This window comes from Leucopleurus acutus (assembly GCF_964270905.1).
Source record: "Leucopleurus acutus genome assembly, chromosome: 13".
Lineage (NCBI taxonomy): Eukaryota > Metazoa > Chordata > Mammalia > Artiodactyla > Delphinidae > Leucopleurus > Leucopleurus acutus.
In genome coordinates, this window is record NC_139155.1 from 60773497 (window position 1) to 60898534 (window position 125038).

A 125038-nucleotide genomic window follows, 5' to 3' on the forward strand; every position below is an offset into this window, starting at 1 on the left:
GCTACAACATGGACAGACCTTGAAAACATTATGCTCAGTGAAAGAAACCAGTCACCAAAGACCACATATCCTATGATTCCATTTATGTGAAATACCCAGGTCAGCAAATCCATGGAGACAGAAAGCAGATTAGTGGGTACTAGGGTCTGGGGAGATGAGGGGGTGGGGGATGACTGCTTAATGGGATCGAGGTTTCCTTTTTTAAAAAATTTTTAATTTTAATTAATTAATTTATTTTTGGCTGCGTTGGGTCTTCATTGCTGCACGAGGGCTTTTCTCTAGTTGCGGCGAGCAGAGGCCACTCCTCGCTGCGGTGCGCTGGCCTCTCACTACGGCGGCCTCTCCCGTTGCAGAGCACAGACTCCAGGAGTGTGAGCTTCAGTAGTTGTGGCACGTAGGCTCAGTAGTTGTGGCTCATGGGCTCTAGAACACAGGCTCAGTAGTTGTGGCACACAGGCTTAGCTGCTCCGCGGCATGTGGGATCTTCCCGGACCAGGGCTCGATCCCGTGTCCCCTGCACTGGCAGGAGGATTCTTAACCACTGTGCCACCAGAGAAGCCCTCCTTTTTTTAAAAAAAATTTATATTTTATGCTTTTAAACATCTTTATTGGAGTATATGAGGTTTCCTTTTGAAGTGATGAAATTGTCCTGGAACTAGATCCTGGTGAGAGTCACAACATAGTGAATGCATTAAATGTCACCAATGGTAAATTTTCTTTCTTTCTTTTTTTTTTTTTTTTTTTTATGGTACGCGGGCCTCTCACTGTTGTGGCCTCTTCCGTTGCGGAGCACAGGCTCCGGACGCACAGGCTCAGCAGCCATGGCTCACGGGCCCAGCCACTCCACGGCATGTGGGATCCTCCCGGACCGGGGCACGAACACGTGTCCCCTGCACCAGCAGGCGGACTCTCAACCACTGCGCCACCAGGGAAGCTCAACAATGGTAAATTTTACGTTATGTGCATTTTTACCATGATAAAAAAAAAAAAAACCCAGCATCATATTTCTTACAAAATTAGGTTATATCACAATAAAATATTGATAATTCCAACAGATAAAAGATGCAAATTTGTATATTTAGAGTGGTTATAACCGTTTCAGGATACAACTTTATACAGAGAAAAAAAGATCAGAAATAACTGACTATGTGAGTATGTGTGTGTGTTTTGGATGATGAAAATAATATGATTTCCCTCTTGTTAGAGTTTCTAGAAATTTTCAATAAATATCCAGATATTACTTATATAATTAAAACATATTTTAAAGGAGGAGAAAAAGGAGAGTACCAGCTCTAGTATAATTTCACCAGGAATAACTGAGAGGGGTTGGTTTGAGCCTGAGCTTTGGGACAGATCTGGGTCTCAGACATGAGAGACTCGAGAGGGCAAGGGCGTGAGGAAATGAGGTGTCCCGAGCGGAAGTGGTGACTGTCCACCTCCCACCCAAGAGAACCACTCCACGGTTTCCTCCAGAGACCTCCTCCACAGTATCCAGCCTTCCCTCTTGTACTTCTCTTTGGGTTTTTCCTTCATTGAGCTGTCAGCATGTCTCAGGATTTCATTCGTTCATCCATTCATTTTCTCAGCCAGCATTTATTGAGCATCTACTGTGTGCCGCTGTACTTCATCCATGGCGCCAAGGTGCAAGCACACAGCCGTGTTATTCTGGCCTTATATTGTTTCTCTCATTTTTTAAACACAACTGTTTTCTATTCCTGGTCTGGGCTGCAGCCCTCTCTCTCAATTCCCTTGGATGGTGAGGAAGTAATGCCTTTTTTGTTTCACTTCTCTGGATGGTGCGCTTGAGTCAGGCTGCACACTGCGGTTGAACAGGTTCTGGCCAGCCTGGTGGTGCTGTCTGTGGAGTCTACCCAAGCGGTGCCTTCTCCTCCTGGGGTCCACACCCCATACGAAGCCTGGCTGTTTTACTCTGAATGACTCATCTCTGCTTCTGCGCCAGCCCTTTCTCTCCAGTTCTGACACTTCCTGGTCACTGGCTTCAACCTCACAGGCCACGTCTTTTCTGCTTTGGACCTGGATCTTTTATCTCCAATTTTTATTTTTCAATCATTATTGCCCTCTCCTCACAACACTGATGTGGCCCAAACCGACATGTATATTCATGAATTCTCACACTCTGGCCACAGCCTTGGAGGTTGGGGAAACAGTGGATTTCTTCAAAGGGTCAAGGCCAGAGGTGAGTTCAGACTGTGGCCTCCTGATGCCAGGGCCTCCTTGCCGACCTTCTGCATCTCTAGCTCCTGGCCTCGTGTCAGGTGCACAGTGGGTGCCTGGTTAATATCTGGGGAAACAGAGTCAGGACCAGTATGTATGCCACTGGGTGGCAGATTCAGGGCAAAGAAAAAATCAGTTTTGTATTAGTTAGGATTCTTTAAAGAAATCGAATCAATAGGATGTATAGATAGAGCGAGATGTACTGTAAGGAATCTGTAGGGTCAGCCAGCAGGCTGGAGACTGGGAGTGGAGTAACAGTTCAAGTCTGAAGGCTGGCTGCGGCAGAATTCCTTCTTCCTCCAGGTGATCAGTCTTTCTCTATTAAGTTCTTCAACTGACTGGATGAGTTCTACCCACACTATGGAGGGTTATCTGCCTTACTCAAAGCCTACTAACTTAAATGTTCATCTTATCTAAAAATACCTTCACAGAAACATCAAGAATAATTTTTTAAAATTTATTTTTTATTAAGGTAACATTGGTTTATAACATTATATGTTTCATGTGTACAACATTATATTTCCCCTTCTGTATACAACTACAGCACGCCCATCACTAGAATAATGTTTGACCAAACATCTGGGTACCATGGCCTCACCAAGTTGAGACACAAAATTAACCATCCCGAATATCACTGCTGAGTTTATTGTCTGCTCTTTAGGTAAGAGCTCCATGGCAGTGAGAATAATCTGGTGAGTGGAAAATGTTGTGTTTCATAGACATGATATCATTTTTACTCTTTGGGAGTGACTCGCCAGCCCTGCAGAGAATTCCAAGATGTTCCAGGTGCTGACCTGGTCCCCTCTGAGCTTCTAGTCAACAGGTGGAAGTGGGACCTGTACCAATGGCAGTGAGCGTGTGAACACGCCAGCTGGCACTGACTCTCTCTCTCGTCTTTGCAGTTAACTCTTGATTCTCTAAGTTCAGCCCTGATATTTTACTTCCCGCTCTGCTCATCATTCTTACCCACATATCCCTGCCAACGCCTCAAACTAAAACCAAGTACAGTTCAATGCATGGTGTGGTAGTAAAAGGGCTCACTGAATAACCCGTCTGGGCTGGAATCCCGGCCATGGCCACGCGGGCAGACCCTCAGAGAGACCATTTGTCTCGATCACAAGGACAATAGCACCTTTTTCTAGGCAGGAGGAAGTGACACAATTGTTATGAGATGCTAGGCACGGTGGTACCCAGCTGGCAGTCGACACTCAGTAAGTGTTTTCTCTCATGGTTAAGAGTCATTCTCCCATCCAGACTTTCAGGTTCAAAAGGGGAGAATGTCACCAGTGACCCTGACTTAACCTTCCAGGTCCTTTTCCTCCCCTCCTTATCCTCTGTATGTAAATGTTGTATTTTTAGCAAAGAGCAGAGAGCTTTCAGACTCTTTATCCTTCTCCCCCACCAGAACCTAAAAATACGCTTGATGAGTATAAATTTGCTCATGGAAAGTAAAAGAGAAATATTGCACCAGAGAAAAGACGTATGAAGGCACCCATGTGACAGAATGGCTGTGAAGATATATAAAGATATATAAACATATGTAAAGACACACACACACACATAAAGAAAGAATGTGTGACTCAAAAGGTCAAACCAGTGCAGCCCAGCAGCTTGAATGGGCACTGCTCTTTCTGTCCCACTCACAGAAGCATGGGGGTCTAGGTTTTACGACTTTGCTAGATAAGTGGAAAATTGTTTCTTAATGCTTTAATCTGTATTTTTACTCACTTGTGAAATTCAATATTTTCTTCATATATTCATTTCCAACTTGTGGATTGCCTGATTGGGCCTCCTTATTTTTTTTTAAAGACTTTTATTTTAATTTTAAAAAATTTATTTAATATTTTTTATTCACTTATTTTTGGCTGCGTTGGGTCTTTGTTGCTGCGCGTGGGCTCTCTCTAGTTGCGGCGAGCAGGGGCTACTCTTTGCTAAGGTGCGCGTGTTGCTCCGTGGCATGTGGGATCCTCCCAGGCCAGGGCTCGAACCCGTGTCCCCTGCGTTGGCGGGCAGGTTCCTAACCACTGCACCACCAGGGAAGTCCCTAAAGACTTTTTTTTAAGAGCAGTTTTTGGTTCATAGCAAAGTTGAGAGGAAGGTACAGAGATTTCCCATATACCCCCTACACTGACACATGCATAATTTCTCCCATTATAGAAACCCCTCACCAGAGTGTACAACTGTTACAATTGATAACCTACACTGACACATGATAAGCATTCAAAATCCATAGTTTCCATTAGGGTTTACTCTTTGTGTTGTACATTCTTCAGGTTTGGACAAATGTGTGACATGTATCCATCATTATAGTTTCATAGACTATTTTCACTGCCCTAAAAATCCTCTGTGCTCTGCCAGTTCATCCCTTCCCCCTGACTCCCAGTGATCCTTTTACTGTCTCCATAGCTTTGCTTTTCCCAGAATGTCATAATCATACAGCATGTAGCCTTTTCAGATTGGCTTCTTTCACGTAGTATATGCACTGACGTTTCATCCATGTCTTTCATGGTTTAATTGCTCATTTCTGTTTAGTATTGAATAATAGTCCATTGTCTGGATGGACCACAGCTTATCCATTTGCCTACTGAAGGACATCTTGTTTGCTTCCACATTTTGGCAATTATGAATAAAGTTGCTATAAACAGCTGTGTACAGATTTTTGGTGTGGATATAAGTTTTCAACTCCTTTGGGTAAACACCAAGGAGCGTGATTTTGGATTGGAGGCTAAGAGTATGCTTAGCTTTATAAGAAACTGTCAAACCGTCTTCCAAAGTGGCTGCACCATTTTGCATTCAGCAATGCAATGAGCGTTTTTGTTGTTCCACGTCCTTGTCAGCATTTGGTGTTGTCACTGTCCCAGATTTTGCTATTCTAATAGGTAGGTAGTAGTGGTACCATATAATCGAGCAATCACACTCCTTAGTACGGGTTACAACAAACTGGTGTGGCTTTACTGTTTAACATGCAGACCCAATTTTGGGGTCACGTTATACTCACAGGAACTTATTTACTACAAACGTCTCTCTAAATCTACATCATACACACGTCATGTAATACCTAAGTGACATATACCACTGCACACCATTAAACATATCCGAGTAAAGACACCAGTCTGCTGAATCATTCCCAAATGTTAAGAGATTTCAGTTGTTTTGCCCCTTTAATGCCACAATTAATGCAGCTGTACTCCTCCATCTCAGCAGAGACGACTTTTGATTTCTCAAATGTATCTCTTCGTGTGCATGTTTATGTGTGCACACACAGGCAGGCTTTCTATTTGCTCACTTTTCTGTGTGTGTTTCCATGTTATTGTCCAAAAGAAGATTTGCTGGATCAAAACACATGATCAGTTTTATGGCTGTCATTGGTTAGATTTTAAAGAAAGAATGGGGTGGTTTTCCCAGTCCCGTGGTGGACTTTCACTAAACACTTGCTGGTGAATTACTTGTTTCTTTTAGAAGAAATCCCCACACAGAACCTTCTGAGATGAGGTCCAGGGTGAGTATTCCAGGTCAACCATCCCGTTATGTGGATGCCCCAGTCCTGGGGTCCCGTCATGAAGACGACTGTGGTCTCCCAGACCCATCAAACAGGAGTCTCGTTTGAATCGCATGAGAGGACAAAGACCCCGCTGGGACAAGTCCTAGGTAAAAAGATCCATTTCTAATCACCTTTTTTGTTTTTTTTTGCGGTACGCGGGCCTCTCACTGCTGTGGCCTCTCCCGCCGCGGAGCACAGGCTCCGGACGCGCAGGCTCAGCGGCCACGGCTCACGGGCCCAGCCGCTCCGCGGCATGTGGGATCTTCCCGGACTGGGGCACGAACCCGTGTGCCCTGTATCGGCAGGCGGACTCTCAACCACTGCGCCACCAGGGAAGCCCTCTTCTTCTTTTTTAAAAGAAAATTCTAGTCATTTTCACACCCTGGTGATACAGAGACGATCCTTGCTTCATCTATGGGCACCTCTCATACAGACAGATAATTCCATTTGGGTAACAGTTTAGACCCTGACCTGCTGTAAAAGGGGTTTACTGGCTAATTATGTTTGTCAGCAGTAAAGTCCATTAACAATTCCTGGGAAATAAAAATAGAACGTGGGTGATAAAGTCTAACCTTGTTTCCTCTGCGCTCAGTCTAGTCGGCTGGCTCCCAGGGTACCGCGCGCAGGGGCCTTGTGCCCAGCCCTTCAGACCAGGGTTCCTGGTGCAAAACGGCAGCGCCGGCGCCTCAGCTCAGGGCGCTACACAGAAGGTCCGTTCCCGCGCACTCAGTTCAAGATGGCGGGCGGTCGCCTGCAGAGACGCAGCACCTGGCACTGCGATGGGGGTGGGGGGCGTGAGCAGCAGCTGCGCCTGCGCTGCTGGCGAGAACCCCGCCCCCTCCCCGCTAAAGCAGCTCCAATCGGGCCTGTTGGGAGAGCGCGTGCTCTGGAGCACGAGCTCCCACCTCCCCATTCTTTGATCAAAGAATAAAGCTTTCCTTTGCTTCTGAACTGAACTCGGCCTCATTCTATTGGAACGACGCTGGGCAGGACGCTTGTTGGGGACGGGAGGGCAGGTGAGTTGCTGAGTCAGTGCTAGGAGAGGTGTGAGCGGAGCATGGGCAAGCTCAGGAGGAGACCTCACGGATGAGTGGAACCTGAGCAGGTTTCTGGAGGCTGATGGATTCCACCAGAGGGGCAGAGAAGAGGCTGGTTTGGGCCACATTTTTGCAAGATGTGCTGAACACTTCGATTGCATCTTGTAGGTGCCGTTGAGGACTTCAAGGCAGCAGAAAAGCAGAAATCCAGGTTAGTACAATGACCTTTTGCTTTACAAAAGTCACATAAGAAAACCTTGCATGTTCCATTTTTTAAAAATTGGATAAATCCTCAGTTATGTACCATTGGATTTTTATCCCTGCTTAAGTTGTATCAGAACCTCTTCATATTTGCAGAGAATTCCAGAGGAGTCAGGCCAGGCCCGTCATACAGTAATCCTAGAGTATAATGACAGCATTCCTAGGGAACATTATACCTCTAGGAAGCTGAGACCCACCCAGGACCTGACACTCCCCAAACACATCTTGGATCAGCCACCGTCCCTCCTTCCCGGGAGAGCATGGTGCACAACCTTGGGGTGATCATGGGGACCAGGGTTTTCACGAGGCCAGTTTTTAAGTCCCCAGGGGTGACCTGGCTGATGAGGGGGGTGGTGCGGTTGACAGACCAGGGTTGGCACTTTGTGAAGCGCTCGGCCTGGTCAGAATGAGACACAAGTGAGGAGATTTTAAGGGGGTAGGTGTGGGCAAAATAAACAGAGGGGTGATTCTCAGGGGAGAAGGCCTGGATCAGCGACTGTCTGGGGAGAACCCAGAAACCACACAAGCCTGGCAGACACCTAGGCTAGTGGAGAAGCGAGAAGAATGGGAAGAGTCGTGAGAAGAGCAGGGGAACCAACGAGAAATTCTGCCAGCCCACTTGCATGGGGATGGTTCTGCCTCCGTGACCTATTGCAGTTTTAATGGAAAAGCCTCCCACCCTGGTTTGGCCAACTTTGGGGAAGTGAGAACTGGTTTGGCGACTTTGGGGAAGTGAGAAGAAAGGCCAAAGGGAAGAAGCACTTTGACGTGGCCTTACCAGAGCTGCTTCACCACAACAGCTCTGCAGCTGTGTGGCAGCTGTTCTCTGCTCAGCGAATCTGAGGACAGTGAGGCCCTGTGACCAGGGCTGGGTGACTCTGGGCAGGCCTCTTTTCATTCTGTCCTTGCTTTAGATACTAAACCAAGGACAGGTACCGATACAATAATCTTCACGCTGAACAGGACCTGTGTTTCATCCATGGCTACTTTTTGAACAGTTTAGTCCAGGTTTGTGTGAGTGAATAATCCTCCACAGCCTGCCCAAGCCAGTGGAAGCCTCCACTGCCCTGGGGACTTCGTGGCCAACTGTCAGGGTTTTTTTCTGGGGTGGGGGGAGGGCTATTTTGACTCCAGACTCTCTCTCTCTCTCTGGAGGTCTTGATTCAGAAGTCCCTAGTGTATGCACTACATGGGTGCTGGCCTCAGTAGGAACAAAGCCAGATAGTCAAGGTGGGTGGTCCATTGGAGGCCACAAATGTCATCGATCAAAATTGGCAACTCAGGACAGAGGCCTGAGAGTTTGGGTTAGGGGATGAAGTTTAAAGAAAAAAGTTCTTTCTGATCTGAAATGACATGAATAACTGAGGTACCTATGTCGGAAAGGCGGACATTTCTATGGCAGCAACACAGGTGGCCTGAGTGGGTGAGGTACGTGAGCCACGGTGGAGAGGGGACGGCAGTTCCTCAAGCCCGCCTCCACTGTCTCAAGCCAGAGCTTCTTGGTTTCCCGGTCACGGAAGGATGCAGAAGGTCCCTGTTTGTAGCGTCGTTCTGAGGGCTGGGTGTCTGCCCCAGCAAGTGGCAGCGTTTCTGTGCTGAGCATGGCAGCTTCCTCTCTAGAAAGCGCTTCCCTTTTCGGACACGGACACCCTTGTTTTGGAGGGAGGAATAGACCGTAGCTTCTAGAACCAATTTCGATTACATACAGAAAAATGAGCTAGGGCTGAGAGTGACAAACTACGTGGGGTAAACTGAAGCCCCCTCCCCATGATATTAGGAACTGCGGGAGAGGGTGGGCTGCACCCTCAGACCCTCCTGCCCGTCCGCCCAGCCTCTGTCAAGTGCCATTTATGACATGGAAATGCTACCCGCAGATGGCCTGGGCTAGCATCACCCACTTTCCGGAGGGGGATGCAGTCTCCAGCCGTGGGCCCGGTTCCCCCCCCACCCCAGGCGGGACGGGTCCTCTCTCCACCCCGGGCGCCTTGCAGCCGGCAGCCCGTGGGTCGGGTGCGGGCGAGGGGGAGGGGGGCTCTGCAGAGACGAGTCCGAGGCCGCCGGCCGGCGGGTGGGAAGAGGCCCTGTGCCAGGACGCCGCAGGCCCGGGGGCTGGGGGCCGGGTGGCTGACGCCGTCAGGGGCGTTCCCAGAAGCCGGGCCGCCGAGGTTTCCCCGCAGCCCCGGGAGGAGCCGGCGGCGGCCACGTGACCCTCCGCGGCGCGGCCGGCGGCCCAGAAATAGCAGCGGCTGCGGATCCGCCCGCGGGCTGAGCGAGGGGAAGGCGGGGACCGGAGGACGCCAGCTGGCGGGGCGCGGCGCGGCGCGGCTCCGGAGGATGCTGAGCTCCTGTCCGGCCCGGCCCCGAGCTCATGATGGCCATCCGGGAGCTCAAAGTCTGTCTCCTCGGGGTAAGTCCTGCGCCGCCATTCGCCGGGGACCCCGGTCCGCGCGCCCCTGGTCGGCGCGCCTCCCTCGTCCCCAACTTCCCCTGCCCACCCCCCGTCCGTGCTCCCCCCGTGTCCCCTGCACCCCCTCTCCCGCTCCCCCGGGCCCTCTCCCCGTCAGGCCCTGCTGGTTCCGGGCCCGAACCTGAACGGGAGCTTTCTCGACTCGTCGTCCCTCCGCCGCCGGCCCGCGTCCCCGGAGTTGCTCGGGCCGGGCCGGGCGCCCGGGACCCCTCCGCGGGGACAGGAGCCGCGGCCCTCACCTCTGAGGGCTTTCTCCTTCGCCTTTAATAATTTCCTTCCGGCGGAAACTTTAAGTTCCTCAGCCAAGGCGCCGACTCTTTTTGCCTCCCTGGGCCAACTGGTTTATTTACTTGTTTAAAAAGAAAGCCCAGCTCAGGGTGAGAAAATGCGCGAGGGGATGACCGGCGGGAAGGTGAAGAGAGAACAACGGATGGTAGAAAACCGCGCCTGGGAAACTTTTAGTGCCGCGGATAAAGGCAAGATGAGAGAGTCCTCCCCTGTCCCCACTTCCCCTCCCGAAGTGGGTCCTTCTGAGCCTGAAGAAACTTGGAAGAAGCCAGAAACAAAGACAGACACAAACACCCAAGTGGTGCGGACCTGTCAGATGGCACTGGACAGGCCCCTGGGGACCGCCCAGGGGATTCAGATGGTGTTAAGGGTCTCCTCCTCTTGGGTGCGCATATCAAATTCCAGAATTACTTCTTTGGGAAGAGCTGGTTTGAAGCCCTGTTTTCAGCAGCTTTTGGTAGGAATGCCTAGTGTTCTGCCGATCTGGTCGCCCAAGAAAACCACTTCTGAAAAAAGCAGCAAAGGTTGGACTAACTGGTCTGTCAAGACGGATGTGCAGAAGTAGATAAAGAAGAAATGGTTCTAGGTTAGGACTGGGTTGTCGCAGACCAAGGGGCTGCCTGGGCTCCCTCTAGGCTCTTCTGGAACCTGGGGCAGAGCGATGCTCTTGGCTGTCTCCCCTCACTGTCCTTTGCTGGAATCCCCATTTACACTAGGTCTTCGGTTGGCCTCGAATTCCAGGGAATCAGGCAAAGGCCCCCTCCTTCCCTGTGACCCTCCCTCTTCCTGCTCTGCCATGGCCTGGATTTGGATGGGATGCTGTTCTGGCCTTCCTCTGTTGACCTTTATCGGTGTTGCAGGGGTAGGTTGCACCGTCTGCCAGGCTCTCTAACATAAGCCAGACATAAATTCCAGGAATCGCATGCTTTCCTTGTGAGGAATCATTTCAGCCTCAAGGAGGCCCTTCAAAGACTCAGAAGGAACGTCGGACCCCAAGGAATCAAAGGCAGCTTTGACGTGTGTTGTGTGAGTCAGGATTGGCTTTGGGAATAAGTGACGTCGGAAGTGACTTGCCTGTCCCACCGCATGAATTATTTGCAATTTTGCTACTTAGGGGTGAGTCTGTTTCCTTCTATAAGGAACTGATCAGGTAGAAAGAGCCCAGTACCCGGAGGCAGCAAGCCTGGGTTCTCATTCTCTCCCATTCATTGGCTGTGGTGTTTTGGACGAGTACCTTAGTTGCATCGTCTGTGAAATGGACGTAATAGCATCTTCCCTTTTAAGGCAGAGGACTATAGCAGATGATCGCCTAAGATACATGGTACTATTTCCTGCTACCCTGTGATTCCAAGCCTGGGAGATGATAAAGCTGGAGGAACTCCCTATACTTCTTTTTGTCTCATCTCTAAGAATGGAATGCACTCATTCAGTGATTTCCTGGAGACAGTGCCTCTCCTTGTTTGCTGGTCCTTTGCAGTGGCTCAGTTGGTAGGAGGTTGGGCTTGGAAGGGAAGAACGGTCCCAAAGCAGAGCAAGAAGATGTTTCTGAGCAGATGGAGACCTTGAAGCTCCAATCCCATCACACCATATCCATGGCCTTCTTTTTTTGAGAGTGGCTCTAGGTTTTAGTCTTGCTTAGGTCGGAAGACATCTTATTTGAAATCTTTGAAAGGGCCAGTGATCTTTTTATCACACTGATTAATGTGTCTTAAGTTCCCCCCGTTTGGCTGGTCCTGTTTTGGGCAAGGTGTGTGTGACAGGGTATGTTCTCAGCGGCTCCTCCAAACAGGGCGATGCTCTGGGTGAGACAGCACTTGGGTGAGGCTACAGCCATTCTAACTGCTGGGTCTGCGCTCTTGATTTGGGAGAGAAGCCTGTGGATCCGCGGCTGGAAAAGGGAATCAGTGCCAAACCCAGCGTCCTCTCAAAATTTTAAGAGGCGTCCCGGCTCCTTTGTTCTTTGTGTGGGAGGCCTGTCTTTTCTGGATGAAGTCTTGCATGCAGCCAGCCCTCAGCTTCCTGTTTTTAGCCATCGCCCCACCTCCCTGAAATCTCAGTCTGACCCAGGCCCTAGCAGCCATGCCCACTGTAGGCGTCACTGTCTGTTGGGCCCTGCTGAAAAGGTGATGGGAATGAGGACCACTTAGCTGCAGCCCTGCTCTCTCACTGGAGAGGCTGAGGGCTGGTCCTTTTGTGCCTGGTGATGGTCCCTGTTCCTCAGTGATTACTTGGGGACGTGCTTCCCATTTAAGGCACGTGGTTGTGTTTGGCACGGGCGGTGCAGGCTTTCCTCCCTCTCAGCTGAAGCCTCCTGCTCCTCGAGGGGCGGGAGGTTCCCCACCGGAGGGTCATATGCAGAAGGTGGCAGTGGAGTGGGCCAGGTGGCACGTACCTGTGCCTTTCAGAGCCCTGATGTTAGACGTGTCTGATCTTACTTCTTTTGGTGAGTGCTCTCGGATGGAACCACAGCCATCTGTGGAACATTCCCTGTATGCTTTGTGCTAGCGCAGGGTTTATTTAGCCTACCTGTTAGAGATTTTTGACCCTTGCTGCTTTCATGGGTAGACTTCGTCGTGTTTCTCCCAAGCCTTCGTGAGTGCCCTTTCCTGGGATAAGCCGGGCTGTCGTGGAAGTGAGCCGGGCAGGAGGGTGTTGACGGGGGTCTGCGTTGGACTCGTCGGACACATGAGTCTCATTCTTGCCAGTAAAGTGCCAATCATCCTGCTTTGTGAATCTCAGCTAGTATTATGAAACATGTAGCTTAAAAACAACTCCATTAAAAACAGCAAAGTATGTTAAAAAAAAAAACAAAAACTAACAAAACCAATATTGAGGCAGCAGCTGTTCCAACCCCAAAGGTGGAAAGCTTCCCAGTATGCATTTTTAAAACACATCACCACGTGGCAGAAAGTGAGAGGAGGGAGAGGAGGGGAAGGAGGTGGGGGGGGGGCGGGGAGAGGAGGGGGAGAGGGGGAGGGAGAGAAGGAGGAAAGGATATTTCTTGTCTTTTATTATTTCCTCTGGGTGTGTACACTTAAAAACTGCTTCCGAATGGAATCCCTGAGAGATTTATATTTGGACTTCGGTTGTCTTGACGACAGTTTAGAGATCTCTGCCACTTCCTCCACAGCTGAGTGGCATGGTTAAGAGGCCACCGTCAGGGCCTTGGTGAGGCCTCTCCTCTGGCCTCTGTTAGAATCTGCTTAGTGCTTCATCACAGAGCAGTCCAGTCCCTGGGATGTGCTGTGACATGTGGGCAGTGGGGACTTCTAGCCTGTCCGGACCTTCACGAGAAAGGGCTGTGGGACCCCCGAACACCCATGAGGCTGCTCACAGCCAGCAGATTGGCCCGAGCTGTGGACGCCGGCACAGCCGGCTGAATGAGGGTGAGCGCTCCTTACCGGAAGTGTTCCATAAGGTTATGTGAATCGTGGGGTCCTTGTGGAAGGAACAATGCATAGGATGGGGAAGCGCAGCCCAGGCAGCCATCAGCATTGCTGTCCAAGCCTGAGATTCTGTTAACATACTCATTTTTGAGGGGCTTCCCTGGTGGCGCAGTGGTTAAGAATCCGCCTGCCAATGCAGGGGACGCAGGTTCAAGCCGTGGTCTGGGAAGATCCCACATGCCGCGGAACAACTAAGCCCGTGCGCCACAACTGTTGAGCCTGCGCTCTAGAGCCCGCGAGCCACAACTACTGAGCCCGCGAGCCTAGAGCCCGTGCCCTGCAACAAGAGAAGCCACCACAATGAGAAGCCCACGCACCGCAATGAAGAGTAGCCCCTGCTCGCTGCAACTAGAGAAAGCACGTGGGCAGCAACGAAGACCCAACACAGCCAAAAATAAATAAATAAAATTAAAAAAAACCACACATACCCTTTTTTTTTTCCTTTCCCAGAAACTAGCATTTCTTTTTGCGGGGGAAGTGGGGAGGGGAGTGGGGGGATGCAGAGAGGCTAGGAACTTACAGTAATTCGTTTCTTACCTGATTCCTCTATTAAACTGAACCCCTGTGGAAAGTGTGGTTTAGCGTTGGTGACTCACGATAGAGTGGGACGTCTCCCAGCAGGGCCCGGTGCGTAGTGACACGGAGCCCCCGAGCCGGGCTGCTGGGCTCCACCAGGCCCTCGTTCCTCTTCTGCTCAGGGTCAGTATGGCCGCATCTCACCCTGAGCCCAGCGTGTGCATCCGTCATCTGCGGAGCATTTTCAAACGTCTCTGGTCCCTCCCCAGCCCTTGTCTGTAGCTCTCAGGCGTGCTGCCCCACCTCTACCGCCGCCCAGTGTCCCTGTTTCAGCGAGTGTGTTGTATCCCCGAGATCTGCTCCAAGGCTCTCTGGCTGTTGGAAAACAGAAAACTTTACATTTTAAGGTGCCAGGACATGAAAAGATTTTGAGGTCACGCATTAGAACAGGTCTTCAAATTCAGTTTTGTCCAACAGGTTAGACTAATTTTGGTGCTTCCGTGTCTGTACATATTACACTTTCATTTGTCTTAGTTTCTATAATTTGTCATATGTGTTGGAAATTGGAATAGACTTTCCTTCACTCAGTCGTTCACTGATTATCGAGCACTTCTTTCATGCTGGGAGCTTGGGCGGCTGCAGGTAGACAGGACAGCCACGATCCCTGTCTTCAAGGCGCTCTGCCTTTCCCACGACATGGACACAATGACACGTGAACTAAATGACATCACCAGTATACCTGCGACAGCACTCACCACGGAGCCACGCCCAATAGAATGAACAGAGTAGGATGACAATAAATATTGACCGTCGTCCATCTTATCAGGTGTGAGGACAGGTGAGGGACAAAAAGGTTTTGCTCAAGATCTGTCTTGAGTACCTGCGGTGGATAAGGTGCTGTGTCAGCTCTACTGGAGGTGGAAAGTCGGGAGGCTGGGTTCTAGTCCCGCTTGTGGTGGAGAGGCTCCTGGTTGGGCAGATAAGACAGGAGCTAGCATCCGTGGCCGTGGTGACAAGAAGGATGCTGGAGGTGTCACGTGGTGCCACGGGAGACATGCAGGTTATGTTAAGTGCAGTGGGGGGCTGGGAACTGAGCCATCTGGAAGGTCTCCTGGCGTGGGAAGGATTTGCACAGGGCTTCAAAGGACACGTAGGGCTTGGACAGGGAAGGAAAGGTGGGCATGGACCCCAGGACTGGGAGAGCAGGCTCTGGATCTCACTCTATTTTCTGGAAGGCTGAGGTGGTGGGAGGGTGTGGGGAGGTGATGAGCACCGCCTCCCACTCCCAGGCTGACGGCTCTCCTGCTGACCCCACAGCCTCTAGCAGGGGGTCGTTTATTTTAACTCCCCTTTCCTGTTTTATTTTGAAAAACATCAAACTTACAAAGCAGTTGAAAGAGCAGTAGAACGAATGTCTATAGCCTTCTCACCTGGAGTCAGAAGGGATGACTTTTTGTCACTCTTGCTTTCCTCTCTCCAGTACACAAAAAATATTGGCTTTTCCCCCTGAACCATCTGAAAGTGAGTTGCAGACATTATGACACATCACCCCTACAGTCTTCAGTGTGTATCTTTTAGGGACAAGGAGATTCTCCTCCCACACAACTGTAACGTCATCATCTCACCTCTGACGTTGAACACAGCAATAGTGTCAGTCGTGTAGTTCACATCCAGGATGCAGTCAGGGATCACGTGTTACATTTGCTTCTCACAGCTGCTTCTTAACATCTCTCATCTAAAACCGTTCCTCTCTTTTTTTTTTCCCACCACGACATTTGTGTTTTTGAAGAATCCGGACAGCTGTCTTGTAGAAAGTTCTAGCATCTCGATTTGTCTGTTTGCTTCTTCGTTGCTTCTTCTGGGTTAAGTGGTGGGAAGACAACCTAGGTGATGCTGAATGGTTGTGTCTTTTTCTGTGCTCATATGGAAGTAGCTCTTTCTCATTTACCTCTATGGCGCTCCTTCAAAAGATACTCCTGGCTTTTATGAGCAACAGGCAGTGGTGTGTCTGAACAAAACCAAGGGCCTTGATCATGTGGGTCAGACGCTTTAGCGGGCACTGAAGGTGCACAACCGAAATCAACTCGGGGTGAGTGAGATGCTGAGCTCACCCACCTACCCATCTGCTCGTCCACCTCCCACCCCCGGGGCTCCCGTGACCCTTCCTGGGCTCTGGGTCCTGACTTTCCACAGAGCACTGATCACTTCCTGACAGGCCACATGATTTATTTTCCCCACCTAATTGCTAAAGCTGCTGAGAGTTGCAGGTGTCCTAAGGCGTTTGTCAGCAGAAATAAAGAAAAGAAAAGTGGGATTTAACATTGGGGTCCCGGAGTGAGCTTCTCCTTGTGGAACCTTCTGTCTCGAGTCTTTTTCTGATTATTTCCTTGCTCCTGATGCCCCAGCCCTGCTCTGAATTCTCTGGAGGTGAGGACTGTGCTTCTGTTCACTCAGTATTTAGCCTGGGCTACTCTCAGTTTCCCTAGAGGTGCCCAGATGACCCGGGTTATCAGAAAACTAGGCCCTGGAGAGAAGCGGAACCTAGGGGAGGTCACTTCCCTCCTATTTTCTCGTCTTTGAGCAAGACGCTGGGAAGCTGGATGCCTTTGTATCAACAGTATGCGTTTTTCTGGAAGAAACAGATACCTGAATTCTTCAGAATTACTTCCTTTCTGCCCTCGTGGAATCACTGTTCTAACTAGGACCTGCAGATAAAATGCATCTTCCTAAAAAGTGCCTCTACCCCAGCCTGCCCTGGAAGGGGAGGAGAGAAAAGGGATGGAGGGAAGGAGAGGTTATGCGGGGGTGGGTGGGTTGGAGAAGACAAGGGAAGGGGAAAGAAGTCTGTGTGAGAGAGAGAGAGGGAGAATGCCAAGCACACACACACACACGCACACGCACACACACACACACACGCACACACACACGCACAGACACACACACGGGGTATCACATAAAGGAGAATGACAAGCACACACACACAGACACACACACACAGACACAGACACACACGCACAGATACACACACGCACAGACACACAGACACACACACAGACACACACGCACAGACACACAGAGACACACACGGGGTATCACATAAAGGAGAATGACAAGCACACACACACACACAGACACACACACAGACACGCACACACACACATGCACACATACACACAGACACACACACAGACACAGATACACAGACACACACACACACACAGACATACACAGAGAATGACAAACACACAAGACACACACAGAGAATGACAAGCACACACAGGTACAGACACACACACACAGAGAATCACACACACACACACACACACACACACACACACACACACACACACACACACACACACACACACGGTATCACATAAAGCTTGCCCTCTGCTGGCAGGGGAAAAGAGCAAAGCCTCCCTCCCTCCCTCCCTCCCTTTATCAAACGATTGGCCAGGGCATTTACATTTGTAGCAAGCTTAATTAAGAAAGTCTTTTTTAAAAAAAAAAAAATCTCATAGCATCAATACTTCAAAGACATCTTTCATTTGGGGAGGTAAGATATTTTCTAAACTTTTCATAACAAACTTTTGAAAAGCTATTTTTTTTCATTATCCATGCCCATCTTAATTAGATTTTGAACCTAATGATGAGGCGGGGGAAAGGATTAAGGAGTAAAATGATGGACGTCGATTGGGTTTGAGATGGCAAAGGCTAGGGATACAGGATGGCGCCTTTAACCTTGTTTCTTTATAATGACACGTAACTGTGCCAACTTGCTGATGTCCTGTTTCCTCGGGTGAGTTGGAAATCCTGCAGCTGTGAAGACAGCATCCTGCCTGCCCTCCTGCACCTCGCAGCTCACCTCCTCATGGTTTTTCTTCCTCTGTCTTTTGTTTTATGTTCAGCCGGCTCCTTTATTTTATGGTCAACATCCAGCCCACCGTCCTGCTCCAGAGTTTTCCTGCTGTCTCCGTTCTTTCAGCTCCACATTCTTCCATTGTTTTGTTTCCTTTTTCTCTCCCCTTCTAGTCAGTGAATCATCAGCCTGTCCTTTAAAGAGACACCCAGGGCTTGGCTGTTAGAGGAAAATGTTTCTGACTCTGCTTTCCATCCCTCCCTTCCCCACTGAGTGGGGAGTGTGCTGAGCCCCAGTGCTTGACCTTTCCTCCTGCTGCCAGTGTAGACCAGAAACCCGGCCAGACTTACCCTGTGGGGAGTAACGAAGGCATTTCATGAATCTTCTTGTTTTAGTGTAAAATAAAACAACAAAAAGGCGTCTGTGTAAAGTAAATTAGGATTTCACTAATGGATCGTGTGCTGTGGGGATGAAGAGAGACCCTTACCAGGTGTGTGCATGACTGCCATGTGGGCAGGTGTAATGACTTCCCGCGGGGGTGTGGGGTCTGTCCTTGGGTTTCCAGCCCAGCAGGGCCCTTGGGCTGATAGGGTGGGAAGCGGGAGGTGAAGTAACAGCACCAGGAGACCCCTGGGATGTCACATGATGCTCAATGGCCAGGTAAGGGGGTAGAGTTTGGGCATGGCTGGTGGAGGGGAGGCTGTAGGTGTCTGAGGATGAGGCTGGGTGCAGAGGAGGGACCGAGAGTGGCCCTGTTTGCACCGAGCAGAGACAGGAAAAGGTTCCGAAAGGGCTCGAATGCACATCCAAGTGCACCTGGGCCTGATTCGTGCTCACAGATAACTTATTCTTTCTCGTTTGGTTCTGTGCGTTGGTTTATTTAGTGAGCCTGCATTACTAGTGTAATTAACTTAAAACCTGTAAAAATTTACTGCAGGACCCGGGGAGATGTTCGCTGGGTAGAGATCGTTTGGTTGTTGCTGGAAATAACGGGTACACCGATATAAAATTGGAAGGTAATTTGGACGCAACATTGTAAAATCAACCATACTTCAGTTAAAAAAAAGGAAAAAGAAAGTAAATTTGGGTTGTTATTCAGGCTCCTGTTCCATCGCCATGGCAGGGGCGGTGGGGTGGGCAGGGGCATTCCAGGCGTGGTCAGTGGCCCCCCGTTTGGCTTCCCCACCTGTCCCTGATCTAGGGTTTCTCCAAATGGGTCTGGGAGAGGCGTGGGCCTGCCGATCTGTCCTGTGGGATCTGCAGGTTGTCTGTGCTTGTTCATTTCTATGCTGCTCTTTGAAAGGTAAATAAAATTACATCTGGATCTTCCAGGTGATCCTCCTGTAACAAAACTATAGCAACTTTAATGTCCGTTAAAACTGGCCAAGAAGAGGAGAACCCAGGCAGTCAGCACAGATATCGCGTTGGGGCCACGTGATGACCGAGCGGTTCCGGAGCAGGTGCCTCAGGTATTGATGGACCTGCTCCGGGGTTGGGCACAGCAGGCAGCGGAGTGGACCCACTGTCCCTGACCTCACGGAGCCTACATCCTAGGAGTGACTGTGATAGAGAGCTCTGGGCCCCTGATGTGACAGATGGTGACAGGCGCCCTGCAGAGAAAGCCAGGATGGGCCAGGTGGGCCCATCCCCTACCTGGAGCTGCACCCTCCCCTGCACTTGGAGGGTGCAGCTCCAAGTAGGGGCTTGAGAAAGTCCTCGCCAGGACAGCCTTTAAGTAAACACAGAGACCATATTCTTGAGCCGGCTGGGCCCTCCTGGCAGAGGGAACCCCATGCTGGGGTGGGAGCAGCAGGCTGGCCAGTGTGGCTGGAACAGTGACCAGTGGGAAGAGGGCAGAAGTGGCGTTGGGGGCCTGTTAATTGGGGTCTCGCGGGCCGGTGTGGGAACTGTGGTGTCTCCTGGGAATCCAGCGGGGGCCATGGAAGGTTTTTGTGCAGGGACAGTGATCTGGCTCATTTAATTAATGCATTTATCTTTATTTTATAGCTCTAGAATAACAAAAACAGTTTGTGGGTACTTTTACTATTTGTATACAGTATATTTACACAACAAGTAATATCTGTGTTGGGTCCCTGTGGTTGCTTTTCTCTTTAAAAGAGCTTATAGAACCTTAACAGGGCCTGAGAGGCATGGCCCTGAGAATATTTTGTAAAGAAAGACGTCTGTGTAAAAAGATGAGTTGTAAAATTTAAAAAAAATAAAGTAAAAAGATGAATTGTATTCTTTCTAGACCTCCACCTCAGGTTAGGCTAATCTTAGTAAGACAACTAGTAGAATATTTTTTTTCAATAAGAATAGAAATATTTTTGAAGTTTTTGCTAAAGTTATAATTGATGTAATTTACTGATTTGAATGTGTTGCAGCAACATACTGACTTGAACATGTTGGTGTGAATTGCATTATTGCACATTTCACTCCCAGCAGCCCTGTGCTTCCGTTTTGGTAATCATAGTTATTGTGTCACAGCTAACCATGTACACACCCTTACTCTTGCTTGTGAGCCATGTAGTTACAGATGCTCTGCTGGGGTCTTCTCCTTATGTCCTTGACTTCTTTCTTATTAAAAATTTCCATGGGTAAAAGAAAAACAGTAACTATAAACTCACCAGCACTGTAATAATTTGTAGTTGCCTCCAGCCCTAATCACAGCAACAGTGACAGCAGTAACCGTTGAGAAGGAATTGAAGCAAAACCTTATTCTGTTCTTTCTCAATCAGGAAAGTGCTTCAGAATGCCTTTTATGAAGAGGGAGGTCTTGAAATCACTCTAGTTTATGAGTATCCGTGTAATCAAGACAGCTGACACCTACTGAGTGTAACTCATATACTGGACACCATGCTGTTTCAGTTTTCCACTGCCTTGTGACAAGCCACCCCAAACTTAGTGCTTAAAGTAACAGCTTATTTTTCCTTCTCACTATTTAAAAAATAGTTCAGCAATTTGAACCAGGTTTGAAGTACTTCCCTGGAAGAAAAAGGCAGGGTCCTGGCCAGGCTTGGGGAGGTGTGATGGAGGGGCCTGTATTAGCTGTGAAGAGGCAAAGTGCTGTATCAGCTGGGAGGCTGGGACGCATCCAGGACACCACCATGCACGGTGACAGTGACACAGACGTCCCCTCTGTTTGCTTAGCACCTTGCAGGGGCAGCGTGGGGTCCGTAAGTTGTCGCGTTGAGTCCTCAGACCGCCCTGTGGGGGGGCCCCTGTCTCTGGTTTGTGGTGTGAGAGGAGCCTTGGCGGGTCCCAGGGCTGTGTGTGCGGAGTGGCCTTGAGCTTGGCTTTATCTGTTGCCCATTTTCCAGCTCATGTGCAGGAAGCCCTGATTTCCAGGCCTTTTATCCTTCGCTCCCTCAGGGGATCCGTGTTAAGCGCTGTAACTGGGTTCAGGAAATGTCAGGTTGCAAACTGTGGTCCATCATGACGGCCCACCTGCTGGATGGCGGGCCTGCAGGTGTTAGGAGTTTCTAAGGCTGCAGTTGAACTGTCAGCGCGGCTGGACGGGCCTCTTGCCAGCGGAGCACAGTGCGTGGTGGGTCACCCTTGGGCCGGCAGACGTGGGTGCTTACTCTGGCTTTGGCACTTCCTAGCTCGATTCCCCTGGCAAATCACATAACTGCCTGGGTCCAGCTCTCTCCTTTGTAAGATGCTGGCGGTTTGCACAGACATCCCCTCTAACCCTGCCTGGCGTGTCATATGGGAATATGCTCTTACCTCTTCTTCCCCAAACCAGTTTACACCCTGAGAATCTCAAGGCTTAAGACAGTTTAAGTAGGTTCTTTCCACAAGAGAATCTCCAGTTGAGAAGTTTTCTTTACTCTGCTTAGCTAAGGGATCTGGCCAAGCATAGGTGGTAAGTAATAGCTTTTGACTTACTGTGTTACACTTCAGAATTTCATTCCTTTCATGAATTTGAACAAATTTCTAACCTACTCTTTAAATTTTTTTTTTTATAAATTTGATGGTATAAGGTGTAGGCATGTCATTTTGATACACTTATGTGTTGTAACACGATTGCCAGTGTAGTCGTATAAATATTTGTCACATTGCATAATTCTAGTACAATTTTTGTATTCATTATACCATGCCTTAGATCTCTATGGCTTATGTACTCCTTGTTACGAGTTTGTGCCCTGAACAATAGCAATCTTATCCCCCCGACCCCCAATCCCCTGGTCGCCACCATTTTACTGTCTGTTTTTTACAGGTTTAACTTTTTTAGATTTGACATATAAGTGGTATCACCCAGTACTTGTCTTTCTCTGTCTGACTTACCTCATGTAGCATCATGGGCTCAAGGTCCATCCATGTTGTCACAGATGGGAGGATGTCTTCCTTTCTCATGGCTGAATAATACTCTGTTGTGTGGATGTACCACATCTTTTTTATCCAGTCATTCGCTGATGAGCATTTGGCTTGTTTCCATATCTGGGCTATTGTGAATAATATTGTGGTTAACAAGGGAATGCAGATATCTCGTTGAAATCCTGTTTTCATTTCCTTTGGGTATAAACCCAGAAATGGAATTGGTAGATCATATGGTAGCTCTATTTTTAATGTTTTGAGGAACCTCAATATTACTTTCCATAGCGTTGGACCAATTTACATTCCTGCCACAGTGCACAAGCGTTCCCTTTGCACTGCATTCTCACCAGAACCTGTTGTCTTCTTGGTGATGGCCGTTCTAACAGGTATAAGTTGATATCTCATGGTGATGTAACATATTCTTTACATTAAAAAAAATTTTTTAACGTTTAAAAAAATTTTTTTTTAAATTTTGGCTGCACCGGTCTTAGTTGTGGCATTCAGTATCTTTAATTGTGGCATGTGGTATCTTTTCAGTTGCAGCATGCATGTGGGATCTAGTTCCCAGACCAGGGATCAAACCTGGGCCCCCTGCATAGGGAGTGTGGAGTCTTACCCACTGGACCACTAGGGAAGTCCCTCTTTACATTTTTTTTTTTTTTTTTGGCGGTACGCGGGCCTCTCACTGTTGTGGCCTCTCCCATTGTGGAGCACAGGCTCCGGACGCGCAGGCTAAGCAGCCATGGCTCACGGGCCCAGCCGCTCTGCGGCATGTGGGATCTTCCCGGACCGGGGCACGAACCCATGTCCTCTGCATCGGCAGGCGGACTCTCAACCGCTGCGCCACCAGGGAAGCACTTTCTTTACATTTTTATACTGAAGTATAATATTAGTGCAAAAAAGTGCACAAATCTTAATATAGTGCATACTGGATTTTTACAAATTGAACAAACCTATGTAAATGCCCAGATCAAAAACCAGAATATTCCTATTAAGTGTTTAGGATATGATTTTCTGCCACTTTACCAACACTGAATATCACCAGAACTTTTTATCTTCGCTAATATTATAGATTAAAAATGATAATCTGTTCTAATTTGATTTCATTAATTATGAATGACAGTGATCATCTTTTCATATGTTTATTGACTTACTGTATTTTTTGTTACCTACACATTCACATCATTTACCTAATTTTTATTGGGTTGTTTTTCTTATTGATTTGTGAGAACTCTTTGTATATTAAGAAACCAAATCCTGGCCTCTCTCACATTCTGAGATGGCCCACACTCTGTCTGTGGAGTGTGTTTCTCTCTAAAGAAATCCACTTCTTACCTATCAAAAAAAAAAAAAAAAGGAAACCAAATCCTTTGTCATTTGTATTGTACAAACTTTTCTTCAGTTTGTTACTTTCTAGTTTACTTTTTTACTGAATTAAAAAAATCATATCAATATTTTAAAATCTTTATTTAGTCAAATATATCAGTCTTTTCCTTTATGGTTTTGTTGTCTATGTCTTGCTTAGAAAGTCGTTCCACATTCTAGTATTATAAAATTTTTTACCTATATTTTAATTTTGCTCTTGTACTTTCATAGTGTCTTAAAATTTTTTTTAATTAAAAAAATTTTTTTTTGGTCATGTGGCATTTATTTTGCTACAAAGAGCCAGGCTGGGATTCAAGTTTTTTGTTTTTTTCTTCACTCCAAATGTCTAGGTAGTTGTTTTAATACTGTTTATTGATTAAGTCTTTATTATTTACTGATCTGTTAGGTTATTTTTATCATAAGTGAAATCTCATTTTCAGTTATGAAATGAAAATGTGGATTTTCATTTCATGAAAATGTGTATGTGGATCTGTTTCTGGACTCTATATTGTTCTATAAAAAATACACTGATTTCTGAATCCATCAGATTCAGGAAAGTTTAGAAATAGCATGAAGGAGTCACTTTTGGGGACTGAATGGTTCAGGGGGCCTTGGACACTCAGGGCTGCAATTTGGATCTAGTTCATTGGTTGGCTCATGGAACCACTATTAACGTGTACGAACTTTGTAGGTACCAGTGTATTGAGAGTTTCGTTCGTCTGTGACAATGTCCTCCTTAGCGAGAATGATAATCTGGAACACTGCATATATTGAATTCATTCAGTGGTTACTGGAAGGTGCTTTAATGAATGAAAAATTTGAGGGTGGCTAAAGGGAAAGAGGGATGCTGTGAGCTGAGCTTAGCTGGGTGGTACCTGGCTCTGAAGTGCAATGGCTTCTGTGTTTGGACCAGTTGTAGAAAAATAAGCAGGTGGAGTGGTGAGTTACAGCTTCCACCATCTACAGCACTTGGGTGTTTTCCGTGCTGTGAATCTTTATACTTTTCCCCTTCAGTGTGAGTGGGATTACTTCCATTGGAGTTAGTCCAGAAAGTGCTATGTCAGTGGGAAGTGTGAGTCTAAAAGTTAGGGATACATCGAGCTTAACATATAACACAGTCCATTTAAAATGATCCTAGGGCTTCCCTGGTGGCGCAGTGGTTGAGGGTCCGCCTGCCGATGCAGGGGTCGTGGGTTCGTGTCCCGGTCCGGGAGGATCCCACATGCCGCGGAGCGGCTGGGCCCGTGAGCCATGGCCGCTGAGCCTGCGCGTCTGGAGCCTATGCTCTGCAACGGGAGAGGCCACAGCAGTGAGAGGCCCGCGTACCGGAAAAAAAAAAAAAAAAGATCCTAGATCCTAGGTTCTTCATCTCCCCCAAATAGTGAGCAGGGTTGGAGTCCTTCTTCGTGACAAATTAATGCTTTCTGATGCCTGTAGCGCTGGACTGTAGGGCATATGCTCCGGTCAGGGAAGCGCTGACCCCACATCACGGCGGGTCCAGCACTGCTTGTTGCCAGTCAGGTGGGGCAGAGGCTGCTTCCAGGAGGATGCACTTCAGTATTGAGGGCGAATCCAGAGGCACAGGTTCGCCTTCTTTCTAGGAGAATTCTGATTCTTCCTTTCCTCATGGAGTCCCAACCCGAACCCCAGCCTCCCATTTTCCTGGGCCGTCATCACTTCCAGGAGGGGTGTGGACAGGCTGCTGCCTGCCTCCCAGTTCACGGCCTCTGCTCCTGCCCTGGGGAGCCAATCCGCGTTCCGTCAGGCGCTGTGTCCCAGCCCCTCTGCCGCCAGCCTCTCAGCTGTCTTCAGGCTCACCTTCCCTTCCGTGAACCCTCACACGTGAATCCACGCACGTGACTGGTGAAATTTCATGCGTGTGAAACAGGCTCATAGCTCTGTGACGGAACTCACTTTAGCTGGAATGTTAATTGCCCATCATTCTCAAATATCACAGGATGGAAGACTTGCTTGGCTTAGTTTCAGATCAAACGTAGGGAGAGAACGATTCTCAGAGCACCTGAAAAGTGCCTGAGGACAGAGCTGCTTCTCCTCTTGAACTAAACTGAATTTTGTCTGGAGTTGGGTGCAGTGTCCAGTCTGAGTTGTATAAGCCATGGAATTAGATGCAGGGAATGTGGTCGATGCTTGTCTTTTATTTTAGGAAATTCCTTGTAGCATTACTTTCAGAGGGAAGCAGATCCTGCCTTCTGAATAGAGGCGAAAAAGGCCAAGAACCTCTTTGGCAGCTTGGTCACGGGCAGGTGACCTAGTTCGACCAGCCTGGGGCCTGCGCCCTGGCCCTTGCCCAGGAGCCGCGATGGCAGTGACCTTGCAGGCGGCTGTGGGGAGCCGTGCCTGGCAGACTTCCCTGGCCCGCCTGATGTCCTGGTGTGATTTCGGCGGCGACCTCAGCTCTCCAGCTTCCTGAAAATCCTCGGTTAATTGGTACGACTCACCCCACCCCCCAGTTGTGCTCTTAGGTGCTGAGGGTTCAATGGACACACCCCTCACCTAATGCCTCGTCAGCCCAGGCCCGCCTACATCCTCTCTCTCATTTTTTAGCTCCAATTAATTCATTCTCCTCCGGCCCTCAACCCAGCTCCGACCATTCTGCTGTGTTTATTGTGCCTTTTTGTTTCCAGGCCGACATCTTTTCAGGAAATCTCTTTTAGCTTGAATGCCCTGCGTGGAGCCCCGGCCGGAGCCGCAGGTGTGGTGAGGTTGTCGGCATCAGAGCCGGGTCGGCAGACTGCAGGTGTGGACGACTAGGTCCTATGGAGCGAAGGTCAGGAGCACACGACACCTCCCTGGCCTTGACTCCCAGCGGCTCTGTGGGCCTGTGCAGGCTGCGTAAGGATGAGGGGTGAGGGGTCAGCCAGCTGACGATGTGCAGGTCTCAGGGCCTGAAGGCCACACAGCAGACCTGGCCTCAGTGACTAATGCAGGGGAGATGGAAGACACAGCTATGGGTGACAGAAGGGGCACCGGGAGGCGGTCCTCGGCTCTGGCCCCTGGAAGCTCCCTGGGGTGGGGACTGCTCTGTGTTCTTGGGCTCTGGGACCGAGTCACCGTGCAGGGACGGACTCCCCAGGTGATGCCAAGGCTGTCTCATCTGTGTGCCAGGTGTGTTGTGTGTGATTTTATTCTAGCAAAATCTATTTCTTCTTTTGAAAAGGAGCCCTTTTTCCCATTCTTTACCGTCTTGATGTAGAGAGTAAATAGCATCTTCTCTGTCATTATTGAAACTTTTAATTTTGATTCTGGACTCTAGATCCTAAACCTAGAACTGAAGCTCTAGAAGCTTGCTGCCCACCGTTGTCACTACTCTGTCCCCCTGTCGGGACTGCAGAGGACCGGAGCTGGCCCGGGGCCTCCAAGCAGGTGACGCTCAGTGATGCTGGAGGTGAGGGAGCCTTCTCTGTGACTGAGGGGGGGTCCCTCTTGTTCATTTATTGATTGTTAGAGCTGAAATTTCCCGATGTGTGTGGATTTGTATTTGTTCATTTGTAAATTCCTTGACAACTCAGAACATCAAAATGGTGGCATTCATCCTGGGAATTTTTGGCAAATATTTGCTGATGGTGTTAACATGATATCAGGTGTCTAAAGCCAATTCAGCAAATGTTAATAATTAGATTTGCCAAAGGCAACAGAAGTCTTAAGTGGGTTATGCTTTCAGCTTCTAAAAAGCCTTCAGACTATTACAGTGGTGATAAATTTGCTTGAAAATGGTGTATAATTTGTTTTAGAATACACAAATGTATATTAAAAGCACAGTACTGTTTTATGTGAACTTCCAAGTTTTCCCCTAAGACTAAAAAGTAGTGCTTTGAGATGTTGGATAAGAGGGACAAGGGCTCATTATTTTTGTTTTAAAATCTGTGTTGTCTCTAGTTTACTCTTTCAAATGTCTATTAAAATGTATTACCTGTCTGCACTTATGCATGTTTTATATGCCAATTGTAAGGATGGATCAATGGATTTATGTGTCTAGCAGGAGGTCGGTTAATTGGTTTTGAATGGTTTGCCAAGGTGACACTGTCAGTTTTATGACTTTTCATAGATGATGGATTCCGCTCCTGTGACAAGGTCGCGCACGTAAAAATTCCAAACGCCATAAAAAGCGCGGTTCCATATGCCAGTTTAATTCCGTCACAGAGCTGGCAATGCCATCTGTTTCAATCTAAGGTTAGCCCCAGTCCTGCCTTTGTAGCAGGTGATCACACAAACACCTAGTTTCCTAATACATGTAATATAATGAAAATATATAGCATAGAAGATAATGGATGTATAGCATAGGTCATTTCAATCTGAAAGTGTATTTATTTTGGTTGTAGTTGAGGCTGAGTGGGAGGTAGAGTGTAGCGTCCGTAATTCAGGATGGCGAGGGTCATGCTGGTCTCCCGTGCTGACAGTCTGTTGCCCCTCTACTGCTCGGTGTCGGGTGGGTAAACACTGCTGTTAATTACGTGCTGCTCCTAATGGGCAGATGTCTGTCGTTCTCGACTGCAGCTCTTCACCCAAAATGGAGTGCCCAAAGTGAATTGGTTGTGTTTATTATTCTGGTCACGGGACACAGCAGGTGTCACAGCAAATCAATCTCAGCTTGGTAATAGGTCATTGAGAAGGCAGAAAACCGCAGGCTAGAACAAATTGACCCATACCTGTCATAAAATCTCAGGTAATGACGGTTGGGTGGTTATGTGTGGTGCAGCTGAAATATATAGCATAAGGCATCCAAGCTGGGGGTCTCTAAATAGGTCAGAGGGTTCCAGCAGATACCCCACCCCCTTCTACTGCTTTTAAGGGCTGTTGTTGCTGAATGGTCATAAAAAGAGTTTTGTCTGCTCTAACGCTAACCAACAAGACAGGACTATCAACGACTTGGTCCTGGCATCCGGCCTGCCAGCCAGCATTTAAAGGATGCTCGCTGCCGTGGCAACCCCGCTGGGCCTTATGTGTGTGAAAGTAGATGCAGCTGCTGGAGAAGGACCAGAGTCACCCAGCAGGGCAGAGAGTACCGCCTGGTTCAAATGATGCCCTGCCAGCCCGGGCCACTGGGAAACTGGGTGGTGGACAGACCACCTGCAATAGCTAAATATGGGTGAGTGGCATTTTCCAAAGAAGGACATATTCTGGGAAGAATATGGGTTTAAAGAAATGGTATATTGTCATACTTTACAGGTAAATCTCATAAATTGGGATTCGGAAATTGTGAGAATTCAGACACAGGGCCAGGATGAATTTACCTTATAAATGAATGAGGAATAAACAGGTGATGAGGTTCAAGAAGCTCTAAGGATAATTCTTAGCCAGTTTAGAGGGATATGCAGGTTTTTAAGTTTCTTCGATGTGCTGTATTGAGGATACAGGCTGAGCTGCTGAAATAAGAGATCCGAAAGTCTGGTGACTTAAGCAGGAGAGAAATCGTCTCTTTCTTCTTGATCAGTCCTGGTGGCTGGTTCAGGATGCTCTGATGGTTTACGGGGTCAACACATTGCCTCTGCTTCCACCCCGTTGGCCAGAACCAAGACCCCTGACCACCTCGACCAGCAGGGTGGCGGGGCTCTTTTTCTGATGGTGAAGGGGAGCGTGGGTATCGTGGAGCGATGCTAGTTTCTCCCATAAGCACCTTTTGTGTTCCAACAAGGTCACTGCCGGACTATGAATTTGAAGACTGTGAGTTTATGGCTTGATTGGAGCTTTGACTTGATTTGTCCTTTCAGACTCTGGACTCGAAGGAGAGAGAAGCGAGCTTTAAGCTGGCTTGTGGAACCTCTTCAACTCAGATCCCTCACTTGTCAAACGTTGATAACACTGTCTGTCTCAGTGAGTTGTAACGGTTACACAGCACAAGTAACCTGAGAACACTGGGGTTCCTGCCTGTCATATGATAACTTCTGGGTAGGACTAAGTTTGTTCTTCCTCTCTAGGAGGACCGGTAAAGGTCATCTACTTCCCTGATGCTTCTGGAAAAACAAGTTGACTTGCTCAGCAGTTACTTTAACTTGCCTCATTGCACCAGGATTACACCACTTTACAGTCAAAGTATTTTTAGTTCTCCAAATGCAAATTTTAAAATTCTGTGATGAACTAATGTTCACCCAGAGGCAACTCACACCATCATGACACATCTTCTGGCCCCATTGCACCCGTGCTAGAAAGAAGGGATAACAAAAAAGCAAGTTTCTTTGGGAAATGAGGTATGCACGCTGCCTTGTGGGAATCTGCAGTGGCAGCCGTGGCCTCGAAGCAGGCTTTGGGGGTCGTGAGCTGTAGTCTCCAGGCAGTGCAGACGTGCTTCTCCTGGCCGGTACCCTGGGGTCCCTGGGTCTTGAGCCCAGACCCTGTCGGGGAAGCTGCTGGTCCTGGGCAAGACCCCAGCACGTGTTGCTTTGAGGCAGGTGGGACTCCTGCTGGGGCATCGCATGCTGTGAAGTGTGAGGTGGCCAGTGGCACCCTGGGATGTGGCAGACAGGGTCCTGGGATAGGCAACTCCAGAACTGGGTGGCATCGCTAAGTGACAAAGACACATCACAAGAACTGATGTCGTGGGGTCGGAATCGATGAGCCTTCTCTGGGAGGACCTGCCCTTTGGGAAGCCACCTTCTTTCCCATCTCTGCCTCCCCGGCCGGGGTCACACATGTGGGCTACCGGGTGGCTCCCCTGGTGCTTTGCTGGCTTCGCAGGACTGTCGGGGGTGGGGGGTGGGGCCATGCATCCTGGCCTGGGCTTCCTGTAGCTTCCATGTGTGTTTCAGTTAAGGCACCGTCTGCCTCCCAGCACTTCGGCAGCAGTGCTGCCACCCCGGCTTTGGGAACCCCTCCCCCGGGTGTGGTTACTTTTCACTGGCGCCCTGATTGCCGTCTGGGGGGACGGCATCTGGAAATGCTCCCCTGCCTTCCACGTGGTACCCGTGTCTTTGCTGAGCTGATGCAGTGACCACAGGTCCTACTGCTGCGGGGGCCCTGGTGTCAGGCAGGGGGAGTCGGTGGCCTCTTGACGGGAGGCCTGTGGCGTCATGGGGGCTCCAGCTGGTCACCCTCTCTCCTGTCCAGAGCTGTCCTCACCAACAGCCTGTCTGGGAGATACTGAAGTTCCCTGGCAGAGCCAGTGTTGGCAGCACCAGTGGAGGGAGGCAAGGTCCGACGCTGAGAATCAAGTTTGATTTAAGGAGGTCTTTCCGAGCAGGAGGGAGTTGTCATTGGGTAAGAATCACTGTCACGATGCAGGATGGGTGCAAACAGCAAGGCAAGGTTTTTGAGGGTTTCCTAGAATCCTAGGGTGCAAACTGCCTGTGGGTGCTTCCCGTTGAAGAGCTGGTGGGCCTTCTGGGAAGTTCCTGTCACAGACAATCGCCCCGTTTGTCCCAACAGGAAGAGTAAAGAAATGCTAATGCCACAGGGAACAGCCAAGTCCTGATGAACTGGCCGGGAGGGGGTTGGGCCTTCGCTCCGCCAGCTGCGTGCTAAGGCTATTCTCAGTTCTCGTCATAGCTCTTTGTCTTCTGATAAGTGATAGGTTTTTATTCATAAACGTAAATGGGAAGATGCCCATTTAAAAAGCAGTGTAGGGACTTCCCTGGTGGCGCAGTGGTTAAGAATCCACCTGCCAAAGCAGGGGACTTGGGTTCAAGCCCTGGTCCGGGAAGATCCCACATGCCGTGGAGCAACTAAGCCTGTGCGCCGCAACTCCTGAGCCCTCGTGCCACAACTACTGAGCTTGCGCTCCTAGAGCCCGTGCTCCGCAACAATAGAAGCCACCGCAATGAGAAGCCCGCGCACTGGGACGAAGAGTAGCCCCCGCTCGCCGCAACTAGAGAAAGCCCACACGTAGCAGCAGAGACCCAACACAGCCAAAAAAAAAAGCAATGTAAACAGGCTCTGAAGCCCAGTGACAATGCTTTAGTAAGTCAGCCCCTAGACCTGCTTCGGATGGAAACAGTTTGGCTTAAAATGATTTATTTTCCTTGAATATTGTGATTTTCTTTTTCAGTTGTGTGTGATAACTTTCCCTGTACAGGCATTACCAGCATATGAGGAGAAATGATTAACAAATGGACACATAATTTTCATATGCTTGAAAGCTACAAAACAATGCATTTGTTGCAGGAAATAAAGAGGACAGATGTAATAACTGAAATATTTATATATATATCTCAATCACTTAAAGAAGAAGTATTGCATTAAGTCAAATAATAATACCCGAGTGTTTATATGAAGCCAACCTGTGACTGCCTAGGTTTCTACAAGGGCTGGTTCACACGAGGGCCGACTCCCCATCTGGGCTCCCAGGTGCATGCCAGGCTGGACCGTGGGTGGGTTTGGGAAAACTCCTGGGTCTCCACTACCCACACGTGCTCCAGGGAACCTCCCTTCCCAGCCCAAACCCGGTCTTTTAGTCTTTCCTGATGCTTCTGGGCCCTCACACCCCCCGGCAGCGGTGACAGACCTCTGCACTGTCCGACTCAGTGCCAGGGTTTGCCGTCTTGCAGCCCCAGTTAGTTCTATGTCCCGTGTCCGCTGCCTTTGGTGCCCTCCCTTTTAGACCAGGGTCTTGTTTGCAAGAGAGATCTCCTCGTTAGCCCCCAGATTTCGCCATGTGGACTCCCGTGGCACGCGTGGCCTGTGTCCTCCCCAACTGTACAGTGGTTGTGGGACCCCATGGTGCACGTTGGCCCATTTATCTTTTCCCATTTTAGTTCTCATTTTTATTTAGTGTGGAGTTGCCTCTCCTAGTTCCTTTTCTCATCCACACCTTTAGTTTTTTCTCTTTTTACTTCCTGTGTCATATTGTGAGGAAATTTGGAATAAGCAGAAAAGATTTCCAGGTGTCCCCAGTGGAAAACTATACATCATGTAAAGAACAGCCTTCCAGGGTGTCTGATTCTAGGCCTTTCTTGTCCTTGGTCTGCTTTTTGCCTCTGTAAGTTATAGGTAACTGATAGCAATGCAAAATAATTACAGTCTACAGACATGGAAAAAACATCTATTTGTGTGGTTAAAATGACCTCCCCCAGCATCAGGAAAAAAAGTCAGTTTCTTGTCCATTTGTAAATTCATTTCAACATTTAATTGGATCATTCCTTTAATCCATATAAATTTGTGCTTCTCTGACTTCTGTGAATTGGTTGTAACACCTCACTAATACTCTCATTAGTAATGAGGTTAATAAAGACTTTAACACACGTTCATTCTATATCCACAAGTCAGGATTCTGCCTATGGTAATTCTTCTTTAACATAACAAATATGTTAAAGAATCAAAAAATAACAAAGGTGCGCTGTGCCTCCTGGTTAACTAGTGACAAGAAAGGACCCTAGTAAGAGGAAGTTGGATGCGGAAGAACTAATTAATCCTAAAGGGTTCAAGACGTGGGAAGTTTTTCTCTTAATATCGGAGGCCTCATATATGGATAGCGGAAACGTAAGATGTGCAACTGCTGTGGAAAATGGAAATTTGGCTGTTCCTTAAAAAGTTATAGACAGAATTACCCTGTGACCCAGCGATTTCACTCCTAGGTATATACTGCAAACAGTGGAAAACAGGACCTCAAACAAATACTTGTAACGTGAATGTTCACAGCAGTACTATTTACAACAACCAAAAATGGTGGAAACAACCCAAGTGTCCATCAGTGGAGGCTGGCTAAACAAATTGTGGTTTAGACACAATGAAATATTATTCAGCCTTAAAAAGGAATGAAGTACTGATACACAGGACGATGTGACTGAACCTTGAAAACATGACGCTAAGGGAAAGAAGCCACTCACGAAAGATCACGTACTGTATGATTCCATTTGTATGAAATGTCCAGAATAGGTAAATCAATAGGGACAAGGTAAATGTATGATTCAGAGGCTGTGGGGCGGAGAGAATGGTGAGTAATTGCTTAATGAGTATGGAGTTACTGGGGATGAAGAAAATGTTTTGGAACTAGATGGAGGTGGTGGTTACACAACACTGTGAATGGACTGAGTGCCACTGAATTGTTCACTTTAAAATGATTAATTTTGGGTTATGCGAATTGCACCTCAACAGCAACAAAAATGAGCGTAGGCAACTTCCACATCTGAAAGAGTTTACATTTGAGTAATTAGGAGGGGGAGGGCTTAGCTCAGCAGTTTTAATGTTTTCGCACCAGGAACACATGACACATAGGACACCGACGGTGGAGTTGACCCAGGAAGCACACTCCCACGAGTTCCCAGGTTCATGCAGTTTCCAGCAAGTTTCCTATAATTCCACCTCATCAGCTTTGGTAACGCTGATTCATACAGATTACACGAGCCATACCCCACAGAGGCAAGAATCTATGATTTGGGTGATGGCCATTTAAAATTTAGATGATATGAAGGGGTCTGGGGAGAAAATGTTAGTGTAAAAAGTTACGTTTATATAGAGAAGCTTAAAGAAGAATACAGAATTTGTACCCTGATCCCTGTACCTGGATCACATCTGTTCATACTTAAAAATAGATACAAGGAACGCTTTGTATAGGATTACAAAGTTCAAATGCGTCAGAAAGATACAGAATAAAAAGTGCCGCCTTCCTAACCTTCGATCATCACTGTTAATGTGTCCTTGTGATTTTTTTTTTTTTTTTGCGGTACGCGGGCCTCTCACTGTTGCAGCCTCTCCCATTGTGGAGCACAGGCTCCGGACGCGCAGGCTCAGCGGCCATGGCTCACGGGTCCAGCCGCTCCACAGCATGTGGGATCTTCCCGGACCGGGGCACGAACCCGTGTCCCCCGCATCGGCAGGCGGACTCTCAACCACTGCGCCACCAGGGAGGCCCCTTGTGATTTTTTTTTAAAGGAAATGTTTCAGGCTTGTGTGCTTGTGCTCACACACCCAGATTTTTTTTTTTTTTTTTTAATAAAGGTGTCATTACAAATTTGTAAATGGATTTTTTCAATCAGTATATCTTGGAACGCTTTCCATTCGTATCGGCTCCTACAGATGGACTTTATTCTTTTGAATGGCTGTGTAATCGTCATGATGGTAATCAGCATTTATGAACATTTGCGGGATGCCGGCGCTGTTCTAAGTGCTGTGGACGTGTTATCTCATTTAATCTTCACGACAGTCCTATGAGGCAGGCCCTCCTATTGCTCCTCTTTTACAGAGGAGGGAACAGAAGCACAGAGAGAACTAGGAAGAAACTTAAATTTCATGCGTCTGACCCCAGCCCCACGCTCTGACCACCCCCAGATTCTGCTCCCCTGTGCAGGTGGTTTGTGGGAAGGTGGGGGTTATCACTGCTTCTGGTTTACCCCTGACGGTTATTTTCTCTTCCTCCTTTGTTACAGCATCCCCTCGGATGTGTGTGCCCTGTGTGTCTCACGCTCCAGGCTATGACCTCTTGGGGTCTCTGTTTTATTGGAGTTCTCTTCATGTTGTCCTGCAGTTAAAAGAGATAGGGAATAACTCAGAAGAGCAAAACAATTATGATTAAGGTTTGCAAAATTATTCCTAAGAGTGGCTATCAGATTTTGATCTTTTAGCCCAGAAAAGAGAGTGTGCATAATTTCTATAGCTTCGCGTGCATACAGAAAGAAATCTCGGAGACTCTTCTGTCCTGTAGGAGAGGCAGGTCCTGGTTGTCCCCCTGGGATGCCACATGGCTGAGAACCACACTGAGACTTTCTGGGTGTCCCCTGCCTGCCCTGCTACGTGGTGAGTGGGTCCCCAGGATAAAAGGCGGGGCCGAGGAAGCCCCTAATCCCTGGGCGCCTCGGCCCTTGCTGTTTATTTCTTCCTTTTCTTTGCTCTGGGTCATCGTGTCTCCCCAGCTGATGAGCTCCAGATTGAATTGTTGCTGGTAAGACAGCCCACGGATCAGAGGGTGGGGCGCCGGGGTACTCTGTGAGTTCGTGGCCTTATCAGATGCGGGGATATTGCGTAGAACAGTTGTGCACTGGGGATGCACATTTTGGCTTTTTCGGAGAAGGAGCAAACGGATACTGCAGTGTTGCCAGCCAGCCTGTTGCTACTGTCTTGAGCAAGCCTAACAGCGAGCCGGTTTGGATCTAGAGTTAAGATTAAACGTCATAGAAAACTCAAGCTCCAACATGTTTTCCTTCGGTCAGCAGAACAGCAGGATGCTGCCGCTGGCTGTGTGTCCTGGCTGACCCTGTGTTTCTGGCCGCCAGCTACAGTTTGCCATTTAGATCCATTTAGCAGAAAAGGATCCCGTCTCATAAAAATGCAGGCTGGGCGTGTGCTGGGAGCTCATTCTTAAATATCCTAATCCTTTTCTGGGAGAGAGGCAGGCACACAAAATAGGAGACTGTGTAGGCGGATTTACCAGCATGTTTTCATATGCGTCAGACGCTTGGGAAAGTCTCTTTTCTGCCAGGTTGGGTAAGACACAGATTCGTGGGTAGGAAACCAGAGTTTGAAATTAGCTGTTCAGGTCACGTGGTCAGATTGCAATAGAGCAGACGTTTGTGCTCTGAGGGCAGAGAAGGTCTGCAATCCCTTTCCTCACCCCTGAAGGTGTCCAAACCACCAAGTGAAGAAACACACTTCCTTTGGTTCATCTGACCAAATTCTTCTGTCAACTTTTGGCCTGGTTGCCTCAATCTAGCTTCAGTCTTCCTGCCTGCTTGAGAGAGAATTTGGTGGGGGAGGCAGGGCAGTGTGTGATGGGTCCCCAGAGTCAGAACATGAACAGACAACAGGGTCCAAATTGAAACCAGAAAGATGATTTCACTCCTGGAACAAGTCATTGTCTTTCCTAGACTTTCCTAGACAATGATTTTTCTTCCTTGTTTTGTTTTCTAATAAAGTCAATTGGTTGTCTTTTTGTGAAGCAAGAAGATAGAAGTGGACATCTCTGAACAAATTAGAGGCTGCACATGGCTTTCTGTCACTTAGATTCTGAGTGCATGTGTAGCAATGCCTTTAGACCATGATGCAGATGAAGTCCACCCAGGGTTAGCGAGTGGCCGAGGGATTGCTCCTGATGCTTTGGATGGAGGCAGCCAGACGTTGCTGTTGGCCAGGCCCAGACATCAGGTGGCCTTTTCCAGGCTCTCTTTTGATGGGAGAGCAGCACGTTATGAAGTTGTGGTTTGGCCGTAACTTCCTGCAAAAAAATAGCATGTGTGATGACGTGATGACAGAGTCAGGGGCGGAAGGAAAGGGGCATGGAGATGGTGTGATATGACCAGGGGTCAGCTGTAAAATCCTTACAGATGTTTCCTCCTGGGGGTCAAGCTTCGGATGGGCAGCCTCCTACCGTGCTGCTGGTGGCCATTGGGAGGTTCCAACGTGCACTTGAGACCCGGTTAAAAAAGTAAGAAAGATACATGGTGTCCCACGGAACCCAAAGCAGGAATGCAGCTGGGCCTCGGGAAGGTAGGGGAGGTACCAGAGTCCCGTCTTTGGGCTGCTTGCCTTAACGTCCCTCTGCACAGCTGCTTCCCTTTTCCGATGCAGGGAGTTGAAAGGTGGCCACCTCCAGCCTCCACTTCGCACGGTGTGGCTCTAGCCTGAGAGGGCTTCATCCCTGTGTTTCCCAGCCTCTGTGTGTGTGTGTGTGTGTGTGTGTGTGTGTGTGTGTGTGTGTGTGTGTGTGTGTGTGTGTGTGTAGCGGGGCACACTGAAAGTCCTTTCCCCCAGCGCTGGCTTGTGTCGATTGTAAGTCTGTCTGTGACACCAGCGATGCTGGTTGGTTGAGCAGAAATGTGAAATCAGGGGCTTGGGGGCAGTTGCAGCTTACGCCAGCCTCAGCATCCAGGGATTTTCTGTATTTGGTGGTACAGTATCGAGAAGATCCTAATAGATCATTCTCTTGAAATTTCTATTTCTGATTCTATCTTATACATTGTATAGTATCTTAGTACATACAGTATTGCATGTGTGCCACTTGTAAATAGATATACACCTATCAGAGGATACACAGCTCATTTTATGCAATGTGGGACTTGTCCTTTGTTCACATTACATGTAGGATGTTTACCCACAGTGTCTCTGGGAATATTCAGTGATTCATACAAGGGAACAGCTCCTATCGTAAGAAGCATAAACTGCATATTTTCTTTCCTGACCCTAAAATAAACTTCTTAAAGAGATTTATATCCACAGATCTAGAAGTATCCACAAGCAGAATTTCACAGTGTTGGGGCATGAAGTTCAAACACGTACTGATACCCTCCCATCAGCGTGAAGAGGAAGGTGGCCCGCGCTGTGGGTTGTTGTCAACGTATCTATACCTATTTACATAAAATAATGTTTTAATATAAAAATTAACCAAAGTTGTTCACTTATAGGAAACAAACCGCCTGTTGTTTCACTTTGACATTTCTTAGCTCTGGACTTTTTCCTCCCTAACTTTTTTTTTGGAAAGAATTCTGTTTTTACTTTGCCCATATTTCTAGTTAAGATAAGTTATCTGTACCAACATGAAATAACTCTAACATTTTGTTCAATCTTTTTTAAAATTGCAAATTATTTTATTAGGTTCATGCAGCATATATTTGCATGATAAAAGCATTTTTATTTCTATGAAAACCTGACCAAGTTCTTTGGTAGCTTGCATCTTTTTTCTTCTTTGAGATGTAATTCACATATAACATTACATTAGTTTCAGGTGTACAATGTAATGATTTGACGTTTGTGTATCTTGTGAAATGATCACCACAATAAGTCTATCACCTCACGTAGTTACGACCTTTTTTTCTTGTGATGGGAACTTTTAAGGCCCACTCTCTTAGAACTTTTAAGTATACAACACAGTATTGTTAACTCTGGTCCCCAAGCCATCTGCTGCATCCCCAGGACTTGTTTATCTCATAACCGGAAGTTTGTGCCTTTTGACTCCCTTTATGCGTTTTGCTTTTGAAAGCCCTCCTGGCCCCGCACGCTGAGCTTCTCTAAGGATTTGTTGACCTGGGACTGGAGATGGTTTCGTGTTGGGGAAAGAACGTACGGGGAGGCCGAGGCCTGGCATTGGCTGGACCTCCTTTCTGCCAGCAGTGTGCTATGATGGGTACCGGGCCTCAAGCTCTCCATCTGCGAAATGGGAATGATGATCTCACAGGGTCACCACGAAGGCCGAATGCAGTAATGAATGCGAGTGCTCGGCCAGCTGGAAAGCCTTCAGAATGCAGGTTGAGGTCAAGAAAGGCCATGGCTTCAGTTTCTCCTGAACTTCTGAGCAAGGGCATGTGCCAGAACATCATGGAAAGGGCATCGTGAGGGGCCAAGGAAACCCCATGGGCCTGAGCAGCCTTCTCCCGGCATGGGGGCATGTTGTCCTGGGCGTGATGCTCCTTCTGTGTCACGAAGAGGAAACTCCAGACCTTGAGGTCTGGCTCTGGGTCACGTTCCTGGGTGTGTCTCTCCTGCGCTTGCAGGAGAGGATACATCCCACTGACTCGCCAGTGCCCGACACGGGGCCTGCTGTGTCTCAGACGCGGGATGGGTTAGCGAGCGGGAGAGAAATGCATCATCACACCTGTCGCAGGGTGGGGACGCCGGTGGTGTTTGTCAGGAGGCACTAGGGTAAAGAATGGAGGTCGAGAGCTCGGGCTTGGAAGCACAGACTGGGTTCAATTGCTGACCCTTCCTGGGCCTGTTTTCCCAACCGTGATGGGCCATAGTAGTACATCTCTCAGAGATTTGGGCTGAAAATGAACAAGGTGATGCAGGTTAACATGGAGTCTAGCTGAACAAAACATCAACCGTCACCATCACCATCATCACGTGACTAACGTGGTCGGTGTTATTAACAGCTCATCGATCATCGTGATCCGGAACTTGGAAGCCCAGAAGCTGCATTTGTCCTGGAGCTTTGCCTTCTCTTCCCTTTTCCCTGAGTCATCACTTTCGTTGTAATTTTGGCTCAGCTGGGCCCGTGCACTTACTCTTTAGCTCAGGTTCACTGCAGCACCCTTGATCTTCACCTCCGTCGGCGGGAACATCCTCCTGTCTGACAAGGTTTCCGATTAGTTTTCCATTCTGGCGGTGGGGGGTGGCACGGCTGGTATTTTTCAGACCAGAGCTGTGCCTCAGCATTAATGACATGGCGTTGGCTCCGCAGTTTAGCATCCAGCCAGCAGTGGAGGGCGGATCTGCAGTCATGTGCTTTTCTCTTTGACCTTCAGCTGGTCTTTGGCTGGGGAGCAGCGGGGGACACCGTGCAGGAATCAGAGGGCACGTATCCATGGCTTTACTGCTTATTGTCAGCAGCGTACCCACTCAGGCTGTTCCTGGGGAATTCATCCATGTGGTCCATCTTCATCTCCTGCCCCAGAAGCCACACCCGTCTTCTCTCCTTCGGACAATGAAAGTAAGAGGGTGGGGGCTTCCCTGGTGGCGCAGTGGTTGAGAGTCCGCTTGCCGATGCAGAGGACACGGGTTCGTGCCCCGGTCCGGGAAGATCCCACATGCCGCGGAGCGGCTGGGCCCGTGAGCCATGGCCGCTGAGCCTGCGCGTCTGGAGCCTGTGCTTCGCAGCGGGAGAGGCCACAACAGTGAGAGGCCCGTGTACAGCAAAAAAAAAAAAAAAAAAAGTAAGAGGGTGCCCCATCTTTGACCCTGGAACCTCACCCTGGAGGCTGAGCCCTGCTCAGAGGCTGCCAGGCAGGGGTTCTTCTGGCAGGGGCAGCTGTGATGCAGGCATCCTTGCGTTTCCTGGACGAATGTCTTAAACTAAGTGTGATAGTTTAGCATTTATTCCCAAAGAGCATAGATTGAAAATGTGGGGGGTAGTAATTTCCCTCGAGCTGGAAATTCCCACTGCTGCCTTCTACGTGTGTTTTGTAAAGTCTCTGAAATGCTTGTAAAAGCGCCAGCTGACCGAAGGAACTTAAGCCATGAGAAAGTCATGCCAGCGTGATAGTTACGGGGATGGCTTTTCTCACACTCTGTAGGCCCAGCCCTGCCTCGGACACACTTCCTCCCTTTCATGCAAGTCCCTTTTCTGACACTAGTGTGGGAATCAAGCCTGGGGCTTGATAGAGTTGACTGTCATACGTATAGGACGATTCCTCACATGTCATGGGTCAAAAACTATGGTTATTTAATGGGGACAGTGATAGAGTCAGGAAGGTAGGTTAGTTGTGAGCAGAAGCTAGTATCCCCAGCTTGTCAGTACCATGCAGGTGCGTTGACTGTTTGCTCTTGTTTGCAGCCGACAAGGGTGCATGTGCATCCTCTATGATCTAGTGTCGTGATTAAGGATCACAGCAGTTAACTGTCTACATCACACAGGATCTCGGCTTGGGGGTCAGCGAAGCACCGAGCATTAATTCAGATGAGCAAGTGGTCTGAGGATGCCAGCTGTCAGGCTTGTCAGAGTCGGGATGTAAGAACGGTTCCTTCCTAAAAAGGGGGTGGCACCCTACTCCCTTGAAAAAGCCCTGCCCCTTCCCCTGTAAACTAAAGCATCTGCCTCCCCATCTTTAGCCTCCCTCCTCCTCCCTTCATCTTTACCCTTTAAAATTAAATCCCTCTTGCCAGGTGGGCGAGAAGTCGATCTGTGAATTTAGTTCTCACTCTTTTATTCTTTGGACACTGAATAAAGCTTGTGCTGTGTCAAAAACAAAAACAACAAAAACGGTTCCTTCTGTCCTCCCTGCACAACCCAACGTGAGCACCAGGCGGGCTCTTGATGTGGAGTCTTAGCTCTGACACGATAGACTGGCCACTGTTATCTGTGAAGATGCCCGACATATAGTAGGTGCTCAATAAAAATGCAGCAGGTGAGCGCAGCCTCCTAAATGCCTCTGTTTCCTGTTTTGGTTTCCCTCCAGTCCTCTTAAAGTTCCACCCCTGGTGGGTATCGTTGGTTCCACTGCCCTTAGGACAAGTCCAGGCTCCAAAGGCTGGTGGAGAAGAGGGGAGGGGAGGAGGGCGAAGCCTCCTCATCCGAGTTCTGGCGCCCTTGGGGTTCATGGCAGCCCCTCCCACCTGAAGGGTGAGTTCATGGTGTGGCCGTACCAGCCGATCCTAAGAATGGGCAGAGCACCCTGGATGGTCATTGGGTGCCAGGGCTCTGAAGTGTCCGTTTCCAGGACCGTGTCTGCTTCAGGAGCCCATTGGCTGGGGGCAGGGAGCCTAGTGAGAAAGAGGAGGCCACGTCTCAATGTTTTATCACCTAGCCTGGGGACTGACGTCCATCACTTTCGCCATTTTTCTACTTTTTAGGAGCAAGTCGTTAGGTCCAGGTCACGCACAGGAGACCAAACACCAGGAGTCGGGGATCACTGGGAACCACTTTAGAAGCTGCAATTATGATCATTCTTTATCCTTACTTGCTAGATCTGCAGCTCGGAAACAGTGAATATTGAGTGTTTTGTAAGAACACGACAGAATATAACAATAAAATCCCACATTGGTGCCGGGAGCCTATGCAGGCCAGGTGTCCCGTGGAGCCAGTGGGTTCCCCGCCAGGAACAGGGCAGCTCGTGTCTCTGCCGTTTGTCTGGTGACCTGTCTTGCCCAGTCACCAGCCCACATGTGCGTTGCTTGAGAGGAAACAAAGGTGGTGAAAGAACAGTTGGTTCCTTGGGCAGGAAGTGCGATTTAAGTAAAACACTGGGTTAAAAATTTTTTAAAACAGTTAAGGTCACACCTTCTAAGACTCAGATACTCTGAAATTTCTGCTTAGCTGCACAGAGTCTGTACATCGGGACAGAGTGCTCTCTGGAAACGCTGAGAAGCAGTGGGAGCTATTATAAGAAGAACGGAAGTGAAGGGGTGATGGAACTTGCCCTTCTTCCCCATTTCAGAAGTGTCTTCCTTCTTCTTTCCCTTCTTTAACTTGTCTGAGGAGTCAGGCAGGAGGAGGACTTCTTTCCGAACCGGGGCCGGGAGAGGGATGGGGCCTCTGCTGCTCACCTTTTCTCATGCCCAATACATGACCTTGGCTTCCCTAGAACTTCTAGGACGTTCCTTTGCCACCGGCAGGATGGAGAAGCCACCCCCTCTCTGGGGCCAGAGCACTTGATGACTGAAAGATTGCTAGACTTTGGAATCCTCCAGACCTGTCAACTCTGTAATAGCAAGAGGCAAATAAATTTAACAATAGTAGAAAGGGACGGCGTTTATTTTTGGCTGCATTGGGTCCTCGTTGCTGCGTGCGGGCTTTCTCTAGTTGCGGCGAGCGGGGGCTACTCTTTGTTGCGGTGCACCGGCTTCTCATTTTGGTGGCTTCTCTTGTTGCAGAGCACAGGCTCTCGGCGCACTAGCTCAATAGTTGTGGCTCACGGGCTTAGTTGCTCCGCGGCATGTGGGATCTTCTTGGATCAGGGATCGAACCCATGTCCCCTGCATTGGCAGGTGGATTCTTAACCACTGCGCTACCAGGGAAGTCCAGGACAGCATTTTAAAACAGTATAAATATTTTCTTACTAGGAACAGCTTTTTGGGGGTGGATGACATCCCAGAAGTGAGATCACTGTGCTTTTTAAACACCCATCCAAGAGTCAGAGAAGATCAGGGGTCATCACCAGACAGGGTGCTCTAATTCCCTTCTCTGGAGGGATGCTTCCAAGATTTAAACTTGACCAGTGATAGGAGGAGACAAGGCGATTTGACTGAAGATCTTTCCACAGGCAATAGAAACAGAACCTGCAGAGAATCTAGATAATGGACTTATCAGACATCTTTAAAACACGTATGTTCATTACGTTCAAGGAAATAAAAGTCATGATTTCAAGCTTTGGCATGCAATCGAAAACTGCACAATAGAAATTTTATGGTGAAAAAATACAATAATTGATATCAGGAAATCAGTAAATGGGTTCATCATCACATTAGGTATATCTGTAGAAAGAACTGGAAGATAGGTTAGAATAATTCCAAATTGAAACTTGGACAAAAAGATGGAAAATAAAGAAAAGAATATAAAAGACATATATGGTAAGGGAAGAAAGTTTAATACAGGCACAGTTGGAGTCCCAGAAGGCGAGAAGAGGTATGATAGACCAGAGACGATGCTCGAAGAAGTGACAGTAGACATTTCTCCATAGAAAATGCCTGGCTGGGTGGCCGGAGCTTTAGTCACTGTCCTTATGACTGGCCCACTCCTGCTCCTATGAAAGGCTGGGATTATTGGCAATATTACTGGAGTCCAAATGCAGGAGACCGTGTTCCCCAAAGATCTCTTTACTCCTGGGGCGTTCTGCTTGGACTGCAGGCCTGGTTCACACTGGCTGGAACCCCCAGGTTGAAAGTAGAATAAATTTTCCTATGGAAACAATAGTACAAATGGATGTCGGGGTCTTCTGTTGTAGAGTGCTATAGTGCAGGGGCAAGCTTGGGAAAGAATCATTTATTTACAGCATTATGTCAACAGAAGAATACACACCTGAGTTTCAAATGATGGGCCAACAAATGCAGTTTGGAACACAGCTGTCAGCCGTCCCGTTGACATCTTGGGGTGGCCTGTGTGATCTCAGTCACTACGGCTCTGTCTTTGATTCCTCTGAAAGTTTAGGTCTGATGTGTAAGTGATCTGACTTGCAGGAATCAGGACTTAATCTTGCCTCCTGTCCTTGTATCTTGCGGACTGCACAGGCACCAGTAAGTCAATGAGGGCATGGACGCATGCCTTCCGGAGAGAGGTGGTTTGGCCAGTGGGTATGGGGGAGGGGAAGTCTGAAGGTCGATGAAGCCTTTGCTGATTATAGGACTGCAGGCAAGTCACGTAAACGTTTAGACCACAGCTTCCTAACGTGGGAAATGTGGACAGTACACCTGTCCTCTGAAGGGTTGTCGTGAGCACCCAGTGAGATAAAGGAAGTAGACGTGTGCCTATGTTCCCTGTTGAACCATCTAATCATCTCTCTTGGGGCTTTCAGCCTCCTCATTTTTGCTTATTTCTTCATATTCTCTAGCGGGATTTTTTTACATTTCTCCTGGGCATTTTTTGCACCTCAGACATGGCACCTTATTCCCTCTGTGTGGACTTGAGATTGTGTTCGTATACATCTAGAGGATTGTGGACATTTCCAAGCTCTGTTCACTATTGTCCTTGGGACCTCAGTCTAGGTGCTTTAATTCATTTATGCTATCTGTATGCTTAAAATTCGGTCTGTAAGCAGTTTTTCCCATGAGAGTAAACAAAGTCTAGTGCCTCCCCACATGGCCGTCGCGTGCAGGGGTGTGTCCAGTGTCCTGGACAAGGCCTTCACTCCCCTGGGTCAGACTCCACCCTGCTCTCAGCTTCCCTCACTTTTGGGCTCAGAGGATCAAACTGTCAGCCACCCCGTGGTTCTGCCTGTTTCTCTCCACCCACAAGACCTGGCTGGCCTCTCTCATCCTCCTAAATTCCTAACTTAACTCCTTCTCGACACGTCAGACACTTGAGGCTTTTTAGAAGTAATGTTAACGCTTAAAGTCTAAACACTTAAATAAATGGGTGACTGAGTGAAACAAATCAACAAATAAATGTAAAAATCCTTGCCGGTTGGGTTCTGATTGCCAGACCAGAGACAGATGCTGGAGTTAGCACTTCCATAGTTCACATTATGCGCAAATATTATTCTACCTCTTTGATGTTTGATAGGTCTGAGATGAAAGCTTCACGAGTACCATCTATTTATTTAAAGTTATGTTTTAGGTGATTTCTAATTTTTATAAATAATACCTCAGTGAACTTTTTTTTTTTTTTGCTGTACGTGGGCCTCTCACTGTTGTGGCCTCTCCCGTTGCGGAGCACAGGCTCCGGACGCACAGGCTCAGCGGCCATGGCTCACGGGCCCAGCCGCTCCGCGGCATGTGGGATCTTCCCGGACCGGGGCACGAACCCGTGTCCCCTGCATCGGCAGGCGGACTCTCAACCACTGTGCCACCAGGGAAGCCCCTCCCTTCTTTTAACTGCATTCTTAGGAATGGAATTCCTGAGTCTGTAGGTCTTGTTATCGCTTGCAGTTTCCTATCCATAAGAGGCATGTGGATTTATAATGTTATCAACAGTATACATTCCTTATTAGTTTCTCAACCTTACCGCCTGGAAAGATGTCTAGAGCGTCTGTAGAGCAGTGCTTCGTGAGTTTGGAGTGGAGTGGCTGGGAGGAGTGGGTGGAAGGTCGGGAGAAGGCAGCTGTCTGTCCTGGGAACCCACCTTGATCGGGCCTTAGTGATTCTCTGCGGAGCTGGGTTGAAAAGGTTCCTGAAATAATGTGTCCTGAGTTGATTTGTGACGTCTTCCGTTAGAGCAGGATCACGTAGCTGGGATATAACTAGCTGCCTAGGATTTCCCGTTCTCTATTCTGAGAGGTGGGAACCCTACCTGCAGCCTGTTGCCCTAGTCCAGGAGTGAATTAAGTGACACCTAGAGATTTATGTGGCAGCAGCTGAAAGTTTGTGGTTCGTGATTCCAGATTTACACGTGATTAATAATGGGGACCGTTCAAACAGCAGAGAGTGTCATGGAAGGGTATGTGATTGTTCGCAGAGAATTGTATTATTACCCCAAATAATAGCAATAACGTCTATGGGAGGAATATCCAGGAAGTAGCAGGAACCGATAGCTCGGCCTCAAAATGGCTCTGGTATCAACCGTACAAGTTAGAATACAAAGAAATCCTGATTATCCCCCAGGGAGGATTGTACTAAATTTTATTCCTGCTTTGTGCAGTCAGAATTGGTTTTACTCTCGTGGAAGCGACCTAAATGTCCATCGACAGATGAATGGATAAAGAAGATGTGGTATATATCTACTATGGAATATTACTCAGCCATAAGAAGAATGAAATAATGCCATTTGCAGAAACATGGATGGACCTAGAGCTTGTCATACTAAGTGAAGTAAACCAGGCAGACAAAGACAAATACATGATGTCGCTTATATGTGGAATCTAAAAAAAAAAAAGATACAAATGAGCTTATTTACAAAACAGAAATAGAGCCACAGACATAGAAAACAAACTTATGGTTACCAAAAGGGAAAGGCGGGGGGGGATAAATTAGGAGTTTGGAATTAACATATACACACTGCTGTATATAAAATAGATAAACAAAGACCTACTGTACAGCACAGGGAACTGTACTCAATATTTTGTAAGAAACTATAAGGGAAAAGAATTTGAACAAGAGTATACAGATATAGATGTGTGTGTATGTATAACTGAATCACTGTGCTGTACACCTGAAACTAACATGACATTATAAATCAACTATACTTCAGTTAAAAAAAAAATTGGTTTTATTCTAATGCCTCCCCGGTAGTTGGCAATATGTCCCCCTTTCGTTAAGGCAAAACCCAGCAGACGTATCTTTAGGACACGTGACTCTACTAAGGAAGGTAACTCTGGAAAGCAATAGTCAAAGCACTCCTTGTGGGTTCTAGAAATGGACTATTTTTTAAAGAAATTTACATTTGACAGGGCGGTTGATTTAACCCGATGAGAGCCTTTAAGGATTTCACCGGGACTCAGAAAATTAGGTTCTGACTCTGCGGCCTGCTGTGTGACCTCAGAAGCCACGCAGCTTCCTCTTGTGCAGAACTAGAGACTGGACAGGGCTGTGACAGTCTCCTCATCTCAGGAAGCGAACGAGCTTCCTTCCATCGGTGTCAAGTCCCCCGGAAGTAATGGGGCCATGGAGAGCCGTGAGCAGCCCGGGCCTCGCCCCTTCTCTTTCTCCTCTGCCTCCTTATCCACCCAGGATTTCCTGCTTCAGACCTTTGCCATTTCCCGTGGGATAGTCATGACTCAGGGCGTTTTCCTCCTGTGTGTGTGTGTCATGGTCTGAATGAGGTCCTGCAGGAAAAGGAAGTCACCAAGCTGAGTGATTCATGAGAAGCGCCGGCATCCTGCCTGGCTCCTCTGCCATCCTCGAGCCGGGCCTTCCCCTCGTGGCTGGAGGGGGAACAGCAGGCACGGGAGGACGAGGTCCCCAGGTCATCACAAAGCCATTGGCCCCGCAGGATGATTTAGGCCGTGCTTTGTAAGAATATTTTCCTTTCGGAGAGAAACTAAGACTTTGCCTATCCTTTTGTCCTGTATTTCCTTCCTGTCAATTGTATAAGAGAGATGCTGGGAGTTACATTGTAAAAAGAAAAGAAACACTGAGTGTATTTGTTGGAAGAATGAGCTTCAATCTAAATTTGAGCAGGCTGGCTGCTTTAACTATGCAGGACCAGGGGGATTTTAGCTTGAGTTATCCAGAGAAGATGATGAATAGAGATGAATAATTTGGAATTTTGGCTTTGGAATATTTCATCTTTAGGGGGATTTTAAGGGTTGGCCTCGCAGAACCCTTGGGCTGTTGGGAGGATTTGGAGCCAGTTTTGAGCTGAGCCCTTGCGAAGAGCAAATGGATGTACTCCAAAACATGCCCCCGGAGCAAAATCATGACCCCCAGGATGCACCCTGGAGCCCTGGAGCCAGCCCCCTCCTTAGAGGGCGAGCTCCCTGCTGCTGGGCGGAGGCTGTCAAGGGGCCGTCGTCCCAGCGGGGAAGGAGGGCGGCCTGGGTGGCAGCCCAGTTCTTCCGTGTCCAGTGTCTCCGGGGCTGCGAAGACCGCAGGATGGCAAGGGTGTGCTCATCCACGGGGGCTTTAAGAGCAGCTGAGATGGGAAGGAGGGCCTTGTGGTTTGGGGGGAGTGAGGAATATTAGCTGTAATCCCTCCCGAAGGTGCAGCTCAGAAATAGCAGCGGCATTGATTTGGAGTCAGAGGAGCTGATGTTTCCATTCTGTCCTCACCTCTCTGAGCTCCGCACAGCGATGCCCACACTGCAGAGAGACAGTGCTTGGTGCGCTCTCCCTGGGGCTTGGGACCAGCGCAGGCCGCGTGCACCGGGAGCTGACGCCTTCTGGACACTGACTTTCTGATGAGGTTCCTGAGCCCACAGCCCTCTCGCCCCAGGTTTGCTGGAACGGCCCCCTGAATGTACGAACGAAAGGGCGTGCCCGTAGTTCAGATGGGCAGTGGTGTTTCAAATCTCATTTCATATTTCAGTGTCTAGAGAAAAACACCTTTATCTGAGTTTCAGCGTTTTCTCCTTGATCTGGAGGCTTTTAACGTTATTTATTTATTTATTTTGCGGTACGTGGGCCTGTCCCGTTGCGGAGCACAGGCTCCGGACGCGCAGGCTCAGCGGCCATGGCTCACGGGCCCAGCCGCTCCACAGCATGTGGGATCTTCCTGGACCGGGGCACGAACCCGTATCCCCTGCATCGGCAGGCGGACTCTCAACCACTGCGCCACCGGGGAAGCCCTAACGTTATATTTTTAAGAGAAGTGTATCAGTATGTTTTTTCCTTCTTGGGCTAAATGTGTCTCGTTTCCCTTTCACTATCCGTCTGGAGTCTACGTGATGCCCTCAGGGCAGGGCGACAGGACTTTTCCACGTGCCCTGCGGCCGCTCTCAAAGCACAGCTGCTGGCAGCTGGGGCAGTTGCTTTGCTCTCCTTCCCCTGCTTTCTGGGCAATCTCTTGACTTCACCTTGTAACTCTTCCTTTGAAATTTCCACTTCTACCATCGGATTTTTAATTTCTGAGGGGTCCCTCTTAACTTTCTGAATGATCTGCTAAAATTGCATCCTGCTCTTTTTTTTGTGGGTATAAGTGTCTGGTATTTCTTAGCTGAGCCTTTCTTTTTAAAAGATTAAAATGCATTCCCAAAGCTCTGTTTGCACGGGGGCTTGTGGGTGGGTGCACACGTGGCCTGTAGTTGGGGGACGCCACATGTCAGGGTCTGCAGGGTTTTCCTCTTCCCCAGAGGGGCACCCTCACCTCTTCCATCTGGGGTCCCACAGGCCAGGGCAGTAGCCCCGGGGCCCCCTGAGTTGCATGTGGAGTCCCGAGCCAGCCGGTGGCTGATACACAGTTCCTGGAGAGTCAGCCTCCTGGGTCCTTATGGAATGTCCCTCCCCTGGTTACGTGCCTGGGGCGCCCAGGGTGTTATTTTGTGCAGCTTTTCACCTGATTCTGATTCCAGCATCGCCCTCCAGCTCTTGATACCTTCAGGGAATGTGGGCGTGGACTGACTTGCTCTCCTCCCTGCAGGCCCTTTGGCTCCAGTGACACCCCCTCCCCCAACACTGCTTCTCGCTGTCATCACTGGTCTGATGGTTGTCTCTTCTCCCATCTCTTTGACCTTGTGAATTTGTGTTTTGTATTCCTTGAACCATTTGACCAAGTGTTTTGGAAGGGACTGCAGAAAAACGCATGTGTCCTAGTTCCAGTGTGTAACTGGACCCCTATCCTAATCAGCTTTAAAGAATTATTTAACAGAGAAAGAGCTGAGATGCGACCTTTATATAATTGAGCAAAACTGGAGGTTCTTATGCAGCCATCAGATTCTAGAGAGAAAATGTTAAAAATGCAGTAATTAGAATTCATCATTTTTACAGGGCGATACCTAGAAAAATAGGTTACATCTTTTTAGAGTGCTAAAGTGTTGAACAAAATCAATTCTATTTCTAACAAAACAATGTGATGCATTGCCATATGTCTTAGACCCCTCCAAAAATTTCCAAATTTCTGGGAATAAATGTACTGTGAACATGCCAATTCTAGGTTAGTTACTGTGTATAGATGGGACATGTTTCTTAAACTTATTTTTACCATACTTCTTTTCATTTTATGAAAGCAATACGATTTCATTGTTGAACATGCTGGTATGAAATAGAGGAAAATATCCCCCTTCCCACCAACTGGAAGGAAGCTCCCGTGTCCTGGGTTCTGTTTAGACTCGGTCAGCATCGGCGGCCTTCATCTTCACGGCTGTGTTCTCTTCCTCTTCCAGGACACCGGTGTCGGGAAATCGAGCATTGTGTGTCGCTTTGTCCAGGATCACTTTGACCACAACATCAGCCCAACCATTGGGTGAGTTCTCGTCTGTTCTTCTAATTCACCTTTCCTCCTTTCTAAGCACTCAGAGAGGTCATTCTGTGTCTGAGCCTTCAAGTGGTTTCATCCCAGCCAGTGAGAACCAGCCCCAACTGTAAAGACTTGGACAGAAATTCAGGGACTTTTAGGCAGTGTGTCCGGTCTTACTGTCCCTGTCAATCCCCTCCATCCCCCCAACCAGCCTCCTCACACTGCAGCCTAAGGCCATTTCCTTGATCTCCAAGAGCGTTATTCTGCAAATCACGCTGGCTTTATTTCCAGATGGAAGTCGAGACTTGGGGCAAATCCCTGAGGGTTCTGCTTTGGGTTCTGCTTTGACTTCGCCTGCACGGAAACCGGGAACGCATCCACTCACAGCAGAGCTGTCTGCACAGCCTGTGGGCAGATTGATTTTCCTTTCCTGGCTTAATCCAATGTCAGCATCTCCTTTCTAACGCTTGGGAGGCGAGGGGAGGATTGCTCATCCCAGACCCCGACCTTGGAACGTAGGAGCGTTTTCCTGTTCCATTTTCCCCTTTCCTACGGACGCCTTTGCCAGATGCGCTTTTGCTGTGCGGTTTCGCAGGTGCCTGATATTTCACTGTCGTAGAACTTGGCCTAGCTTAGTTTTCTCCCTGAAGACAGAATGCTCTCTGCAGAGAGCAAGGTTTGGTCTTCCTCAGCAGAGAAACAATGAGTGTATAAATTTGGGGAACTGGGTAGGATTGATGAGGACAGGGCGATGGTCTCCATCAGCCGTAAGTGGAGAAAATTCGTGGCAGGCACACAGCAAACTTCTGACTCACAACAAGTGAGTCCTCTGGGAGTCCACCTCCCTCCCACTGTGATCGCTGTGCTGGGGAAAGACCGAAGGCTGTGAAAGGGCAGCGTTTCAGCAGCGAAAGTTCATCCTTTTCGTCCTGTGACTCATAAGAAACTCTGGCTGCTGTTCAGGCAGATTGTCGGCGTCCTGAACAGACATGTGTGTGCACCTCCCTTTCTATTTCGACCTTTACAAGGAAATTGTGTTAGCTTCTCTGCCAGACTTTGCTTCCCGCAGGGAACGAAGTCAGTTCAGCATTGCTCACACCCATCGCTCGAGAAGGCAACTAGAGGGAAGAGAAGATGCCTGAGAGTCTGAAGTCGTAAGCTAGCAAGGAGGCTGAAAAAAAACCCCAAACAACCAAAAGACCAATGGTTGTCAGTCTTCATTTCAAATAGTGATATAGTCATTCTCCTAGTGGCAGGAAATCAGGGACAGAGAGGAGTGTGTGCGTGTGTGCATGTACGTGCGCGTGTGTGTAGTGTGTCTGCACATATAGGTATATACGTACATATATATATGGTACTCATTACTACTGTGACTAGAGCTGTTCCTCACGGGCTTACTGTGTACCAAGGTGGGGATTTCACAGCTATCATTTCCTCATTTGACCCTACAACAGCCCATAGACCAGGCAGAATAGATTTGGGACCTGTTTCACAGGGGAGCAAACTGAGGGACTTTGTGAGCCCCCGTTCCACAGGCTGGCGGTGGGGCCTCTGCATTCTCTTCTGACTGTGTCATCAGATTCTTCTTTGACCAGGGTCAAGGCCGTCTCTCAGGTCTCAGATTTACCCCCCTCTTATCTGTAAAGTGAAGGGTTGGCCTGGATTTTTTTTTTTTTTTTTCCCTGTTAGTAAAGTCTAAGATTTTAAAGGCACAAACTTAGTTTTCTAAACCTGAGAACTTGTTACAGGCAGAGTTGCTGTATTATTTATCCCATTGCCTAGAATATATTGAAAAATGAATGAAAGTCTGCTTACATCAAAGTAGAAACAAAAACAAAAATAAGTACCGAGACAAAATATTGATATAGCTGTCCACATAAAATTTAAAAAAGCATTTTTGGAAAAAATCCATAAGCCAAGTAAAAGGGCAAAGATTTAACTGGAAGAATATTTTTAAAAATATACTGTTACAAAAAGGTGGTGTAAAATACTCAAAAAGTACATAAGAAAGGGATGAACATCCCAACTGAAAAGTGGGAAAAGGTCACGAACTAAAGATTCACAAAAGCAAAACAAGTGAACAATGAACACTAAAATGATGTCCAGACTTATGATAACTATAACAGAAACAGGAATGAGACACCATTTTCTGTGTGTCATCCTGAAAGATTTGAAAGATTCTTGGTTGGGGAAAAGGTCATCTCATACACTGCGGTGGGCATATAGGTTGGTACAACCCACCGTTTGGTGAACGTAGCAACGTGGAGAATATATGCTTCTAAGAATTAAGTCCAAAGAATAGTGTACAAGGACACCAAGGTTTAGGTACAACGATATTCATGTAACTATTGCCATAATAGTGAAAAATAGGTGATGAAGATGAACTTACATCCATAACATGGTGTGTAATATGCAGTCCCTTTAGATAATGATGTTGATCTATATTCATAGAAATTGAAAGATGTCCACAATATGTAAAGTGGAGGAAAAACAAAATTTATGTATTATCAGTTTGGGGGTAAAAGTTGTGTAAAGATCATTTGGAAGGACATATACCAACTTATTAGCAGTGATCGTGGCTAGGTAGTGAAATTACAGTTGAGTTTACTTTCCTGCTTTATTTTCATTTTTTGAATTTCTTTTTTGTGAAATACTTATATTGCTTCTATAATGAGAAAAGTAGTAAAGATATTTTTATTTTTGGAATATATTTGCTCTGACCGGTAATCTGGGATGTATAATTTAAGAACTCTTGAAGAAATGAAATGTCATGGGGCAGATGCGATATTGATCATATTAGGTCATATCACTTAGAAAAATACTTAGAATTTCCACTTAGTACAATTGTATGTTGATAATTACAACTATTAACCTTGGTGTGTGTGTATGTTGTGGGAACAGTATGGGAATTGCAGGGCCGAATACCTTTCTCCCTGGGACTTCTATAGTTTGCCTCTTAGTCTTGGGGGAAAGGAGTAGAAATTGAGGAAATATTACTGGGCTGAGCACTGAGTGGTTGGTCGCAGGGCTGGACCCTGCACTGGACCAGGAGGGCCTGCGGGGTCCATGAAAGTGAGAGACACCCTGACATGTTTCCCCTGCAGACTCCGGTGTGCATCTCCTAAGGAGAACATGAGGAGGACACCATTATTGTACCTAGAAAGTTAGTTCGATTCAATGATAATATCTGACATATAGTCTAAATTTAGATTTCTGCAGTTGTCCTCAAAATGTCTTTTGAAGCGCTTTTCCTCCTAACCCAGGGTCTCCAGGGTCCAGTCTCGGTCCATACAGTGCATTTGGTTGTTTTGTCTCTTTCTCTTAATCTAGAACAATTCCCCTGCTTTTTGTTTTGTTTGCTTTTCATGACACTGACTTATTCCTAGCATTCAGGCCGTTGTCTGGTAGAACGTTCCCCATTCCAGATTTGCCTGATCGCTTCCTCATGATTAAATTCAGATTAAACGTTTTTGCCCGGCATGCTGCCCAGGTGATGCGTGTACTAATCCCATCACATCAGGAGGCTCCTCATGTCTGGCTGCCACAGGACTGGAGAGACTTGCTATTTTTTAATGAATGGGAAGCTTTATCCAGTACAAGAATTTTTACATCTTTCCTGAGCACAAAGAAAAAGCTTTAAGAGGAACTATGCAAAAAAGAAAATAGCAAGTGTTTCATTATCTACTGAGAATTTCAAATCCTTCCTTTTTCTTGGAGGAAACAAATGTTTGTTAAGCTACCCATCTTTATCCCTGTGCTTAGGCAAGCAGGATGGGAATGAGATACAGTATTCTAATCATTGCTACCAGTGCTGGATTCATAGAGCAGGGAGTATGCACCACTGTTTGCACCTCTGCAGGGCCCACACTGTCAGATGCCCGAATACCAGCTGCTTTTTCACTCTTCACTGTGGTGATAATATGTTTTTAAAATCTAAGGTTTTATTTTCTTTCCTGATTTCAGGCATAATATCTTAGAACAATTGAAGATAAATGTTTTGGAAACAGTGTTTTGAATGCATTCTTTGCCTTCTCCCCCGCTAAACCCCCCTTGTACTAACAGAAAATGCAGAATATTTTTTTTGGTGACAGGACTCCACAGCCCTTCTTTCCTCTCTGTGACCCCTGAGAGGAGAGCTTCTGGAGTCCTGCAGAGGCTCCACCTTCACTTGCTGGAAACAGGAGTCTTCGTGAAGGTTGTAGGGGTGATCGGTAACGTGGAGATGTCGGTTTTCTTTTTCAGGGCATCTTTTATGACCAAAACAGTGCCTTGTGGAAATGAACTTCATAAGTTCCTCATCTGGGACACTGCTGGTCAGGAACGGGTAAGAACGTGCTGCTGCTGGCTTTCTAGGGAAAATCCCGGGGGGAAAAATGCCAGCGACCAATGGTTGCTTTGTATTTGGCAAGACTACTGGTTGCTAGTGATAGAAACCCAGCTTGACATAATTTAAGCAAAAAAGGAAATGTACTCTTCAGCTATGAGAAAACGAAGGGGGCAACATCATCTTAGGGTGAGGCTGAGTTCCATTCCTGCCAACGTGCTGTCCAGGGCGTCCGTCTCTTATTTGGTTTTCTTGGCTTGCTTACCTTTATTTTATTTATTTTTAATTTTTTATTTATTTTATTTATTTATATTTTTGGCTGCACTGGGTCTTCATTGTTGCGTGCGGGCTTTCTCTCGTGGCAAGCAGGGGCTACTCTTCATTGCGGTGCGAGGGCTTCTCGTTGCAGTGGCTTCTCTTGCTGCAGAGCACGGGCTCTAGGTGCGCGGGCTTCAGTAGTTGTGGCGCACAGGCTTCCTTGCTCTGCGGCACGTGGGATCTTCCCAGAGCAGGGCTCGAACCCGTGTCCCCTGCATTGGCAGGCGGATTCTTAACCACTGCGCCACCAGGGAAGTCCTTGGCTTGCTTACCTTTAAATTGACTTCATATTTAGGCTGACCCACCAGCTTCCCTTCCACGAGGGTGGCAAGGAGGCCTCATCAGCAACCCCGGGAAGCAGGCACCTCTTCCCAGACCTGCTCCTGGGGTCCTTCTCCACCTGGTCATGTGCTCTGGGTCTGTGGCGCCCCTACTGGTGGGGCCAGGCAGTACACTTACCCCTGGAGGTGAGGGCTGCGTTCAGCTGCGCCTGAACCCTGCTGGCTGGGAGCCAGATGGGCTTTGTTCCCCGAGGAAAGTCTGGGTTCTCTTGCTCGGAAACAGGGCAATGGACATTGGGCTACCAGAAACAGCAGATGACTGCTTTCTTATTCCTGATTCTTTTTCTTTGCTGAAGATATTTATGGAGAAGATTACTCAAGAACCTCACATCTTTAGATTTTAAAAAGTGAAATAACAAACACCAGCAGACTGTCTAGAACAGAGAATGTGTGTAGTAAGTAGAGTGTATGTTATCAAAGTTGAGAGGGATGGCCAGGAGAAGTGAACACAGCGGTAACCGATACTTCGTCTTCAATGAGAGCTTTCGGCCTGATCAAAACTTTCACCAGAGCTTGTGATCGTGGAGTGACAGGTTGAACTTCCCCTGATCTGGTCCCAGCTCAGACGTCACCTTCTCTGCCCACCCTGCCTAGAATGTCAGCACTTCCTCCCCGCCCTCCCCACCCCATTTTTCTCCATAGCCCTTACCAGCCTCTAATACACCACTGAATTCACTTATCGATTCTGTGGACCGTCTCCCTGTCAAGGAAAGAGAATCCAGGAGTTCAGGATAATCCATCATTTTTCATCATCAGCTCCTAACAAATCAAGTGTGTGTTTATATAATTTTCATTTTCTATAAATCCACTCTTAAAATGAACATTCCAGCGTTTGTAGATTAAGGCATTTCAGAGATTTTCTTTTCTTTAATTGGGACGAATCTTCTGTCCTACAAATGCTAACCTCATTAGAATGTCTTCTATTTCTCTGTGGAATTGTGAGTGCAGATATGCACGTATGAAGCTGCTGCCTGGGGCCCCTCTTTCTCTCTGTTTCCTGAAGTGAGGGGGATGGATTCCAGGGGAAATGTCTTCTTAGGGACCTCTTCTGCATGTACTTGTGTGTTCTCTGTAGTAGATCTGCTAGTTTTTTGTTTTGGGAGTTTGAGGGGTTGCTGTTTAAACTTAAGCAGTGAGATTTTCTTGTTCCCCTTTTTACTTTTGCCCATGAAATAGTTGCTTTTGCAGCTGCTTTTATTGAGTGTAATAAGTCAATTTTACATAGATCTGGCAGCACTGCGGCTTCTACCGCCGGCTGCCGTGTCCTGAAGGCTTGTTGTGCTCCAGCCCTGTGCTGAGTGCACTCTGAGCTGGGGACTGTCTTTATCTCCATTTACAGGGGAGGTCACCCAGGCACAGAGAGGTTAAGTAACTTTCTCAAGATCACACAGCTAATAAGGTGTAAAGCTGAAATTTGAATCCAGCAGTCTGGGTCCTGTGCTTTATAGTTCTGTTATGATAGAAAAATCATACAAAACCATACAGTTGAAAGTGAAATTACCCAAAATCCCAACCCCCAGGTATTTCCACTGTTGACATTAGGTGACCATCCTTCAGATAGCTCACTGTGTGTGCTGATAATTTCATATCAATGGGATCATGAGTCTTTATAATCTGCCGTTTTCCCTTGATAATAGTGTCCTTAAAGGGAGATTTCTGTATAATCTAAACAGGACATTTGACATTTACTTACTTATTCCAATAAAATATTCAAGGGGTCGATTGCTTTTGATGAAATTTGACTCTAAAGTGACTATTTTAGTTTGGAGTCTGGCCCACTTAGCATCTCAAAGCAACATAGCAATAAAATTTTTTTCATATGACTGTATTTTTAATTCTTCTAATTGCTTTTCTAAAATTTGACTCTTAGAGGTTATAGACACCTGTGACTATATTACTGTGCCTATAATTTGAAAAGTGTTAGCCTTGTAAGTGCAAGGCACACCTCCGTACTAGTGATTCTCTTTATACTTCAGGGAAGAGGGATGGGGTTTGGGTGGTAACTTCAGGTGAATCCAGTTTGTGGAGAGCGACTGAGCCGTATCCACCCAGACTCTTGGTTGTCCGATCCCTCTGACCCTCGAAGGGCTGGTGTGTGACTCCCGGCTGACCTTGTCTGTGGTCCCCCTGTGCGGTCCCCTGTCTCTCCAGGATGGCAGTCTTTCAGTCGTTTCGGCAGCTCGTTGCGGGACTTAATCGTGCTCGTAATGACGTTCCCTCGTGTTTGAGCTAAAAATAAATTCCTTGCTGTTGCTGGTGCAGAGTGCTGTTGGTTCTCTCATTAATTGTTGGAGTCCAGTGCGTTTTATTTTTCCTCCTTATCTTCATAGAAATCTGCTGCTGTTCTCCTTAGTTTTCACAACGCTAAACAAATCCAATCTCTTTGGATTTATGAGTTGACAATATCAAGACAGATTTCTGTGTCCTCAAGGAGGGAGACTGCTGAGTGCTGTGCTTTGCATATGTTAATTTCTCAAAATTAGAGCAAGTCTGTGTCTGCCTGGCACACACGGCACTTCCGTCGATGCGCTACTTACTGCCGGTACTAATCCTGCATTATACGTGTGGCACAGATTCGTACTCTTGAAAGTTTGCTTTTCCCTCTGGGCACTGAAGATGTAAAGGGATCCCGGTTCTCCTGTCCTTGTATAAGAGTGTATTCGTTCTTTTTTTGTTTTAAATTGTATTGAAGTATAGTTGATTTACAGTGTTGTGTTGATTTCTGCTGTATAGCAAAGTGACCCACTTATATATATTCTTTTCCATTACAGTTTATCACAGGATATTGAATATAGTTCCCTGTGCTGTACAGTAGGACCTTGTTATCCATCCTATATATAATAGTTTGCCTCTGCTAATCCCAAACTCCCAGTCCTTCCCTGCGCACCCCGCATTGGCAACCACAAGTCTGTTCTCTGTCTGTGAGTGTGTTTCTGTTTCATAGATATGTTCATTTGTGTCGTACTTTAGATTTCACATATAAGTGATATCATATGGTATTTGGCTTTCTCTTTCTGACTTGATTTAGTATGATAATCTCTAGGTCCATCCATGTTGCTGCAAATGGCATTATTTCATTCTTTTTTGTGGCTGAGTAATGTTCCATTGTATATATGTACCACATCTTCTTTATCCATTCCTCTGTTGATGGACATTTAGGTTGTTTCCATGTCTTGGCTATTGTGAATAGTGCTGCTATGAACATAGGGGTGCATGTATCTTTTCAAACTAGAGTTTTGTCTGGGTGTAAGAGTGCATTCTTTCTTAATATATTGTCTTAATTTTGCTTTTAGTTCAGCCATATATGATGGGCATCCTCTAGTTCTTTCAATGGCAAATGGTAATCCACCGAGTGCCTCTGTAAGAAAAATGGTTTAAAAGAAATGTAACCATTTCCAATTGATTGTTGAATCCAATTTGTTAACAGCTTACCATTTTCGAGATTGGTGCATTTACTTTCCTGCCCCCCAGAGGGGTGTTGCAAGGGAAGAGTGCCCGTGTTGGAGCTCAGTGGGGGCTTTTGGGGTTTCGACCCTGCCCTGTTCGCATGGGTGCTGGTTTCCGCTCCATGCTGATCTGTGAAGAGGACCAGCGGTAGGTGAGCAAAGCCCCTAGAAGGATGCACTCAGGAGCTGCAGCTCAGGGAGAACCCCGGGAAGAGAAAGGAACTTATCTGCCCAGGTCTGTCGTCCCATCGTCAGAATTTGTGAGGGGAGATGAGACTTCTGTCCCACGGTATCAACACGTCATTCCTTCCCTCCGAGTGTCCTTTGATTTCCTCCTTTGTTTTTTCACTTAAACTGGGGACCAGCATATCCTCATTGCTATTAAATATCACAATGTGAGATGCAACCTTCACTTTCTAGATGTGTGCTTCTAGATCCTTCTGTGCCTGCTTTAAAACACAATCACAATCTATAGAATAACGCCATTGAAAATGTCAGTATCTTGGGAAAATGTCAGGCTTCCTTCTCTTGGTCTGATCCATCAGAGCAGCATTATTTTAAGAATCTAACCTGGAAAAATATTAGCATCATCTTATTCTTTTTTAAAAAATTAATTAATTAATTAAATTAATTTAGTTTTGGCTGTGTTGGGTCTTTGTTGCTGCACGTGGGCTTTCTCTAGTTGCGGCGAGCGGGGGCTACTCTTTGTTGCAGTGCGCAGGCTTATTGTGGTGGCTTCTCTTGTTGCGGAGCACGGGCTCTAGGTGTGCAGGCTTCAGTAGTTGTGGCACGCGGGCTTCAGTAGTTGTGGCTCGCGGGCTCTTAAGTGCGCAGGCTCAGTAGTTGTGGCGCACGGGCTTAGTTCCTCCACGGCATGTGGGATCTTCCCGGACCAGAGCTCGAACCCGTGTCCCCTGCTTTGGCAGGCAGATTCTTAACCACTGCGCCACCAGGGAAGCCCTCATCTTATTCTTTTGTTTCATTTGGTTAGAGTCAGTGTTACAGCTGTCTGTCTTTCCTAGTAGGCTGCCTGAGCCGTAACGGTTGCATTTGTGTAATTTTGGTTTCAATTGAACCACAGTCACAGACTCCACAAAGGCGAGTTGATGATTCCGCTATTAGCATAAAAACTCTCCAGTCCTCTGCAAACATCTGAAGTTGGATAGACTGGCTTCTGAAATCAAGCTCATTGTTTTATGCTTTTTAAGGATGAAATTGAAGAACACACATACAGACTAAAAAATAGCCTCCCCTCAAATCCCCCAGCCCTCGGCTAATTTCAGTCTCTAGGTTTTCCTAAGCTGGACATTTCATATAAATGGACTCATGCAGTCTGGGTTTTCTGTCTTCTTTCACTGAGCATAACGTCATCAAGATTCATCCGTGTTGTAGCTGGGTCAGTACTTCCTCCTTACGGCTGTTTATGTTCCATCGTATGGATTACTACATTTTGTTTATCCATCCATCAGTCGATGGACGTTTGGTTGTTTACACTTTTTGGCTTTTATGAATAAATAATGCTGTGAACATTCTTGTACAGGGTTTTGTGCAGATGCATTTAAAAAAATCTCTTGGGTATGTATCTAGGGGTGAAATTGGTTGTGACTCTTAAGTTTAGCATTCTGAGGAGCTGCCAAGCTGTTTTCCAAAGTGGTTGCACCATTTTATATTCCTACCAGCAATGCATGAGGTGCCAATCTCTCCACATTTTCGCCAACACTTGTCTTTGCCTAACTCAGGGTCACTGGATTTACTCCTGTATGTTCGTCTGAGAGTTTTATAGTCTTAGTTCTTACATTTAGCTCTCTGATCATTTGTTGTTACTTTTTGTGTATCTTGGTAAGAAAGGAATTCAGCTTCATTCTTTGTACGTCAGTATCATACGCACAATTGAGAAGACTGTTCTTTGCCCAGTTAGTTGTCTTGGCACCTCTGTTGAAGATCAGTTGGCCACACGTGTGAGGGTTTAATTCCTGACTCTCGGTCCTATTCCTTTGATCTAAAATTTTCCTGTTGCTTTGTAGTAAGCTTTGAAATTGGGAAGTATGAGTCCTCCAACTTTGTATTTCTTTTTCAAGGTTCTTTTGGCTCTTCTGGGTCCCTTGCATTTCCACATGAATTGTAGGATCAGCTTGTAAATGTTTATCGAAAAAACTCCAGTTAGGATTTTGATAGGGATTGTATTGAGTCCATAGTGAATTTGAGGTTGCCTACTCCTTAAGCCTTTAAATTATAAGTGATAAGTGAGTTTCACGCTGTCTTTCATCTTTTTGGAGATTACTTGTGATTTGGAAGTGCAGTCTTGACCTCACAGTAGTACCTAAAGAAAAAATGTTGAATAAAGTATTAAACCTTTTAAATGTTTAAATGTGGTCCCTGTAGTAAATTCATGTAGTACCATAAACAAGGTCATATTTGTGAGGTTATCACTTACAATGTACCAAACCATTATTAGACTTGAAATTTATGGTGTTTGACTAAATATATTTTTTTAAAAGAAGGAATCAGTCGTCAAAGTAGTAGTATTTGCAGCTGATTTAGTTTTATTTCAGCAATATTATCTAACCCAAGACCAGACTTTATGACTTAATACATACTGCTAATGATAATGCGATAATATTCTGAAACCCATTGATTCAAAAGGCTTATGGTCACTTTCCTAGTAAGCGCACAGACTTTTTTTTTTCCCCCAATTGTGAGAGATTTAAAAGATACCAGAAAAGGTATACTAAAGAGCTATATTGGCACCACCCGGGTTTGTTTAATCTTTACCTGCTCCTTCTGTCGGGGGTTTTCCTTGAGCCCCGGGTGCCTGAAGAAGGAAAAGCCACTGAGGCCCCAGGAGCTGACGGCTTCACGGGTGCAGTTGTGAAGACTTGGGTGCCCGGGCTGGTTAGCGGTACTGCTTGTTCCCCTACTGCGGCTGAATTCCGCCAGCACCTACCAGTCTCCCATCATTTGGAAACTTAGGTGATTGGAGGTCGGGTGCTGGGATGCAGCTGAGAATGCCGTGGCCTCACTGCTGGGTCTGAATGGGTCCTTGAGAAGGAAAAGAGAACTGAAGACAGCAAGTATCTGAGGTCAAGTTCAGGCTCGTTTACAAACATCAAAAGAAACCTATCTGCTCTCGTTCCTTCTTTCTCAGGGCCCTGGAGTCCGTGGTCAGGAAAGTGGTTCACTATTCATAGGCTGCAGCTACAGTCAGAGGAAATTTTGACCTTCAGGAATCCTTGAAGAAAGAGGCCTCTTACAGGCTCCAAATGAGCTGCTCTTTGTTTTCTCCCCCGCTCGCCTTGCAGCCCCTGGAAAGAGAGGCCCAGCTCCCAGCGCGGAGCACACACTTGGAGCACTGCTGGGGGCGCTCCACCCTGGGGCACCTCCTCGCAAACTTCCATGGGGGTCTCCCTTCAGTGGGAGGAGATAGAGTACATGCACCCCCCTCCCCCAGAGAACAGTGCTGTCACAGTGTGAATCGAGGTCCGAATAAGGGAACTACCCCTTCGCTCCATCACCCACCAAGAACGCTCCCAGAAAGGAAAACTGGCTGAAGGTTTTGTGGGAAGAAGACAGCTTAGAAACCTGCAGATGTGCTGTGTGCTATTAATATGAGATCAACAGCTGTCGACGGGGCCGGGTCACAGCAGCTCCTCTTATTTATTTATTTTTATTTTTTAAAATTTTTATTGGAGTAGAGTTGATTTAAAATGTTGTGTTAGTTTCTATTGTACTGCAAAGTGAATGAGTTATACATATACATATATCCACTCTTTTTTAGATTCTTTTCCCATATAGGCCCTTACAAAGCGTTGAGTAGAGTTCCCTGTGCTATACAGTCGGTTCTCATTAGTTATCTATTTTATATATGGTAGTGTTTATACGTCAATCCCAATCTTCCAATTTGTTCCTCCCCTCCCCTTTCCCTCCCTGGTAACCATAAGTTTGTTTTCTACATCTGTGACTCTATTTATGTTTTGTAAATAAGATGGTTTGTACCATTTTTTTGAGTTTCCACATATAAGGACTATCATGTGATACCTGTCTTTGACTTACTTCATTCTCTATGACAGTCGCTAGGTCCATCCACGTTGCTGCACATGACATTATTTTGTTCTTTTTTAGCGGCTCCTCTTAGAAGAAGCCCCAGGAGTCTCCTTTAGTTAAAAGTGGTACAGCCCAAGAGGGGCTTCGATAGTTGGACTTTTACTGTGTGTATCTAGTCTGGGATGTGACACCCTGAGTGACTTCTAATTGTGAGGCATGGTCTGTGCCGCTTGGGTTGAGTCCAGTTTCCCTCTGTGACTCTCAAGCAACCTGGGGCAGAGAGCAGGTCGTGTCTACACGGGGACAGAGGAGTGTCCTCTAAGAGGGACCTCACCCTGTGTGCCTTTATCTCCAGAACAGCCCCTCTGAAGGCGGCGCTTCCACCCTCCACTCCAAGGAAAATGTGCGCTTTGGAGGACAGGGATTTGTCTGTCTTCTTCACCTTCTCTGTTTCCTGTGGCTTCAGACAACCCAGGCTCACGCTCTCACAGGTCTGGGCAGGTTCCTTCGCAGAGGCTCTGGGGAGAATCCGTTTCCTGGCCTTTTACAGAGTCCGCCCACAGTCTTTGGTTTGTGGCTTCTTCGTCCATCTTCAAAGCCAGCAGCAGAGCACCTTCAAGTTTCTCTGACTCTCCTGCCTCCCTCTTCCATGTGAGAGGACTCTTGTGATGACACTGGGCTCACCTGGTAACCCAGGGTAATTGTCCATCCCAGGATCAGATGGCCAGGAACCCAATGCCCGTCGCTGTGCACCGTAACATCACCACAGGTCCAGGGATTAGGTGGAAACCTTTGGGGGCTGTTATCCTACCTACCAACCCTGAGTCTCCATGGCTTAGAACGGTCACTGTCACGTGTCAGGTGTCCAGGTGATAGCTGATGAATGAATGAGTAAAGTTAGTGCCAACCCGTATCTTCATCTCTGTAAGCAATGCTTCATTTCAGAGAATCAGCTGATGAGTGGAAAAAGCGTGGAATTTGGGGTCAGAAGACCTGTGTTCAAGGTCTTTTAAGAGCAGTGTGTCTGTGGGCAATTTACGTAATCATCCGGAGCCTCAGCTTTCTCATCTGTAAAATGGGAACACCCCCCACACCCCATCCCCCTGTCTAGCCTGCCTGCACAGGGTTAGTGGCTCATCCTGTGGGTTCTGTCTCCGAATGTTTGTTGAGTTCCTGCTGCTGCCCAGATAGGGGGTCACCAAAGGTTCTCGGAGGAGGTGGCAGCTGAGAAATGTGTGAATGAAGGAGGGGGCGAGCCATGTGGGTGTGGGTGGAGGAGGGTCCCGCTGGGGGAAAAACCTGTGGCTGCAGGTTCAGGCCTGGTGCCCCAGCGATGAGGGCCTTAGACACCGCAGTCCAGGGGGTGGATTTTATGCTAAGTTAGACAGATGTTGAACAGGAAGGTGACACAATTTGACTTATATTTGAAGAAAAATCCTTCTGCTTTACAGTTAACATGATATGATGTCAAGCGTTTGCTGCATTGGACTCCAGTGGTGGGGGTGGGCTGGGTGGTAAGGGGTGGCGGATATTAGGGGCCGCGGGTCAGGGGTGCTGAGTCTGGGGGATAAGAGCACCGACGTGCTTTATACTCTGCTCCCTTCTTGTGTGTGTGTTTGAAAATTTCCACGATAAAAAGTTAAAAATAGATTCGACAGTGTATGTAAACAAATATCACAACCCAGCAGTAAAAGATAGCATCCCCCAGCCCCCGCTGTGCAGCCAGCGTGGAGGCCACGGCCACATCTAAATGCACTGATGGAAGCTTTGGGACAGTGGGTCACGGGAGGCCGAGCTGGGCTCAGGAAGGCGATGCACGGGGCGGGGGGCAGCTTTCCCCGTGGCTGCATCGGGGGCCAGCTTTGCTGGCACCGGGGTGGCCAGCCCCTGTGAGTGCGGGGTCGCCAGCTCGGGTACGATCCCGGGTGATGCTCTGTGGTCCCACTCCGCGGGGGACTCGCCTCCACGATGGGACATTGAAGCTCAGAGGGCCGAGGACGCAGAGCCTGGAGGAGAGAGAGGGAGACGTGACCCCATCACCGCTTTTCCTCCGATGATTTAGGGGCAAGTGGGGCACACGTGGTTCTGCACTTATAGGACCGCTCCCCACCCCCTCGCGCCAGCCAACTGGACTGAGAGCTGAGGGTCCCCGTGGTTGGGTTTTTCATGGGTGGGAGAAACGTGAATTGCTACAGCGCTTCGAAACCTCGACTTCTGTCTTACACATTATTCTAGGGATCAGAATAGGCCAGCTCACGACCTTGTCTTTTAAAACACACTGATCCTCTTCCCCTTACTCCCACGCCGACACCATTTTTGTGGAAAGACATTTGGATTTGGTCATATCATTTTCTGCTACAGAAGGTTTGCACGCACCTTGTCAGGCGACCCTAAACCGCAGCTTCCTCCTGGGACTTTTGCTTTAACCCTTTCATCTCCGAATGCAGAGGAAGCCCTTTGACATTAACTGGCACATTAAAAGAAAAAAGAAAGCAGAGGGGGGAAAAAATCCCCTCTCATTGCAAAAGTAGTGTATCCTCTTAAAAATTTTTTTTAAAATAATTAAGAAATATGGAAACAAGTGATGGTTTGCCTGTAATGGCATTATTCAGAAATAACCATTTTAATAGGCTTTTCTATTAAACTTTACATATTATCGGATTTTAGGACATCTGAGTAGGCATATTAAATAGGCCTCTGCTTTTCTGTGGAGAGAGAGGGTCTGTGTAAAACTTAGAAACGCTCTTCTGAATGACACAGAAAGTACATTCAGTAGTGGTTTTTCCATTCAACTTTTGCCAGCTGAGAATGTCGGAATGTCAGGAATTTTCCTCCACCACTTCCCTCTTTGTTTGAATCCTGAGGGACCTCAGGATGTATTTTGGCTTCTGCCCTTGAGTGTGCGTGGCCCTGGTGTTCTGGGGGAGGGTGAGAATTTCTGCTCGAGCGCTGGCCCCCAAGACAGACCAGCACTGGCTCCCAGGCTGCGTGGAAGCATCTCACCAGGGACAGAGCGTTCTCTGAAAATCCTAAAACAACCAATCCCTGAAGTTCCAGGACCCGATGCCATAGCCCTCTGGCTTGGGTTACTCATCTGGGGAGAGAGAGCCCAGCTGGGGCCTATCCTTGTTTGGAAATTTCGTGTATTTTCCACCACTGCTCATCCTTGATGTGCAGAATTTTGCTGCTTTGGAATTTATGCCACCACCAACCTGCGTGTAAGGAATTTTGCCTGAAGCAGACTGGGTGGTCTAAAGGATTAGGTTTCCTGGAGTAACACTTTCTGCCTGTGTGCTGAGTGTGTGTGTGTGTGTGTGTGTGTGTGTGTGTGTGTGTGTAGGCACACAAAGGATGCTGTGGGATGGGAAGAAGGGAGCTTTGTCTTGCAGGTACGGCAAGAGCAGGGCAGGGGAAGGAGGTTCCATGCAGAGCCTGTCTCACCTTAAACCATGAGTGTCCTCACAGAGCTGGGAAAGCCTGAGCTGTCACCACCCACGCCCCGCCACCGCCACCGCCACCCCCAAACCGGTACAGAGCCAGACGCAGGTCAACACCCTGTCTTGGGTCTTCATCCTGTGCCCCTAAGGTGGGTCCCCAGGACACTCACTAGGTCCCTAGATGTTAATAAATATTACTTGAAAAAAGGTAAAAAGTAAATTAAAAATTCTGAGTTAAAAGCAAAATAAATAGGTTCCTTTACTACAGAAATTTTCAGAGCCTTTCATGTACTAATAAAACTCCGTAAACCTCCAGGGGAACATTGTAATATGTAGAGTTTCTCAAACTTACATGACTAAGAAACCTTTTTCCCAAAAAGTACTTCAGGGGCACAGGGTTCTGCAGAAAACACTTCTTTGGGAAATACTAAGCCATCTTGCCTCACGTGCCATTTCAAATTTTTCAGAAACTTGTGTGTAATTCCTGCCCAGTATTCCATCACACGGCTAAGCCAAAGTTATGTTTCCAGTCCCCGATGGTTAGACATGGAGGTTGATTACAATTTTTCAGCATTACTGATGATTCTAGAATGAATTCTGGTTTCTTTGAGGCCACCTCTGATCATCCCCTTCAGAAGTGGAATTGTTGAGTCAGAGCATATGAATGTTTCAAGACTTTTAAAAAATTTTAATCTTATTGGAGTATAGTTGATTTACAATGTTATGTTAGTTTCAGGTGTACAACAAAGTGATTCAACTGTACATATACATATTTTCGATCTTTTTTAGATTCTTTTCTCATGTAGGTTATCACAGAATATTGGGTAGAGCCGCCTGTGCTATACAGTAGGTCCTTGTTGGTTATCTGTCTTATACTTGGTAGCGTGCATGTGTTCATCCCAAGCTCCTGGTTTATCCTTCCCCCCCAACATTTCCCCTTTGGTAACCATAAGTTTGTTTTCTCTGTCTGTCTGTTTCTGTTTAGTAAATAAGTTCATTTGTATCATTTTTAAAAATTAGATTACATATATGAGTGATATCATATGATATTTGTCTTTGACTTTCTTCACTTCGTATGATGATCTCTAGGTCCATCCATGTTGCTACAAATGGCATTATTTTATTCTTCTTTATGGCTGAGTAATATTCCATTGTATATATGTACCACATCTTCTTTATCCACTCCTCTCTCGATGGACATTTAGGTAAGACTTTCTAAATACATTGTCCAGATGCTTTCCAGAAAGGTCATGCCCACTTATCATTTTGCCCGTTGCTGGAAGTGGGAGCAGCACTTTACACCTGTGAAAGCTGAGGGTCTTAGAAGCTCAGAGAAGGCCATTCCCTTGCCCTTACCCTGTAGACATCCAGCAATTACAAACAAACAGTCACACACATGAACATAAACAGCCTCTTCTTTTTTTTTTTTTTTTTTTTTTTGCGGTACACGGGCCTCTCACTGATGTGGCCTCTCCCGTTGCGGAGCACAGGCTCCGGACGCACAGGCTCAGCGGCCATGGCTCACGGGCCCAGCCGCTCTGTGGCATGTGGGATCTTCCCGGACCAGGGCACAAACCCGCGTCCCCTGCATCGGCAGGTGGACTCTCAACCACTGCGCCACCAGGGAAGCCCAAACGGCCTCTTCTTTTGAGGGACAGATTGACTGTTAACAATGCCTGTGCTTCTTCTAAACAAATGTCACCTGAGAATTATCTGAACACTTTAATTCGGCATTCTTGATATTTTGTTGGATAGTTAGGGAAGAAGGGATTTTGAATTGGCACCTATTGTATTGATTTTCAAATAACCTTTCAAGGTGAGATTTTTTAAAAAGTTTTATCAACCTCCTGTGATTGAGAACTTTGTTTCTAGAAGAATCTTTTATGCGAGTGTTTCACCAGTCTTAATTCCAACTCCACGGAAATGGAATGATGTCATATTGAGTGTTGAGGCTGCTTGTGGCTTTTGTTTTATATTTGTAGGGGAAAAGTATACACATTGTAGGCCAGACATGATTTATCTTTTTGTCCTCCACAAACATTATCCTTTGGCCAACGCATTGCTGGGTTTTGGAACTGAGACACGAACTTTAACTCATTAAAACCCCCAGGTCCCTGGTAATAAAGTTTAAGTGGCTTCATCAACAGAGTTATTTCAAAATGATTCCATTTGGAGGAAGGAAAGAGCAAGTAATGCATTATATACAAAGCTCTGGTAAATAGTTCACGCAACCTGCACAGTAGTGACCGTTTCAGATTTACTTCACGGTGTTAGAGCTGAAAACGAATTCTGTCTTAGAAAATCCACGATTGGCTCCTCTTTGTGTATACATTTTGTACTGACTCTCCTGCTTCGAGCGTGTAAGTGGACCATTCTTAGACGGAGGCTATTTTGGAAAAATAGACATTTTATATAATTGGGCTAAAAGGACACTTTCTATGTATTCCTTTCCATTAGTAAAGCAGGAATGTTTTAAAAAATACATGGCTTTTTTCTCCTTTACGGCAGGAATTCTGATTTTGGTTTCTGCATCTGGAGTGGGTTGCCAAAGGATGGACTAAAAATAGATTTTTGATGCCTGACAAGGACAACAAACACAGAGCTGGGCAGCCAGTGCCTATGGAAAGGCTCTGTCCTCAGTGACTCCTGGTCAGCGGCCATGGTCCTCCAGCTGGGAACTCCTGGGTCCATCCTGAGCTCCATCCAACCCGTTCCCTTTTCCGAAAGCCACACAGGAGCAGGGCCGTTTCTCATCAAGGTGGAGATTGCACGAGGGCCGTGGGGCTGGGGTGGGTGGCCTGCTTCTTTGCATACTCTGGTGAGGCCACACTAGCATCCTGCAGTAGAAGGAATCCTCGGCTTTGGGTGTGCTTCCAGTTTCCAAATAGGATCATTTCATCTTGGCCAGTGTTGATTCAATGAAAAGTATTGCCCGGGAAGTAAAAATGAACGATGGTTTTGTTGTTTGCCAGAAAAACATCAGGATCCGAACTCTCTCTCCCTGCTACCCCCTCCCCCCGACTCCCCAGTAAATATGGCTACTTTTTTTTTTCTTTTTTTTTGTTTTTTGCGGTACGCGGGCCTCTCACTGTTGTGGCCCCTCCCGTTGCGGAGCACAGGCTCTGGACGCGCAGGCTCAGGGGCCATGGCTCACGGGCCCAGCCGCTCCGCAGCATGTGGGATCTTCCCGGACCAGGGCACGAACCCGTGTCCCCTGCATCGGCAGGCGGACTCTCAACCACTGCGCCACCAGGGCTGCTTTTTATTTTTATTTCTTTTTCTTTTTTTAAATTTTATTTTTATTTTATATTGGAGTGTAGTTGATTTACAATGTTGTGTTAGTTTCAGGTGTACAGCAAAGTGATTCGGTTGTACATATGCATATATCCATTCTTTTTCAGATTCTTTTCCCACATAGTTTATTACAGAATATGGAGTAGAGTTCCCTGTGCTGTACAGTAGGTCCTTGTTGATTGTCTGTTCTATATATAATAGTGTGTATATGTTAATCCCAAACTCCTAATTTATCCCTTCCCCCCACCTTTCCCCTTTGGTAACGATAAGTTTGTTTTCTATGTCTGTGAGTCTATTTCTGTTTTGTAAGTAAGTTCATTTGTATCATTCTTTTAGATTACACATATAAGTGATATCATATGATATTTGTCTTTGTCTGATTTACATTCACTCAGTATGATAATCTCTAGATCCCTCCGTGTTGCCGAACATTATTTCATTATTTTTTATGGCTGAAATATGGCTGCTTTTAGAAAATTTAAAAATCATTTAAAAATCATCATAAAAATTTATACAGTACAGACTCTTATGAGGAAAAGGTACACGCGATGAGAACTCCCACTGTTAACATTTTGAGAAACATTATGTTATGCTTATACACATGGACCCACCCAGACACATTTTACCCAAAATTATATTATGCTGCGTCTGCTGCTCTGAGACTGTTGTTTTCATTTAACGGTATGTCAAGGATATCTTTTCCTATAAATAAAAATCCTCACCATCATTTTAATGGTTGTGGTATTTCCATGATATACATACAACGTTAATGAATTCTCTATGATGAACCTTTGGGTTGTTTTGAATCTTTTTCTCCCATTTACCACGTAGGGATGAGGATCTCTGTGTGAAGATCACAAAAGTGGAACTTTGGGGTCAAACGATACGCACATTTCAACTTTTTGTTATATGTTACCAACAGTAGCTTTGAAAGAAGATCTCTTTTTTTTAAAAAAATAAAAATTGTATATGTTTAAGGTGTGCAACACGATGATTTGATGTATGTATACGTAGTGAAATGATTACTGCAGTCAAGCTAATTAGCATATTTTCTCTTCACATAGTTACCCTTTTTAAGTGGTGAGAACATGTGAAATCTATTCTCTTGGCAAATTTCCAGGTTCAAGTATTATCAACCACAGTCATCACGCTGTATATTCCATCTCTAGACTTACCCACATAGCTGCAACCTCGTCCCCTTTGATCAGTGTGTTCCCAGCCACCCCTACCCAGCACCCTCAGTTCCTGCTAACCCCCACTCTGTTCTTTGCTTCTATGTACTTGACTTTTAAAAAAAATTGATGTATAATTGTCATACCACATTATGTTAGTTTCAGGTTTACAACATACTGATTCGGTGTTTGTATGTATTGTGAAATGATCACCACAAACAGTCTAGTTCACATCCTAGGTAACATTCGTCACTGCACAGTTACAATTCTTTTTTCTTGTGATGAGAACTTTTAAGATCTTTTCTCTTAGGAACTTTCAAATATACAATACAGTATTATCAACTATAGTCACTATGCTATTGATTCCCTCCCCTGCCTTATTTATTTTATACTTGGAAGTTGGTACCTTTTTTTTTTATATAAACTTACTTATTTTATTTATTTATTTTTGGCTGCGTTGGGTCTTCGTTGCTGCGTGGGGCTTTCTCTAGTCGCGGAGAGCGGGGGCTACTCTTCATTGCGGTGCGCGGGCTTCTCATTGCGGTGGCTTCTCTTGTTGCAGAGCATGGGCTCTAGGCACGCGGGCTTCAGTAGTTGTGGCTCGTGGGCTCTAGAGCGCAGGCTCAGTAGTTGTGGCGCACGGGCCTAGTTGCTCCGCGGCACGTGGGATCTTCCCAGACCAGGGCTCAAACCCGTGTCCCCTGCATTGGCAGGGAAGCCCGGAAATTGGTACCTTTTGACCACCTTCACCTGTTATGCCCACCCCTACCCACGGCCTCCGGCAACCTCCAGTCTGCTCTCTGTATCTGTGAAATCAGTTTTTGTTTTTAGATCCACATGTAAGTGAGATAATATGGTATTTATCTTTCTCAGACTGACTTACTTCACTTAGCATGATGCCCTCAAGTTCCCTCCGTGGTATTGCAAATGGCAAGATTTCATTCTTTTTTATGGCTGAATAATATTCCTGTGTGTGTGTGTGTGTGTATGTGAGTGTGTATGCGTGTGTGTTTGTGTATCATATCTTATTGATGATCCATTTATCAGTTGATGGACACTGGTAGTTTTTCCATGTCTTAGCTTTTGTAAATAATGCCGTTGTGTACATGAGGGCGAATATATCTTTTCAAGTTAGTGTTTTTGTTTTCTTCGGATAAATATCCAGAAAAGAAATTGCTGGACCATTTAGTAGTTCTATTTTTAATCTTTTGAGCAACCTCCATACTGTTTTCCATAGTGGCTACACCAATTTACATTCCGGACAACAACGTATGAGGGTACCCTTTTCTCCATATCCCTGCCAACACTTGTTATTTCTTGTCTTTTTAATAATACCTCTTCTAACAGGTGCGAGGTGATATCTCATGTGGTTTTGATTTGCAGTTCCCTGATGGTTAGTGGTGTTGAGCATCTTTCCATAAACAGGTCTTAAAATACCTTCCTGTGTAGTGTATGAGTGCCTCCTGCCCCAAACCCACACCAACCCTGGATATGATCAATCTTTTCAATACTTAATAAATTAATGAATACCCTATCATTGCTTTTATTTTCATTTCTTTTATTATCATTGAACATATTTTAAAATATTTATTGACAGTTTATTACTCTTCCTCTGTGATTTATCTATCTATATATATCCTTTGTTCATTTTTCTATTGAGCTGAGTTATCTTTTTCTTATTGTCTTTCAAAACACCTCCGTGATATATGCTTCAGATATATTCAAATATATTTAAAGATATATTCTTCAAAATATACATAAACTCTGTATGTATCCCCAGGATAAGTATCTGTCCTGCTTGGGGATGAATGATTCTCATGACCAGCAACACTTGCTCTGTTCACGTTTGGAACGAAGCTCATCTCTCTCACCATTTGTTGTGAATTTGTGGGACGGCAGCCTTCCAGACCCGAGGGCGGGGGCCGAGACGCCCTTGCTGCAGTACTCTTCCTTAGCAACCAGGCCCGGGTGGTGTGATTTGTGCCAGTCTTGCCTTTTCCTTCCCTTGGCAAACATCTTATCGCTGTATCATCCTAATGAGATTGCCCTGGGTCCACCATATTAGATAAGTGATGAGTGGTAGAGAAAAGAAAATTTGTAGGATAGCAACATTGAAAATAACGTTTATTTTTGGCTTTTCCCAAGAATGAATCTCATGGTTTATAAACTACAAGGGAATGTGCCATTGAGGAGGAAAATTTATCATCGGATCTGAATTCTGGGGAAATTCTAGGGATCCTATGGGGATGACGTAGGGTGATAATTTTATGTTTAATTTGGGGTTGCATAAAGTATGTTCACTTTGGCCTAAAATTATCCATTGTTCCTAAACAGTTTCATTCACTGGCTCCCATGTACTATCGTGGATCCGCAGCAGCTGTCATAGTGTATGATATTACCAAACAGGTAAGAAGGTCCCCTTTAGAATTTAGGTGCCCTTTATGGTGATCCCCCTAGAAAGACCAAGGCAGAGACATCAGTGAGTCTCACCAGCAGCCTGGGGTGAGATTCCACAGTATGCTGGTTGGGGTGAGTGAACACCACATTTTGAGTTTCTCTCATCTATATGTAGCTAAGCCTTTCAAATCTACCTGCTAAATTAAATAAACAATGATCATTCGCTTTTAAAATTGACTGTTTGTAAGGGCAAGGTTATGCCTGCTAATACTGGTCTCCAGAATGTCAGATTTTTAGGAAAAGGAAAATTACTTTTAAATTTTGCATGCTTGATGGTTATAGATACTTATTTCCTATTAATGTTTCAATCATACAACTTGAAACGCCAAGGATGATGTTTATATATGTATAGTGTGTCTGTGTGCATGTGGGATGAATATATTTTTAGTTATCATTTTGAGGACCCAAGATACCCATCAATGAATAACGGCAGTGGTCTGCTGGCATTTCCCCCACTCCTGGAACTCAGCGTTGAGGACCTGCTTAACTGAACTTAGTTAACTGCTTTAACTAATTCGATGCTGTGACCATCCGTGAGTTCCTGACCACTGCTTCCTGAATGGAGTGGCTACCTTGGCTGTTTCCTGGAGGTCATTGTGAGGGAAGAGCAGTTAGGAAAATAGGACTCTAACGCGTGTGTTTATGCGCGCGCGCGCGCGCGCGCGTGTGTGTGTGTGTGTATGTACGTATATATTTTTTCTTTTCTGATTAAGCATGAACATTGGTTCAGTCCTATAGCTTTGTCTCACTCAAGTTGAGGTAAGGCTAACATTAATGTTATTTATAAAAGAAAATTACTAATATGATTATCTTAACTTCAAGTTTCCATTTTAGAAGGGGAACTTTTTACAGGCTCTGTAAGTATAACTTAGCTAATATTAAATTTTGTGCCAAGGTTGGGGGAGTATGTTAACCTTTGTGTGCCCCCTGAAGATATTTTTCTTCATTAAATTATATTGGGTTTGTATTTCTACATGGTTCAGATATTACACTGATGGGTCTTTCCCAAGATTGATTTACACTTTTGGTTTAGGATTCATTTCATACCTTGAAGAAATGGGTGAAAGAACTGAAAGAACATGGTCCAGAAAACATTGTGATGGCTATCGCTGGAAACAAGTGCGACCTCTCAGATATTAGGTAAGATGCATTTTTAAAATGTCTATGCAGTTCAAGTCCTCCATCCTGAATGTCTGTGCGTAAAAGGCTGTCACAACTGTGTGGTTAAGTCTGTTCTCAGTGTCATAATTTAATTTATGTCATTCACTTGTGGTGATCAAGGTGGTATTTATTCAACCAGAGTAGAATCGAGGGAAAAATAATAGGGAGATGCACATTTGAGGGAGCACCCACTCATGAATATTTAAATCAAATCTCCTGTACAGAGTACAGTTACACCCCTGACTCTAGATGTCTTTGGGCTAAATGGTTTTAATATTTTTTAATTAATTCATTCATTTATTTACTTGGCCATGCCGCATGGCTTGCAAGATCTTAGTTCCCCAACCAGGGATCGAACCTGTGCCCCCTGCAGTAGAAGCTCGGAGTCCTAACCTCTGGACTGCCAGGGAATTCCCTTATTATTGTTTATTGTTACCTTTTCTGGTGTTTTTGTCATTATTTCTACTATTACCATTTTAGTAACATTTTCATATGGTGAGGAGGGTTGGAATTCTTCACATTTTCCACAGCATCCCTGTTTGTTTTAGTCCTAGACTTTAACTTAAGGATGTAGCCAGGTCTATGTGATCTCACTGTTTTGTTCTAAGATCTGAATTCGATGCATTGTATGTGAACATTTTGGCTTCCCCCAGAGACACTGGGTGTTGAACTTCCTCTGCCAGGGGAGAGGTTTGTAGGGACCCAGTCTGCCTAGACTAAAGCTGTGATGATAGCTCTATCTAGCCTGATCAGCTAACTATTTTTACTAAATAAAACTGAAATAAAAAAGAAAACAGTGAATTTGTGTTGTCTCCATCCCCTGGTTAGTTTAATTCTCAGCAATTCGAGTAGTTGATTTTCGTAAAGACAACGACACATGCTTCAGGTTTTGCTAATCCAAACATGATTAAACCAAAGTGTAATGAACAACAGGAAAGATCTTGCAAAAGCCCTTAAGATGGGCTTTGCCAAATTGCTCTGTTTGGGATTTCAGAAGCTTTCTATCACATTGCACCAGGTTGGTTTATAATAACAGCCATAACCACCACTTGCTTGTTTGTTTTTCTGGGGGCTGGACAGGTCTTTAAACTCCCCAGACTTAGTTCAGATCTCTGCCTTCTGCCCTGTAATCCTGAAACAGCCTGCTTGTTCAGAATTCCCAGATGAATGGTTTAACTTTTGTCGTGGGAAGGAGGTGGGCTGGGTGGGTGGAGACAGCCTCTGCTGAGAGAAAGCCTTTGCTCTCACCTGACACCATCGAATTGTGATAAAGGTGCGACTTCCAGTGAACTAAGCTTTGTGTGTCGTGGGAGAACGAATGGATGACAATTTAAGCAGAAAACGATTTAAACGTGAATGGAATTAGTTAGGACTCTTGACTATAGGGTTATTGAAACTCAATTGAAATTAATTTCAGGAAAAAGGGGAATTTATTGGAAGGTGCTGGGATCCACATGGTAAAAAAACAGGGGTGCCTTTAGCTCTGGTATTTGATATGTTCCAGCTTTAGTTTCTAGAAAGACCCTGGCCTGGCGCTCTCTTTGTTTCTACATTGCCATAAAAGGATTGCCGCACGTCCTGAGAAAGCATTTGTGGCCAAGGGAGGGGATGTGGGTGGGACAGATGATTTCTCCCACCATAGTCACAAGAATGGGAGGGTGGGTGGTTTTGAAGAGGGGCGGTTCCTGGAAAAGTCCAGCCTGCTGCCTGTGACGTGTTGGTTTGGCCGCTGGCACCGAAGCCACACCGTGTCTCAGGGTGGAATTCACTGTTCTGCATTCCCCTCGGCAGACATTCTGCTTTGTCTGCTTATCTGTACTCCATCCCCAAAGGGAGATGATCCAGTGCTACTTCCAGCTTCCAGTGTGACATCATGGGGTCACTGTGCCATGAGCCACGCCCCCTGGTTTGGCCTCAGCGGGCCCGAACGTAGCTTCTCCAGCCCCCGCAGTTGTGGTTTAAAGGGTGGGATGTGGGCCTCTTGTTAGACACAAAACTCTCTTAGAATTTTCCCTTAAATTCTCCTTGTTATTGAATCAAGGACATAACCCCCTTTGCGATTCTCCTTCAAACCTCTGATTAACTCAACAAGGAAACCCAGTTTGATGCTAGTAAATTTAAAATGTTTAAGCATTTAATATATTTTATTGAGATAATTGACAAACCATAAGACCATCTGTTTTAAGTATGCAGTTCAATGAATTTGGTGTATGTATAGAGTTGTCTAGTCAGCCTCACATCTCATTTCAGAACATCTCCACTCTGCAAACAAGCATCACGCTCATTTACAGCCACTTCCAATTTCCACCCCTTTCCCACCTCTAGCAACCACTAATCTACCTTTCTGTCTTTGTTAATGGGCCTTTTGTGGACATTTTGTATAAATGAAATCATACAAATGCGGTCTTCTGTGCCTGGCTTCTTTCACTCAGCATACTTCCAAGGTCCTTCCGTGTTGAAGTTTGTATCAGTTACTTCATTCATTTTCATGGCTGACTGTTATTCCATTGTGTGGATATACCACATTTTATTTTTTCATTCACCAGTTGAAATTCAAGTTGTTTCCACCTTTTGGCTATTATGAAAAGTGCTGCTGTGAATAATCATGTACAAATATTTTTTTTTTGGTACGCGGTCCTCTCACTGTTGTGGCCTCTCCCGTTGCGGAGCACAGGCTCCGGACGCGCAGGCTCAGCGGCCATGGCTCGTGGGCCCAGCCACTCTGTGGCATGTGGGATCTTCCTGGACCGGGGCACGAACCCGTGTCCCCTGCATTGGCAGGCGGACTCTCAACCACTGCGCCACCAGAGAAGCCCCATGTACAAATTTTATACTGACATATGTTTTCATTTCTCCTGTGTGTATACGTAGGAGTAAAATTTTGGGGTCATTTGGTAACTCGGTATTTAATAATTTGAGGAACTGCCAACTTTAAAAAAGAGGGAAAAAAAAAGAACTTCAATCCTAGCCTCACACCTTATATAAAAATTACTCTAAAATGCATCATAGACTTTAATGTAAAATGTAAAACTCTTAGAAACTTTTAGAAAATATCTAAGAGAAGATCTTGAGAATCTGGGGTCAGGCAAAGAGTTCTTAGACTTGATAGCAAAATCCCAGTGTATCTAAGGAAAAATTGATCAATTGGACCTCTTCAAAAATAAAAACATTTGCTCTGTGAAAGCCCATGTGAAGAGGATGAAAGACAACGTACAGACTGGGAGCAAATATTTGCAAACCAAACATCTGACAAAGGAGTAGCATGTAGGCTACATAAAGAACTGTGAAGACTTAATAAAGTCTAATAAGTTTAATAAAGTTTAATAAAGTCTCATTTTAAAATGGGCAAAAGAGATGAGCAGACGTTTCACCCAAGAGAATATCAAGATGTTGAGCAAAACCCTGAAAAGATGTTGAATGTCATAATCAGACCATCAGAATGGCTAAAATAAGAAAGAGGGATAACAACTAGTGCGGGTGAGGGTGGGGAAGAACTGGATCCTTCGTACATTGCTGATGTGCGTATAAAACTCTGGAAAACTCTTTGGCGATTTCTTTAAAAACTAAATATAAAATTACCATATGCCCCAGCAATCACACTCTTGGGCATTTATCCCAGAGAAATAAAAACTTACGTTCACAGAAAACCTGCACACTGGGTCTTAGTTGAGGCATGTGTGCTCCTTAGTTGCGGCCAGCGGGCTCCTTAGTTGCGGCATGCGAACTCTTAGTTGCGGCATGCATGTGGGATCTAGCTCCCTGACTAGGGATCAAACCCATGTCCCCTGCGTTGGAAGGCAGATTCATAACCACTGCGCCACCAGGGAAGTCCCCACGGAAACCTTGTTTGTGATGGAATCAGCCCAGATGTCCTTCAGTGGGCACACCAGGGTGCGTCACACTGTGGAATACTACTCAGCAGTGAAAAGGAACAAAACGGGTACAAGCAACCTGGACGAACCTCCAGGGAAATATGCTAAGTGAATAAAGCCAGTACCGAGGGTTTCATGTTGTATGATTCCACTTATATAACTTTGGGGAAGGAAACCATTTTAGAATTAGAGGGAGATTAGTGGTTATGGTCGGGGTGAGGTGGGCGGAGGGGCGGGGGAAGGACAGCATGGACATAAACGGGCAGCACGAGGCATCCTTGTGATGCTGGAAATGTCCACCTCTCTGTGGGGAGGACACGAACCTACACGAGTGATAATACACACACACAAGCACCAGTAAAACCAGGGGAATCTGAACAGCATGGAGTGTATTGGTGTCAGTGTCCTGGGTATGATGTTACAGTTTTGCAGAACGGTGCCATTTGGGGAAACAGGGCAAAGCGTACAAGGAGTCTCTCAGTATTATTTCTTGTAACGGCGTGTGAATCCACAGCTACCCCAGTACAAATTTCAGTTAACAAAGTTGGATTTAGATAAAAATAATAAGTAAATATTAGGCAGTGGTGTGTGTGTGCGGACATGTATATGTGCACATATACATGCATATTTTGTATATTATATATGATTAACTAAAGTTTTGTAAACACGCTGAGCCAAAGGATGAATTTAACCACTCCCCCGCCACACCCACTGTACAGAAGAAAAACGGGAACTGTATTAAAAACTCCCATTTAGGAAAGCGGAGAAGGGGAAGCCTGGTGGATTGGTCCTTGCCCAGAGGATAAACTTTCTCCCGCTAGACAGAAATAGTCTGGTAAATGATAGGCCTGCGAGCCTAATGACACCTGCTGTTGACTCCTTTCCATGGCGGTGGAATTGCGTTCTTGGCCAACCAATCCAGCTGCTCCAGATTCCGCCTGCCAGTACGATTTTTCTGGGGAGTTAGCCAAGTCTCTCCACCCCAGACCTTATTTAGAGCTTGACCTTCTTTTACTCTAATCTAAAAGACTTTGCTCTTCTGTAATCGCCCCAAGACGATAGTTTCTTTTTCACTGGGGGTTGGAGAAGGATAGCGCGTGCGCGCGCGTGTGTGCGTGTGTGTGTGTGTGTGTGTAGCAGGAGCCGGGCTCACCGAACAGACTTTGGTTGTGTAAGCTTGTAAATCCTTGAGCAGAGCTAGGCCTGGCGTAGTTTGAAAGTGCCTGGACTTGAAATGGGATTAACTCCTTGAACTTGACTCAGCCACTGGAGGCTTGTGTGCAGAAGTGCTTCGCAGGGGAGATGCCGATCATGGGGTCAGTGGGTTTCACATCCACCAATGTTCCAGAAGAGGGTAGAAGGGTCTGACCACACCCCAGCATGAAAGGCCCTCACAGGCATCTGATCAGAGGAACTCAGGACTTCCAGTTTGGATTTTTTTTTAAGGCTCCTGATCTTTCTGAGAGTTTTCCTGAATATCTTGAAGAATTCTAGACAGAATCTGCTCGGGCTCAGATTATTGTGGAGTTGGAGTGATGTGTGGTCTCTCTGAACCCAGGCGAGGAAGCAAACCGGAGTTGGTGATACTGTGCGTGAGAAGACTGTCCCCAGCTTGTGCACAGCAGGTGCTCCGGGGACATCCCTTCCCTGCTTTCCTTCCCCCTCCCTCCCCAGTGAGGACGGGCCTTGGGGAGAAGTGTGTGTGACTCCTGATGGGGCCTAGGGGATGGGGCACCTCCCTTCTCCTTACCATCTACTGATGCTGGAAGGGGGCGTTGCAAATTGGGGACATTTTAGGAACATACATAGTTGAAAGAAAATCACAGAGTCTGCGCTGAACTGACTGTGCAGGGCCTGAGGTGGCCGGCTGGAGGAGCGCAGCCAGCTTGGAGCCCGGACAGTGACCATTTGCTGACATGTGCTGAGCAGGGCGGGTCCCAGGCTTCTGAACTAGTAACACGAGGCCTCGGGCTAATTCCAGGTGTCTCTGATGAGGGCACATTTGGCCTGGGGTCTAGAGGGAAAAGCAACCTTCTTCTCAGAAAGTCTGGAGAGCCTGCCAGAGACTGCACAGCCTTGTCCTGGGCCTGGTGGGAACTTTTGGGCAAACAAGTCTTGAAAAGAAAAAAAAGAAATAGATCACCTTGCTTTAGGAGTTTTAAAAGTTCCATGAACATAAGAATTGCTTAGCACACTTGTTAAAATTCAGATTCCAGGATTCAGTTCCGTAGATTCTGATTCAATAGGGCAGGAGCAGGCTGGGGACAAATACATTTTGTAAAGCAGTTCTTTTACAAGTGGCCCAAGGGCCATACTCGCAAAAGCATTGCCTTAGGTGATAGGAGTTGATGCGAGGGAAGAGGGACGGGGCCCTGGAACCTGGCTGGGCTTCTGACTGCAGGCCACACCTGCCTGGGCCTCCCTGCTGCCCTTCGGAGCTCACGGAGGCTGGAAACAGTGGTCCAGCATCATTCAGGATATGGAAGAAGCACCACCGACCCACCATCTTGTCCCCTTCAGAAGCAGCTCCAGTTCTCTGCCCCCTTTTCTGCATCTCACAATGACAGTCATCAGGAGAAAAGGTGCGATTGTGGGTTGGTTTGCCTCCGTCTGATTAATATCAGGTGCCGCTGGACCAGCGTCTTGCACCCAGCCCCCTCCTGGATGCTGGGACTCCCCCGGATCCAGCCTGTACTTGGTTGCCTTGGCTTGGGCCAGGAGTTAGGATCACCTTGCTTGGGTGCTTCCATGTGATGCACTGCGGGTATTTCAGGAACCATCTGCTTTAATCAATGATGGGGGGAAGGATCCTCCAGGTGTTGCGGTTAGAGGAAGAAGAGGATTCCCTATCCCACCCCTGACACTTCAGCCAGAATCCCCCCTTCACTTTTCCCCGTCAGCCTTTCAAGCAGCCTTGATCTGTAGCCATCATAATAAGTAATTTATTGGAGAAATTATGCCCACCCCACCCCTACCTCATAGCAGGCTCCAGTTCTGTTTCCTTGGTTTTCTTTTCCCGATTTTGGACTCTTGACTCTGTACACAAACCCCCCGTGACCTCTCCAGATTAGGAACTCTTCCTGCCTTTCTTGATCACGTAGACATTGGCCTTCCTCTGATGGGTTCCAGCTTAGGGGTCTCCTGACATCCTTAGGGCTGTGAACGAATCAGAAAGGGTGAAGGAGTGATGGTGTAGAAGTGCTGATAGGAGAGAGCCTCTGAGGCCTGATTTATTTTATCTTGCCTGTGGTAGCAGATGGAAGTTACCCACCGAAAGTAGTGGTGGAGTCTGGGGCTTGGAGAGGTGGTGGGTGATGACCTGGGGATGCCCAAGGTTCCTCCCTTCCCCCTCTAAATACAACCCAGGAGATGATCAGGGATGGAATCCTGAGGAATGGAATCAGGGTCTCTGAGATCTTACAGCAACACTTCTGGTGTCTCCAAGAGAGACACTATGAGAGATTGGTTGGGCTGCTGCCGATGAGTCAAGCCTTTTCTCCTGGAGCAGAGGTCGTCTTCCAAGAACAGAGCAGCTGGGGTAGAAGTGAAACTAGGCTAGGGGACGAGGAAGGCGATTTATTCTACCAGTTTTCAGTTATTCGATTAGCAAATAACTTTTGGTAGTTCTGTGTGGAGCAAAGTATTATGGGAAGTACAAGGAAAGAGAAGAAAATATTTTTTTAGAGCTATTGTTTTCTATTTGGGGAGCCAAGAGGGATATACAGGGGGAGGAAAATATCTAATGAGTAATACAAGACTATGTTTAATAAAGTTCCAAAGTTAAGGTGCAGGAAGGACAAAGGGATTCAGGAAAGGGAAAGTCTGTCGTTGCAGACGGTGATTTGGAAAGGCTCATGGATAAAATGTGTCACAGGCTGGGCTGTTCAGGATGAGTCGGGTAGGAGGAAATTCCAGGAAGGGAAGATCATGGACAAAGGCATGGGCGTGGGAGGGCCTTTGACAGGTGTCATGGCGGGGGGGGGGGGGGGGGGAATATCAAGAGTATCTACCTGATCGTCTGCCCTCAGGAATGGGGAGAAGATGGGTGTGTGGTGAGTGGCTTAAAAGTATGCCGAGTGTCTGGGCTCAGTGGGCAGGGCCAGGATGGCAAACCCCCGAGGTCCTGCCTCCAACTTCTGTCTCTCATCCCCAGGCTCCATTGCCCATCAGTCATGGCTCTGTCTTCTCCGGAGCCTCTGTGGTCTCAGGCTTCTTCTTAACACAGAGCTGCCTGTAGTCACCACCAGCTAAAGCGGTGGAACCTATCTGCCAACACCACGGTAGGCGTGGGAGCCTCTCTGGATTCTTCAGCAAGTAAGGCTTCTTGCAATTTCCTGTGTCATCTAGAGCGGGAAACCAGGGTGAGAGCTGGATATTGCAGGCTCAGTGCCCCCTGTGCAGCTTCCTGAAACACATGCCAACCCGGTCAGAAATCATCAGGTACCAGTGGTTTCAAGTTTTGGGGAGAAAGTTGAGGTCTTCAGTAGATGAAAAATATATTTGGAAATAAATATTGTTTTACTAAGAATACATGAATTGCTTTCACTTCTTACGTGTGACTCCAAAACTCATTCCATTCTTGACAGTGGGCCAAAAATGGGTATAAGAGTTTGTTTAAAATTATACAAAGCAAATAACAGAACTTGAGATATTAGATGATAAAAATCCAATTTATTCCAAATATTAAAAAGCAAAAAAGCCAACGAACATCAAAAGCCACTACTGTGCAAGGTGTGGAAATATCATGGCAAGTATTAAAACACACCCAGGGACTTCCCTGGTAGTCCAGGGGTTAGGACTCAGAGCTTTCACTGCCGTGGCCCTGGGTTCAATTCCTGGTCGGGGAACTAAGATCCCACAAGCCACGTGACACAGCATAAACAAACAAACAAACAAGTAAATGAATGAATGAATGAATAATACCTCCAGCATTTTCCTTACATGAGATGAGGAAGCAGAGGAGTCTGCGCTGTTAAAATGTGAGTTTTGTGCCCTGAGATGCACCTTCCCGTGTTTCTACCTTCTTCTGATGCTGTGCAGCGGCTGAGCCTGCATCTACTGCTATTATCCAAGTGGGAGGGAAGGAACTGAAGACTGACCTCCCCAGAGAGGGATCTGGAATTGCTCTGTTTCAGTTATCAAGTATTCTTAATGAAGAATCTATAAAACACTTACGTATATCTTAAAGAATAATATGAATTTGAACAGCTCTGTACCTACTGAATCACATCCCCTTCTCCCCATCCAGAAGTAACTGCTGCTCTGACTTTTGTGATAACCATCACTTTTTTTCTTTGTACTTTGCCACCCATGTTTGCATATCTAAACAATAGATTTAGGTTTGCCTGTTTTTGAACTTTATGTAAATGGAATAACCCTGAGTGTATTATATGATGGTTTGTCTCTTACCTCAACATGCCTGGGAGATTTCATCACAACGAACGTTAGCTGTACCTTGTCCGTTTCCACAGCTGTACACTTTTTTTTTTTTAAGGCAGTCTTAATACACTTTATTTACTTTTTAATTTTTATTTACAAATTTATTTATTTGTTTTTGGCTGCGTTGGGTTTTCATTGCTGCGCGCGGGCTTTCTCTAGTTGCAGTGAGCGGGGGCTACTCTTCGTTGCAGTGCGCGGGTTTCTCATTGTGGTAGCTTCTCTTGTTGCGGAGCACGGGCTCTTAGGCACGCGGGCTCAGTAATTGTGCCTCTCAGGCTGTAGAGCATAGGTTCAGTAGTTGTGGCACACAGGCTTTGTTGGTCCGCGGCATGTGGGATCTTCCCGGACCAGGGCTCAAACCTGTGTCCCCTGCACTGGCAGGTGGATTCCTAACCACTGCACCACCAGGGAAGTCCCGTGCACAGTTCTATTTGATAAGTGCAACACAACTTATCTATCCATCCTACAGGTGATGGGTATTTGCGTTATTTCTGCCTTGTTATTATGAACATTGCTTCTTGAACATTTCTTGCATATCTCATAGTGCCACGTGTTAGCATTCCTTTAGGTTCAGGTGTGTAAGAGTCTAATTGCTGAGTCACAGGGTGGGTGCAAGCTCAGTTTTACTAGGTGATGCCAGTGTTTTCCAAAGAGGACACCGGTAGTGCAGGAGACTTCCTGTTACTCAACGCCCTTAGTGCTGTAAGATGCCAGGGCGTGGAGAGACATCTGATAAGAATTTCAGTTTTCGTTTCCCCAGTTACCAGGGAAGTTGGCATGTTTTTATTTGTTGGCCATTCAAGTTTCGTCTTGTGTGGAGAGCCTGTTCAAGACTTTGCCCCCTTTTCTCTTGGGATATTTACCTTCATCTTGTTTATTCATCTGTCTGTCTATCTATCTATCTAATTTGATGGTATGTGTTGAAATATCTTCTCAAATTTATGTCTTGTATTTTCACTCTTTATATATATTTTTTAAATTTTTATTTATTTATTTATTCATTTTTGGCTGCGTTGGGTCTTCGTTGCTGTGCGCAGGTTTTCTCTTTTGCGGCGAGCGGGGGCTACTCTTCGTTGTAGTGTGCAGGCTTATCATTGCTGTGGCCTCTCTTGTTGTGGAGCACGGGCTCTAGGCACGCAGGCTTCAGTAGTTGTGGCACGCTGGCTCAGTAGTTGTGGCTCGTGGGCTCTAGAGCACAGGCTCAGTAGCCGTGGCGCACGAGCTTAGTTGCTCCGCGGTATGTGGGATCTTCCTGGACCAGGGCTGGAACCCGTGTCCCCTGCATTGGCAGGCAGATTCTTAACCACTGCGCCACCAGGAAAGTCTTCTCTTTATATTTTTACAGCATCAGAAGCCTGTAATTCCTACCTAAGAGAATTTATCAAGTTTTTCCTTTATGTTTTTTGGGGGGGAATGGTCGAGGGAGGGCAAATCTTTTAAGAAATCTTTCTGCACCCCCGAGATCATGAAGATATTCCACTGTGTTCATTATCTTTTAAAAACTTTACAGTTTTGTTTTCCTGTCTGTGCTTAAGTCACTTGGCACTGATTTTATGTGTGCTGCCTAGTTTCTTCTATGTGGATATCCAGTCGTCTCAGCACTCTTGGTTGTAAAGTCCATTCTCTCCCCGCTGAAGTTCCACCTCAGTCGTGTATCACGTGTCCTGGGTGCACAGGTCTGTTTCTAGGGCCCTCTGTTCTGTTTCACAAGCCGACTTACCTATCCTCATACCTATACTGCACTGACTTAATTATCACAGCTTTCTCATGAGTCTTGATAAATGGTCTTGGACTTCTGATATGGTCTGGAATCTCTGTAAACGATATTTGTTGGCCCCAGGGAAGGTTTCCTGAGAGTGTAGGGTGTGGGTGTGGATGTGTGAGTTGTGGTCTGGTGGAGATTAGGAGAGTGTTGGGGCGCAAATCTACATGTGTGTGTTGGGGAGTGTTTATTTTTATGGCTGATTTAAAAAATATTTAAATAAACTTTAGTTTAGGATAGTTTTATATTTACAGAAAAGTTGCAAAGATAGTATGGAGTTCCCATATACCCCATATCCAATTTTCCCTGTTGTTAACATCTTACATTAATTACTGTGGTACATTTGTCACAGCTAGGGAACCTACATTATACTTTATTATACTTTATGTAATACTTTATTATTAACTGAAGTCCATACTTTACTCAGATTTCATTACTTTTCCCCTAATATCCCTTTTTTATTATAGGATCCCACCCAGAATATCATATTACATCCAGTTGCCATGTCTCTTTAGGATCCTTTGGGCTGGGACAATTTCTCAGACTTCCTTTGTTTTTGATGACCTTGACAGTTTTTAGTACTAGTCAGATATTTTGGAGACTGTCCCTCAATTGGGGTTTGCCTGATGTGTTTCTCATGATTAGACTGAGGGTTTGTGTTTTAGGGAGGGAGGAAGACCACAGGGGTGAAGTGCTCTTTTCATTACTTTATTATTAATTAAGCGTATCAGGGGTTCATGTTATCAACATGATTTGTCATCCCTGATGATACTGACCTTGATCACCTGGCTGAGGTGGTGACTGTAAAGTTACCCTCCCCCGCTTTGCTTACCATGCTGTTTGGAAGGCAGCCCCTGTTCCCAGCCCTCACTCAAGGGGTAAGGATTGTCCTCCGCTGCCTCGAGGGAGGAGTCCCTACATAAATTATTTGTAATTCTTCTGCTGATGAAATTTGTCTCACCCCCATTTTATTTATTCAGTCATTTACTTATATCAGTGTGGACTTACGGATATTTATTTTATACTTTAAGTTATAATGCAGTATTGTATCATTTAATTTGTTACCCAAATTGCTCCCACTTTGGCCGCTAGGAGCTCTTTCTTTTGGCACCTGTGTCCCTTTAACATGTACGCATCATTTTGGGTTTTGAGTACTTCCTTACTTTCTGACACAATAAGATGTTCCAGGCCCATCTTGGACTGTTTAGGCTACAACCCTAGACTCAGTCATTTCTCCAGGCAGCCCTCATTCCTTTTACTGGAGAAGGGTATTTAGAAACCAAGATCTGGGCTGGGTGTGCTCGTTGCTACTGGGGTGTCATTGAGTCTAGGCCCTCTGGGTGAACAGAGCTGGGAAGTATATGTATGTATGCTAACAGGAGTATACATACACACATATCTATAATTATTTCTGTACGTATCCATTTGTATCTATATTAAGATAAACATAAGTTCATATTGATAACTCTGACTTTAATCCAGAAACATAGGGATCATTGTAACCTTCTTTACGGGGCGGGGGAGGGCTGTTTCAAAAAATTCTCAACTGATGTATGATTAAACAGAGGGATAAGCTTTCGTTGCTGGAGATTTTCTTAGAAGATACAACAATCTTTCCCCTTTCACTTTACATATTGCCCAGACCTTTAAGAGTTCAAAATGTGACTTCTGTGAAGAAATACAGCTATGTCAGTGGTTACTTTCAAATGGCACGATATTTACTTTTCTTTATATACTGTTCACTTAGGCAGTGGATGGAAAACAAGTTTAACCATCATCACCACTATCATCCTTGTCAACCTGAATTGAATGCTTACTGTGTGCCAGATACTATTATAAGTAGTTTAACTGAATTTTCACAGCCCAGTGAGGGTTACAGTCATTCTCCCAGCTTATCGATAAGGAAACAGAGGCATGGAGACTGAAGAGCTTGCCCAGGTCCTGTGGCTGAGAAGGTGTAGGGCCCAGCTTTAAACCCAGGTAGTCTGTCCCAGAGCCGATATTTGTTCTATGTTCCTCTCCCAAGAAGTATGAACAGGATCCAAGAGGGAAAATAATTTCTGATCTACCGAGAGAAAATAAATGGCAGCTGATTTGATTCTGCTCAGAGAATTTGGAGCTAATGATTTTTTCCAATGGTTTCTCTGGCCTCTTGGGACTAGCCTACATTTCTGTCTGGAGAAGGGGTATTTGGAAGCAGAGGTAATGGCCAGGCCCCCATCGGGAACCTGTGTTTTCTGCTCAGTCCTCATTCGTTTCAAATTCTGACATTTTCCATGAGAAAGAGTCCATCTAAGTCTGTGGCAGGAACCTGACACTGCTTGTTTGAACCTGACACCAGGAATTTGGCCCCAGGTTAATAACATTTGCAGACACATTAATAAGCAGGCTCGGCCCCCTGGGAACAGAAATCCTTCCCAGGGTACACATGCCAAGTGCTTTAACTGTAAGCGCTTAGATCATCGTAGAGAGTTATTGTCCAATCAGATATTTATTGAGAAGGTAGTAATTCTTTTTTTTTTTTTAGTTCATTTAAATTTTAGTTCCACCTGGCAGATAAACCAATCTGAGGGTCTAAAAGAACTGGCATTTTGAACAGAGATTTTGCTGATTTAATTATTGCTAACATGGTTGCCTCCTCTGGGTGCTACACAAATATCTTGGATATTTAGAGAAAATACGAGCTGGTAGGAGCACAGTAAGCCCTGATTGTTCATTTCAGTGGCTGCTTGAGGGAGCTGGGGAGACGGAGACCACTTCATGACACACAGCAGCCTTTGCAAACAGCCTGCAGCCTTCCTCTGATGGGCTTTGGTGGGATGTATTGCTTTTGGCTAGAATGCCTGAAACACATGGGAGGGTTTTGACAAAAATAATGCCAGCAGACATTGAACAGCCTCTCCTGCTCACAATGCCTTGCTGCGTCCTCATGGCCAGCTTAGTTGGTTGCTTCAGTTTGACCTTGGCTGGAAGGGGGCTGTGGTTGGAGGAGAGAGTAAAATTACAGGGCAAACATTTTTCAGTGAAATGGTAACTATCATATCCCAGGAGTCTGGCAGAATATAAAATGCTTGGTTATTGCTGGTATGGTATTTTAGAAATATAATATACACGCTAGAACACACCAGAAACACCAGAAGTTTTCTGTTGGGAAGAGCTCATGAAGCCACTATTCTTTTATCACTTATAAAATGGTGCCTGGTGAATGTATACTTTATTATGTCCTACATATAGTCATCTTAATACAGATTTCCAAACTCTGGACTTGATAGTGTCAGATTATGAATTGGATAGACTGCAGAAATATCAAACTCAATATTTTACAGTCTACCTTCTAAAAGAGTTGTTTTCAAGCTATAGAAAGCATAAGAAACGGTCATGAAGTTGCTAAAATGCCTATTTCTGGGATGTGCCCACTAAACATTCTGCTTCAGTAGGTCTGGGGCACAGGGGTATTCATTTCTAACAAGCCCTGAATAATCATGGGCTAGGAGGTCTGTAGAACACACCTGAGACTGATGCCCTACAAGATGCATGGGGCATCCTCTGAAGACATCTAGAGAAGCTTAGTGATGGTTGTTAATGTGACAGAGAGAAGTGCGGGAAGCTTGGATGTATGTCATTTTGTCTCTTTGTTTTTAGCATCAAAGTGTCCTGTTTTTTGACATATGTGTTTAATTTTCTGGGAAAATGAGGACTTTTGTGCACCTGCTCCAAGATACCTGAAAAGTTCTTAGGAGACATGGCTACTATGCATTTACCCATGAACTCTGGAATCACACGGTTACCCTGCGAGCAGTGTTTGAGCCCTCCTCTGTCTCCACATGCTAGCATGGCAGATAATAAACGTTTTCATCTTGGCCAGTCTGATGCATGAATGATGCGATCCTCATTTTCATGTGAATTTCTTTAATTGCAAGCAGGATTAGGAAAACCAAGATTATCTACTGAGAACTGTTCTCTACCTATATACAAGAACCATTCTTGGGCTTCCCTGGTGGCACAGTGGTTAAGAATCCACCTGTCAATGCAGGGGACACGGGTTAGAGCCCTGGTCCGGGAAGATCCCACATGCCACGGAGCAAATAAGCCCGTGCGCCACAAATACTGAGCCTGCGCTCTAGAGCCCGCGAGCCACAAATACTGAGCCCGAGTGCCACAACTACTGAAGCCCGCACCTAGAGCCCGTGCTCCACAGCAAGAGAAGCCACCCAATGAGAAGCCCGCGCACCGCAACGAAGAGTAGCCCCCGCTTACCGCAACTAGAGAAAGCCCGCGCGCAGCAACAAAGACCCAACGCAGCCAAAAATTAAAAATAAATTTTAAAAAAAGAACTATTCTTTACCTATATTAGAAAATCAAGTAGAAGTTAAAACCCTCTTTATAAATAACAATGTAAATGAGTAATAGACTGTTTTGGTGTGTGTGTCGTTTTTAACATTTGTAATATTGTAATTCCTAGGAATGAGTTTAGCAAGAATTGAGCAAGACCTATATAGATGAATGTTACAGTTCTAGGATAGGACAGAAAAGGTACTTTTTCCTTGGATAGGAAAACTGAGTAATATTGTAGAAATGTCAGTTTGCTCTAAATTAATGAAGACTTTTGTGTGTCTGCATCATGAATTCACTGAGCTTCCAGGCAAATTACCTCAGATAATTTAAAGTTACATTTTTAAAAGGTTTTTACAAAATGATCGTAAAATTCACCTAGAAAAACAAACAGGCAAAAATAGTATTGGAAGGACTAATCTCAGCACATATTGAAATATATTTTAGTGATTTAGTGATAAAACAATACAGCATTGTCAGGGAACTAGACAGAAAATCAATGAACAGACTACAGAATCAAGACATAGGGTGAAATACATCGGGATATTTAGTATATGATAAATATGATATTTAAATAAGTCCAAAAAAGGGGATAGTTCAATACATGGTTTTGGGATAATTAGGGGAAAAAAATGAGAGAAAATAAATTCAGAGTGGATCAAGGATTTAACTGTAAAGTAACAAAACCATAGAAGTTAGAGAAAGCAGTGGGATCTTTAAAATAATCTTGGAATTGGAATGAACTGTTTTAATCATGATGCAAAACTCAGAAGTCATAGAAGAAAGTGATCAATAAGTCTGACTACATGAAAACTCCTGTGTGGAAAAAATGCCATACACAATGTCTAAATACAAATGCTAAGCTGAAAAAAAATGTGGAAAATATATTACAAAAGGCTAGGTTCCTTAGTATGCAAAGAGCGCTTACAAATAAATTTTAAAAAATCCAAACAATCGAAACCAAAGTGTGCAGAGAACATGGGTAAGGATATTACAGAACAAGAAATATCCGTGGCTTATGAAAAGTTGTGCACAAACTTTGAATAAAAGTTACTCAGAATTAATGTCAGATTTTTCTCATGGAGTTAGGACTTTAAACTATGATGTAATTTTACTCTTGGGGTGATTTATGGTGGTTAGTGTATTTAATGATGTACGCTGTGTCCCCCGTTCTTCTGTGGAATAGCGATGACTGGCCTGGGAGCCTTCCTGGGCCGTAAAAGGAGGGGCCGGAGTCAAATAAATGTACTCAGGCTCTGAGGCAGTTTGAGCCTCCTACTTACTTGTTTCCTCCACTTGCTTCATGTCCTCTGTGTTTTTGGCGTTCTCTGAGAAGGTGGTGCCATCTTTGTAAAGATGTATTAAGTAAACACCTACTATGTGCCGGGTATAGTTTTCAGCACTTTATGATATCAACTTACGTTACATTTATATTTTTTATATAAATTAATTTATTTATTTTTGGCTGCGTTGGGTCTTCATTGCTGCACATAGGCTTTCCCTAGTTGCGGGGAGCGGGGTCTACTCTTCATTGTGGTGTGCGGGCTTCTCATTGCAGTGGCTTCTCTTGTTGCAGAGTATGGGCTCTAGGTGCGCGGGCTCAGTAGTTGTGGTGCGCAGGGTTAGTAGTTGTGGCTCGTGAGCTCTAGAGCGCAGGCTCAGTAGTTGTGGCACAGGGGCTTAGTTGCTCCGCGGTTTGTGGGATCTTCCTGGACCAGGGATCCAGCCCATGTCCCCTGTATTGGCAGGCGGATTCTTTTTTTTTTTTTTTTTAAGTTTATTTATTTATTTATTTTTGGCTGCGTTGGGTCTTTGTTGCTTCGTGCGGGCTTTCTCTAGTTGCAGTGAGCAGGGGCTACTCTGTTGCGGTGCATGGGCTTCTCATTGCGGTGGCTTCTCTTGTTGCAGAGCACGGGCTCTAGGCACGCAGGCTTCAGTAGTTGTGGCTCGCGGGCTCTAGAGCACAGGCTCAGTAGTTGTGGTGCATGGGCTTAGCTGCTCCGCGGCATGTGGGATCTTCCCGGGCCAGGGCTCGAACCCGTGTCCCCTGCATTGGCAGGTGGATTCTTAAGCACTGCGCCACCAGGGAAGTCCTGCAGGCGGATTCTTAACCACTTTGCCACCAGGGAAGTCCCTACGTTACATTCAAAATGGTAAAGCGGAGGCCCTGAACCAAGGTGGCGGAGTAGAAGGACGTGCTCTCACTCCCTCTTGCGAGAACACCACAGTCACAACTAACTGCTGAACAGTCATCGACAGGAAGACACTGGAACTCACCAAAAAAGATAACCCACATCCAAAGACAAAGGAGAAGCCACAATGAGAAGGTAGGAGGGGTGCAATCACAATAAAATCAAATCCCATAACTGCTGGGTGGGTGACTCACAAACTGGTGAACACTTATACCACAAAAGTCCACCCACTGGAATGAAGGTTCTGAGCCCCACGTCAGGCTTCTGAAGTTGGAGGTCCGGCAACGGGAGGAGGAATTCCTGGAGAATCAGACTTTGAAGGCTAGCGGGATTTGACTGCAGGACTCTGACAGGACTGGGGGAAACAGAGACTGCGCTCTTGGAGGGCACACACAAAGTAGTGTGCGCATCGGGACCCAGGGGAGACGGAACCAGACCTACCTGCTAGTGTTGGAGGATCTCCTGCAGAGGCGGGGGTGGGGGGTGGCTGTGGCTCACCGTGAGGACAAGGACACTGGCAGCAGAAGTTCTAGGAAGTACTTCTTGGCATGAGCCCTCCCAGCGTCCGCCATTAGTCCCACCAAAGAGCCCAGGTAGGCTCCAGTGTTGGGTTGCCTCAGGCCAAAGAACCAACAGGGAGGGTACCCAGCCCCATCCATCGCAGTCAAACAGATTAAAGTTTTACTGAGCTCTGCCCACCAGAGCAACTGTCAGCTCTACCCACCACCAGTCCCTCCCATCAGGAAACTTGCACAAGCCTCTTAGATAGCCTCATCCACCATAGGGCATACAGCAGAAGCAAGAAGAACTACAGTCCTGCAGCCTGTGGAACAAAAACCACATTCCCAGAAAGATAGACAAGATGAAAAGGCAGAGGGCTATGTACCAGATGAAGGAACAAGATACAACCCCAGGAAAACAACTAAATGAAGTGGAGATAGGCAACCTTCCAGAAAAAGAATTCACAATAATGACAGTGAAGATGATCCAGGACCTTGGAAAAAGAATGGAGGCAAAGATCGAGAAGATGCAAGAAATGTTTAACAAAGACCTAGAAGAATTAAGGAACAAGCAAACACAGATGAACAATACAATAACTGAAATGAAAACTACACTGTTAGGAATCAATAGCAGAATAACTGAGGCAGAAGAACAGATAAGTGACCTGGAAGACAGAATGGTGGAATTCACTGCTGTGGAACAGAATAAAGAAAAAAGAATGAAAAGTAATGAAGACAGCCTAAGAGACCTCTGGGACAACATTAAACGTTATAAGGGTCCCAGAAGGAGAAGAGAGAGAGAAAGGACCCGAGGAAATATTTGAAGAGATTATAGTCGAAAACTTCCCTAACATGGGAAAGGAAATAGCCACCCAAGTCCAGGAAGCACAGAGTCCCATACAGGATAAACCCAAGGAGAAACACACCAAGACACATAGTAATCAAATTGGCAAAAATTAAAGACGAAGAAAAATTATTGAAAGCAGCAAGGGAAAAATGACAAATAACATACAAGGGAACTCCCATAAGGTTAACAGCTGATTTCTCAGCAGAAACTCTGCAAGCCAGAAGGGAGTGGCGTGATGTACTTAAAGTGATGAAAGAGAAGAACCTACAACCAAGATTACTCTACCCAGCAAGGATCTCATTCAGATTCGATGGAGAAATCAAAAGCTAAGAGAATTTCAGCACCACCAAACCAGCTCTACAACAAATGCTAAAGGAACTTCTCTAAGTGGGAAACACAAGAGAAGAAAAGGACCTACAAAAACAAACCCAAAACAATTAATAAAATGGTCATAGGAACATACATATTGATAATTACCTTAAACGTGAATGGATTAAATGCTCCAGCCAAAAGACATACATTTGCTGAATAGATACAAAAACAAGACCCATATATATGCTGTCTACAAGAGACCCACTTCAGACCTAGGGAGACATACAGAATGAAAGTGAGGGGATGGAAAAAGATATTCCATGCAAATGGAAATCAAAAGAAAGCTGGAGTAGCAATACTCATATCAGATAAAATAGACTTTAAAATAAAGAATATTACAAGAGACAAGGAAGGACACTACATAATGATCAAGGGGTCAATCCAAGAAGAAGATATAACAATTATAAATATATATGTACCCAACATAGGAGCACCTCAATACATAAGGCAACTGCTAACAGCTATAAAAGAGGAAATTGACAGTAACACAATAATGGTGGGGAACTTTAATACCTCACTTACACCAATGGACAGATCATCCAAAGTGAAAATAAATAAGGAAACAGAAGCTTTAAATGACACAATAGACCAGATAGATTTAATTGATATTTATAGGACATTCTATCCAAAAACAGAAGATTACACTTTCTTCTCAAGTGCACATGGAACATTCTCCAGGATAGATCACATCTTGGGTCACAAATCAAGCCTCAGTAAATTTAAGAAAATTGAAATCATATCAAGCCTCTTTTCTGACCACAACGCGATGAGATTAGAAATGAATTACAGGGAAAACGTAAAAATCACAAACACATGGAAGCTAAACAATACGTTACTAAGTAACCAAGAGATCACTGGAGAAATCAAAGAGGAAATCAAAAAATACCTAGAGACAAATGACAATGAAAACACGACGATCCAAAACCTATAGGATGCAGCAAAAGCAGTTCTAAGAGGGAAGTTTATAGCAATACAAGCCTACCTCAAGAAACAAGAAAAATCTCAAATAAACAATCTAATCTTACACCTAAAGGAACTAGAGGAAGAAGAACAAACAAAACCCAAAGTTAGCAGAAGGAAAGAAATCATAAAGATCAGATCAGAAATAATTGAAATACAAATGAAGAAAACAATAGCAAAGATCAATAAAACTAAAAGCTGATTCTTTGAGAAGATAAACAAAATTGATAAACCATTAGCCAGACTCATCAAGAAAAAGAGGAAGAGGACTCAAATCAATAAAATTACAAATGAAAAAGAAGTTACAACAGACATCGCAGAAATACAAACCATCCTAAGAGACTACTACAAGCAACTCTATGCCAATAAAATGGACAACCTGGAAGAAATGGACAAATTCTTAGAAAAGTATAACCTTCCAAGACTGAACCAGGAAGAAATAGAAAATATGAACAGACTAATCACAAGCAATTAAATTGAAGCTGTGATTAAAAATCTTCCGGCAAACAACAGTTCAGGACGAGATGGCTTCACATGTGTATTCTATCAAACATTTAGAGAAGAGCTAACACCCATCCTTCTCAAACTCTTCCAAAAAATTGCGGAGGAAGGAACACTCCCAAACTCATTCTATGAGGCCACCATCACCCTGATACCAAAACCAGACAAAGATACTACAAAAAAAGAAAATTACAGATCAATATCACTGATGAATATAGATACAAAAATCCTCAACAAAATACTAGCAAACAGAATCCAACAACACAGTAAAAGGATCATACACCATGATCAAGTGGGATTTATCCCAGGGATGCAAGGATTCTTCAATATATGCAAATCAATCAATGTGATACACCATATTAACAAATTGAAGAATAAAAACCATATGATCATCTCAATAGATGCAGAAAAAGCTTTTGACAAAATTCAACACCCATTTATGATAAAAACTCTCCAGAAAGTGGGCATAGAGGCAACCTACCTCAACATAATAAAGGACATACACAACAAACCCACAGCAAACATCATTCTCAATGGTGAAAAACTGAAAGCATTTCCTGTAAGATCAGGAACAAGACAAGGATGTCCACTCTCACCACCATTATTCAACATAGTTTTGGAATTCCTAGCCACGGCAATCAGAGAAGAAAAAGAAATAAAAGGAATCCAAGTTGGAAAAGAAGTAAAACTGTCACTGTTTGCAGATGACATGATACTATACATAGAGAATCCTAAAGATGCCACCAGAAAACTACTAGAGCTAATCAATGAATTTAGTAAAGTTGCAGGATACAAAATTAATGCACAGAAATCTCTTGCATTCCTATACACTAAAAACGAAAGACCAGAAAGAGAAATTAAGGAAACAATCCCATTCACCATTGCAACAAAAAGAATAAAATACCTAGGAAAAAACCTACCTAGGGAGACAAAAGACCTGTATGCAGAAAACTATAAGACACTGATGAAAGAAATTAAAGATGATGACAACAGATGGAGAGATAAACTGTGTTCTTGGATTGGAAGGATCAATATTGTGAAAATGACTATACTACCCAAAGCAATCTACAGATTCAATGCAATCCCTATCAAATTACCAATGGCATTTTTTATAGAACTAGAACAAAAAAATCTTAAAATTTTTATGGAGACACAAAAGACCCCTAATAGCCAAAGCAATCTTGAGGGAAGAAAGCGGAGCTGGAGGAATCAGGCTCTCTGACTTCAGACGATACTACAAAGCTACAGTAATCAAGACAATATGGTACTGGCACAAAAACAGAAATATAGATCAATGGAACAAGATAGAAAGCCCAGAGATAAACCCACGCATATGGTCAACTAATCTATGACAGAGGAGGCAAGGATATGCAGTGGAGAAAAGACAGTCTCTTCAATAAGTGGTGCTGGGAAAACTGGACTGCTGCATGTAAAAGAATGAAATTAGAACACTGCCTAACACCATACACAAAAATAAACTCAAAATAGATTAGAGACCTAAATGTAAGACCGAACACTATAAAACTCTTAGAGGAAAACATAGGAAGAACACTCTTTGACATAAACCACAGCAAGATCTTTTTTGATCCATCTCCTAGAGAAATGGAAATAAAAACAAAAATAAACAAATGGGACCTAATGAAACTTCAAAGCTTTTGCACAGCAAAGGAAACCATAAACAAGACGAAAAGACAACCCTCAGAATGGGAGAAAATATTTACAAACGAATCACTGGACAAAGGATTAATTTCCAAAATATGTAAACAGCTCATGCAGCTCAATATTAAAAAAACAAACAACCCAATCCAAAAATGGGCAGAAGACCTAAATAGACATTTCTCCAAAGAAGACATACAGATGGCCAAGAAGCACATGAAAAGCTGCTCAACATCACTAATCATTAGAGAAATGCAAATCAAAACTACAATGAGGTATCACCTCACACCAGTTAGAATGGGCATCATCAGAAAATCTACAAACAACAAATGCTGGAGAGGGTGTGGAGAAAAGGGAACCCCTTGCACTGTTGGTGGGAATGTAAATTGATACAGCCACTATGGCGAACAGTATGGAGGTTCCTTAAAAAACTAAAAATAGAATTACCATATGATCTAGCAATCCCACTACTGGGCATATACCCAGAGAAAACCATAATTCAAAAAGACACATGCACCCAATGTTCATTGCAGCTCTATTTACAATAGCCAGGTCATAGAAGCAACCTAAATGCCCATTGACAGGCAAATGGATAAGGAAGATGTGGTACATATATACAATGGAATATTACTCAGCCATAAAAAGGAGCGAAATTGGGTCATTTGTTGAGACGTGGATGGATCTAGGGACTGTCATACAGAGTGAAGTAAGTCAGAAAGAGAAAAACAAATATATGTGGAACCTAGAAAAATGGTACAGATGAACCGGTATGCAGGGCAGAAATAGACACACAGATGTAGAGAACAAACGTATAGACACCAAGGGGGGAAAGCCGCGGGGGTGGGTGGTGGTGTGATGAATTGGGTGATTGGGATTGACATGTATACACTGATGTGTATAAAACTGATGACTAATAAGAACCTGCTTATAAAAAAATAAAGTCAAAAATAAGTAAAATAAAATAAAATGGTAAAGCGTTCGCCCATCTGGCAGCACGGGGGCTAAGGCCTGAGACATGATGAGGCTGTTTTACTGAAGGAGAACGTTTTACTTCTGTGAGCAGCACGTTGAGCTACCTTCCTCACGTTGGCCACTGACTAGGACACCTGTCATTCAGAGATTCTGAACGAGAATTCACTGCCACAGTACTGCTCTTCTGCACGGGAGGCCCAGTGGAGCTCACCTGTCTCCGTTGACTTTCAGGAGGGACACAGGAGGTGAGCTTGCCGGTGAACCCCTAGGTGCAGAGTGCTGTTCTGCCCTGGCCTGCAGGTTGGATGCACCTCCTGACAGGTGGGGCCCAGGAGCTCCTTCTTGGGATCCCTGACCTCCTCTCCCCTTGCCATCCGTGGAGGAGGCTCATGGGGAATTAAATAGCCCTGGGGTTGGAATGAGTCAGCTGCCGTGTTGCCAGGTTGCACCCACCAACAACAAAACACGGACCCTCATTGGGCGGCACAGCCTGTTGAGAAATCCGAAGCCACAAGAATGCTGTTTCCTGCCCTCCTGCCCCACGGGGAGCCTCCCAGGGCTGTGGGCTCTGCCTGAGTCCCAGACACATACCGTCCACGCTGCATGGACCCCATTGAAATATAACACCTGATTACCGTCTGAGCCTGGGGCTGGGAGGAGATGCCCCCTTTCCTGTGTTTTCAGCCCTAAGCCTCCCTCCTGGCCCTTTCAGAAGGCTGGGTGAGTCTTCGCCCCCCAGGACTTTTCCAGTTGTCCTTGTCAGCACTCCTCATCCTTCCTCCGAAGACCCCATGGTCCCTCTACCTCAGTCCTCCTCTCTGCTGAAGGCCAGTGGGGGTGACTGTCACTCAGTCATTCAGTGGGTACTTACCAATCACCTCCTAGGTGCCTGGCACTGCTAGGATCCTGGCCCCTTAAAAACAAAACGTGATCCCGATCGTAAGAGAGCCACAGCCCGTTAGGGAGACAGAATCTCACCAGGATGATGGCAGCCCCCAGGCTGCTCTCGAGGAGGGGGTGCTGCGCGGAGCTCTCCAGGAGGCCACGTGTGGAAGGGGGTGGGGAGGGGTGGACCAGAGCAGGTGCAAGGTCCAGAAACAGACGTGAGCACAGCAAGGTCCCAGAGCGGCTGTCCCGTCGGGCATGAACGGAGAGGACTCAGGCAGGAAGCCTCGTCCTACTAAGGCGCTGGGTTTCATTGGTTGGAAGACATGGAAGAATTCTATTCACGGGAATACTTGATGGATCTGTAGTTTTGAGAGATCCCCACGGCGGGCCTGGGGGTGATAGATTGCAGGAGGCTGGAGGACCAGTTAGAGGCAGCAGCAGAAACCTGAGTGATGGAGACTAGGGCCTGATCACTTCGGGCTGAGAGGGGAGGGGACGCCTTGTAGGCACCTCCAGGGCTTTGGGCCTAGGAAACAGCAGGTTTACAGGGAGAGCCGCCGGTTGGTGGCTGAAAGGCGGTGAGTATAAATAGAGAAGTGATGGTTTCCAAGCCCCTTTGCTTTCCACACGGCTATGAGCCCTCTGAGGCTGTAACCGCATGCCCAACACAGGCCAGTCTGCTGGAGGCAGCCGCCCATCCCACATCCTGACCCGTAATGCTTTCACCAGCACCCCCGCCCCGCTGTCAGCCAGCTCTGCGTGCTCATCCCGACTCCGTTTCTTCTTATGGTCCCTGGAAGTTGGTGTTTTTCTCCGTGGTCTCCAGGGTGACTTCTGGGAGTCCTGACTTTGTGTAGGTAGCTTCATCTTGAAAGTCTGAAAATACTCTTTCCCATCAAAATTGACTAGCTGTGTGTTTATCCCTTGGCTTGCGCGGGCTCGTTTCAGTTTACCTGTTTAAGGCCTATCACAGCGCCCAGCCTAGGGCAGACATTCGGTAAATATTTGTTGAAAGAAATGAAGGAAAGTCATGGATGCCATGTCTCCTGTGATGGTGATTACAGAAGACCGGTTGATGCTGACGCCTTCCGGTCTCCCCGGGCTGTGTGTGGCCTCCCCCGAGACACAGCTGGGGGGTTCCAAGGTCACCGAATGGTCACACATCTACCAGGGGCCCCGAGGAAGCAGCCACTCACCTCCCCAGGGTTCTCCTTTCAGATTGTAGCTGTACCATTTGTTCCAATGACAATTCTTGGACACCAACCAGGTGTCCCGCAGCTCAGCACATTTCTGATGCTGACTGACCCACAGTTAACACCGACCCCATGGGTCATGAACTCGGTCCCACGAGACTACCCGCCCCTTCAGACGCCAGCTCAGGTCTTGGTTATCCCCAAGTCACCCACGCTTCTGCGCAGCAGATGACGCATTTTGGGGGTCCATGACTGGCCCGCCCAGGTTCAGTAATTCACTAGAACAGACAGAACTCAAGAAAGCACTAGACTTATGATTCATTTTTATAAAGGGTACAACTCAAGACCAGGCAAATGGAAGAGACACAGAAGACAAGGTTTGGGGGGTAGGGAGGGGCTGTTATGTGGAGCTCTAATGCCCTCTCCGGGCACCCCACCCTCCCAGCACCTCCGTGTGTTCACCAACCCGCAGCTCCCCACGCCTTGCGTTCAAGGCTTTGTATTGAGCTGTCATTACTTGGTCGTGACTGATTAAATCTCCAGCCCCCTGCCCAAGGTTGGGAGTAGGGCTGAACGTTCCCCCTCCTCTACTCAGCTGGGCAACCAGCTCCAGTCCTGCAGCCACTTCTGACACGGCCCCGCCCCATCAGAAACTCAGGTGTGGTCTCCTGGGGGCTCTTAATGAATAACAAAGACGCCGCCGACCACTGGGGAAACTCCGTGGGCTTCAGGAGTTCTGCACCAAGAACCAGGGACAAAGACATATTTCGTGTGATATCACCGTGGTGAGACACACTTTCTCAGACCCAGGAGTGGGTGGTCCTTCTAATCTCAGGTCATTTAAGAGGAGCGGGACTTGCCTGGCCTCCAGACTCCTGGCATGAGAACCTGTTCTACAGGACGGGCTGCACCTGGCCCTGCCTCCGCCCCTCCTCCAGTGTGCTGCAGTTTGGGGTTCTTTCTTTGTCTGTAAAGATCGAAGGAACGGCTTCTGGAATGTGGGTGCCTGTTTGCTCGTTGTGACAGGAGCAAAGGGGGCAGAGCCAGAGGGCCCCGCGTTGGCCCCTGTCTCTGCCCCGAGTCACCGTGTCACCTTGGCAAGTCATTTGCTTAACGAGACCCGTTTCGAAACCTGGGGGAGATCTGAGGCCGCGCTTCTCTTCTCTCTGCATTTCAGGGCCCAGCATTGTTGGCTCTGAGAGAACTAACCCTTCTCGGAGGTTTACTGTGGTCCTCGGGGTGGATAGGTTGTATTGCATTGCAAGTGACTTTGTTCTCACCGTAACCCTGGCAGAAACTTTTCTGCTCGTCTTCGTCCAGCGAGGGGGCTGATGAGAGGGGAGTTAAGAACGCAGGGGAGGTGTCGCTGCAGCTTCCTTGGTTGCCAGCTGGGCCCCTACCCCAGGGAGAGATGAGCAGACACAGCCCGTCTTATCTGCTCCACCTTTGGGCAGAGAGGAGCCCCACCCGTCAATTTGTGGTTTGATAAAGACTGCCAGGAAGACAGAAGAAATAGGGTGACTTGCCAAACTGAACCTAGACAAGCCCTCTTCTGAAATATTTCAACTGTAAAATTCACCGCCACCAAAAAACTGAAGACTTATTTTTAATAACTGAGAGGCCCGGGGCTTGTCTGTTAGAACACGAGAAAGAGGGTAGATTCAGGAGGGTCATTTTGCCCGGTGCATCTTTGCTGAGAATGATGACTCAAGTGCAGATTCCAGCTGACACTCAGGAGGCCTCTTTTCTCCTGGGACCACCGTCTTGAAGGTGGCAGTGGGACCCTTTCCCAGGAAGTGCCTGAAAAGTCCTCCTCTCATATGATTTGGGGTCTGGAGAGAATTTAAATGCCAGGTAGAAGTTGCCCAGTAACTTTTTTTTTTAATATACATTTATTTTATTTCTGGCTGCACTGGGTCTTCGTTGCTGCGCGCGGGCTTTCTCTAGTTGCGGCGAGCGGGGGCTACTCTTCGTTGCGGTGCGCGGGCTTCTCATTGCGGTGGCTTCTCTTGTTGCGGAGCACGGGCTCTAGGCACGTGGGCTCAATAGTTGTGGTGCACGGGCTTAGTCGCTCCGCGGCATATGAGATCTTCCTGGACCAGGGCTCGAACCCATGTGCCCTGCATTGGCAGGAGGATTCTTAACCACTGCGCCACCAGGGAAGCCCTTCCCAGTAACTTTATGCACCAGTTGAAACCATCGATGAGGCCTGTAGAAGAACTGCCCTCCCAGTTTTGATTTTCCCTGCCCTCTGCCCTTTCCCTGTAGCATCCCCCTAGCCCCGCCCTGCATTCTGTTGCCTGCAGCACTGGAGGAGCTGGCGAACTCTCCCCTGCCTCCCCGTCTAGTCCCTTTCGTGCCCCTGTTTCCCTAGGATGTGGAGCTGATCCTGTCGCTGGCCCTCCGTGACCACTAGGTGCCCACCTGCCCGTCCACGATCCCTGCTGGACCCTCTCAGCCCCATCACTGACTTTCTCTGCCCTCAGACCCCACGTCCTTCATTGTCAACCCTCCATTGTACCCAAGGCAGTGCTGGCTGGGTGCAGAGTTGACTTTCCATGGCACCGGGGATTGGGGAATGAGGGTGCTCCCCACCTGGGGGGCCTTTGTCAGGCTGCTGTATCACAGGCCCTGGTCCATGTTCTCACTGCCGCTCGTGGCCACACTTCAGTGACCTCCTCCAAGGCACCTGCCTGGCTTCCGTTGATCAAATGCATGGCTCTCCACCCCGCTACTCCTGAGCACTTTGCTGTCCACACAGATATGACAATGTTGTTCCTTCGCGTGTCCGTGGGTGTGTGTGTCTTCGCTCTCAAGTGTAGATTCCAAAAGGCAGGGACTAGGGTTTTCTCTACACCTGAAAGAAAGGCTGGCATACAACAGCACTCACTAAATATTGGTTGAATACATCAGTAAACTTCTGGAGAACAGGCACTGTGTCTTTTTAAATGTTTGGATCCACCGCAGTATGTTCACATGAAAAGTACATCAATAAATGTCTTTTTAGATTATTCATCTAAATGTGCCATTGGAGTTGTGAACATGCTCACTGCCAAACTTCCAGATCATGTCACATATTTTCTCTGATTTATAAAAGGCAATATATGGAAATCCTTAGAAAAGCATGTATGCATGCATGCGCACATACACAAATTTTTAAAAATATTGAGTCATTATTATGGGAAAAAATTTTGGAATCAATCCTAACTCCGAAAGCTGGCCTTACTCCTAAAGCCTTTTCCTACTGTTCTGGAGTTCTTTCCTTCGGCGGGACCAGGGACGGTAGTTTATCTCCATGGATGCCAGAGAGCAGGTTTTAAACTTGAAAAAGCCTCACCCATCTTAGGTTTCCAATACTTGCTGAGCAACCGAGTTATTATTCTGCAGGACCACAAGGGAGCTGTTTGCACGTGAGCTTTTTCTTTGCTCTGTCGGGTTATTTATCCTGTACAAACGAGCATTCATCTCTGTCTGGGTTTGCCCTCTTTTCCAGGGAGGTGCCCTTGAAGGATGCTAAGGAGTATGCAGAGTCCATTGGTGCTGTTGTGGTTGAGACCAGTGCAAAGAACGCAATTAATATAGAAGAGCTCTTTCAAGGAATCAGTAAGTACCTGATTTGTGTTTTCCGCATGGCTTGCATTTTTATGCTCTGGGAGTCAGAGGATAAAAACCAGGGAGCGCCAGAGGAGAGCACTTCCTCTGTGTGAATTTGTTCGATGCCACAGATACTAAACCCTGCAGTTCTGCCCTGGTTACTGCAGACCCACACAGTGCATCCTCATTCTCCATCTCTACGAGTCTGTGGTTTCACCTGCCGAGTCTGGGTTTCGTGAATCAAAGTGAAGTAATCCTGTTGAAAAATAAAATGTATTTTAATCAAAGAATTATATATTTTATAGCATTTTATGTTAGTATGTCCAGGGGAGGAGAAAGAAAATAGAGAGTGATAAAGGTATAGAAAACCAAAATCACCCATGAAACTGAGTGACTCTGGGCAAACGAAACAAGAGAAGCTTTTAGTCATTTCTTTTGCCTGGTGATTGTCGGCAAGAAGTGGTGTCTTCATCCCATGTGACCTGAAGTTGGGAAGTGGGTGGAGAGTTGGTGTGGAAAACTTTTCCTCATTTCTGATGAGTTTTTTTTTTTAATTGAAGTATAGTTGATTTACAATGTCGTGTTAGTTTCAGGTGTACAGCAAAGTCATTCAGTTATACGTGTGTGTGTATATATATACTTTTTTTCAGATTCTTTTCTCTTACAGGTTATTACAAGATATTAAGCACAGTCCCCTGTGCTGTACAGTAGGTCCTTATTGGTTATCTATTTTATAGATAGTAGTGTGTATACGTCAATCCCAAACTCCTAGTTTATCCCTCCCCTTTCCGCTTTGGTGACCGTAAGTTTGTTTTCTATGTCTGTGAGCTGTTTCTGTTTTGTAAATAAATTCATTTGCATTTTTTTTTTTTACACTCCACATGTAAGAAGCGATATCATATGATATTTGTCGTTCTCTGCCTGGCTTACTTCACTCAGCATGATCATTTCTGGGTCCATCTGATCAGTTACTGATGGAAGCTGATGGCTCTTGTCTTTGTCCCCAGTCCTGGGTCGTGTTTGCTTCCCTATCTTTATGTTGGTCTCACGAATAACCTTTATCTGCGGCTGTTCCCCAGCCGACGGCCAGCTTGAACCTTCACAGCTTCCTTGGTAACAGCTTTTCCATCCTGGATCCCCCCAGAGAGCGACCTGCCGGTGGCTGTCTCGAGAAACTGTGTCCTGAGATGCCCTCGGAGCGTGTGCCTAGCCAGGTGCAGGGAGCCAAAGTCCTGGGGTGCCCGTCTCAGGAAAGCCGAACCCCAGAACAGTTGGCTGGGCTGCAGGCAATTCCAGAAGGGAATTCCAGAAGGGAAACTGATGTTTTGGTCTCCGTGTGGCCTGCAGTCCCTGTTGGCGAACCTCTCAGAGGCAGAGGGGCCGTGCTTCCCAGGACAGATTTGATTTCCTTTCCGCTGGTTTTGGTTTGTTACTTCAGACTCTGAGAACCCACAGCAGGGAATATTTTGCTTGTTTCTCTTGGCTTGAAGGAGACTTCACCGCACATGAGGAGCTCTGACCTGGGTTACTTACAGGGCCCAGGAACACGCGAAAGAAGCAGTGGAGCTCTCTGCAGCCCTGGTCCCACTTGTTCGCCGGGGTCCACATCCACTTCCCTTCCTTCCTCCTTCAGAAGGATTTGTATTCCTGCTGTGGTTTCACCCTCAAAACAATACTATTCTCTGAGCTCTCGGGTCTCGGAGGTCAGACTCTCGCGCGCCAGGGCTGTAGTTTTACGTTGGAAACCCCACATCCTCAGACTCCTGGTCCTGCCAGAAATTGGGCCGTGGGTGCAGGGCTGCGCCGTGTGGGTCTGGGTGGCGTCTAAGAGGGTTTGGATTGAACTCATTCCGCTAACCTCGTATTTCTTCAAACTCTGTCTTTTCTGGGGACGTTCAGCTTTTCTGGTATGTCAGACTAGTTGTACAGCTGGTAAACATTTTGTTTTTATGAATATGTATTAGTGGTTTTAATTAATGCAGCAGGAGAGCTGCTGACAACTGTGACATTCACAGCCGTCCCTGTGCAGCTCCTGGTATTTTCCAGAGCCCTCTCCCCCGCATCCACGCAGCTCTGTGTACCTGAAATTCACCTTGGGATCTCTGCATGAGCTAGGGGACCTTCCGAGGTTTCTGCAAAGTCATGCTTTCGATATAAAATGACATAAGGACTTCAAGGAAGAAAACAAGCCTGAGCCCAAGCATTAGTCTCTCAACTCAAAAGCTAATTCCTTTGCTCTGTTCGGCCAGTATAAATCCCTTCATGCATATGAGGTCTTTGTGGATCAAAGTGATGGAGACTTTGCATAAGGAATTCCCGAGAGCCTGGTGGGCTGCTTCATTTAATAAAAAAAAAAAAAAAACGTTTTGCTTGTAGCACTGGGTAATCGTGGCTTCAAATCATTAATTCGTAGAGAAGCCATTGAATTCTTGTATCTCCTCATCTTCCACATCAAATAGACAGTGGTTTGTTTCTGTTTCATTAGACTTTGGTCAGAGTTACCTTAGCAAAGAAGCCTGTGGATACCCAGACAGTGGCGAGATGTCCGTCCATATTTATAATGTGGACCCTGGTGCCTCCCTGGCCTCTATTCCTTCAGGTGCATGTCTCCAGAGTGGGATGTTGTCACCCACTTACAGGTTAACTTAAAACACAGTACTGAGCGCACCTAGATACTGTTTTCAGACTGAAGCTGCCCTGTGAAGTGTTCGTGCTGCCCTTTGGGGTGGTCTGTGCACACTCCGTTCTCTGGTTGGCATCCTCCTGGTGCCCTTTTCCACCGCTCACTTTTGACCCGCTTTACCCAACAGCGTGTGGCTAATGTTCTTCGTGTCTCTCCATTCAGAGTTGTTCTTTTTTTTCAGCCGCACCACGTGGCGTGTGGGATCTTAGTTCCCCAACCAGGGATCAGGCCCACACCCCCTGCACTGGAAATGCAGTCTTAACCACTGGACTGCCAGGGAAGTCCCATGGGGTTGTTCTTTTTTTTTTTCCTGGGTTTTCAGACCTTTAGTTTGAACACTAACGTTTTCCTCTTTGAGTTAAAACATAGGAAGGATTCTTAGCCAAGAAAATTATTGTCCACTGAGTTTTTAAATTGGTGTGTGGAAACACAGCGAATACTCGATTGTTGTCCCAAACCTGTATGGTCTTCCCTATGAAACTACTCTGCCCGTCTCAGTCACCTTGAGAGGCAGGTGAGGAGCCCTGACAGCAGTAAAGGCTTCATCTTTGCTCCCTCCTTCGTACATTCGCTCCTCCCGCCCCACCCTGCATGAGATGCCCCTCCCTTCCTCCCCACAGATGTTAATTCCCTGGAATCTCCTTCCTTCGTGAAGTCTCATGCATGGCTCTCCCCTTTGACTTGAGGTTACTATGGTCTCTGCTCCATCACTCTGACACTTGGACATACGCTTTCTCTGAGTGATTCTCCAAGGGTTCCAGGTATGCACCTCTTCTTCTGGTGAGCTGTAAGTCCTCTGGGAGGTGATCTCATTCTGGCACATTCCCCATAAAGATGAGGCTAGGAAATAAGAGTGTGCCCAATTGAGGTTTTTGAATCTGGACCTTCCAGCTCATCTCATGCTGTTCCAGGAGATAATATTTCAGTGGATTCACTAGATCAAGTGAAATGTGTCACTTTTCTATGGGTACTTAAGTTGGCTAGCACCAGGCCATGCTGGACACCAGGGACAGCCTGGGGAACAAAACAGACTGACGGTCGAGTGGGGAGACAGGCTGTGGGTACAGTCAAGTGGGTGTGTAATTACACATCGTAGTCAAGGCTGAGAAGCAAAAGTACAAGGACCGTGGGGACAGTTACAGGTGGGGACTTTAGATTAGCTGGGGAAGGTCTCCCCAGGGAGATGGTTTTAGGCTAGACCCGAAAAATGAGAAGAGGGCAGAGAGCTCACGAAGAGCAGTCAGGCCAAGTGGACACAGTGTGTGAGTTCCTGAGGCAGGAAGTGGTGGAGCCTTTAAGGAAGAGAAAGGAGGTGGGTGGGCTGCAGGGTGGGAGCTCAGGAACCACATGGGGGGGGTGGGAGGGGAAGGGGGTGTTAGAGACTGAGCCAGATGCTTGCAGGCCTTGTAGTGGGGAGATCCACCTGGAGAATGTGTCTGGAGGAGGAGGATGCTGTTGTGGTCCTCTAGGAGAGAGGCCTGGATGAGGAGGAAAAACGTGGATGTGAATTTCAGAAGTCTTTTGGGAGTAGAACCAGGAACACTGGGTAGTGGTCCGAATGGGGAACAAGGAACAGCATGGTCCTGAGATGCACCCCAGGCTCCCTTCCCTGGAAGGAGGAAAGTGAGCACAGGAGCAAGTCCTCTGAGGCTGGATTTGCTAAGAGCCTGGCAGACTGGATTCTGGAGCATGGGGAACACAAGGTTTGCTTTGTGGATTTCAACTCAAATCCCCTACCCTTTAAAAAGAATCTCTCCCTGAGGGCAAAAAGACTTGGGGCTGCAGGCTCAACAGAAACATGTCTGGATTGGGGCAGGACCTAGGCTGGACAGCTGTGCTTCTGCTCAGCTAACTTGAATACTGACTAGAGAACACAGGGTTTGTCCTGAACATCACATCTGGAGATGAAACTAGGCTTTTGTTTGTTGTTAGTTTGAGAACAAGGTGAGAAATATTTGTTTTTTTTTTAAAGTGAATGTAATTAGAGGTACAAGCGTATGAGTTTGGAAAAATTAGAATAGGGTGTTAACATGAAAGACAGGAAGTTAAGGCTTATGGGCAGTAATCGTGTCTTGTCTGCAATCATTTGTTGCACAGAGTGTTAGCTATTTTAAGTCCACTGGATTTTGAAATTCTCTAGGTGGACACTTTTGGTTTGGAGCAGGTTAAAGAAAGTTTAAAACAAAACAAAACATATGCACATTTTATAATAGTACAGCAAACTGTCAAATGAAGGTAAGTTTAGCCTTTGTGGGACAAGGAAAGGACAAAGACAAAGCCTGTCCACTTTCTTAACCCCTCAAAAGTTAATTTACCAAATGCAATGATAGGAGACCTCTGCAAAAGAATGTAGTTTCAGAATGTGGGTAAGTTGGGTCTCAAAAGCCCGAAACATGCATATCTTTTATCCCAGTGATTCTAAAGAAGAAATTGGCCAGGCGTGCAAAATGTAGTAATGATGTTTCACATAGAGCAAATTGTCATTCTGCGCCATTGTTGCAATTGCTTACATATATATTAGCTCATTAATGCACCGTTTGTCTTGTGAAATAGGCACTGTTATCATCCCTATTTTACATCTGAGGAAGCTGAGGTGTGGAGAGGTTTGTGATCTGCTCCAGGTCACAGAGGGTCAGGATTAGAAGCCAGGCAGCAGGGCTCCAGAACCCAGGCTCTCAACCGCGAGTCTGTATCACTTCTCATTGCAGATGGCAGCTTATGGTAACAGTATTCATGATGGTGAAAAACAGGAAATGACTTAACTGTCCAACACTTGGGAAATAATTTTTTAAAAATCATGGGACACCAGTATAAACTAGTGGTTAAAAATGAGTTTGCAAATCTGTCTTTAGTGACATAAAAAGAGAAATTGTTGAGCGTGAAACCAAAGTTATAGAGCAGTTTGTATAATATCCTGATTTTATAAAATATGAACCATATAATATATAATAGTAAATATATTCTTCTGGGCAAATATTGGGAAGATACACACACATTAAAACGTCAACAGTGGTTGCTTCATGGCGGTGAGATTGCAGGGAACTTAACAAAAGACTTTATTACAGGAAAATTTAAACATATACACCAGTAAACTGAATAACATAATGAACCGTCACGTACGGTCGTCACCTGGTGTCCTTGGAGGATTGCTTAGGACCCCAGCGAGGATCCTCAAGTCCCTTATATAAAAGGGTGTAGTATTTGTATATAGCCAAGCACATCCTGCCGTATACTTTCAATAATCGCTAGGTTACAAATAATACCTAAGACAATGTCAGTGCTATGCAAATAGTTGTAAATACAATGTAAATGCTATTCAAATAGTTGCCAATGTGGCAAATTCAACTTTTACTTTTTGGAACTTTCTGGAGTTTTTTTTTTTTCTCGAATATTTTCAGTCTGCGGTGAGTTGAATCTGCGGGTACAGAACCTGCAGACATAGAGGGCAGACTGTACTCATAACCAAGCTGGTTTCATCCCTACCCCCCACTCCCCCCGACCCCCCGCCTGTATTATTTTGAAGGGAATTCCAGACATCGTTTCATCTGTAAATATTCTCAGCATGTAACTTTTTTTTACATAAAACAATGACATGCTCACGTTAATACTCATAATGCTATAATCATATTCATATCATCAAACATCCAGTGTTCAGATTTTCAGTGGTTCATAATGATCATAACTGGTTTCTTTGTTTGCATTTTATAGTTTGTTTGGATCAGGAGGCAAATAAGCTCCACACACAGTGGATAAAATTGATAAAATTAGCTGGTGTGTCTTTTAAGCCCCTCCTTAGCAGTAGGTTCCCTCCTTGCAATTTCTTTATGCGAGCAGTTAGGTCAGTTGTCCTGATCTGAGTTGAACACACAATGGATTTTGCTGAGTTCCATTTTAGTACCGAGTGGTATTCCGTAACGTGAGTAAAAATTTGTTAGTCCATTCACCTAAACATTTGGGCTGTTTTCAGGTTTTGGCAATTAATTACAGGCAAGGCTGCGATGAGCTTTCGTGTACAAGTCTGTGTGGGGAAATACCTAGAAGTGGCGCAACTGGCTTATCTCACAGCTAATGGTTCACACTCTAAGGGTCCCCCAGACTGTGTTCCAAAGCAGTTTTAACATTTTACATTCCCACCACCAATCCAGGAGAGCTCCAGTAGCTCCGGCTCCTTGCCAGCACGTGGAATGATCAGTTGATAAAATTTCAGTCATTCGAATGGGAATATAGTGGTCTCTCCTTGTGGTTTTGACGTCCATCTTCCTAACGACAGATTATGTTGAGTGCCTTTTCGTGTGCTTATTCGCAATCCTTGTGTCTTCTTTGGGGAAGTGTCTGTTCAACTTTTGCCCGTTTTGTATTGAGTTGTTTTCTTATTTTTGGGTTCTAAAGATTATTTATATAGTTTGGATACATGCTCTTTATCAGATAATTGTCTTTCAAATATTTTCTCCCAGGCTGTGGCTTGCGTTTTCACTTTCTTGACGTCTTTGGAAGAGCAGAAGTTTTTCATTTTGATGAAGTCTAGTTTATTAGATTTGTTCTTTGTGGCTTGTGTTTGTTTGTTTTTTTTTTTTTTTGCGTCTTATAATTTTTAAATGTTAAACTAAAAAATTAAAAGGGATATATCCACACAATGGAATATTTTCCAGCGATAAGAGGAAATGAGCTATCAGGCCATGAAAAGACACGGGAGAATGTTAAATGCATATTTACTAAGTGAAAGAAGCCAGTCTGAAAAGGCTACATACTATATGATTCCAGCTATATGACACTCTGGAAAAGGCACAACTATGGGGAGAGTAAAACGATCCGTGGTTGCCAGGGGCTGGCAGTGAAACTATTCTGCGTGATACTGTGATGGCGGCTACATGTCATTATACATTTCTCAAAACCCATAGAATGTACAGCGCTAAGAGTGAGCCCTCGTGGAAACCATGGACTTCACTTAATGATCAGTAATGGCTCGTCCGTTGTAATAAATGTTCCACACTCCTGCAAGACGTTAAAACAGAGGAAATCGGGAGTTAGGAGGAGGAGTGTATGGGAACTCTCTGAACTTTATGCTCAACTTCTTCTGTAAACCTAAAGCTACCTCCCTTCCCCAAAATATAGTCTATTAATTAAAAAAATAAATAGAAGGAAACGATGCCTTTGAAAGGTAAGGAAGCCTAATGATCTTAGAGTAACTTAAGCCCCTCCGTGCTGAAGACGTTTGGCATTTTGGACTAACGGCCAGTGGTGATCTGCCCCCTCCCTTCCTCCTCTGCTGGGGCGTCACCATTCCCGAGGCTCCTAGACTTGAACTTCAGTTTTCCTCCCCCGTCTCTTCACCCTCCCACATCCAATCGTCACGTCTGCCAGGTGTCTTCCTACGGTTCTCCTTCCAGCCCTGTTTTCTACTTCTCTCCACTGCACCCAAATTAAGGCTGTCATTATCCCTGACCTGGATTTTCTGCCAGCCTCCGGCTGAATCCACTTCCTGAATCCTAAGCCATGCTGGTCCTGCACAGAATGTTAGCACCTTCCGAGGTCTAGACTCTAATGTTCCAGGTCATCTCATAATCCCAATATTGTCTTCTTTCCACAGCAAAAGGACGGTTCAGAGGATGACCTCGAGTGTCATGCATGTGTCGCCTGCCCCCCTCTGTATTTCTAGGGCAGGGTCCCGTGAGTGTGAGCACCGCAGTGGGCCATAGAGACCCCCCTCTAAATGGAGAGGCGTGGAGGTCACGATCAAGGGCAAAGACTGCCGAGTCCTAGTAAACTTGGTCTCTGGGTGATTCAGAAAATCAGGATCAAGAAATGGAAGTGACAGGGCAAGTACCAGCACCTCTAACACTGACCAAACAAAGCTGAGCCTCAGAAATCCTGGGACTGGGATAAGAGAGAAGAATGCAAACAGCGACTTGTCAGGGAGGACTCCAGGCCTGTGCAGAAAGCGGCCGGTCGCCACACAGGGCGAGAAGATAGCTGCAGCTGAGCCTGCTGTGTGTGAAAGCGTTACAGCCCCAGTCCAGAGCCGTGATACAGCTGATAGGCTTGGAGTTTGTTTCCTCACATACTGAATTCTTGAGGAATCATTTAGTAAAGCCTGCTTTTTCTCTGGGCTATCAACTTTCAGGAAAACGGAACTCCAAAAAAAAAAAAAGTCTTTTAACTTTTCCCAAGCAGAATCTTACACAATCCAAACCTTATTAAAATAAACGCCCTGCCATAGGATTTATACTCCAGAACGAGCTGTTCGGAGGTTGTGTACTCAGAGGACATTTTATAAGAGCAGAAACATGCAGTCATGTTTCTTTCAGACGTTTGCGTGTATATTTTTGTCCAATTCTGTGCCCATGTAATTGATACTGATTCAACAGTGTTCCAAGGTGATCACCTTGGTACCAAACGCTATGGCATTTTCCGGAACTATGCTTTGTGTAAGTGCATTTAAGCTTTGAGTAAGTTCCAAATAGCTCCGACCACAAGATCCGAGCTCTTGGTGTGTTTTCACAGCGCCGGTGGCTTCCTGCACGTTTTAAGGTGCTTGCGTCGTCGTTAGGGCCCGGCTTTCCTTTCTCTGCCTGAAAATGGAAGCACTTCCTTTCTTCTTACTGTTTGAAGCTGGCACGTGCGGGCCCCTGCCCGGCTGAGTGTTTAGGAGAAGAGCAGGATGGGCCCCATCCTGGTAACTGAACCCTAAGCATCCACTGCGCGGAGGGGGAGGCCGGGGTTGATACGTAGCTGCATCCAGAGCCTGGGGTGCTGGGGGCCCGCCCATCGTCCTGGGTTCCTGGCACACTAGCCACAGCGTCTGTGATGCGTGGTGGTTGTCAGGCTACTTCCCGTGTTCTTTTTGTAGGTGAGGAAAGGCCGTCTTGGAGAGAGCAGATAGCATGTCTGAATTCACTCACCCGGAACAGTCTCACTCAGATCTCAAAACTCTTTCCACCAGATGAGAAACACAAAGTCTAAGGAAACTGCAGTGATGCTTTTTGTTTTAAGGAGTTACTGATGCTTTTTGTTTTAAGGAGTTACTGATGCTTTTTGTTTTAAGGAGTTACTGAAGAAACTTTATTCACAGAACAAGTGTGAAAATATCTTTTTATTGGTATTAAAAGGGAATTTTAAGGCTGTAATACCAGCTCTTTATTCCTTAAAGGGAAGCAGTTACTATAATGATGTACTTGGAGCCACACGGCTAGTTAGCACCTTCCCTCTTCATTGGGGAACCGTGAAATCTATTATGTTCCCCCAGGAGGGCAGTTTTCAATGAGAAATTGCTACATTTGTAAAGAACATTTTCCAATTGACCATGATGAAAAGATTTTATCCATATCTACATGATGATGACAAAATTGGACATGACTAAAAGGTTTGGGCAGCCCAATTCTCAGGAACAAAACCTAGAAACAAATGTCATGATACCCATAAAAATGCCTTGATGTGCTACAGGACACCAATCTAAGCCTTTAATTCACATTCCAGTGCAGATGGCCTCAAAGGTGTTTTGTTTTTGTTTTGTTTTGGTTTTTTTGCGGTACGCGGGCCTCTCACTGTTGTGGCCTCTCCCGTTGCGGAGCACAGGCTCTGGACGTGCAGGCTCAGCGGCCATGACTCACGGGCCCAGCCGCTCTGCGGCATGTGGGATCTTCCCGGACCGGGGCACGAACCCGTGTCCCCTGCATCGGCAGGCGGACTCTCAACCACTGCGCCACCAGGGAAGCCCTCAAAGGTGTTTTGGATCAACGTGGTTTTTTTTTTTTTTATTTTTTTACATCTTTATTGGAGTATAATTGCTTTACAATGGTGTGTTAGTTTCTGCTTCATAACAAAGTGAATCAGTTATACATATACATATGTTCCCATATCTCCTCCCTCTTGCGTCTCCCTCCCTCCCACCCTCCCTATCCCACCCCTCCGGGCGGTCACAAAGCACCGAGCTGTGGATCAGCGGTTTTTAATTTTTTTTTTTTTTTTTTTTTTTAGCAGAACAGCCCTTTTCTCAAAATTTTACATGGAACCCAAATATGTAAGCAAACTGCAGTCATCCTGTCTCGCAGAAATATTTTGTTCTATTCCGTGAGACTTGGGATATTCTGCAGATAAACAGAACCCGGCTCCTCTCAGAAGCCGGGTTCGACACTGATTCAGAAACGTTGCTCACAGTTTAAAACAAATTAGAGGGGCGTCTCCTTGGGGGGCTGCCTCGAGTGTTACCTAATCTTGCTCCCAGACCTTGTCCCCCTGACCGTCTGCCGAGGAGAGAAGTGAGGGCCAGGGAAGAGGAGGAGGAAAGGGGACAAAGGAGGTGCTGATGGGATGGGATGGGCCGCTCCGGCATTGCCCTTTCTAGCTCTTCACTCCACTTTTGTGACTTCAATCTTCTGGATGAGCTTTTTCTATATTTGAGGTACTTTTCCTAGGAAAAAACTTAGGAAATTTTATGACACTTGGTGTGTAGAATCGGTCACATAGAGGAGAGCATACCGCTTAATGCTATTTTGCTAACTTTAGAGTTAACAACTTAAGAATACCATGAGGTTGATGGGAGTGTAGGATACTGATCTTGATGTAGTCAAAACTAATCGGTAAACAGTACTTGACTAGTTAACTAGGGCAGCGGCCTGCACCGGTCAGAGTTATAATTTTGTCCCAAAATATTGCAGGTGCAAAAGCCCCTATTACAGCTGCTAACACTCACAGGAGGCACCCGAAATGTTAATTTAAACAACTTAAGTAATTGTATGTGGAATCTAAAATATGACACAAATGAACTTATCTACGAAACAGACTCACAGATGGAGAGAACAGACTTGTGGTTGCCAAGGGGTTGGGGGGAGGGAGGGGGAAGGACTGGGAGTTTGGGATGAGCAGAGGCAAACTATTATATATAGGGTGGATAAACAACAAGGTCCTACTGTACAGCACAGGGACCTATATTCAATATCCAGCGATAAACCATAATGGGAAAGAATATGAAAAAGAATGTATATATATGTATGTATGACTGCATCACTTTGCTGTACAGCAGAAGTTAACACAAGATTGTAAATCAACTATCTTCAAACAAAGAAATAAATAACACCAGTAATGCTATAACTTGACACTACCATCCCTCCACAACACATCACTTTCTCTGGAGGGGTATGGAACACTTGAGCGGGAAGATCTGACCTAAATATATCAGAGTACTGGTAGTCACTGGGAACTTTCCCCTCTATTTATCACTTAAGATTGACAAAGTAGGAGAGGCATTTTGTTTCCTTCCCTTTTCTTATGACTAATAAAACAGACACAGCGTGTCCAGGACAGGGAAGTACATACTTGCTTCTGGATTAGGACAGAACTGTTCGGAGAATGGCCTGCGGAAGCTTTGTACAGCTTTGTGGAGGACACAAATTGGCAGAAGCAGTAGCTGCAGAAATCCCTCCAGCCTTCATGTCTGCCCCGTAAGCGGATAAGAGCTCTCCCACGAATTCTGAATTTTGGGTAATTGCCAATGGCCTTAATCTTTATGCTTGAGCTTCGATGAGTGGCCATACCACCCAATCTACACAACGCATTAGTACCTGTGAAATTGACGATTTCCACCCTTGTGAAAATGCACCTCTTCCAGGGCGTTTTGACTCTCTTTATGGTCCTTAGGGCATCCACTTGCATGGAAGGGCTTTGTCTTGGAACTAATTTCCCTTCCATCTCTAATTACTGGTTACCTAGTAACTGATGCCCTAATTAGCTGATTTTTTTAAATCCCTGTTTTAGAGCTCGTGTTTCATGCCTTTTCCATGGGGGTTAGAAAAGTAGCATCAAGAGCTATCGTGGTAGAGTGGGAGGGACACAGGCTTTGGGATCCGTCAGAAAGTCAAGATGTAGGTTATAATCAGAGCCACCTGTGCCCCTTCGTATTGACCTTCAGGTGTAGCCTGAGTTCTCCAGGTAATAGGAAAATGGTGATCATAACAGTCATTTCACAGCTTCACAGGACCCGGTGAAGATGTGCCTGTGAAAATCTTTTAACTGTGAGGTTCTACACAAATGTTTGTTATTTCCATATTCCATCCCCTTTTTAGAAGACAGCTTTATTGAGACAAAACTCACATACTATACATTTCACCAAAATGTACAATTCAGTGTTTTTTATGTGCACCCCTCAGCACAGCTTTAGGATTTCTTTATCATCTCCAAAAAAAAAAAAAAAACCCCACAAAAAACAAAACACATACTCTTTAACTACGACACCCTATCCCCTTCCACTACCTGTTTAATTTTTACTTTGGATTTGTTAGCAGAGACTCTCAGCTAATTCTCTAAATTAAAACAAGATTACTTGTGAATGACACTTAAGATACTGTTTCCTGTGAAGAATGTCTCCAAAGGCTTTCCAGTTAATGCTCCAAGTGCGTTGGCAGGATGAGGGACGGGAGCTCAGTGTTAATACGTGATGTTACTGGGACCGTCACAATTCCCAAGCCAGGTCTGTTTTTAGAAGCACAAAGATGAGGCCTCACTAGGAGCTGAGAAGGGGCTCATTCCAATGGTGGATGCGGGGGGGAAGGCTGGGAGGAACCAGTGGCCGCTGTTTGTGCAGAGAAGAGGGATGCCGGCTCTGGAGCAGGGCTTCCACCTCCGGGGAAATACTTATTATCAGAAAGCTGCTTTTCCTTCTCCTTAACTTTCCATGCTTGAGCTTGACTTCATACAGCTGAGGGAGAGGGGGAACGAGCTAGTACCACAGCCCCTCTTTCTCGTGTGCGACCCGCACATGACTGGAGAAGTGGAAGCGGGGTGGGGTTGGCTGGGAACAGGAATTCAACCTTGGCCTCCATTCCTTCCAGGTCGCCAGATCCCACCGTTGGACCCCCATGAAAACGGAAACAACGGAACAATCAAACTGAAGCCAACTTCGCAGGCCGGCCGGCGGTGCTGCTGACCTGGGGCTGGGGTCGCCTGTGCTTGAAGAGGCCGGAGCTCCCCTCCCCGTGCGCTGCTGCGCTGCTGCGGGGGCCTCCCACCCTCGGTGGCCTGGCCCCTGGCTCAGAGGGAGGTGAGACCCGCAGGGAACGGGGCAGGGAACATCCCTGGAAAAGGATTCTACAAACCTCTGGGGAAAACCACCACACTGCCAGGAAAGGGCCTTTGGCGCGTGGAATTCGCGCGGAGGGAATGGATTTCGGTATTAATTATAGTTGAGTGTTTGGTTAAAAGCCTCAAAATATTCTTAAATTTGTACAAAAGTCTTACCAGCTTATGTGTGTGAGATTCTAAACTGGTGTTCCACTCTGATTTCCTATGTTTCTAACCGAATTTCAGGAACTTCTTCAGTGCCATTGCCTTAATCACTCAACCAACCTCCACTGAAAGGTTCGTGGAATTTCCCTTTCAGTGGAGCGTAATTGGACCATCTGCTATAGACTCGCGCTGTTATGAAAGTGGAGAAGGATGTATTAGGAAGTGTTATCTACATCTGTGACGTTTACTTGATGAACATTTCTCTAAGCTTTGGTCATATAAACCAACCAACCAAATCTGACTACAATATATCATGTCATTCTGGGATTTGGAGGCCTGGTTTGGAAGTCATTGGAGTCACTACTGTGTAAACTGTGACAAACGCAGGGTATAAATATTATTCCAGAGACCACCTGGTTTGCATCACCTCCACAGTAATAAATTCCCACTCTCTTAGGGACGTTTCACACAGAGTATTATTTTACTAAGAGAGTTTGTCATAGTGTCATATCCGGGGAACAAATTACCTGGAGGATGTTTGAATCTAAATTGTAGGGCAAACTTCGAATAATATCAATGAATAATAGGTTACAGGAAAGCCAGCCAGAGGAAGTACCAGCACATTAAGATTCTAGACACCCCAAAACTGCAAAATCAGAGAAAGTCTTTAAGAAGATGCCAAGCTTTGGGGGTGTGGGTATTAAGGCTAACCAGAGGGCCAACCCTGGAATGCCAGTTGGCTGAGACCAAACTTCAGTGAACCCTCCCTTTTCAGGTTTCCTGTCCGCTCAATTAATTAAAGATGTCTGAATCCAATGGCAGGAAAAGGGAAGAAGGCATGGAAAGGAGGAAAAGCCGTCCCCATTGAAAATTCAAATCCTGTTTCCATTCTAACTTTCATAGAAACCTGGGATCAAGAAGCAGTTGGTTTCCTCCGAGGGCTCATGTTGGGAGGTGATTCTGGGAGGATATTCAGATTGGTGCCCTTTTTGGGGGTGAGATGGGGTTGATCACGCAGTATGGCATCAGGGCCAGCTGGTACCTTCAAGGCTCAACAAACATTAATTGGAAACCTACAGTGTAAAAATCAGGGAAGAGATCATAAGCTGAGTAAAACCCTCGAACTTTCAGTAACCGTGCTTGAGTCCTGCCAGGCTCTGCCCCTGAGCCCTGGATGGGCGGGGACGCTGAGTCTGCCACCAAAAAAGCGAGAGTCCTTGAGAGGCCAGGGCCGAGTTCACACTTCTTCACGTGGACTGCAGTCAAGAAGGCAGGTCGAAATCTCAGATTTAGGGTTTTTAAACTCGAGAACGTGTTGTCAGTTTGATGTTCTTACCGCTTCATCCAGCTTGCAAGAGTAACTTGACAATCTTAGGACACGAACGCTGGAAACACTTACTTTTGGTTCAAGAGTGCCTCGTAGCTCTCTCAGACGGGTTCCTCAAATACTCTTAGCAGTTGGCACGTGGACGTCTTGGCAGGGCCTTTGCAGGGATTTTTAGGGTTTTCTTCACCTTGTCGCTATTATGGGCTACTGTGATTCTGCTTGCAGGCCAAGCGATTATCTTGCCTCTTAAAAAAAATGTGGGTTGCAAATTCAAATGACCTAATTCCAGGTGTAATGTAGGCTTATTTTGGAATCTTTCATCATCCAGCTGTCCCCGAGGACCTGGGCTTGTCTCTAGACAAGGTTGCCTAGCTAAGGAGGTACGCAGCCCAGCAAGTCTTCGGTGCTCGCATCTTGCATAAAACAGCCGGTCTTAACCAGCAGGCTACCCCCCCCCCCAGAGGTGGGTACCCACCCAGAAGCCCACGAGGGTGGGAACCACTCTTTTGCCTTCCTGTATGGCCTTAACTATTCACGCCATCAGGGGACAATGTGTCTATAGTCAGTCCTTGGAGCAATTGGTAGAAAGAATAGATGGCACTTGGGCACACACACGTTCACAGGAACACGGCGTCTTCCCTGAAGATAGGTGCTCGAGCCTTGTCCGCAAGGAGGCTTTCGGATCTTCCGCTATTTTGCCTTGAGAGTACTTTCTGGCTGTTCTAATCTTTGAACTATAACCACGCAATATCATGTAAAGGCCTGGAAATGACTGTTGCTCCAAAATGTCAAGCAGCATCAAAATGTCAAGCAGCAAATGTGCTCTTTTCCTCTGTTTTCCTTCCTCTCCTGTGCGGTACACGTGTGTATATGTGTAAATATGATTTCATATTTGTTACGCCGACATGTGATCCATTTCACTGGCTGAGTCTGGCTCGTGCCTCTGTGTCATGTAACGCAGGCACGGGCTCTCAGAGGGATTATTTCCCGGTGGGAATCTCTAAAATGGCAGTGGGGTCATGCAGACATTCTACCTACGCACATAATAGACCTGCCATTTTCATAGTGGAAAGTGGTACATCGGGGCGCTAAAGATGACTTCCCTTGCAAACCATAGACGGCTGAAGACCTAAAGCCAACATTTAGCCAAGCAAAGGGCTGGGACCCACCGAGGACCGAGGGAGACTCGGGTGACCAAAGTATGCCCCCTGAGATCAAGGAACGTGGCCTCTGATGGCTGAAACTGGCTCCCCTCAGGGGCCCTGCTTCTCCCTGCTCTGCCATGCTCATTGCAACTTGAAGAAAGAGTGGGCTCATAAGTAAAAGGACTCCAAGCCTCATTCAGACCTATTAGGTTCTGGTTTAACCGTGAAACCAGACCCAGTGATCCATTGTCACCGCTCAGTTGTGTAAACTGCTCCCTTTCTCGTGTTTTTGTAAAGGGCTTCTGTCTGGGCTGGACCCAGTTCTCATGTATAGAAGACGCTGCTGCAGACGTTAGGACCTTTCCACCTTATATTCTGTAGTAAAGCATTGCCCTCCACATCGTCCAATTGTATCTGTTATTTTTGGTTTAACACACACTGATTCATACTAATAAATATTTTAACTTTTACCAACTTTGTCTTTTTCTTACTATAATGTTCGGATGAATAATTGTTTTAAGTAACTTGCTGGCTGTGGGAGGGTTTGGAAGGTCAATCTCTCTAAGCTTCAGTTTCCTCACATATAAAATGCAGAAAATAATTCATATGCACCCATCCACAATTCTGGAATCCCAAAAGCTTTGGAAGGGACTTTTTCTTCAGTTTGATACGGACTCATTTGGCCGTAAAACCAGACCTGAACTGATGTGATGCTATTTATAGCTACTTATCCAACCAGGCGGGGGTGAGGGGGGAACGTCTGCATATTCGGTTGCAGAATTCCTGCTGTTTGCTTGTAGGATTCAATCCCTGACTCTGCTGCATGTTCTGTAATAGATGCACCGTATTACTGTTATAAATGCCAAACAAAATTCCGAATTCTGAAAACATCTGCCCCCAAGGTGTCGTACAAGGTATGATGGCCACCAAATAAAGCTGTAGCACCTACCCTGCAGGCGTGTGTCCTCAGGATTCAAGGAGAACATGCGTGTGAAGAGCGCTGCCCGTGGGGGCTCCGGGCAGCCGGGAGGGCCCTGTGAACACAGACCTCAACACCCTCAGTGCCTCCTGAGTGGGCTTTACGGGTTTCACTGGACAGAAGGTACCTCTTTTGGTCCCGGCACGGAGCAGGTGCTCGTAAACGAGAGCAAACACCAATTTAGCAACCTGCTTTGCTCTAGCTACTGTCCCAGGTGTTTTACATCATATGACCTCATTCTATTTTCACAACCCCCTTTATCAGGCAGATACTATTATCCTCTCCATTCTACAGATGAGGAAACCGAGGCCCAGGAGGTTAGTAAGTCGCCTACGACCATAGACTGGTAAGAGAGGAAGAAGTCAAATGCTAGCTTCTGTTATCTTCTCCTGTCTTTTTTAATTAAAAAATTTAACTTTTGGGGCTTCCCTGGTGGCACAGTGGTTGAGAGTCCGCCTGCCGATGCCGGGGACACGGGTTCGTGCCCCGGTCTGGGAGGATCCCACATGCCGCGGAGCGGCTGGGCCCGTGAGCCACGGCTGCTGAGCCTGCGCTTCTGGAGCCTGTGCTCCACAACGGGAGAAGCCACAGCAGTGAGAGGCCCGCGTACCACAGGGAAAGAAAAGAAAAAAAAATTAACTTTTTTTTGTTGATAAACTTTTTTTAATTTTTGGCTGTGTCGGGTCTTCATTGCTGCATGCGGGCTTTCTCTAGTTGCAGTGAGCGGGGGCTACTCTTCATTGAGGTGCGCGGGCTTCTTATTGTGGTGGCTTCTCTTGTTGCGGAGCATGGGCTCTAGGCGCACGGGCTTCAGTAGTTGTGGCACGCGGACTCACTAGTTGTGGCTCGCGGGCTCTAGAGCACAGGCTCAGTAGTTGTGGCGCGGGCTTAGTTGCTCCGCGGCATGTGGGATCTTTCCGGACCAGGGCTTGAACCTCTGTCCCCTGCACTGGCAGGCGGATTTTTAACCACTGTGCCACCAGGGAAGTCCCAAATTTAACTTTTTAAATTAAAGTATAATTAACACGTAACAGTTTCAAATGTACAATAATGACTCCATATTTGTATCTCTTGGGAAATGATCACCTACAATAAGTCTAGTTAACATCTGTCACCTCACATAGTTACAATTTTTTTTTCTTGTGCTGAGAACTTTTAAGATCTACTGTCTTAGCAACGTTCAAATATGCAACATGGTGTTATTAATTATCATCACCACACTGTCCGTTCTATCCCCAGGACTCATATTCTAACTGGAAGTTTGTACCTTTGACGACTTTCTATTTTCCCCTTTCTTTGCTCTCATTATAAGGACTATAAAAATAAAAGAATGAAGGAAAGGAAATCCACATTCACTGAATGCTTCCCATGAGCTAAATCCTTTCAAACTGTATCTCATTTTATCCACAACATGAATCTGAGAAGGATGCACGATTGTTCTCACTTGTGCAGGAGGAGCACAGAGGGTTCAGCTGGCCTTCTGAGGTCTGCTTAATTGGGGAGCAGGACAGCCCCCCACCATGCTGAGGCCAGGCTACCACTCTTGCATCTCAAGAGGAGGTGCTGGCCGGGGACCCAAGGGTTAAGCAGCTCAGGCTGGCAGAGCTGAATCACGATTAACGAGATTTCACTCAACTATTACCTGATCCCAACTGCGGGTGTGCTGACCCTCCACCCACTGCTCAGACTGCTTCGTGTGTATTTTCCTTGTCCCTGACTTTGACATTGACCGCATCATTCAGCCGGGACTCAAGTTCTTCACTGGCTTTTTGAAATGGCTTCTGGATCAGCGTCTGATAAGTCTGACTTTACAGGGCCCGAGGCACTGAATTCCTTCAGAGAACCCAGTCCCCAAACCCTGTCCCCAAGTGGGCCCGGATGACCCAAGCCTAGTGTTCTCTGCTCGCCTTTACCTTGAGTTTTCTCCAGATTTGTACCTATTCTCTCCTTTTTTGCTCCTTCAGAAAAGGATCCCAACTCACTTCTAAAGCATGTCCCAAGCTTTTTTTTTTTTTTTTTGCTTCCATCTTAAAATTCCCTCTGCACTGTTTTCTCCTCTTGTTCACTTACACATATGCATAAATTGTCACTAGGTTTGATAAACTACTGTCCTTCTCCTTTTCCCCATCAAGCTACCCTCTCTTTCCTTCACACTAATTGAATTCTTAAAGGAGAACGGTGACCTTCTATTCACTCCTCACCTGAATTTAGGTACCTAATTGCCCCACCACTGCCCTCTTTCTTCTCACTCCCCCCACTTCCCCAAGGGCACCCGAGGCTGTTGACTTACCACCTGATGCTCCTTCTCTGGCCTCTGGCCTGGGCTCCAAGGCTCTCCTGGCTCCTCCCCCTTTACACATACCTGCTCAAATGCAGGTGCTTCCTGCAAATCCGTGCTCCTAACCCTCCTCCATTGATACCCCTTCCTAATGATCGCCTGCAGTCTTAGGATTTCAACTGTCACCTCTGGGTGTTTGTCTTCCACATGGTGGTCTGGCCTGACTTTTCTCCGGAGATCAGACCTTGATCTCCAGCTGCCAGGTGGATGTCCTGCCTCAGGTACGATGCCCCTCTGGGCACGCAGGCCCCGTTCCCCTGTTACCTGTGTGTCTCACGCACTGCTTTCTCCCAGCTGCCCAGGCTCCACGTTCGAGATTCAATTTCAGCTCCTCTCAAGCATTTATCGAACAATGTAAATTCTATGTCTGGAATTTCTCCAACCCTGAACCCTCTTTCCACTGTCCCAGTTGAGACTTTCAATATGTTCTCTCTCAACTATGCGATCGTTTCTTAACAGATCTCTTTGAATTCTGTCTTTGGCTCTCAAATCTATGGTTGAATAAATGGTAACAGTGAATCTGCTAAAATGCATATCAGATCATGTTTCCTCAAAACTTTCTGGGACACCCATTGCAAATTAAATAAAATTCCAGCTCTGTCACCTGTGGTGACAAATCCCCCTCATCTGGGCCCAGCCTCCTTCTCCGCCACCAGTGGCTGGGGCCCCTGCTCCTGACCACCTGCCCTGCGTGTTTGCTATCCTCCAAAAGGAGGTCGCAGCCCCCCTGGCAGGCCAGTTCTGCGGCATTGTTCCTATTTCTGGGAATCACTCCTGGACACCTCACCCAAAAGCAGCCTTTCCAGCTATTTTCTGATTAGACAGATCTTTCTATGCCTAAAATAGCTGATTGTTTCACTGACAGAACCACGACTGACATAAGGGTTCATGAGCAATTTGGGGATGAGCTTGTGCTGAAGGTAAAAAAATACGTTTTAGGACAAGTTGAGTGAAAATTATTCAGCAGCATCAATATTTCAAGTTGCCTCGAATCCATCTGAATTTCAGAATCAAGAGTAGAAATAATTGGAAAAACGCTGCCGAACCTAAAACACAACTCAGATCCCCAAGTATGAATGTCACGGGGTCACAGATTTCCTCCACAGATTTTTACTAAGATGTGCAGATATAATGAGACTTTAAAATTTTCCTACAAGGCGTCTACTCTTCCCCACGAGCCTGATCTCAGAGGGATTTTGGGAGGGACGGTGAGGAGAAGGGGCATGGAATTCAGTCTCTGCCCATTTGTGGAATTTCGATCTAAGGAACATGGTTTTATTCTGGTGGCAGCTCAGTCTTCCTGATTCCTGCCCTCTCCATGATATGTGGGTGCACAAGGCTGTGTGGATGAGCTGTCCCTGGGCCCTCCACCTCTTACTGAGTCCCCATGTGAAGTGGCTGGTCTGGCCTGGTCCCTGAACTGGAAACTGCTAAGGACGGTAGATCCTGTCTAGGGCTGGGGCCCCGTGCTGTCACCCACTGTTCGAGCCTGTGCCTCTGTTCCTTGCCTCTGACCGCAGATCCACCTCTACTGTGGCTTCTTTGTTCTTCCTTGAGCTTCTACTGGTTCTCTGGTCTTAGAACACTCACGGCTCCACCCCAGGGTGTGAAGACTTCCTGATCCCTGGCCCAAGAATCTGCCTGTGACCCATGCTGCCATGTGGACATGGGCCCTCCCTGGTCTTCCAGATGGAGCAGGAGGCAAATCCTCCCCTGCTTCCAGCTTTCCTCTGAACACAGCTAATCTGTGTCCGTGCTGAGGTTTCTACCTGGAGATGGGACACAGGTACTGTTCTCTTGGTTCTTGGTCTACACGGGTGGGGGTGATGTTTTCACTTCTGCCTCTTCTCAGTTAGGGAACCCCTCTGTGTCATAATCTCCCTTCCCAGTGTCCAAACCGGACATCTGACCAGCACGCAGGACTTTGCAGAAGAGGGTAACATGGTTAAGAGGATGTTGATGGTTACGGTGGGTGAGTCATAAAGAGAAAGCAGGAGCTGGGGATCCTAGAGGGAGAGGGCAGGAGAGGTGATCTCAAGTTACCCACCCCGGCCAGGGCATCCGGCAAGCAGCCCAGCCCAGCCCAGTGTTCCGAGTATGGGCTCGGAACCTGCCCCCCCATGAGCTCTGAGACCTTGAGCGGGTCACATAA

At 46.3% G+C, this 125038-nt stretch overlaps 1 protein-coding gene across 3 annotated transcripts; it reads left to right on the forward strand.

The window, feature by feature from the left end:
• Window positions 1-9341: 9341 nt before the first annotated feature.
• RAB31 (RAB31, member RAS oncogene family) lies at window positions 9342-120039 on the forward strand. Of its 3 annotated transcripts, none has more exons than XR_014326707.1 (8): window positions 9342-9481; window positions 50053-50132; window positions 54369-54450; window positions 72834-72905; window positions 73990-74096; window positions 103097-103206; window positions 116704-116912; window positions 117179-120039. XR_014326707.1 is itself a non-coding variant. In XM_082853450.1 (7 exons), exons 1-7 carry the CDS (start codon window positions 9443-9445, stop codon window positions 116796-116798), a joined length of 585 nt encoding a protein of 194 aa, XP_082709576.1. In that variant the 5' UTR covers window positions 9342-9442; the 3' UTR covers window positions 116799-120039. The 3 variants fall into 3 exon arrangements, 1 of the variants encoding a protein (XP_082709576.1); XR_014326708.1 differs by having other exon boundaries at window positions 117873-120039; XM_082853450.1 differs by having other exon boundaries at window positions 116704-120039.
• The last annotated feature ends 4999 nt before the right edge of the window (window positions 120040-125038 follow it).

Excerpts from the sequence above, each read along its gene's own strand:
- RAB31 (XM_082853450.1), top strand. The coding sequence starts at position 9,443 with ATGATGGCCATCCGGGAGCTCAAAGTCTGTCTCCTCGGG. Across the intron at positions 54,451-72,833 it reads ACACTGCTGGTCAGGAACGG|TTTCATTCACTGGCTCCCAT; the intron begins GTAAGAACGTGC and ends GTTCCTAAACAG. Across the intron at positions 103,207-116,703 it reads AGAGCTCTTTCAAGGAATCA|GTCGCCAGATCCCACCGTTG; the intron begins GTAAGTACCTGA and ends CATTCCTTCCAG.